Source organism: Pararge aegeria, chromosome 24 (assembly GCF_905163445.1).
Source record: "Pararge aegeria chromosome 24, ilParAegt1.1, whole genome shotgun sequence".
Taxonomy (NCBI): Eukaryota; Metazoa; Arthropoda; class Insecta; order Lepidoptera; family Nymphalidae; genus Pararge; species Pararge aegeria.
Window position 1 is genome coordinate 1688374 of NC_053203.1, and position 115121 is coordinate 1803494.

Sequence of the window (115121 nt, forward strand, 5' to 3'; positions counted from 1 at the left end):
CACCAAAGTAAGCGTAGCTTGTATAGTGTGGTACTAAGATAGCTGATGAATATTTTTATGAATATAATACACATATGTATTTGTAATATACAGATAAACACAGCTACACTGAAAAACGTTCATGTTCATAACACAAACATTTTCCAGTTGTGGGAATCGAACCCAAGGCCTGGGATCAGAAGGCAGGATTTCTGCCCACTGCGCCAACCGGCTGTCAAAATATATTTAAACGTAAAGTAGTGGGGATATAAAGAAAACAACACAATTTAGTTTAAAAATAACGTAAGTGTATTACATGTAATTAAATAAAAATATAGTCGCTATAAACTTTATTATGTTACATGTATAACTGATTTACGATCTGCTTGTAATAGAAATTCTTATCCGAACGCATTAATTTGGTACACCATCGTATAGTACTCGACGCCAAAGATTTATATCGTAGATATGACCTGACATCGAAAGAATTTTCAACACTCAAGAGTTTAAAGTCAATCTGTTCACGCAGTCAATCTGTTATACCGCGTAATTAACATTATTAAATGGGTAATATATTTATCCAGCCTGATACGCAGCGTATGTGACCCCAGCGTATCATACGCTGGGGTCCTAAGTTGCTGGAATTAATCGTAGCGTTGATAGACTCCCGACTAGATGAACGGTAATCAAATAATTTTCAGTGCGCCGCTGAACAAAAGCGGCCGTGGAATATGGACCTCCCAAAACATTACCTATGCCCAGCAGTGGACATCCATCAGATGATATAATTAAAAAAAAAACCTAGAACAGTTTGAAACATATTCTAATAAGTGATTTTGTGAACGTACTACGTTTACAAAATCATATGTACGCTTTGTAGAAAAAACTGCTTTCGGAAAGTACTATTATTACGCGTAGCCATGTCACTTACGCGGTATCTAAACTTGTTACTTACGCAGTATGGTACAGCCACGACTCACTAATGACAAATGTGTGAACTCGCGCATTTCAAGGCAGACAATGTGAATTTAAAGTGCGGGCAAATCTAGCGATATAAATCTTTGCATTACATACTTATACAGAAATAATAGTGATGCGACCCGCACAACTAATTTTAATATCGATATAATAAAAACACCTAATGTATTTAAACTAAAAGGTATGCAAGATTGGTCCTACTGCAGGCGTATGCTAGAATAAATATGCTAGAACTAGCTAATATGAAACCACGTTAGAAACTGTTACAATGTGCCATGTTATAATCTGTTCCAATCTTATTTTGAAACCTCAGAACAGCAACAGGATTCAGAGTAGTCTTCATGGGCAAATGAAGTCACAAAATGCAAAATAATGATTCGAGAGAAATTCTATATAAATTTTCCATAGTTTCTAACGTAATTTAATATCTGTTGTTTGAAAATAATTATTTTTAGATACGCTGCATACGATAAGTACATATCTTAAATATTTGTTAGCTCAAAATAATAAACCAAAGTCAGTTTCTTTGGAATAAAATAAACTCAGCTATATATAAATTGTTTAAAGCTCAAGACAATCTGAATTTAGTTAATATGCGAAAATAAATCAACTAATCTCTAACATTTCAATTATTTTATAAAACTATTTAATTGTTAAACCACAGTTAAAATAGTCGCATCACTATTATTTTAGGCCAAGCCAACATTTTCAAATGTACCCGAAGCGAGTGTTAAATTATATTAAAAAAAACTTCGTGACATTTGAAAGACGCTTACGAAATATTAAAATAATAGTCAGCAGATAAAAATCATGATTGGAAGCACATTTGAAAACCTTCGCCGGGATAGTTCATACGATTTAAAAACATCAATACCACGACACATACTCTGTGGTGCGACCCTAAGCTGGGTGGACAGGTGAAAGCTCGAAAAACTACCAAAAACATCCAAAAAACAAAAAAACTATCCGTCAACCCAACTTTTATTCATACAACTAGGAAATTTAACATGTTATCTCCTTATACCAAAATATATTATTATGGCTTGAGTTATCATTTCGAAGATACATATAATATATGTCTATATTAATAATATATTCTATTCGTAACCTAGACTTAACAATAGAGACGATTGCAACACTTTCAGAATCGCAAAATGTCATTTTTAGAGATCTGTATTGTATTCGTTTCTTGTAATGTTCTTTCTGATAAAAAAAATATGAAGAATGTAATGATGGAATAGAATAAATGGATATTTTATATATTTTATTTTACTTATGTAATAAATAGCACACGTCACGATATTTGCTCTTTTGCGCTATTCCCTACAACTGAATTTGATTGAAAAACTCCGTAAATTCATTTAATAACAAATTTGTGCTATTTCCAAAGGTATTTCGTTTGGAAACAGCGTGAGGTCGTCACAGTATGTTTTTTTTATTCCTGTAAGTTTAACTACAACGTCACCTGGTGGTAAGTGATGATGCAGTTTAATATGGTAGCGAGCTAACCTATAAAGAGTGGGGTAGTTATATTAAGCTCGGACAATCGGTTAAACAATCAAAAATTTATTAGCATAAAGAAAGAATAACCCCGAGGCTTTTATTTGAAATCGAGTTATTAAGTTAACGTGCCACATATTACGGTATATTGAAAATAAATCCTAGATTTATTCCTAAGAAAATCAAAAAGAACATTACAAACAAAGCCAAAATGGTACTTTGGCAGGTTTAGCAAAGCGTTGTTGCCTTCCGAGTCATCAAAAACAAAGAAATGCTAAGTATTTGGTAAAGCAGACACTAAACATGCGCAAGAGAATTAATTAAAAAAAAAACTCTTCATACTCTTTTTATTTAAACTAACAACTTAAAAAAATCTATGCTTTTAGCTATCTCTGTTTACAACTTGTATTGTCGTGTATTACATATCTATAGCTGTATATTTCCTTTGCGCTGTTAGAAAATCATGGGGAGAAAAAGAGATAATTTGTTTTAAGTGCGAACTAAATAAATTTAACCTTTTTAGCGTCTATCAGCGTGGCCCCGGTTCAGTTTTAGTCAAAAGTATAAAAAGACATTGTCAAAATCGATAAAATCATTGTGCTAAAACAGAAATACCTCTACGCAACAGCATTTACACTAAGTACAGTTAACAAACAGATTTCTCAACCTCTTTTAATAGAAAATTGACGGTTTTACTCCCTGTTAAGGGAATCTACTGATCACAGTTTGAGGATAAAGTAATTATTTAAATTGAAGCCGTAACATTTTTTAAATTTAGATTTCTAGTGTTGCCATTAACAAATTGATAACTACACAATTGCAGTTTCAGAGGGAGGTATACGAAAACAGACATGACACATTTATTTAAAAATTAACACTATAATAAAAAAAAATTAAATACCTATGAGATATAAAGTGATGACTTTAGTCCGACAACGGGCTCGATTTAAGTTGGATTTATGCTATGGGGACAGATTTAATAAGATATTTACAAAATGCTACCTTGCTCACTCACACCCGCTGTGTTGCCAGCACAATTGTTATTGTATTAAAATTTTATTTTATTATCGATTATAATTAAGAACTACCTTAATATTTGAGAAGGTAACGCATTGAATGGTTGTTTTAATACAATACACGATAGTAAGAAAATTATATTTATTTACCTTCTCATAACCACGTCGATAGTAAAAGTTCGTACGTTACATTGTACCCTATATTAATTTTTCCAACATTTCCCTTTTTTTAGACATCAACCTACTCGATATTACATTATCAAGTGAACAGATCCTTACATGTTGTTACTAAAGTGCTAACAATAAGCGTAAAACATGGACTCTTACAACCTTACCCGACAGTATTTGTACTGTACAATCAAAGTCGTTCCATTGCCAAAATTTTAATTAAGAAATAAGAAAAAAGAAGAAAGAAATAAGTTTGAATATTTTTGTTTGTCGCTGTTTTAGCGACTGTTGGCGGCTACTATTTAATTGTGCCAATAAAGATTTTATCATATTAATTAAACTGCTACCAAAATTGTAAAATTTGCAAACCGCTAGATAAACAAGTACTAATAAATACGAATAAAAATAGCAATAATGTCATACATCATTGAAATTTCTGAAGATGACTGCTTGAAGCACTACTAAAATGTATCAATAAATACAAATTAAAGTATTACGACGTTTGCTCGAGCATTTATTACGCTCGGCTTATTATTGACTTAAAAATGTCACTAATTGAAATACTGGTAGTATTACTTATACCATTATACCATTTTGGTAAAATGGTATAATTGTAGAAATTCAAACCACTTTAAAACAGACAATAGCAAATACGAATAGTAGTAGATAAAATAAAGAGGTGATTGATTGAAACATTTCTAAAACTCGGGTAGGTTTAAGTCGACCAAGACGATTAGATACACAAGCCCATAGACAAATCTATCCGATTAAACATTTCCGACACACCAATTTTAAAATACCAATTCTAATTAAAGTTAATTTTTTTTTCGATAGTAATTTAAAGCACGTGCCCACCGAACGTATTTTTCTGAGCAGTTCTGTTTTTATTTCGATCTAAAATCCTAAAATTGGCGTATTGTGGTCCACACAGATTATGTAACAAGTTTTATTAGACGGCGGACACAGACTATATGTTGTGAACATACTGTGAAGCGTAGAAACCATTTTTTTGGGGACCATACATATGTTACGTCACAAAAATCAATGTCGTACACCACAACGACCCACGATCAGTAATATACCAGATATACTGTAATCAAACAACTGTGTACAAGTGTCCGTGAAAAATAATATTTCACCACGGATTTCGGAATCTATTTTCGCTAGTTTGTTAGTGAGAAAGTCAAGGTCTGAAAAGCAATAAAGTGAAGGAATATCTTTTATTAAGTGTCTATATATTATATATTTATTTATTTATTATATTATCTTATGAACACGCATTACAGATAAATAATTATGAAAAAAGTAGGAACAATTTTTCCAAAAACCAAACGACGCTGAAATATGTTACAGAAGTCATGTTTAAAATGCACGCGTCATAGCTATATCTGAAAAAAAACCTACTCTGAGTCTAGTCAGTTTGTAGCCATGTCAATTGAGTTTAGTTCAGTGACATCAGACTTGGCACCATTATTTTAATTGATTTGATAATGTAGGTGACGACCTACGTTTCCCATAAACACCTCCTTAATGTGACGTAAACAATGTATGTCCCCCTCGTTTATGACAGATTATAATACTACCTCGTTCGAAAATATATTACTTCGAAATACAAAATAAAAGCTTTAAAATTTTCACTATTACACAAGGTAGTTCGATAAAAACTAATAGAAAAAACACATTTTTCTAAGGATATGTTTAGAATGAGATTTTTGAGGAATCGTACGTACGCCAGAGACGTATTCGCGGAAAAATTTGTATTGACGTTTTCACTTGTTATTTGAGGTAGTAGAATAACGTTTTTGTTTGAGCGCCTTGTAGTGTTATGTAAGGCTTAGTTTACGTTCAGAGTCGCGACAGTCGCGATTCGAAGCAAGTAAGCGTGACATTTGCCACTTAATCTCTTTCGTAGTTTTCTTGTAATATTAACGACGCGACTGTCGCTGATATCGTTATAGGAAACTGGTGTAAAATAATATAATTTTAATAAATCAGGATTTTAATCGATAAGCTTCCCGATTGTTGCTACAACTTTGATAAGACCACTAGCTCTCGGACAAAAACCCACAAAATACTTTGCCAAAGAGATCCGGGCGTCTGAAAAGTTTGTAAACATATCAATTACAAATTTACGATTTGAAAACGCGACAATTGAGACGCATTCGAAACTTCACTACCCCGGACAGCGCGACAGTTGCAAAGTAATCTAATATAACATTGCAGAAGCTTCTGACGACAACGTCTCTGAAACTTTACAAACCCGACAGCGCGACATATGAAACACCAACTGTTGACAAAAATCTTCGCTTTTTCAAAGCACGGCAGGCGCTCCCTAAACTAGCCACAACGCGAAAATTGCAATGTAATGTAAAGTGTTAAGTGTTTTCTGCAAAACATTCCGCGATTTGGAAACGCGACGGTCGCGACGCATCCCAAACGTCACATTTAACCCACAAGGCGCCCAAAATCACACCAAAACACCTACTAAAAACGCAACATTACCTCACAGTAGGTTCAGAAAACAACCGGAGCGGAAGTGAGTGAGCAATCATCGGGCGGGGGGGAACGTTATAACTCCATGTCCTGAGCCTCGTCGTCGCTGAACTCTGACATGGAGGACTCGGACTCGCTATTCGCGCCGTTGGAGGGCTTTGAGCCGGACGCCGGGGTGGTTCCCATACCGGTGATGGCGTCCTTTTCTAATAGAGCCTCCTCCGTCGCGAATCTCCGGACGTAGTCTGGAATGATGAGAGATTATCCGTTTACATCCGACGAGGGATTACAGCTTGTTAACGGTATGAACAGAAGAAGGTAGAGTCACTACAAACAGACAGACTTGACGTTTCAAAAGTGCTTAAATAAATGAATTTTGAAGAAAAAATATTTTATTGCACGTATAACATACAGGAAAAGAAACAGTATGGAGTATACAGTAAATAATGTAGACATGCAAAGGCGGCCTTATTGCTGCAAGAAATCTCTTACAGGCAACCTTTGTAGACGGGACTTACAGCAAGAGAACGGGATAGTGCAGAGATTGTTGTAATATATACAATACCAAAATGTATAGATACAAATACATAGATAATTTAAATGAATATACGTACTATATGAATATACCTAAATATACGGTATTAGCGAAATTAGTGCTTCTACTGTCAGAAAAAACTGACATTATGCTTCGCCTAAATAGGTAACGCCTCATCTAAGGAAATCCCTAGGCAGACATCAACCGTCCACCGCACGCACCTTAAAATTTTCGTAGTTATGTGCGTTTTAAGTAATTAAAATATCACTTGCTACAACGCAAAAACATCGTGAGGGTTTCCTCACGATGTTTTTGCGTTGCATGCCTGAGAGTTCTACATAATTTTCTCAAAGGTGTGTGAAGTCCACCAATCCGCACTGGGTTAGCGTGGCCGACTATGGGTTTATGTGATGGCGTTACACCAACGAGGCAGTTATTGAGAACTTAATGTATAAATAAATATACTACGACAATACACACACCGCCATATAGCCCCAAAGTAAACGTAGCTTGTGTTATGGGTACTAAGATAACTGATGAATATTTTTATGAAAAATATACATAAATACTTATAATATACATATAAACACCCAGCACTGAAAAACATTCATGTTCATCACAGAATCATTTTCCAGTTGTGGGAATCGAACCGACGGCCGATTGGACTCAGAAAGCAGGGACGCTGCCCACTGCGCCAATCGGCCGACAAGTACATACAAAGTGTTTAATGTTATCGTCGGCATTCGTATATAATAATAACTAGCTGACCCGTGCAACTTCGTCTGCACCAAATCTGTTATTACCGGAAAACACAAATAAAATGACATTTTCTAAAAATGAATCCTAGCTAGATCGATTTATCGCCCCCGAAACCCCCTGAATACTAAATTTCATGAAAATCAGTGGAGCCGATTCTGAGATTCCAATTTTATATATACAAGAATTGCTCGTTTAAAGATATAAGATAATAGCCTATTAATAAAGTGAATGCTATTGAAACCAACCTGAGACTTTCTTCTTGTACTCCTCAGGTTTGTGGAGGTACATCGCCGCCGCGTCGCCGTTCAGCGGGTCGATGGGGTTCGGGTACGTGAGCAACTGGGGTAGGAACGACTCGAATATGTTCGATAAATCTGCAACATTACCGCACAACCATTTAGGGGTCATTGGATTATATACAAAATATTTAGGGGGCATCACATCTCAACATCAAAAAAGGATGGAGAAAAGGGGGGGGGGGGATTTTGATTAAAAATGCATAAAAAAAGTTAAGGGGTCATTGGGTCGTCCACTAAAAATTATGTGGGTTGACATATACAATGTAAGATAAATTGGTTGTCTATCCCATTTCACTACCAAATGCAAAATAATATCTTCATCATTTCGCTGAGTTCACATAAACATATTATTATTATTCAGATGATGAAACAAGACCCTTAGGTTTTCATATACCAATCATATTGTAAATTAATGTGCCGAAATGAAACGTGCGTAGATAGTAATTTGGAAGATGTGACATCAGCAAATTTTCTATTAAATAGGCAGAAAGTGAATATCATGAACACAGTCTTGTTTTGATTCTGCGGTTTTAGCCATCCGTGCTTATGAGGCATCCAGCTAATTCAAGGGCACTAAAAAAATAAAGGGCACTTAGGGGTCAATGGAACGCTAAAGTTACTTTTAAATTAAGAGACTATTCATGTTTTTACATTACCGATATGGAAACATTATAGACCAAATAACACTTACGGCATACTTACGCTCCTGCGATCTCCTGCCCGTCACATAAACTACAATTGGTGAACGCGACGTGATATGAACACGCAACCTTCTGATTGTAATTGTAGCGTCTTCTGGTTTCCTGAGATGGTTGCAGGTAAAGTGAAACTCACGATGGTCGGTTATTGAGGATTTGGTATCAGTGATCAGGCAGGTGATCGCAGGAGCGTCAGTATGCCGTAAGTATTATTTGGGCTACGATATTCCCATAACGTTAAATAACGAAAATCCTTACAAATGTGACTCTTTGCAAATTATAGAATCAATCTCACAGATCAGTAACATGTTTCCAAACATTACCGAGGCCAAAATAATCTCTCGCATATTATAAGTATGAAATAACCCCCTAAGTGTTCATTACCCCAATTAGAGTTCGTTTGTATTTTTCAAGATTTTATTTCACTTGCCATACTCACATGTGCGGGTCAAATCTTGCAAATGAATTTTAAACCTGTTATACCCCACCTAATGATTGTATGTAATGGGGCAAATAATCTTAGTTTTCTTAGAAGTATTTGAAATGATTTTTGATGTAAAGCGACCGATCTATAGGCGGAGGGAAAACCTGATTGTTGGCGTGGCGACAAAGGCCGTGGCGACACAGGCCGTGGCGATACAGGCCGTGACGACGCATCGCAACTTTATATGATGGAATATATGTACTATACGTAGTTGAGTTGTCGCAATTTCAAATAAATTCTTAAATTTTAATTGTTTTTTTTTTTTTTTTTTTATTTTGTTTTTGTTTCCATTATTTTATGGAACAATTTTGTAATGCTTTATCTTTTCAGTACGCTATATATAATTCCTGTATAATCTGTTCTTTTATTCATATATAAAACAGTTTCAATGTTTCACATCTGCCAGGCGTCCCGTGACGGCTCACGTTTTTTTTTTTTTAATTGTTGTGTTAATTAACGGATATTAGTTCAGGGATTCCATCTCACCATAAAGAGCTGTCCAAGCCTGGTTGATGACGTCGAGGCAGACGGTGCCGGAAACCTCGTCGATGTTGGGGTGGTACACCTTGTTCATGAACCCGATGGAGGGGGACTTGAAGGGGTAGTGGTCTGGTAGGTGCACGCGCACCCGCCACACGCCGCCTTCGTATGGGGCTGGAAAATATTAACGTGATAATCTTAAAACCCGCCGATCCTTATCGCAGCAGCTTTGCAGGTCCATTATTTATGGTTATAACTGACAGACCATTATCAACCCATTGGCGACCCTTTCCAGGACACCTCTAAGAATGAGAAAGATTTAGGCCGTAGTCCACCACGCTGGCCGAGTGAGGATTGCTAGACTTCACACGCCGTTGAGAACATTATGGAGAACTCTTAGGCATATCTTATAATTATTGCTCTAACCAGGTTGCTCTTCTAATAATTTTAAATAACATTGTGAGAAGGTGATAACAAAAAAAAAACACCCGGCTAAGTTGGTTGTGGGCTTCTTCTTAGACCAGGACGCGTTTGGTACCCTCGTAGCTTTAGTTTTAAGTTTACTAATGTGGTTATCGCCATCATCTCACTACCGTGTAATTCTTATGTACGCATCAAAAGTGCCACCTATGGGCCTACTTGAATAAGGACATTTTTGACTTTGACTTTGACTTTGACATACAGGTTTTCTCACGGTTTAAAGCTCGTGATATTTAAATTGGCTAAATTAAAAGTCCACCAATCCGAACTGGGACAGCGTTGCGGACTACGTCCTTAATACCCTCTTATTATGGGCCGGTAATGGGTTCATATGATGATGATGATGATGATGATGATGATGATGAATTGACAGATAAAGCAGATTGCCTACCGGATTGTAAGTTCTAACTTTGTATTCTACTGCTTTCTTCATGTTTCTTTTTTTTCTTGTATATATTCTTGTGTGGTGATAATAAAGAAATATACTACGACAATACACACATCGCCATCTAGCCTAGTAAGCGTAGCCTGTGTTATGGGTACTAAGATGACTGATGAATATTTTTATGAACAAAACACATAAATACTTATAACATACATATGAACACATAGCACTGAAAAACATTCATGTTCATCACACAAACTTTTCCAGCTGTGGGAATCGAACCCACGGCCTTAGACCCAGAATGCGGGGTCGCTGCCCACTGCGCCAATCGGCCGTGTGCAAATAAAGAGTTATAATAATAATATTATGAACTAAAGGTAAAGAATCTTGTATTTATTATGAATGGCCGTGTAGGTGGTGTTAAAAAACAAAGTACTCACTGCCTGGAGGTCCAAAGAATTTCACGCAGAACTCGTTCAGTCCCCCGAGTATCGTCACCTCATGCTTACTCTCGATGCTAGGGTGATATGGCTTTAAGGAAATCACTGTTGAAAGCTTATTTATTATCATCCAACTTAGATATATAGATAGTATGAACAATATATCTTAATATATATAAATCTCCTGTCACGATGTTTGTCCGCGATGGACTCCTAAACTACTAAACCGATTTTAAATTAAATTGGCACACCGTAAGCAGTCTGGTCCAACTTAAGAGATAGGATAGCTTAGATCTTTAATTATAGTCGCAATTTTATTTTTAAAAGCAAAATCAAACGCAGACGAAGTCGCGGGCAACAGCTAGTGTATTATATATAATAATTATATGTGTAGTATTAGAGTTTATAACATGTAGTTTAGTTTGCGATATTTTTATTTTGGTATAATTTTTTATTGTCGCACCAACCCGTTCCTTATAATAACTACTTTTACCAAAGCTTGTCTGGGCGAGATTTAGCGATAAGACCGCCTTTTCACCCGTAAAACAAGTTTTTATTTTTTATTTTATCTATTGTGTTTCTTATTGTATTTTTTTTGTTGTCTGGGTGAGATCGCTTTAGCGATAAGACCGTCTTTGCACACTTAAATTAGTTTTTATTTATCTATTGTATTTCTTATTGTTTTTGAATGTGCAATAAAGAATTTAAAAATAATAATTTTTGGAAATATTTTTTATCCGAATCAATTGGGGACCGGTTGCGTGACCAACGCTCGCGCATCGAATGGTAGTAAACGAATTTCGTCACACACAAAACATAGTAAGATATAAACTACGCTGATAACGTTTCCGATAACGCCTTATCAGCCACACGTTGTGGGGAAAGCAATGGTTTCCCTATAGAAATAAGTTATCTATCAAAAAGGCTATTTTAGTAATTTTTACACAAACCCATTACCAGCTAAAGAGCACGTGCTTCTCCCAGAATGAGGAGTTTAGTTGTACTCCACCATGCTGGCCAAGTGCGGATTGGTGGACTTCACACGCCTTTGAGAACGTTATGGAGCACGCACCCTCGGCAATGTACCCTCTACGCACGTTGCGTAACGTGCGTAGAGGGTACATTGCCGGAGATCTGTTTGGTGTGGAGTAAAAAGATCGAAGAAATTACAAATTACACCATACGGATTCTCCTGCTTTTCGCGGAGTACAGCAAATAAAGCTTAATTTTCATAATATATCATGGAATTCCGCAAAGTAACGCTTCTAGCCAATATTACCTCACGATGTTAAAGCAAGTGATATTCGTATTGCTTATATTAAAATCGTACATAACTCCGAAAACTTCCGAACTTCCGAAGTGCGTGTCGGGGATCGAATTCGGACCCCTAAAATGAGCCCTAAGATCTAACTAATACGCTATCGCCGCTTTTTTGCACTGTTTTCACTGAAGCTAGGCAACGCCTTAATCGAATGCTTGTGTTTTAGGTGATGTCTATAGATAAAAAACGTTGCACCAACTCTAAGGTGCTAACTATTAGTGAATCGTAGGAATCATTAACTTATTCGTCGTTAGAGAAAACGGGTATTATTCTATTATACATTCCCAGTTCCCACTGATATTATAAATGCGGAAAGCTTGTTTGTTTGTTTTTTTGTTGAGGAATCTTAAAGCCCTAACTTAGCAATCCACCAGATGTTTGCATTGTTAGTTGAAACGGTTTCCAGGGGATTTAAAAAAAGCCAAAATGAAGTACATAAATTTTGGAATTTATAGTTTCTGAATCTCCTCTGGTCCGGTCTGCTAGACACAAAGACGTGCCGCAAAGAAACAGATTAGCAGATTACCCCAGGTTTGAGGTAAGTCCGTTAATCATACCAGCACGGCTAGAATGGGCAGGAGACAATTATTAATATATATAAATAAATAAATAAATAAAAAAAAATCTCCCCGGGGAAAGGATAAAAATGTACCTGTTCCCACAGCTTTATCAACTCTCAGAGCACTGGCGCACAAGTGGAAATAGTATCCAAATAATACATGTGTATTAATAAACGGGGATAAACGACCCGTATTCCATGTTCGAGTGATTTAGCAGGTGATCACGTTAATCATATCCCTAGTCAGAGGATATAATCGGGGGATATAATTTTTATCTCCCGCCCGTGCTAGCCCTGCAGCAGGTGAGACTGTCAAGGGCTAACTTGCAATGGAATAAAAAAAAATCATTTCAAATCTTTGATACCTAGCGCAAACTATTATAAGGTGCGAATTATTCTAATATGTTTAACTTCCTACAAATGAGTCATGGTAGTATTATTTACAAATGTTTCTAGAACAATCATTATAGATTACATTAATATAGGTAGGTTTATATTAGGGTTGCCACTCAGTTGCCTGCACTTCATACAAGCATAAACGCATTGCATGTCCTAAAATGATTTCTTTTTGTAGGGATTTTGAGCATAATATACGTTATACATAAGCCTGCTTAATAATACATAATAATTGAACCTAACATATTAATAATTAGTTATGTAGGACAAAAGTACTGACATGAACATTACAAAAATAGTATTCGCCTAGGTAGGTAGAAAACTAATTTATTTGACGTAATTCTGTTTCTTGGGGATTCATAATATTTTACTATCTATCTATATATAATTAAAAAAAAGAAAGTGTGTGGGTATGTTCCGTATAGGCTCCGAAATAGCTGTACCGATTTCAATGAAACTTTCAGGAAATCTGCGGATTGACCTGGCGAGAAATCCTGTAAAGTTTGGTCACGATCGGAGCACTCCTATTTTTGAACTGTCAAACTGTCAAATACAGCTTTTAGTTACTATGATCATATTCTATTGTTAAATAAATGATTTAATATATTATGAGACTTAAATTAAAAATTTAATGATTTAAGTTTATTGTTTAAATAAAGTAAAGCAAAATCTAGCCCAGGGAAGCAGGCTGGGTATGCTAGTAATAAATAAAATAAAGAAATTAAGCTCTTCTTTATTTATTAAAGAATAATATATCTTTTTGCATAGAAATAATAATAATTAGTCAAAACTCTAATCCTATATGTTTGGCATTTGGCTCTTAGTTTCTGCAGAAATAATTTTAAAAAGAAAAGCACTTTAAAGCACTTCATTCAATGGAGATGAAGAGAGTCAAACAAAATAAGAAATAGTTTACCGGACGATTGCCATCTGTCAGCGAGCTAACCAACATTTATGAGTGTAATTTTGTGTAAAACAATAACAAATGATCCTTACAGTCTAAAAATAATAATTAATAAAGGTACATTTTTGTGGAAGTCGCTGTTTCAAATAACTTTCAAGAGATGGCATTCTTCACGTAGTTCTATATTCACCAAGTTATCTAGTAATTATTAAATAGTATTCTTTAATAAAAGTATCACAATAGTGCAATGCAATTTTCATTAGCTCTGTCATCGTTGCCTTTGATTTTTCAACTAAATTTACATAAACAACATCATTATAATGAATGAGATGACAACCCTACTGTTAACTACTTGAAATGCTAAAGAGATGCTTGGATATCTTTTGTTAACTATTAGGTGTTGGTCTGCAGGGATTTAACCATTTATGGAAAGGTGTACCAGATTTGTCTACCCATCCACACTTGGCCACCGTGGTGGACTATGGCATATACCCTTCTGACAAGGAGAACACAGGGCACGGGTCTTTACCGGCCCACTACCAGTGAATGATGATGATGATGGCACAAAATATTGTTAATTGTGTGACTAGTATGTTTTTAACTATGCATTGTTTTATTATTTTTCACAAAACGGTTTATGAAATATAGATACAACATCCAATGAAATAAAAAGAAGCCACTTAATACCACTTGTACGTAAAATAGCAGCCAATAAACGTGACTGCTGTTATGTATAAAATAAGAATAAAGTGTCAAGTAATTACATAGACATATTGTTGTGATGTTGCATGGCATATTTATGTGTTAAATACATTAATGATCTAATAATGATTTAATATTTAAAAAAAATATTGATATAACTTTAAACGCTAGGTTTTCAGCCAAATGAACATTTAAATTATTGTGAAAACTTGTATTGGCTATAGTATATTAACTTTTCTTCTATCTTCTTAGCTGTTCGTTTTACTAACCCATCAAAAGGTCAAATAAAATTTAATATTAAAAATTAGCTCTTTGACCAAACTATTTTAACAGAGATACTGTAAGTAAAATCAACAAATAATAGATTCAGGTTGAATGGAAGTGAAACTATTTCCGTTATAAATTGGTTTGATTATTGTAGTGTCATCCAATTATTATAAATCTAGCTTTACATATCCGCATCTTCAGAGGCTCTTTCTGAGGAATGGAAAGAAATGGAAGTTTGTGAAGAGTGTGTTGCTTTTATGTATGATGGCACTGTTATTTTAAAAACTATATAGAACATTCTAACCATACAAAAATGCAATGTTGTGTACGAATTTCAAATCAATCCACCAGCTACTTGTTAGTTTAAAAGAGCAACAATATATAGGAGTAATACACACATACAGTATGTGCAATCTTGCAATGATTTTATGCCACATTTCAAAGTTCAAATTCAAACATTTTCATTTTACTACCTTTAATTTAGAATTGTGTATATAAATTAAATAAAAGATTCAATTACATTACATTTGTATTGGTCAAGCTAAATGTAATAAAGGAGTGTTGAAAAAAAAGCCAAGGACATTAGACATTGTTTTGTTTAATCAGTATTGATAAAAATAGCAATAATATTTTCCTGTCCCAGAGTGTAATAACTAAAGATCAAGTAAGAGTGTAGTAACAAATAAATTATGTATGAATGTAGACCATGTTTAGTAGGCATTCATATTTTTTTGCATTAATGTGAGGTGAGTGTAATAATACTTTTAATTTTAGTCTACGGTTATGCAAATACAACTAACTGTGCTGGGTATTCTTTCATTCATATAACCATCTCATAGTATCACTTAAAAACAAAGAAGCCAGAACCTATTTAGAGAAATTCATAGGTAACCAAGCTTTTTATGTTATAAAACTATTTTTCTATAGACTTATAATAAACAGTCAATAGGGTTAAAAATGTGTTTTTGTTTATTCATTTAAAGAATTAGGAAGCTTCGCTATTTATGTCTAGCAATGATGATGATATTTGGCAGAATACCAAAAGTACCATGTACTTTAATTTTGACTCCAGTATAACTAAATATTTATTTATAAAGCGTGTTTTAAAATGACGTCACTCAAGATGAACTTAGAACAATAACATTGTAACAGGCATTGTAAAAAAAACAAGTGCAGAAATACCAATTAATTACGATTATTGTTTATGCCATGATGAATAAATTTGTGCGTTAACTAGGGCCGACGGTGAGAGAAAAAACGCAATAGGGACCGTGGCCTACATATGGATTACGAAATATTACAATCTACACGGAAGAAAGAACACCGTTCTCTAACGTATGATTATCTACGATACATATATATAGCCTATAGGTACCAAACCTACGGACAAAGCACGCAACATATTACGATTTATGAACCTATGATAAGACCTTTGCAATAAGTTTTTGATTGAAAATATGATAGAAATATTCCTTAGGCACTCCGTTACGAGAGATTTTAGTAAAGCATTAATACACAAATGGGGCATATCGATTTTGTATCGAATCATGACAATCAGCTGATGGCCCTTCTACCTTATTTACATGGAGGACCAAACCAGTAGGTGCTTTGTATAGAAGATAACAAAGGATACAGCTTTATGACGTCTGTGTCCATACGACGTTTCCCAGCGCTCGGTGACGACATCTTCGTGATCTATTACTAATAAATCACTGTATCGAACACGAACACTAGCACAAAGCCACACTCGACGCAGCGAGATAAAAATTTTTCGTCCACCAACAGCAGTCAGAAAAATAACATTGTAGAAAAACAATGGACACACACCATAGACTAAAGTTTCGGAAGGTGATGTGTAATGAACATTTGTTGCCACATGAAAGACAGCACGACAGAGAAGAAACGATTTACTAAAAAACCCACTCTACTATCTCGTATGTAATTGATATGATACTCTACTACTCTTGTAACATCATGTTCGAGTCATTCGATAGAACTTCAGGGTAGGTAGTTTATTGTAATTCGAATCTTGAATATTGACATCAATGTCATTCTCTGTTATTGTTTTGTCGTATGTATAATTTTTGTGAACCTAACCTAACCTTTTAATACTTTTAGGTTAAAGTCTATGTATTGCGGCGGTTTATTTCAGTAATCAAATAAACCGTTCAATCAAACCTGGCATCATTTGGTAAATGACTACGATATACGTGCATTCAAGGTCTTCAAAATATCTATGACAATTAATAAACCTTCAAAGTTTACAAATAGGAGCATTACAATAATTTGAGACCAACTAGAATAAATATTCTAGGGTCCGGTCGCGTCGTGTTTGTATCTAATTTGCTCGTTTGTTGGAAGCTTAAATCTGACAGTTTAAGTTCAGTATTGCCATCTAAATAGTCACTTGGAAATCCATTCAACTCGGGCATAGACAACAAACCATTTTGAAAATTATGCGTCAAAATAATAAAAAAATCTACTTTTTGTCTACGCCCCGTCCCATTGCCCGCAACTTCGCGTGTGTGATCCGTGGAACATTATTTATAATTTGGTCTAATTATAGTTTTATTTCACATAACGCGCCCCAAAGTTTAGTGAAAAAGGTGCGGTTGTTTGCGAACGGTGTATCTACGCGAAACGCTCCCGAAACATGTGTTTCGATGTCAATATAAAGTTTGTGAATTGATGACACTGGCGAGTTTGTAAGCCAGTGGACAATTCGTAATTATTTCTGATAGCAGTTATTAAATTGTTAATGGATTGTTCGGGGAATTTGCGGGAACGTTTGCGGGCGATGTGCCGACAGCGTATGAATCTGGGATAAGTGTATTCTGTGATAGCGGGAGTGTGAATTACTGAAGTCCATTTCCGGTGGTATCGTTATGTATCGTCGATGAATTGTGATCGTTTAGGCGTGATTTTAAACGGCGGGATGGCGAACTCTACCATCGGAGCAACGTTCGATGAAAATGACATGTCCAGGTAAAAAAAATGTGCATTAGCTTGGAAATCATGGTCTTATAAGAATCCCAGGCATCTAGCAACTAGGATTGCAAAAATAGTTGCGAAGCTCTTTACGAAAATTGCAATTTATTATGGTTTTCGAAGTAAAAAAATAAACTTTACGATAGTATTTATTTATAACCAACAGAAACACCTGCTCTAAAATACAGGAAAAGGAAATATTAGGATTTTAACTTTCCTCAATGTATGGTCAAACATACAAACTCTTCTGTTTTAGAATATTCATCTATTCATTAGTTATAAACCTTATAGTGTCCTGCTGCTGGACACTGGTCTTCTGTCTCATATAGTATTTAGATATTATTTCCATACTTAGGGAGTAGATAAAACCATGGGAGAAGATTGTTGTTTCCCTGTGGAGAAAAAACCCTCATGTCCCATGCTAGCTGTGTTGTGGGCAAATGAGTGAAAAAAAAAACTTCACAAATAGATAATAGAAAATACCATAAATACTACAAACAATATCTCTGTGCTAAATTTCACCCAGATCTGTTCACCCACTCTGGTGTTTGAGTAATAAGCATCCATCAATTTAAACTTTTGTATTAATAATATAAATAAAAATATTAATTTTTAATTTTATTAACAAAAAAATACAAGGGTCCGACAATTGTAACAAACAATCCCGATAATTCTTTGTAGACAGAAAATTGTAAGTTATGCTCCAAAATGCCCAGCGAGGAAATCTATATCATTAAAGAGTTATTTTTACATATTTTGTTTTAGATAAAAACAACTTTTATACTGATGTACTTTACTCTATGAATTTAATGGTTAAAACCTTAGACCAGTTTATTTACATATTTAATTACTGACATTATTGACTGGCAACATTAAAATAATGTATTTTCATCTGCAATAAAAATATCATAATGGTGTCTGTTTATTCAACAAAGATCACACGATTAAGAAATTCTTCTTTTTTCAATATTTCTACAGTGATTGGCATAAACAAAAATACTTGTTTTAAAATTCATTGGGTATTATAATTACATTTTTTAATATGCTCATATGATTGTGCAGCCTGGGGCAAATTTTGTCCATGTCCTTTAGTCTTAAAAATTTGTTTACCCACAAATGTAAGATCAATTAACAGGATAGGCAGTGCCTTTTTGTACATATATACATCAGCATGCCATCATAATCTTTCAAAGTGAGGTTTAGACTCAGCCAAGCTGTCAGTGTTGCCAAGTTTTGCATAATGCCAGTAAAACCAATTCATATTAGGTTTATGAGCAGTTTTATTACTGCCCTATTTTCTTAAGACAGGTTAACTGCCAGTTTAAAAAGCCATAATAAAATAATAAGGCCATGCCATAATATAATAATAAAGCCATAATAAGTTAATAACTTGGATACAACAGTGTTGTGTTTTGTAAATAAGAATTGGATGGGCAATAAATTTTGTTAGATAATTTTTAGTATTTATTATTACTTAAAAAAAAACCCCTCATTAATAGAATGTTTAATGTCTTTAATTTAGGCCAATAATGCTTGTGTGATGAATATGAATGTTTTTCAGGGACTATCTGTATATTATAAGTATTTATGTGTATTATATTCATAAATATATTCATCAGCTATCTTAGCACCCTTATCACAAGCTACACTTACTTTGGGGCTACATTGCTATGTGTGTTTATTAAAAAATATATTAAATCACAAATCCCCCTGAAAACCACATGACCAAAACTGTCATTAATATTAGCTCTCGACCCATGTGCTGTGTGAAGAACCAAACAAACTTTGATGTCCATAATATTGAATTATATCTAATTAACATATTAGAGAGAAACCACCAACCAAACATCCAATTAATTATATAGGACTAGATAATGATGGTGTATTGTTCACAAATCTCTTACCTCTAAATTGACAGCTCTTAAAGTAGTGCTGTGTTGCAGAAAAGATTAGTAGTATTAAAAGACTTTTTCTTTACTAGTTTAGTTTAGATATTTGAGCACAATTGAATCATGACCATTATTTTTTGTACACAAATCTCTTACCTCTAAATGGACAGCTCTTAAAGTAGTGCTGCGTTGCAGAAAAGGTTAGACTTTTTCTTTACTAGTTTAGTTTAGAGATTTGAGCACAATTGAATCATGACCGTTATTTTTTGTATACAAATCTCTTACCTCTAAATTGACAGCTCTTAAAGTAGTGCTGTGTTGCAGAAAAGATTAGCAGTATTAAAAGACTTTTTCTTTACTAGTTTATTTTAGAGATTTGAGCACAATTGAATCATGACCATTATTTTTATGAATTATTCAGAATTTCATCTAAACAATCTTGCTCATACTCTACAATTTTGTGCTATAATTTTGATTTGCCATTGATGACTATATAATACGATTCATAACTATCTTTATAAGAATGAAATATGTATGTCATAAGTGTTGGTAGCCGAATGGGAAAGACATCATTCTCCAACATTTTTGAATTATGTCATATAAAATATTAGTTGCTTTAATGATGGAGAAAATAGTTGTGAGAAAAACTGCTTGCCTAAGAGTTATCAATAAAGAGTAATAAATAAATAAGGCCAGTGTGATAAATATGGTCTAAACCATTTTGATATGGGATTTTCTGCCTATAGTGGATTGATAATGATGATTTTATTTATAATCTCTTTTTTAACACTACAAGAAAAAAAAAACAGAAGAAGAATAAATAAAACAGACAAAAGCAGTATACAAAAGGTGGTCATAACGCTTAGTAGAAATCTCTGTGAGGCAACCTTAGGAAAAGGACAACATTTGGATGATGATGTCTCACAAGAAACTTTTATTTTAAGCACATACATCTAGGGTGCGAATAAATAAATATACTACGACAATACACACATCGCTATCTAGCCCCAAAGTAAGCATACCTGTGTAATGAGTTATGGGTACTAAGATTGCTGTTGAATATTTTTTTATGAATGAAATACACATAAATACTTATAATATACAGATAAACACCCAGAAATTGAAAAACAATCATGTTCATTACACAAACATTTTCCAGTTATGGGAATCGAACCCACGGCCTCGGACTCAGAAAGCAGGGTCGCTGCCGACTCGCCAGTCTTATTTAAACTACTGTTTAATTTTGTTACAGCTGGTACTTCGGTGGACTGTCGCGGGTGGAGGCCACAGAGCTCCTTTTAAATGAGACTGAACGGGGAGTATTCCTTGTGAGGGACTCTAAAACTATACACGGGGATTATGTGCTTTGTGTCAGGTAAGTCCTTACTAGTTTAGGATTTTAACTCTCTCATATTCACTGTTTAGTTTAGGATTTTAACTCTCTCATATTCACTGTTTAGTAGACGGCCGAACTCTCCTGAATTTTTGTCAGAGATTGTCTGACTAGTTTTGAACCCTCATAAAGTCAAAAGTCAAAGTCAAAAATATCTTTATTCAAGTAGGCCCACAGGTGGCACTATTGATGCGTACATAAGAACCACACGGTAGTGAGATGATGGCGATAACCACATTCGTAAACTTAAAACTAAAGCTACGAGGGTTCCAAACGCGTCCTGGTAAGAAGCCCACAACAAACTTAGCCGGGTGTTTTTTTTTTTTTTTTTTGTTATCACCATCTCACAATGTCATTTTAAATTATTAGAAGAGCAACCTGGTTAGAGCAATAATTTACACCCAAGCTTTTTTATCGTTTACGTAGTCCTTTATACTATAATAGGACTTTTCTATAAGCTTACGTTTAATACAAACTTTGAACTTTTTAAGAGACATCTCCAAGATGACAATTGGTAGTTTATTGTAGAATTGTATGCAATTTCCTTTAAACGAATTATGAATTTTATGTAACCTAGTATATTGCACTGTAAGTTTATTCTTACTTCTAATGTTTAAATTATTGCAGTCACATTTTTTCTTAAATTTAGAAATGTTTTTATGAACGTACATTAAATTTTCAAATATGTACTGACTATACACTGTCATTATTTTAAAATCTTTAAATTTATCTCTCAATGACTCTCTCGGACCCATTTTGTAGATAGAACGAACAGCCCTCTTCTGCAGCACGAAAGTAGTGCTAATATCAGCAGCATTACCCCAAAGTAAAATTCCATATGACATAATGCTGTGAAAGTAACTAAAATATACCAGTCTCGCAGTTTCTACGTCGGTCATATGGCGTATCTTCTTTACCGCATAGGCAGCAGAACTAAGCCTGTTCGATAAATTATTTACATGAGGGCCCCATTGAAGTTTAGAATCTAACGTTATTCCTAGAAAAACTGTCGTATCCTCCAGTTTCAGTTCCTCATTATTAAGTAGTACAGTGGTTTTCACGTGTTTAACATTAGGTAAAGTGAATTTTATACACTTGGTTTTTTTTCCGTTAAGAACCAAATTATTAGCTTCAAACCACTGTACCACTTTAGCGAGAGAGTTGTTTACGTCGTCAAAAGCTAGTTCACGTCGATTTATTTTAAAAGTCAGTGATGTATCATCGGCAAACAGAACTATCCCGTGTTTATCCTTGGCAAGGTAAGGAAGGTCATTAATGTAAATAAGGAACAGAAATGGTCCTAATATAGACCCCTGTGGGACACCTATTTTCATAACTGATCCATTAGACCGTTTTCCATTCACGTCGACTTTCTGAATTCTATCGCGTAGATAGTTACTCATTAAGTCTAGAGCTACACCCTGAATTCCATAGTGGTGTAGTTTCCTAACTAACGTTTCGTGTTGAACACAATCAAACGCCTTAGATAAGTCACAGAACACACCAAGTGCATCACGTGACTCCTCCCAGGCTTCAAATATGTTTTGTATTAGCTCAACACCTGCGTCGATTGTTGAGCGACCCCGTGTGAAACCAAATTGCTTAATATGAAGTAAATTATACTTATGAAAATGGTAAAGTAATTGATTTAAAATGAGTTTTTCAAAGATTTTACTGAAAGTGGGTAGTACGGATACTGGTCTAAAGTTAGTGGGGTCAGAAGTACTACCCGATTTAAACAATGGAACTATTTTACTAAGTTTCATTAAGTCAGGAAACACACCACAATCTATACAATTATTAAATATTAAGGCTAAATCGGGTGCAACAATATCAATTAATGATTTGACAACGTTTACGGAAATGCCCCACAGATCATTTGTTTTTTATTAATTAATAATTTAAAGGCTTTAATAACGTCAGAGCCACTAACATGTGTGAATTTAAAAGAATGGTTACACTCAGGCACATTTTCCTTTAATAGAGAGAGAGCCATATCTGGTGAAGAGTTTAATGATTCTGTTGTGGAGACGGGAATGTTGGTAAAGAAGGTTTCGAAAGCAGTAGCCACCTCGAAATCTGTTGTTAAGGCTTTATTATCTACATTAAGTTTAAAGTTAATATTTCGTGGTGTTACTCTTCCCGTCTCCATCCGCGTCGCGTCATAAATTCGACGCGACGCGGTACGACATACACGCACGGATGTGAAGAAAAAGAAAAAACACTTTACTTCACGTAAACACACAGGAAAAGAAACATTAAGGAGTATACAGTAAACAATGTAGACATGCAAAGGCGGCCTTATTGCTGTAAGCAATCTCGGATATGCTTATTAAACAGTAAATTTTTCTTAATATGTAGTTGTTGCCCGTGACTTTGTTAGCGTACGAATTTTTATGTGTTTACCTATGTTACTTTGTGACCCCTGAACGGCAGCAATGGAATTGTACAGAAAAACTACTCCGAAACCACACACACACACCACAAACACACACAAACACACTCGAACCTCGGATGTCTAGTGATTTAAGTGATTCCTAGAGAAAAAATACGTTTCACGAAATATTGTGTCATGTCTAACAGCATCAGGCCCCGTCTCAAGTTACGACACCGATTCGGCAGATCGCAAAGTTAAGGGGACTTGTAAACTAACACTTGACAGATGAAAAAAATGAAACCCATACGAAAAATAAAAAATATTATAAACCAAAAAAAAACAAAATACCACACCTTGTGGCAAGAAACATAGACAAGTTAGATTATAAGGTCACCTAGTGAAAATCGATTGGTGAAAGGTAAATCTTCATTGATTATGCGTCACTCACTTAGGCGTTGCCTTGTCTTTTTCATTCAAGCGAATTCATCGACATCCCATTCATCGTTGTTGCCCGCAGGGAGGACCGCGTGTCACACTACATCATCAACCGCGTGGTGTCGGCGGACGGCAGCACGCGGTACCGCATCGGCAACCAGCTGTTCGCGGACATGCCGGCGCTGCTGTCGTTCTACCGCCTGCACTACCTCGACACCACGGCGCTGGTGCGACCGTTGCCGCAGGCCCGCGCCAAGTCGGCGCCCGCCGCCCCGCCGCAGCCGTTCCACGTGCTAGAGGTCGTCGTCGCCAAGTTCGACTTCGATGGCAGTGTGAGTATCCACCAACATTCAAAGAAATTCAAAATTCATTTATTTCAAGTGGGCCAAGTGCATCTGTGGACACACTGTACGCAGCGAACATACAGCGCCCTGCGAGTTCAGTACAACAAGGGTTGCTAAGGGCGGTGTTGAAGAAGCCACGACGCTGCAGCGCGTCAGAGATGTTTGCGGATGCGCGGGTAGATGATTCCTACGCGATCATCCGCAAGCGTGCTGCGTCAATGATGAGCAGGCTATAGAGCAGCACCAACGCCCTCCTCAGTACACGTGCATGCAGGCTGGGCAGCTCTCTCTGGGGGTGCTGGGATGGTGTGCACACGCGCTATAGGGGGGGCTCAGTTAGACTATAAGGAATTTTGTGTATAGAATAAGGTTATTTTTATTTGTTAAGTACTAACATAGGTTTAACTACATTGTTTTAATAGCACGATATGGACAAATATCCGAATTATTTAGAAACATCAAGTCAGTTTGTTTGTAGTGAGTCTACCACCAGTTCGGAAGGCAGATTCCACCGAGAAGAAGCCGGCAAGGAACTCAGCAGATTGGTCTTATCCAATATCATTTTATGGTTTAACAATCTTTAGAATTTTTCTATCTTGTGAGAGACGAGAGCGGAGTGGCCTGTTTCCAAAACGCCGAAAAGGAATCGTCAAACTTGTAGCATAAGTACTTTTGAAACGTCCAGTCAGTCAGTCTGTCTGTAGTGACTCTACCGCCGGTTCGGAAGGCAGATTCCACCGAGATGAAGCCGGCAAGAAACTGAGCAGATTGGTCTTATCCAAAATCAATGTATGGTTTAACAATCTTTAGAATGTTTCTATCTTGTGAGAGACGAGAGCGGAGTGGCCTGTTTCCAAAACGCCGAAAAGGAATCATCAAAATTGTAGCATAAGCACTTTTGAAACGTCCGGTCAGTCTGTCTGTAGTGACTCTACCACCGGTTCGGCGGCAGATTCGACGGAGAAGAAGCCGGCAATAAACTTAGCAGCTTGGTCTTATCCAACATCATTTTACGGAATTCTATCCATTGCCGACAATCTAGCAAAATGACTAGAAAATTGAAGGCCGATTGGCGCAGTGGGCAGCGACCACTTTACCACAACATTCGCAAATATGTCAGAGAATTTCTAGAGACGTATGGTTATTTACGTCATGTAGCCCACTACGTGACATATATTATAACTGGGTTAGGTTTTTTTTCCCGTTTTATTTATAAAACGGGTATGTGGTGATTAAAGTTTTAGTCATAACTATAGCAGAAACCAGTGCCATAGTTACCATCTATTTCGGTTCGCTATTCGAGGGCTTCCGCCATGATCGCAGGAGTAATACTAACCTACCTATCCATTTAAATGATTTGTGCGCTTGGATTCATTCGAATGTAATTTGTTGCGAAGCGTAACGTAATAGCTACTTTATCTTAGCATTGAAAATAGTTGTACAAGGGCGGCGTTTTTTTTATTTTTTAATGTCTTATTTTACATGTAATGTACGCATCAAAAGTGCCATCTATGTGCCTATTTGAATAAAGAAATATTTGACTTTGACTTTACACTTTACATTGGTGGACTCCGCACACCTTTGAGAACATGGAAAACTCTTAGGCGTGCAACTTTGAAGCAAGTTATATTTAAATTGCTTAAAAGACGCATAAATTAGAAAGGTTAGAGGTGCGTGCTGGGATTCGAACTCGGTACCCCGAAATTGAAGTCCTACCCACTGGGGCTATCGCCGCTACAACACGCTATTTGTTAGAACTTATCTCGGAATGTAGATACTACCGCCATGATTTTTCTGCAGTCGAGCAGCATAGCATATAGTACGGTAGCTATGGTGATACGCTCGACCGTAACAATAGGAAGATCTTCCTCCGAGCGGGTGATCGTGCTCGGGCACAGAGGTCCGACCATTCGTCTTTGGAAGTTGTATATATGGTCAATGTTTGTGAACACTTCGTTAGCGCGATACAGGATCTTCTTGGCGACATCTAGTTTAGTGATGTGAAGACCGCTACGCTATGTTCAAGAGTGTGGTAGCCGTTGGTGGAGTGTCCACAAACATAAAGACTTAACGTTTCAAAAGTGCTTTGACGGCATATTACAAGTATTTATGTATATAATTCATATAAATATTCCAGTCATCTTAGTACGCATAACACAATTTTTTTAATTTGGTCTAACTATAGGCAAATGAGGCATACCCCGCCCACAGGTTTTTTTAATTTATTTTTTAACTAGCTGTTGCCCGCGACTTCGTCTGCGTTTGTTTTTGTTTTTGGATGTGGCATTAAATTTAGTTGTACATCTAAAAAAATTAAAGTATTCAGTATCGCTAAGCCTTAAATGAGGGGTTTGCTGCTGTCCGCTGAGGAGTTCTGTCCTCTATCTCCAACCACAGTTTGGGCAAAATTAAACACATATTATAACCTCTTTGGTAGAAAAATTATTATTTAAATCTGCTATAATTTGTCGGAGTTATGGTGTAAAATCGTCAAATACTTGTGCCCTCTCCCAAAGGAACCGAGCTTAATGTCGGGATAAAAAGTATCCTATATTACTTCTAACACTAACAAGAATATGTGTAAAAAGTTTCATGAGGATCGGTTCAGTAGTTTTTGAGTGAAAGCGTAACAAACAAACTTACATTCACATTTATAATATTAGTATGGATTAGTAGGGATAGGGATTCCACTACAAACATTTAAAAAACCAAACTGATTGCAAAAACGTAAGTAGGTAACTCAGAGTTGTACCATGTGCTGTTAAAGAATGTCCTGATTCGGAAATTGAACTTCCCATGTGAAGCCATTTTGCAGCATTTTGGCCGCGCGAGAAATTTGTAACAGTCAATTATGTTTCAGCCAAAACTATCTCTCATGACTATAGACTAAACATCGCTGGCTACCGTCTAAAAGAGTAACCTAGAGTAAACAACACAAATAAAAACCCGTGCCGTTTAAAATAGACATTGCGAAATTAATTCTAAACTTACGTTCGTTCTGGAAGATCTATGATATAGAAACTGAACGAATTGGACTGAAAAAGATTCGTGTTCATCACTCAAACATTTTCCAGTTGTGGGAATCGAACACCGACATGTGGACCGTCGAACACCTCGATACCAGCTACTCAAAATTCAAAATTCATTTATTTCAAGTACGCCTAATTAATAAGCACTTATGAAACGTCAAGTCTGTTTGTAGTGACTCTAACACCGGTTGGGAATGCAGATTCCACTGAGAAGAGCCGGCAAGAAACTCAGCAGATTGCTCTTTTCCAATATCATTTTAAAGTTTAACAAACTTTAGAATTTTTCTGTTTTGTGAGAGATGAGAGTGGAGTGGCCAAGCAGCCTTGTCGTTTAGGAATTCATCAATCGTGTAGTAACCACGATTTATTAAATGTGTTTTAATATATTGTTTAAACTTAGGTAAAGGTAGATCTAACCTTCGGTATCATGTTATAAAAGCATATACCCATCCCCACAAAGGATTTCTGTACTTTTCTCAGACGATATGCAGATATCACTAATTTATGTCCGTTTCTACTACTATAGTTCGATACTCCTATTATAGTTCGGAGTATGTCTAAACTTTCCCATCAGGTTCGTTATATGATGATGTCGGTTGGTTCAACAGGACGCGGACGATCTTCCGTTTCGACGCGGCGAGAGGTTGATGGTGATCAACCGAGACGAGGAGCAGTGGTGGACGGCGCGAAACGTGCAGGGCAAGACGGGCTCCATACCTGTGCCCTACGTGCAGAGGGTGAGTGAATCACATCAGCAGTGGCGTGCACTTCTTACATACACGAAAGCACTGCCCTTAAATTTTTGTATAACTCATAGAGTGGTGGGATTTTTCAGTTTTATGCCATCTTCCTACTTTATGCATAACCTGGTCAAAAACCCTGTGCACGCCACTGCATATCAGTCTAGTTATCAGTGGCGTGCATAGAGGGTATGCAGACGATATAAAATGAAGAAAATCCCCAGTACGAGTTAAAAAAAACTTAAGGATAGGCATTGTAAGAGTTATAAAAAGCCTACCCGTACGTATTAACCATTCTTACTGGAGATTTTACAGTGGCGTGCATAGAGGGTATGCACTTTAGGCTACTTTAGAAGGCCGATTGGCGCAGTGGGCAGCGACCCTGCTTTCTGAGTCCAAGGCCGCGGGTTCGATTCCCACAACTGGAAAATGTTTGTGATGAACATGAACGTTTTTCAGTGTCTGGGTGTTGTTACTTTATATGTATATCATAAGTATTTATGTATGTTACCTATTCATAAAGATATTTATCAGTCATCTTGGTACCCAAAACACAAGCTACGCTTACTTTGGGGCTAGATGGCGATGTGTGTATTGTCGTAATATATTTATTTATTTATGTCCCAGACGGCAACATCTAGTAAAGAATATTTGAATTTGTCTATGTTTTAATTTTACAGTTTTGAGTTTGGAAAACTGCTTATAAAATGGTATTCTTTATATAAAGAATGTTACAGTTCGAATTTTAAATTAGCTTTTTTTGAGTTTGGATTTTTTAATTAATTTGTCTGTTATTGTAATCCCAGCTGCTGGACCCGTCGGGAGTGCCGTACCCGGCGACGGAGGCCATGAACCAGCTGGGAGACCCGCCCAGTCCGCCCAGCAACAAGCAGCCGCAGAAAGGCACCAACATGCAGGTATCTTTGAGTCTGTGCTGTTCCTCTGAAGCTCATGTTCTAACGAGGCTACATTTTTATGTAGTACACAACTATGTCTTGCTTTAACAGATAAGAGTGACGTAAGACTAAGAACGCCTAGTGACCATTTTCACTAACATGGTAAACTAAAGTTTTAAAATTAAACTTTTCGTGGCTAATCAACATTTCTTTAAGTATAGTTCAACGGGAACATCGTATCGACCCATTACCGGCCCACTGCAGGGCACGGGTCTCCTCCCACAATGAGAATGGGTTAAGGCCGCAGTCCACCGAGCCGGCCCAGTGCGGATTGGTGGACTCCACACACCTTTTTGAACATTATGGAGTACTCTCAGGCATGCAGGTTTCCTCACGATGTTTTCCTTCACCTTTAAATCAAGTGACATTTAAATTACTTAAAACGCGCATAACTAAGAAAAGTTAGAGGTGCGTGCTGGGATTAGAACTCGTCCCCCCCGAAAGCGTAGTCCAGCTCCTACTCAGTGGGCTATCACCGCTGCAACGGGTGCATACCACGATAATCGACGACTCGACGATTTCGACCCAGTTGCACGGATCGTGGTCACGACGTCAGAGACACCCACGCACGCACACGCACACACGAACACTAGCGCGCGCGCTTATATCAACCGTTGGTCATGTTCCAGCGGACACTGCCTGCGATGGCGCGGGTGCGACAGTCGCGAGTACCCAACGCGTACGACAAAACAGCACTCAAGCTACAGGAGGGAGATATAATTAAGGTAACATAAACACATAGTTACATACTACAAAAATAATTATTCAAATCGGTTATAATTTGTCGGAGTTATGGAGTAAAATCGTCAAACACTTTCATCCCCTCTCCAAAAAGGAACCGAACTTAATGTCGGGATAAAAAGTATCCAATATTATTTCTAACACTTCTAAGAGTATGTGTACAAAGTTTCATGCGGATCGGTAAAGAAGTTTTTGCGTGAAAGCGTAACTAACAAACTTACATTGACATTTATTATACATAGCATGTTCCGTGCTACAATCTGCTATTCTATGGCATTCAAATTCTTCTTATTTCTTTCATTGTTGGGACTTGGGATTTTGTGCTTACATATATCCCCGCATTTGTAATAAAAAATAGTATCTGCAACCCGTGCGATGTTGTCGATCGCATAAGAGCAGTTGAACAAACGAGCGAAGCGAGTGCGTTCATTCGCTCAAGTTCACTTATCGCACTTGTTGCACAATATACTAATCCAATAATACATTAAATAAACTTTTCAATTCCAGGTGACAAAAATGAACATCAACGGACAATGGGAGGGAGAGCTCAACGGCAAAGTGGGACACTTCCCCTTCACGTATGTCGAGTTCCTGGACGACGTACCCAGCTAAAGTGAAATCAAAACCGAAAAGTGTTTTAAGTGTCCCACAAAAGTGATTTAGTGAATCCAAAGCGAATTAAATCCCTAAGTGATTTGATAATACAAAAGTGATTTTTTAAATCTTAAAGTGAATTAACAAATCAAGAGTGATTCAAAACGATGGATATTCAAACGAGTCGTAAGCTGTTTATAATGACATTATGAGGAGATTATTTGAGATACTTCTAATCTATATTCTTAATATAAATAGAGGACAATATTATTTGTGTAATAAGTTATGTCATTTTAGATGTTATTAGTGAATCAATTTCCATAATCAATTCAGGCATTGAAACTTCCACTTTAACTCTCGATTCATGTCTTTATATACCTTAAGTATACAATGTTCACACTCGAAATTGTGGCTGCGTTTTCTAGTATCGAAATGTAACGTCAAAGTAATTTGGACTTTATTGCGTCTGTGCTAGAGTAACTAATCCTGCCAGTTCTACCAATAGTGAACTAATTTGAGCTTTAACACAAGCTCTGTTCTTTTGTTTTAATACTTTACTACATAATAACTTAAAAATTCATGTATATAGGCGAAACTTAATACCTGGAGGCATTTTCTACCAGTCTAACATTTGGTAAAGTAGATAAATTTATGATTGTGCGTTGATAAACATTTTGTAAAATGAAAACTAATTTGGGAAGATACAACTTCGTAACTTATCATCGTCATCAACATCATCATATCAACCCGTAAGCTGTCCACTACAGGGCACTGGCTCATCCCACAAAAAACATTTAAAGATAGTGCATTGTAAGCGGTGATAGCCCAGTGGGTCTTCTGGAGCTCGACTGGCTGGAGTGATCCAGCGGGGAGCCGCATCAGTAGCCATACGTACAACGGACGGTTCCAGACCAACCAAGTGCGGAAAAGCCCAGGAACAGAAGAAGAAGCCCAGTGGGTAGGAGCTCGGCTTTACTTTCGGGGACCAAGTTCGAATCGCAGCACGCACCTCCAACTTTTCTAAGTTATGTGCGTTTTAATTAATTCAAATATCACTTGCTCCAACGGTAAAGGAAAACATCGTGAAGAAATGATGTTCTCAAAGGTGTGTGGAGTCCACCAATCCGCACTGGGCCAGCGTGGTGGACTACAGCCTTAACCCCTTCTTATTGTGGGAGGAGACCCGTGCCCTGTAATGGGCCGTTAATGGGTTTATATGATGATGATGATATATGTTTTCGGGAAAGATGTACCACTGTTGATTGCAATAACTGTGTAAGGTTTATAGGTTACTTTTTACTCTGTCTTTACAGTATTTAATAGCCAGAAATATCTCTATGATTACAAACACATACTATTTACTTTTACACTATTTTCTTCTAGCCTATAACACACCACTTCTTCTACTTACGGGCTTGTGTACTTTACAACCTTTCATAACAAGCGTGTTTTTGTCATAGGCTGGTACTTAGATATATATATATACAAATACACTAATAGCTAATGTTTTTTTTTTTGCATGTGTAACTCAGTATACATACAGCAGTATAGATCATCTATGGACGTTTTGAAACCTGAAAAGCTTTGGTAATATAGCTTAATGGCAAAAAAGGAAGATATTATTGTATCAGTCCCATCCACCTAAGAATATATGGATTTTTTTTTATGTAATACACAATGTAGAATGCAATAAGTGTGTTGAAGCAGGCTTTCTTAGCTTCTCTTAAATGTTTTTATAATTTTTATTAGTGTTTTTACCCACTTGAAGGAATTATGAATTTTATAAATTTAAAATGCATATAAAAATTTTCGGAACCGACAGAATTCTTCTCTTAATGTGATTATTGATTACTGAGATATAACAAGGATACATTTATTCAATTTGTCAATAGTATTATATTGTATATTGAGACATTATTACCACCAGAGTTATAAAAACTGGACCTAAAAAATGTACTAGGATAGGATGATATAGAAGAGTTATTTACTAATGGCATCTAGACATGACATAATGATCAGAGAGGGTGTGAGCAATTTTGAGGTCTTAAATTAAAGATGGCAGTTGGTTACTCTATCTTTCTGGAATATGGAACAATAATCTAGCAAAATCACTGTCTGTGGTGTGGTGTCAAATAAAAAGTACTTTTGAGTGTGCCTAGTATGAGATTTTATACGATTTTTTTTTCTTCGTCTACCTATTTGCGTGAAATTTAAGCGCGATTTGTATAATACCGGACAACAGTATTGTCACTAGATGGCATTTTTCGATACCATACAAACCGTAGTTAACTTTGATGCTATCAAATAGGTAGAAAATCCCTCACTAGGCACTCTGATTTTAACCTAAGCTAAAGGCTTAGTCTATTATAAGTTTGTATGTGAATTAGTAGAAAACCCGACTATACAGATTACTCTAAACTTTTGTTATATCAACATATTATTCTGCAGAACATGAACATTATCCTGCAGAATAATGTCTTGATAATAATATCAAGATAATACAGACTTTAAAAATAATATCTTGATATACCAAAAGTCTCAAATCACTCATCTAGAGTAATCTGTATTTCTACTCATTCACATACAAACTTATAATAGACAAAGCCCTTAGCTTAGGTTAAAATCAGAGTGCCTAGTGAGGGATTTTCTACCGATTTGATAGCATATTCATTAAATTTAATTTCAAGCTTCAAATGTCCCCTGATCCATAACAAACTCGGTTTTTGGTCTCAAACACACCACAATCCATTTTGCAGATTAAGCTTTCAATGAAGCTTTCAAAGAAAGATTAATCTCAACTTTCAGCTGTATTTAGCAAACATACACTCAACACTGTTGACACACTCTCGGACCATAATTTAAATGCCCACCGATTTGGGCTATGTTGTATTATTACCTGTATAAATGTTTGATAATGTCTAACATCTTTTCTCTGTAACTTTATACTTGCATTATACGCACATTTGCATGACTACTTGTATCTTGGCTTTGGAAATATGCTCATTTCTATAAAATATTGTATAATGTTAATTTGCTGTAAGATTAATAGTGATTCATTGTTGTTAAATTATATCTGTTAGAGCCTATGGCCATACCTTAAACATGCGGAAAGAGGTGTGCGATTTAGCATTCTGGTACAATGCCTTGTACAATACCTGATCAAGGTACTAACTGATCTAAACTGTAGGTTAAATAGCTCGCTGACCTGATTTATAAGCTACAGGCAGCTCAATGTTGCCCAATGCAAAGATTGCCTGTTGCTATATTTTTATATTCTGCTTATGTCTTTGTTTTTCTATTTTTCTTCTGTTTCTTCTATCTGTATTGGAGTAAACCTAGTTAGAAAAGCTAACTCTAAAAAACTTAATTCAGCATACTGTTATTACCTAATACAGTATTAGTTTAATATTGGTGGTGTTTTTTTCCAAAATTGTAATCCTTATTTTTATTACAGAAAAATGTCAGATTTCTTGCTTGGGTTTACTTTTGCTGCTATTGAAATTGGGCCTCAGTTGTCAAGCAATGACAAAAGTTAATAATGAAAATAAAAATTTTAAATTAACGACGTTTATTATTATTTAAATATTATGTACCAAAAATATTCAAAAAAGTTTTTTTCATGCACACTCTGAATGTTTTTTTCTTAAATAAATAATTGTCAGAAAATTAATGTAAACTAAGCTAAAAATAAACGCAAGTTGAATCGGTACCGACATTTACGAAATTTTATTTAAATCGTTTAGTGATAATAAATTTATTTAATTGATTTTCTTATTAGTATTTTTCGACTTGTAGCACACTTGCAATGGCATACTAATGGGCCTTAGTCATATATGGTCTAAAATAACATTGATTCTTCACTATTATCGTATTATTAATAATAAAAAATCTCATAAAGACCAATTTTCTATTTCTCTATGCTTTTAAAAAACATTCATTACATTATAACTACCTGTACTGTAACTACCTTAGGCTAAGAAACAATATTTTTTCCTTGACTAATATAATTATATGCTCGCAAACGCATTTTTAACTATTGCAATTGCACCGTTTTTATGACAATGCAAATAATTAAATTGGTACAAGTTTGTATAAAATTTTTTAACTACGTAGGCTGAATTATTAAGTACACTTGTGAGCAATAAATTTGACTCTCCTTGACTTGTTAGATAAGTTAAACTTAATTTAAGCAAACAAGCCACCAAGCTATTGGAATTGAATAGAATTCGATTTTATTGCTTGCTAGTGTACAGCTCTAAGTTATTAATAAAACAGCTATGATGACTAAGTAATTATAAGGAATTTTAAACAACTGTTGCTCCAAATTAAGGAATTGACAATGTTACATCGAAATAATTATTAATAATCATAAAATATCTTGTAATTGTTATGAGCTGTATGTTATTATATGTGACAACAAATTGGTAATAGAGTTATGGACATAGAAAAAATTGCTGCTCACTATTTTGTACATTAACCTTGAGTGGGCAACTGCCATTGATGGGTAATCTTTTCTATATGAAGGAAACTCCAGTTTTAGCCCCATGTATGAGATATAGGTTTAAGTCATGTCCCAAAGAGTTGTGCACAGGATTCTTTACCAAGGTATCAACATTAGGATCAAAAGGGATTCTCAGGGTAAGCCGAGATTTGTTAGTATTGGATTTTACCATAAACATATATAGAGTCCATCCCCAGGTCTTGAAGAACATGTTATGCCGTAGAAACCACTACCTCGCAATAGAGCAATGTGTATGATGGTAGTTATAATTGGTCGACTAACCTAACCTAACTGTTTATTCATTGTTGTCTGGTTTCTCCAGACTGTCAGAGTTGGCAACTAATAAATATTTACAGAATAGTGCTGGTTTGTTTTCAAGTTTGGTGTACAAAAGAATGAGAACCGCAATCACACTGAAAAGGTGGCACAAAAATGTTAATAGTACAAGAAGACTTCTTAGTCGCTACCCAAATATTATCTTTAAGCATCTACATAAGAAATAGTTTGCACCCTGGGAAATCCCCAAATTTAAGAGAGAAATTTAATTAAAGAATTATAGGCAACAGCTGCATATTGTAAAATCTAAATTTGTATGTTTCAAATGTATGAATACGAAATTTGTATTTTTGAATAACTTGCTGTTTCACAACTGCCTGCTTTCCGGAGTCTCTGAATGATTACCTACAGTGCCTGAAATAAATTTGTAAGGTGACTAAAACTTCTTCCTGTATAAAACTAGGATTTTTTTTGTAAACAATATCATGTATTATCAATTGTTGTGTACAACAAACAAGTGTTTTTTATTAATTCCACTAATACATATAATATTTAATATTATACATAATACAGATATATTTCACAGCTTGTTACCGCTGTAAGGACATATCGCCTTTGAAAAAAAAAACGTTATGTAAAGCACTAAAATATAGCTCTTCCAAAATAATATGATAGTCAAATATTTTTATAAATAAAAAAAAAATAATCAATTGCTGATGCAAGAAAAGTATTAAGATAAGTAGGTGTTAACTGTTGATTGGTGCAGATTTTCATGTACACTAAATTCAGACTGAACGTGAATTTTAGTTTAGTTGGTCCGTTTATGTTGAAGTTATAGTTTTGTCTATTCTCATGGCTGGTAATTGAAAGAAAAACTGTTCAGACAAGAAAATAATAGTGAAATGGAAATGTGAAACTCTGAAACCTGTAAAACGACGCTACTAGCCTAGCGTACCATGTCATATGACCCAGCCTGATTGTATCTTGTGAAGTTACTTTGCTTAAAGTCCTTGACGTCCCCAAAATAGGAATTAAAGTTCTATAACACAAGCACCAACAATATAAAATGAATACTGATTTAAGCCATCATTGCATAGACAGTAAGAAAAATTTTTATCACCCTAGGGATGTAATTCACCGGTCCACCGCCTAAACATGGCAACAGGGAAAAGGGGAAATTTACAACCTTTTGATATAACACTTATATATGTAGTTTGGAATCTGTGTGCCCGAACTTGGGGAGTGGAAGAAACTGGAAGTAGACAAAAATTTTGTCCTTTCCCTGTAGAGAAAATGTCTCTGATCCATGCTAGCTGCGAAGGCCCATATAACAAAATACAAATACAAAAAAATATATATATTTTTTTAATTATTGTTCTTTACCTGATATATTGTTGTAATGTCCCCGTAAACTAAGTTAAAGTAATTTTGTTATGAACTTAAAACTATTTTGAATCTGACTACTTAGTCTGTATTCTCACAGAATTAAGAATATACAGAAACCGTGTACACCTTAATTGAAGCATCAAAAACCACTCCACTTTAGTAGTGTCCCTAGAACAGGCGGTTAGTCTCTTCATTGAATTTAGCTGTTGACAGTAATTATCACAGTAACACAGAATCTCTGGTAATGGGAAAAGTTTGTGAGCTAGCAACATTCCGTGGGTGTGAAGTGAGATATGCGCGGGGCGTTCTCTCTGTTTTTGGTCACAGTGCACTGCATGCAATAATGGCTGAACGAGGTTTTTGTATGTTCGTAATTCTGTTTGTATTTTTTTACTTAACTAGTTTTTTTAGTGTACACTAAAATTAGTACCAATTAAGAACTGGACAAGTTTAATGACATTTTAAAATATTTTTCTGTTTTTGTTTTATTAAGACTAGAAATTTCAATGCCGACGCTTATTTTAATAAGATACCAAATACTTGTGTTTTTTTTTGTGTTTAAATATGTTTAGTAGCGCAATAAAATGTCTTTTTACTTGACCAGTATGAAGTATTGTAAAATTAAATTAAAATGCTCTATGTTAAATAAATGTACAACCAGGCTGATTTTATTTATTGACTACACAAATTGAACTTTTATATCTTCATCTTTGAGTGCAGGGTAAATTAATTCTTCCAATCAGTAATTTTCCCATAAAAACCTATCTGCTGTCCTACACAATATACTACGACCCACTACGTCGCATCGCTCGCTCGATATTACCTAACTTATTATCGCGTAATATATAAGTTTTTCCGTGGAATCAGAATTTTTGTGTGTCTGAAAAAGTGTTTTTTTTTTTACAAAATTTGAGAAGCAGATTAATAAGTGTCATAAAAAAAGTGTATCTGTGATATATAAAATGAAATAGATACGGTTATTAACAACTGGTGACCCGCCCCGGCTTTGCACGGTTGCAATGAAAGTGTGATTCTATTGTGGAGCAGTTTTGAGTGAAAAAAGGCGGGAGGCTTCGTGCATGGCGGACGCGGTTTTATCAGATTTTTCTTTTGATTTACTATGAACTCGTTTTGGGGAGGATTGTTGTTGTTTGTATTGTGCAGGTTCTTATAGTGCGTGGCTGTTTGTATGCGTGAGTTACATATAATCCTTTGAAGAAATTGCATATATAAGCGGCTAGCTGCTGTGGGAATGGCGCTAGTGCTGCGGTATGTGTAGAATAGACAGCACCAGTTATCGGGGCGAGTTTGTGGCAGATTTGGGGAAATGTTTGGGGGGCCGCGTCCGCCATGTCCGAAGTTTCCCGCCCTTTTCGTCGGTCAATGACTCCTGATATTTTATGTTTTGAGCTTCCCTAACTTATTTTAAACATATAAACACCTGACATTGGCTAATCTGTGTAAAGCCAGAAGAAGAAAAAAAAAAGGTTCAGCCAGTGTTTGTAATGCAAGCGCACAAAATAGTTTGTTACGACATTACATTACAAATCTCTGAATTTGGTTTCGTTTTATCTATTATAGAATGCATGTATACTAAATATAAACATTCCTCTTGCATTTATCTTATCTGTTGTTGAAAACTGCACTAAAATCCGTTGGATCGTCTCAAAGATCTAAGCGTACAGACAGCGGGAGCGACTTTGTTTTATACTATGAAAAGATTCCACGATTAATGAGAGTCTATATTGTCCTGGAATTTGGTAATATCACTTGCGCGGTTTCGTTAGTTAAGCGACGATTTAGTCACCAATCAGTCTGGATGCGCCTTTACAGCTGGAGCGGAATACCAAATGTTATTCAATGTATAAAATTACTAATGAAATATATTTTGAGATTATGGAAACATATATCATGTAATAATTTTATGTACCTATTGTATACTTCGCGTCGCGTAAATTGAACTTTTTGTCATATTTTTTTTTATAACGTTATCTGTAACATTTTTAGTAATATTAAAACTTAGGAGGGAGTACTAACTCGTTTTTATTACCTTCCCTTATTTTTGTGTACAAATAGTTGCTAGTTAAATTAATAAATAAATATACTTACTACGACGTCGCCATCTAGCCCCAAAGTGAGCATAGCTTGTGTTATGGGCACTATGATTTGTGATGAATATTTTTATGAAAAATTATATTTGAAGGCCGATTGGCGCAGTTGGCAGCGACCTTGCTTTCTGAGACCAAAGCCAAAGGTTCCCACAACTGGAAAATGATTGGGTGATGAACAAGAATGTTTTTCAGTGTCTCAGTGTTTATCTGTATTTTATAAGTATTTATAAAAAATATTCATCAAAATCAGTAGTTTAGCTTGCGCTTTCTAATTTGTAACTTTTTGTATATCTTTAAACAAGCAATTCTTGTATATATATAATTGGAATCTCGGAATCGGCTCCAACGATTTTCATGGAATTTAGTATACAGGGGGTTTCGGGGGCGATAAATCGATCTAGCTAGGATTCATTTTTAGAAAAGGTCATTTTATTTGTGTTTTCCGGTAAAAACCGATTTGGTGCACCGACGTTGCACCAAATCGTTGTTGACGTTTGCACGGGTCAGCTAGTTTCATATTAATATTTCATGTAAGTTTTTTTGGATTTAGTTTAGTTTTTAACTATTCTGTTATGTAATACTGTAGATGGGTCACAGTTACCAAATAAAAATAAAATTTGGGGTTAGACCATAGATATCGATGTGTGCATTGTCGTAGTATATTTATTTAAATACTTTTAATATACAGATAAACATCAAGACACTGACATTTTACAGTTTTGGGAGCCGGGGTAAATAGACCGAGCACTCGAGGCCTTGAGTGTCATAAAAACAGCCTACCAAACTTCTGGCTGCCCGTTACTGAACGTTCCGTCTGAAAAGGAACTAGCTAACAAAGCATAATACATATATAATTTAATTTTAAAGTGATTTAACATCAATGGATATAAATACCTCAAACCGGATTAATATCCAGAAATTATCCGATCGGATAGAGAAAAGAGAGAAAAAAAAAAAGTGGGCCTATGGACTCGGAAAACAAGGTCCCGCCGTTCAAGCAATGAGCTTACAAAAAAATACTTCGAAGATGCTCGCCTCGAAATGAAGCTGACGCGACGTTGCAGTAGAAAACTATATCTAACTAAAGTCAGACCTTGTGTTCAATCTCACCTTGTACTTAGTCCTAAGATGGCCACAACATAAGTGGTGTGATTAGTTACCACCCTACCCAACTCCTAATCGATTTCCACGGTACGATGACGCATAAATTACACGTTAGCCCGTTACAGTCTTATACTGAATCACTTACCACCAGGTGAGATTGCAGTCAAGGGCTAACGTGTAGTCGAATAAAAAAAAACTCCTACCAAACAACGATAAAGACGAAGAAAAAAATTGAAACTGCGACTTTCACACCCAAAGATAACTGCAGCACAAGAAAAAGGGTCTATTTAGCCCTTGAGCCAATACAATAACCGTGCCGTACCTAATTACGGAATAAAACTCCCCCAGCCTTCACCTATATTTTAAATGGTGGTCAAAGATAGTAAATTTCATAAAAAAGGGTCCGGCTTACTCAGTGAAATTTAGCTTTCCAAAGAATGTAATGATTTGAAATGTAAATAATCAAAAACCTCTACTGCTTAACTAAAGTCCTCTCCCAACGGTTTGTTCGTAATTTGCAGGAGATAGTAGTAGTAGCATAGAGGATGCTGCTGTCCGTTCTCCAAAATGTTCCCTTAGTAATAATCGTTTGTAATAGTTGCACGCCCAAAAAGGCAATATACAGTAATTGTTGCATGTCAGTAGCACGCCCTAAAAGAGACTTCATTACGTGTAATTATATCTAACCTGACTGACCTGTTTTATGTCGAAATATTGACAAAATTAAAACATGAATTTCAATCTTCATTAATAAGTCTAAAATATTAAACCAGTGGTATAATATATTAAAAAAAAAATTAAGCAGCTGAGAAAAGAAGTGGTAATCCTGAAACGGTTGCGCCTACTTTTAAAATATAAATAGGTAAGAATCGTACGACGACGACGTACCTACCTACCTTTCTTCGGCAAATATTTATATCTTGAAGTAGGCAGGTAAATAGTGAAAAGAATTTTAATCAATAGCACAGTCAGAGGTTCTTATCTATTGGTTTTGAAAAACTTAGACACAGGCGGCTCGCGGCATTAATAAATTAGTAATAAATAAACAAATTTTCCAGTGGAGGATTGCTTATATATAAAGTTGAATCGAATAGGTATTGATCCTTTTATTAAAGCGATTATGGAACAAACAACAACCATTTTTTTTAAATAGTAACATTGAAATTTAACCTTGCAGCACTGCCACGCCATTATTTGACAGTTGACATGTGGTTGACATTTGTTTGCAAGTTTTTTGGGATTTCCGATCGAATTTTAGAAATCCTCAAATATTATTAGCTAGAAATCTACATTATAAACGTTTCAAAATGAGCATTTAATGACTATTGTGTACATAAAACGTGTTTTCCATCGTTCCAAGTACACAAAACTTGTGTGATCGCGGTTTTGGAAGGGTTTCGTAGAAATGCGCTAGAAGCCATACATACATCATCACCTATCGTCACTTATAGTTCCAATTTGCCGTACTGCGGTACACTCAGTGATAAATGAAGTTCAAGAATGAAGCAAAATAGTGGAGAAATAGTGTTATTTTAGTGTTCGGCGTACTAAATTACGAGTCTTACATCTTTCAAAAGAGATTATTAAAAAAAGCATCGAAACCTTATATAAATCTGCAATGTAATTGACCATATCAACAATGAACATCAATTAAAATACATTTGATTTGAAAATACCGCCTTAAACTTAATTATTTGATTAAAATATCCAAAAGTATCCTGAAAACATGTCTAAAGAAATAGAAATAAAAATAGAGCCCAATGATCCACAGTTTGATGAAAATGATGAAGATTCAAATTCAAATATGGAACAGCCAGCAAGTACTTCTAACACAGACCATATAAATAATTTTGTTGGAATAAAGCAGGAGGTAAGTTTTTTTTGTTGTTCTACACTGGAGCACAAAGTAAGTTTGTTGTGGGCTTCTTCTATAAGAGCTTAAGTTTTTATTTAAAGATTTTAGAACCACATCCTCTTCTATAATGTAAAAAATTGTGATGTATCAAAAAACCTATGGACTTAATTGAAAAAATAAGTCTTAATTTGACAAGAGATGATCCAATATCATCTCTTGATGCTGGTATCTAAAAAAACAACACAAAACCAATGCTAGCAATAAGGAATATTAAATACTGAAGACATGGCTGTACGGAGATAAACTATTGCCTTTTCCCTAAAGGAAAGGGAAAGAATAAATTTAAAAAAAAACTGGAATCATGCTTATTTTTGCCGCTTAGCAGCATTGTTGCCATGCTGTTGCTGGTGTAATCACAAGTACATGATGTTTAACACCTACTCCTCAGGTTGATGGGCACAGAATTGCACATTGCAGGATGTGTTCCTGGCATGCTCTTCATTTTAAATTTGTTTTATTTTCTTTAGCCAGTTATACAGATTAAATTGGAGCCTCTAGAAGATGAATATCAAGATGATTCCGGTGATATGGATACAGAGAATGTACTGATGAAATTTGAACACAGTTTGTATGAAAGTAGTAAGTATTGAGGTAGATTATCTACAAATTCTCATTGCGTCAGTATAAAAAAAAAAGCTGTGCTTATCCATTTTAAGTGACACTGAGATGTTGATAGCAAAAATAATACTTAGTTATATGTGGATGTAAATCACCATTTAGATTCATGATTTGATTTGATAAGAGAGATTTGTCATGATTTTTTTTTTTTAAGTTTCCTCCATTTCAGATGAGGCAATAAAGCTCCCCAGAGCAAAGAATGTGAACTACAAAGAGGAAGATTCGGACGAAGAGTATGTGCCCCGCATGAAAACTGCTAAAAAAACTCATAAGGTGAGTGGTATATCACAAAGACAGTCTTACAGCCAAAGACTGGCTGAGTTTAATTTTTTTTTGTAAAGTCTTCAACATGTGCAACACATTCAAAATCACTTCTTGCATAAAATAATACACAATAGAGTAAAGTGCATTTACTATTTATAGTGGAGGCTTTGGCTGAGGTTAGATTTTTTTTTTTTTGACTACCACACACATCCCATCTAGCCCCAATTTAAATATCACTTGCTTCAATGGTGAAGGAATACATCTTGAGGAAACCCGCATGCCTAAGAGTTCTCCATAATATTCTCAAAGTTGTATGGAGTCCACCAATCCACATTGGCCCAGTGTGGTGGACTGCGGCCATTACCCCTTCACATTAACCTGCATGCCTAAGACTTCTCCATAATGTTCTCAAAGTTTTATGGAGTCCACCAATCCGCATCGGGCCAGCGTGGTGGACTACGGCCATTATACCTTCTCATTGTGGGAGGAGACCGTCCCCTGTAGCAGGTTGATATGATTATAATGATGATACATTACTACTTATAACACAGATCCACACAGGCACTGCAAAACATTCATGTTCATCACACAGACATTCTAGTTGTGGAAATCGAACCTACAGCCTTGGACTCAGAAAGCAGGGCTGCCCACTGCGCCAATCGGCAGTCTAAACTTACCACCCGATCGCCATGCTATTTAACGTTTCTATACGATGCCGCGTAGAAACCGATTAGGGGTATAGGTTCCATGTAACTGCCATACACCTAACAGGTCAGCCCATTACTATCTTTGATTGCATCCATGCCATGCTTATTTCTGCCGCTAAGCAGCATTGTTGACGGCCGATTGGCGCAGTGGGCAGCGACCCTGCTTTCTGAATCCATGGCTGTTGGTTCATTTCCCACCACTGGACTTTCTGGTTTTTCAGTGTTTGGGTGTTTATCTGTAAATTATAAGTATTTATGAATGTTCTTAAAAAAATATTCACAGTCATCTTAGTAGGTACCCATAACACAAGCTACGCTTACTTTAGGGCTACGTGGCGATGTGTGTATTGTCGTAGTATATTCATTTATTATTTTATTTATTATCGTTGCAACTCTTTGTTCCGGTCTGTAGGGCGTGGTTGCCGGTGTGAACATGAGGCTTAACACTGACGCCTTAACATCTACGCTCTCAGCAGGTTTCCTCACGATGTTTTCATTCACCGTTGAAGCAAGTGATATTTTAAGTTCTTAAAACGCACATAACTTAGAGAAGTTAGAGACGGCCGAGTGGCGCAGTGGGCAGCGACCCTGCTTTCTGAGTCCAAGGCCGTGGATTCAATTCCCACAGTTGGAAAATGTTTGTGTGATGAGCATGAATGTTCTTCAGTGTCTAGGTGTTTATATGTATTTTATAAGTATTTATGTATATAAAAATATTTATCAGTCATCTTAGTACTCATAACCGGGCGAGATGGCGATGTGTGCATTGTCGTAGTATATTTATTTATTTATTTAAAAAGTTGCGTGCTGGGATTCGAACTCGACCCCAAAAATTTAAACTCTTAGTGTTATTGTGCTTTTGGTCAAGTTTATATATTTTTTATTACAGAAATTAAGCACCTTCGATCCCAATGTCAAACGCGGATTCAAAGGGCGATCTAAAACTAAATCAAGTAAGTTTTTCAAGTAGGTTACAGTTTCTCTGACCGATTTCGGCCACTGTCGTCAATTTCCATGGAGATTTTTTAACTACGCGAGAATTGTAGTACACAGGATTGTGCAAACACAGGTCCGCTCTCTCACTCACTCTCTTAGTGAGAGACTCAAGGACATAGCGTAACGTGAACATGAAATAAACCATAAAATCTTTACACGTACCTAGTAATATTGGAACACCTGTATAACGTATGCATTCGGAGCAGCGCTAAACCGGTCGCTGGTATAAGTAGCGGCACGAAAGTCTAGCGGTGACCGTTATTGTGTAGAAGTCGAAAATAAGTCGAATGGGGGAGTAAAGGGTCGCGGGGAGAGTGTGCGTATCGTTCCGTACCGATACGACACCCCGCGCACTTCCAGTGTACAGTCGCGTTCTGAATTGTATTGTTAGGTATTACTGTTAATTTTTGTTGTTGTTTTCATGAATGTTTTTATTTTTCTATTCCCCATAAACTTGTTAAAAATTATAGCCTAGATAACAAGAAATCTTTGGAACTTGAAACTCTAAACTATAATAATTACAAACACATATACTCGCACTCAAGCATGCATTTACACTACACACAAACACACACATTACAATTAAATAATATCATTTTTATTAGATAATAATCATTACTTTATTAATTGATGGCTAAATACAATTTATTAATTAAAGTAATGATTGTATTGCCTGCGCGACAGTACCCATGCGCAGCTATCCCGCTAGACTTACTTGCCGCGACTTGTACCTACACTGGATTTATGTTTACTGTATTGTTTTATTTAATGTTTAAATGATGGTGTGTATTACATAAACTTATTAGGTTTTAGAGGAGCAGCGTTCAAACACACGTTTCAGGATGCGAAGAATAATAATTTTAGTAGTTTGTGTAATTAAAAAAAAGTCTGTTGGGATGGCAGCTCCGACACGATCGGAAATAGATCAGGCACCGACAGCTGAACGTGGTCGCCGAGGCACGGGGATGGAGAGGCAATTTCCAATCTCCAGGTGGTACTAAGAATTTCTTGATAGAAAAACCCAATTCCATTCATTGGGAATCGAACCCTCGTGATCTGCAGTCGAATATAATAACTACTCAACTTTATTATCCGTATGGGCTTATCCTACTAATATTATAAATAAGAAAGTTTGTATAGATTTGACTTATGGTTGTTTGTTACTCTTCCACGCACAAACTACTGTACGGATTTTGATGAAACTTTACAGCTATATAGGTTACGTTAGCTTTTGCCCGCGACTTCGTCTGCATTTATTTTTATACTCGCGATAACTTCTAAATTAAATATCCGATTGGAATGAATTAAAAAGTATTTTACCGACATACTATGAATACAATTTTTTCCACCGGCGATTTAACAAAATTTAAGAACACAAAAGCTGCTATCGCGTCTATTTAAAAATACGATATGCAATAAAGACTTTATTGTAGGCAATAATGAGTATATTTCATCTTGTAGTACACCTTTTTTATGTATAAGCATTAGCTTTCTTAGCGCACGCCAAGTAATGAATTTTATAGGCAAAATTTGGCATTTTTGGGTTATTATTGCTACATTATTTCAATTTTCTTAAGGATCTCCAATATTTTTAAAAATAAATTATAGTCTATGTTACTGCGAGATAGTTGAGCTTTCTTTCGCTGGAGAAATGGGTAAAATAGGTCCAGTACTTTCGGAGCCTATTCAGTACCAACAAAGAAACAATCCAAAAACTTTCATCTTTAAAATAATGTGACTGCAATAATTTAAACATTAGAAGTAAGTATAAACTCACAGTGCAATATACTAGGTTACATAAAATTCATAATTCGGAAATTGCATTAATTTCTACAATAAACTACCCATTGACATCTTGGAGATGTCTCTTAAAAAGTTCAAAGTTTGTATTAAACGTAAGCTTATAGAAAAGCTATTATAGTATAAAGGACTACGTAATCGATAAAAAAGCTTGGCAAAATGCCTCTTATCACCGTCCTCCTTTGTGCCTCAGAAGACGATCCAACCTACTCGGAAGATATAATGGACAAGATAGACATAGTGACCATAGACGAGGCGACCCGCCAAGAAGAGCACCAAGATGCGCTGCGCACGCGCAAGCACATGAACTACACCTGCGACTACTGCGCGCTGGGGTTCGTCGTCGAGGAGGCTTACCAGATGCATCTGAAGATACACTCTGAGGTGAGGCTTTTTAAGCCATATATATATTTTTTTTAATTTGTTTAAATAGACCTTCAAATCAAGAGTAAATAGGCATCTTCTAGGCAAGCGCGCTCCACCTTAGACTGCATCATCGCTTACCATCAGGTGTGATTGCAGTCAAACGCTCGTAAACATAAAAAAGAAAAAAAAATAAGACGTTCCAAACAGATCAATAAGAAAGTTGAAAACAGTGTCATGACGGCATAAGAGCGTCATGCCATGTGCCGTGACCGCATATGGGTGGATTTTACTTGCCGCCATAAAAAAATTCTAACCTTTTTTTTTATATAACCGAGGCGTAGATGTTAAGCCTCATGCCTTCACACCGGAACACAGCAATTAATCCTATAAAAAAAGGTTGGAATAATTTCTTAATTTATGTGAAAAATCTATTGGCGCCCCCATACATTATAATGGACGAGTATGCCGTCACGCCATACGGCACGATGCTCTTATGCCTTCATGACCGTTGTCTACTCTTGTGTATGTGTGCGTAACTATGCCACAAAATACTATTGTTATCGGTGCGAGCTACCATACAATAGGTAAAAAATTACGCTTTGTCACAAAATATTTCGTTTACTAATAATTGAATGCATAAATAAATTTATAAATAAATATATTTTTTATATATTATCATCTAAATATTTATTATGTGATTATGGTTGGTGATCGCAGTACACGGTTGTAGTAGCACAGAGGACGCTGCTGCCCGTTCTCCATTATATTCCATTACGAGGCAGTTACTCGAAGACAACTCTTAGAAATTCCATAATGTCGTTCTGTACCACCAGGAAGCAGGTGATCACGAGTGCGACATTTGCAAGGTGCGTCTGAAAACTTCCGAGATGCAGTATCAGCACAGACTGCGTCACTATCGGCGCTACCGCTGTTCCATATGTCATCTGCAACAGCGGGATAAGGTACGTATCATATGTTATTCAAAGTCAATTCTTCATTTATTCAATGTCAATTCTTTAATAATTTAGTGTGAATTTATTCAAAAGCGCTCTATCTTATTCAATGTCAATTCGTCATTTATTCAATCTGAATTAACTCTTTATACAATTTAAATTCATTATTTATTCAAAAACGCGCCTTTTTATCCAATATCAATTCGTCATTTATTCAATGTGAATTCATTATTTATTCTATGTGAAGTGAATTCTATGTAATTCGGTGTGAAGAATGAAATTGTATTTTTCAAGGACACTGTCGCTGCGCACATCATGAGACAGCATATGGGAATTGCGTTCGTGTGCAAACACTGCGGCAGAGATTTCAAGTTAGTGACTATCTTCGTATATTGTCCTCTTCTTTTTTTCTAAATCTCAGGTTTCCTCATTCTCAGGATAAGGCCTTTGTATTCTAATTCTTTCTCATGTTTCTGTTTTCTATTTTGTGAGTATATGTTAATGATGTGGTATATGTTAACACAAATAAATATAATAAATAATAGCATCTATACTGTACTTATGTTGTAAATCCGAACGTGTGTTTCTTTGTTTATTTGTTTTTTTTTTGTTTTATATTTATGGTATATTATTATTAATATTCGGCTCAATCGAACTGATCTTGATGCAATTTGAAACTCGTGTATCCTGAAGATGGCCATAAGATATTATTTACGTTGGAAAAGCTGCTGGTAAAAGTTACCATCACACATACCAAGAAAAAATACATTTTATCAAAAGAGACAAACCATGGCGCAGCGGTGAGCGCTGTGGTTTTAAGTGGAAGGTCCCGGGTTCGATCCCCGGAAATACAATTTAGAAATTTACAATTTCTGAATTTTCTCTGGACTGGTCTGGCGGTAGGCTTCGGCCGTGGCTAGTTAATACCCTACCGACAAAGACGTGCCGCTAAGTAATCTAGCGTTCCGGTACGTTGTCGCGTAGAAACCGTTTAGGCGTATAAGTTTAATATAACTGCCATCATCACTTACCAGCAGGCGAGATTGCAGACACAGGCTAACTTATGGAATAAAAATATTGGAAAAATATTAACTGCAGATTTTTGGGAAACAAAAAATAAAAGCGGACGAAGTCGCGGGCCACAGCTAGGTATCAATAATAACAAATTATAGATATAAAAAAGAAAAAAGATTCTAAAAAGTTTTTACATGCTCCAGGCGGCCACAGTACCTCAACCGCCACATCAAGCAGATGCACACCAAGCCGTTATACCTGGAGTGCCCGGTCTGCAGTCGCGTGTTCCACGAGCGCGGCTGGTTTCGCTGCCACGTGCGGTGAGTGACACACCCTGGACACACAACCACACAACTAGCACGTACCACTTGCCTACTTACACGAAGTTGTTACCTTTTACGAGAGTTTTAAACTAGCACAAACTTACCAACTGGCACGAGAGTTTACAACCAGCCTGTAAGGTTCAAACTGCTATGAGATGTCCTAACTAGCAAAAAAATTTCAACTGGCACGAAAGTTTTAAACTAACACCAAAATTTCAATGATCACCAGAGTGTAACTAGCACGAACTTCATAACTAGCACGAGGGTTTTCAACTTGCAGGAACATTTGAAACTAGCACAAACGTTCTAAGTAGGTACCTAGCATAATAACATGCAAATAGCAAATTATTGTGGATTCTTTAAATCATCTAATCATCTGTAGGGATTTCAAATTCAAATTACTTATTATAGTATCAATACATCAAACACTGGAAAATTATTAAAACAGGATACTTCAATGACACCTAACACAGATACTACTATAGACCTACGATAAAGCTGCATAGCTTTATCGCTAAAAACTTATGTACACCAGTTGATATTCATCGGTTGATATAATGATGAAAAGGTTTATGAAGTCTCAACATCCTCACATTCCCCATTCGATTTCGACCGAAGTTCGACTTTTTGGAACATCAGGAAATAAAACAAAATTAGTGTCGAACTAATTTTTGGGCTAAATATATCAATAAAGATAAACCTATTTTATTTCAAGTTTATTGCGCACAACCCTGACTGACCTGAGTCAAAAATATCACACAATATCACAGCATGTAAGGGCTAGGTATCATTCGTCGGCGGTGTCCGTGGTCCGTTGCTATAGCAACCGTACGCGCCGTGCGCGGCGGGTTGAATAACTCCTTACCCGAAAACGGAGCAGTCCGCTTACGAGCGCCGTTTCTAGAAGACGTGCGCAGTCAATTGTGTTATAGTTCCAAATTTGTAGTTAATTGTACATGTACATTATTTTTTAGTGTTTCAATAAACGTTAACACCTATCAAAAGCTACATTTACAATGATAGAGACACGAGACACCCGAACCCAAACTTTTTTTTTATTCTATTACAGGTTAGCCTTTGACTGCAACCTCACCTGGTTTTAAGTGATTATGTCTCTCTCTCTCTTTGGTCATTCCTTCATCACTGAAGATCGTGGTCCTGGTGAGATCTCAACTTCGCGTTGGTAAACTGTCTCCATTGACTTCTGTTGGAGGCCATTTTTGCGATTTGATAGAAGCGGTCTGAATTTGATTTTTTCAGCTGGTCTGCCCATCTTTTTGGGGACCGGCCTATAGGTCTTTTACCTTTGTCGGTAGGATGGTACCACGGCCAAAGCCTCCCACTGGATGAGACCAGAGAAAATTCAGGAATATTAAATTTCCAAATTGCCCCTACCGGGAATCCGCCCCGGGATCCCCTACTTAAATTCACAGCGCTCACCGTTGCGTCACCAAAAAAAAACTCTAAATGCTGATGTCCAAAACACTTCCAGAACTCACAACGAGCAAGTCCAGAAGAACATCACCAGGAAGGTGCAGTGCTCGCACTGCGGCCGCGAGTTCCGCAACAAGCAGTACCTGGTGCGCCACCTGGCGGTGCACGAGGACCGGCGCCCCAAGACCTGCGACATGTGCTCCCGCTCCTTCAAGAACAGCGAGGTGCTGCGCGTTCACAAGCGACAGCACCACGGCCAGAACCCTGCAAGGTAAGCTGTCACCACTCTCCTAACTTGGTTTTCCTCGACACCACGATTTTAACAGTGTCGAAGCGAATTTTCTGGAACTTTCGGACGATGCTAATGATGCCCAAGACACGGAAAGAACGCCGCACGGTAAGTTTTTGTTACCATATATTACCATATTCTAGCTCGGTTTCCTTCGACACCACTATTTGATACGGAATTCTAAAGTGCACTGCAAGATATGAAAATATTCTAGAACATCTCATTGATGCCCAAGATGCACCACAGAAAGAACCACAGTACGGTGAGTTTTTAATATCGCAATCCTTGTTTAGTTATAATTACAACGTGTAACAGAATTACGAAATAATATTGAAGGACGCATAAGTATGTAAAAATATTAAATTAAAAGAAGCATATTTATTTTTTCATACAGACGAATTCAAAACATTCTAAGTGTTTCCTTATGACAACCCTATTTAAGATAAAAGACCGACACGCGCATAGTACGTACGCTGCGCGACACGAACCTATTAAAGTGACGGGAGTCACTTGATTTTACTTTTGCATGTGACGGTTTACTTAAAAAACTATTAGGTTTTCGGTTTCACAGATGAGTCTCATAGACAATACGTAATGTACCTCTAAAGCCTGAGAAGTATTATTTCGGTTTTCATTTACACGTTGTATATCTTTATGGCATACGGAATTCTACAATGTATTCTAACATACCCAAAAGTTCTAGAACATTGAAGTGATGCCCAAGATACAATTCCACGGAACGAACGCTGTACGGTATGTTTTATCACCACACTCCTCGCTTAATTTTCTTCGACATGGTTGATATGGAATTCTAAAGTCTATTGCAAAATATGCAAATATTCTGGAACTTTCCAGTGATGTCCAAGATACACCGTGGGAATAATTTTGTACGGTAAGATTTTATCACCAAATTCCTTGCTTGGTTTCGTTGATGTCATGATTAAATTCGGAATTCTGCGGGGTAATATAGTAAAGCAGTAAGAGATACTACGGAAATGACCTTTTATTATAGGATTTTATTTTTTTCAAGTTCGTTAAAGTCATTCTAATTTATATTCTAGTTTCAAGTTTCGTTGAAGTAATTCTTATTCTTCGGATGTAGCACATCGGAACGTATGGAAACATTAGTTTAGTTATCAGGGCCTCTAGCTTATTTTATAGTTAAGCTTACATATTTACATTGTTTTTTAGAAAAATAAATTTTTATTATTATTAATAAGCTACCTAGGTTCTACATTCTCAAAATCCCTTATATTCTAGGGCCTAAAACTTGCCATACTTATCTTGTTGTGCATCCCACTTCTGATATGATTATTGTACAGATATACTGTTAACCAAAGATTGCGTTTATTTTTACTCCCTTAATTTATTATATACCAAATATATAATAAATTATGTGATTAAAAATAACTAAGGGAATAAAAGCGCATTGAAGATTTTCCTTGGATTTCTAAATTGAAAGTAGCATCACCAAAGTCTTGTAAACTGAAGTATCTGTATAAAATACACAGCTTGCACCTGTTGAACCTAGAATGAACGTTCGTTTGGTGTTATTTTATGTGTTTTAATTTTCATTTATGTGTTTTTGTTATGTGTGTAATCAAGGATTTGGATTTAAAAACTGTAGACGCTAAAATGGTATGTATTTATGGTGTGGTTCTGTTTCATTAATTATATTATGAAAATAGTTTAGTTATTATATTACGGTGATAGCGCAGTAGGTAGTAGTAGTGTAGGAGTACTGTACTGAGTAGGGTACTTCACTTTCGGGGGGCCGAGTTCGAATCCCAGCACGCACCTCTAACTTATGTGCGTTTTGAGTAATATCACCTGCTTCGACGGTGAAAGAAAAAATCGTGAGGAAACCTCTTGCCTGATTTCTAAATAATGTTCTGAAAAATGTTATTTTAGGTTATTAGACGACCCGTGCCCTGAAGTGGGCCGGTAATGGGTCGATATGTTTATATTATGGGACTTTAAACTACTATTTATTTTGTTTAACACCGTTTGAGTGAGATCATGAAATTTTGTTTCCAAGAAACAATGTCACTGGACCTATATTACTATGTGTCCAAAAATGTTCGTAATAAAACTATAACCTATTTATATTATGCTAATTAATAACGCAAGCTCATATCAAGTATTTATAAAGTGAGAAACACCAAAAATAAAAATTGATTTTTATTTTTTTATTTTAATTAGTACGGTTGACACCAATTACACTAATTAAATACATAGTAGATTAAATTATACAGATTGAAACGAGATCAAAAAATAAGAAAAATAAAACAAAAAACATAGATATAACGAGATCATTCAAATAACTTTACAATAGTTTTACCTAGAAAATTCAAAATCAAACTCGTAATTTTTCGAGATTCTACCGAGAAGAAGCCGACAAGAAACTCAGCAATTGCTCTTTTCCAACATCGTTTTACAATTTAACAATCATTGTTCTATCTTGTGTGAAATGAAAGCGGAGCGGCTTGCTTCGAGGCAACCTTTCATTAAGAAATTCGTCAATAGTATAATATAGTACAACAAGTAACTAAGCTATCGTGGTCCACTATGAAGTTAAGCCAAAAACATGGTGATATTATATTTCTCTATTCAGTACTGTGATATGGAACAGACATTTTTTTTCGTCCGGCTTCCTCCGTCCCTTGGGCAGTACAAAGGGTATGTGGGACTTCCCCCTTTCTGAAGAGGGGAATACCCAAACTTAAAACTACCACCGCATATCTTGTTGGCTTAATAGATGACAGCGCTTGGATATATACCTCCCGGAGCTAAAAAACAGACCCTAATGCCAGTTTTCACCAACGTCGAATTATGAAATGCCTATTTAAGTAATGCCCAATCATAGAAGATTCCTGAGCATACATTTACCTTTCACCAAGCAACTCATATAAGATTGACGGCCGATTGGAACAATTAGTAGCGATCCTGCTTTCTGAGTACAAGGCCGTTTCCCATAACTGGAAAATGTTTGTGTGATGAACATGAAAGTTTTTCAGTGCCTGGGTGTTTATCTGTATATTATAAGTATTTATGTATATTTATCATAAAAATATTTTCATCAGCCATCTTAATACCCATAACACAAGCTACACTTACTTCGGGGCAAGATGGCGATGTGTGTATTGAAGTAATATATTTATTTATAACCTAACTTGTGTAACTATGATTATTGTCACAAGGTGTGGTATTTTATGTTTGTACCATCATATAAATCATCAACTAAGAACCGGTTGAATGTTTTTTTTTTCAAATCATTAGGCATCCGATTTAAGCGTTTCCTAGGTTTAGTGAAAACTGGCATAAGGTTCTTATAAAATTAAATAGTGTCGATCAATTTTATAACAAAGTTATGCGAGAACATCGACGAAATGAACTCGATAGTAAATTCGACGGGTCAAATTGATGGAATAATCATGAGTTCGCTCGTTCAACCAAATGTTTTAAAGTAAGTAGTGTCAGTTGTGTTTTGGTTTATGAACTTCATCTTTTGTTTATATTTTAGTTCGGAGAAGCTGGCGTATTCGTTGGAAGAAAAGAAACTACTCGTTCAATTAGTGCGCGACCGTCCGATCATCGAAGACAAGGAAATAAACTATAAAACTATCGAGCAAAAAACAAACGCGTGGCAAGAACTGTCTGAGGCCTTCAATGCCGCCTCATCAACTTCCCGGAGGAGCGCCGTGCAATTGAGGAGGTGCTGGAAGAAAATGAAATGGATGAGAAGGAAGCATTTGAGGGATAGAATACTCAAGGGTTTGCCTGAAGGCAGCTCTTCAGACTCTGAGAGTTACGTGGATGAAGCGATACCATTAGTGGACTTGCAATTCCCAGATATTGATAATTCAAACACCGTCCGAAGTTAGTATAGTAAAGTAGTAGCATTAAGAATTTAGATGTAATTGTTTGGTAGAATCGAAAATATTTTCGTCTGAACATAGGCAGGGTAGGTGTATGTTTCAGGTATTTCCAAACTCCAATGTTTGGTGACACTATCCAACAAATTCCCTCGATTTTCTAAATTTACACTCACAGAACTTAAATATAATCTTTACTTATATTATAAGGAGGTAACGTTTGTGATTTTGTGACGTTGTAAGGGGTAATCTCTGGAACTACTGAACCGATTTTCAAAATTATTTCACCAATAGAAAGCTTTGTAATTGTGGAGTGTCATAGATTATATATTAACCTAAAAACTGAAAAGAACATTTCGTGGAGTCCGATTTACAAAGTCGATTCCGTTTTTTAAAAATTGCACAATAATCGAATCCGGTTATGTAAAGATAGAATAGAATACACACGATTACATAGATGCCATTTAAATAGCACATTACGAAGTCACAGTGTATTGCCAATAGCTGGCGTGCCAACATAACAAACCATTGATTGCAACTATAACATTGAATAAATTTAAAAAATGCAATTTCTATACAATACAGTAAATATTTAATAATAATAAGAGTAAAAAATTAATTAAAAAAAATGGCAGAAATATTAAGTTTAAAATTCCCTCTACATAGTGCGTGGGTCCACCAAACATACATATTCTGGCTGTGATTGGCCTAGACACTAACCTATCTCCAGCATTTAGGGACCCTAGCGTCCAACGGTTCTCCTAGCTTTGTGCCAACCCGTTTAGCTAAGTTGATAACTTCTTCTACAGATCTCCCCATTTCTGGTTTGATCACGCAGAACATTTCTAAGCATAGTTCAAGATATCTTTGAAAACTGGCATAATATAGTCTTATCCATTAGTGATAACGAATAATCACTTGAACAACATCTTTGCGCCGTCTGAGCCTTTGAAAATATTGAAATTTATAATGTAGAAATTTGGTGTCGTATATTTTATACCTTTTAAAAGTAACGTTGAAGGCGTAAGCGTTGTTAGTCGATTTGGTGTACTGCGACTTCACTTTTGGAGAGCAGAGTTCGAATCTCCGCACCTCTAACTTTTCTAAGTTTCTTGTTTTTCGTGTTAAGTAATGAACAAGTTAAAAAACAACGTGAGGAAACCTGCATGCCAGAGGGTTCTCCACAATTTTCTCAATGTTTTATGGAGTGCCAATTCCCACTGGACCAGCTTGGTGAAATACTTATATCCTTACCTAAATCCTTCTCATTGTGGGAGGAGACCCGTGCCCTGTTATGGGTAGATGTGATGATGTTGACACACTTATTTTCATTCCAGAAAATAAGAAAAAGGCTGAGCGTAGTGTGTCGAAAATAAACATTACCGAAAAACTTGAGATTACCATTGAACTCGGAAAGAAATATGATGTGAATATGGCTCTGCCTGAGCAAAGCGAGGCGAATTTGGACCGCAACAAGCAACGTGAGGAGAATTTTGATATTATCGAACCACGCGGGGTGAAATTGGAACCTACTGAACAACCTGAGATCAATGCGGACCGCAGCGTAATAAGTGAGGCTGATAAAAAAGTAAGTCAGTTTTGCTTTTAAACCCCGAATTTTCAATTAATACAACGTGTATATCAAAACGGAAATAATACTTCACGGGCTTTAGGGTACATTATGCACTGTCTCTGAGACTTATCTGTGAAACAGAAAATTTAATAGTTTCTAAATAACCACTGCCATATTTTCTACTGAAAGAAATCAGATACAGCCCTACATGCAAAATTAAATTCGTCACTTTATTAGGTACGTGTCGCGTAGCGTAGTTACTATGCCCGTGTCGGTCTTTTATCTTCAATAGGGTTGTCACCTAGAATATTTTGAATTAGTTTGTATGGAAAAATAAATATACTTTATGTAATTTAATATCTGTACAGGGTGATTTCTTATGAAATATACTTATGCCTCTTTTAACATTATTTCGTAATTTTGTTACACGTTGTATAAAATAATAAATAGGTTAAATGCTAGACGTAAACCTCCCTTTGCGTTGCAAGTTGGGAGACAATGTATAACTTTTTATCTCGTGCGTGCAATACTTTCAACAACAAATATAGTGAAACGGATATTTTCACATCAAAATTAGATCTTTCAAGAACAGTGATTATTGCACAATAGTGTGATAAACTCTTAAAAGTTTTTTTATTAATTAATTTTATTTTGTGGTAGACGTTATCGTTTATGTATAACTAAGTTGTGAAAACTTCATTGGTTTATGTGATAAATAAAACGACATTATTCTTAAGTCTGTTTTTTCCCCTGGAAAAGCTAATAAATTAATAAATAATCATCGTTAATGCACGCCATCCCACATTGTCACATAAACTCTGTGTGGTTTGAGATGAGGTTAGTGACCTAGATGTCTTTAGTAGTTTTACACTTAAATTGACCAATAAAAAAAAATAAAAAAATCCACCAGCGTAGTGGTTAAATGATACACTAATTATTGTCCTGATAATATATTAGATAAGCTCACAAAGGTTGTGCGTTGTATTTGTGACATTAACAATTTAGACAAGAGTTAACAATATAGTAATTAGGTTTTTTTTTTGTACATCTTGTAAGTACTCCAATGACACTCCTTTTTCTTAACATCAACCCATTACTGGCCCACCACAGAGCACGGGTCTCCTCCCACAATGAGAAGGTGTTAAGGTCGTAGTCCACCACGCTAGCCTAGTGCGGATTGGTGATCTCCACGCACCTTTGAGAACATTATGTTTTTGACCAGGGTATGAATAAAGAAGGAAAATGCCATAAAATGGAAAAATCCTTCCCTTTTATGAGTTATTCAAAATTTTTAGAGTAGGCAGTGCTTCTGCGTATGTATGAAGTGCACGGCACTGGCTAGTCGGTATATGAAATATACTATATAATGTACGTAGGGATATGAGATGTTGAGAAAGATGCATTAAAAAGATGAAGTTAAATATTAAGTCAGAACTACGACCATTTAAATGAAAGAGTTTTTTCAAAGACTTGGTGACACTAGTTTTAAAATGCTGTATGAAACTTTATTGATGTTTGTAATGGCTTTAGACAGAACATTCGATTTTTACTCTGTTTATTTGTGACTAGTGTTTGCCAGCGTTCTAAGTCTTCGATTATTACAGTTTTTTTTACCATCCCGTGGGAATCGTTTGTTTTGCTGGGATAAAAAGTAGCCTATGTTACTTCCCGTACTTTAAGGTGACTTTATCTTCAAAAAAAAGTAAATGGCTTGCTTAGATAGGGCGTGAAGGAAGGGCAAACAATCAAACGCACTTTCGCATTTATACAGCCTGTAACCGAATTTCGAAATACTATTGAAGGGTGCGTAAGTCTATTTCATGGGGAATCAGCCTGTGATTCAGATGTGAAATATTTAATTAAATAAAGCATACAACCTAATTGAAAATTGAAGTATTTATGACAACCCTATTGAAGATAAAATACCGACACGCGCATAGTACCTACGTTAGGCGACAGTGTAAAGTGACAGTAGTCACTCGATTTTAATTTTGCGTGTGATGTTAGAGCCGTATCTTATTTCTTTCAGTAAAACTACGACAGTGGTTTACTCAAAAACTGTTAGGTTTTCCGTTTCACAGATAAGTCTCAGAGACAGTGCATATATTATTTCGGTTTTAATTTACACGTTGTATAAATTGAAAATTTGGGGCCTAAAAGCAAGTAAATCTCAGATACGGTATAATATACCTCTAAAGCTATATATTGTATATTTCATCACCATCATATCAATCTATTACCGGCCCACTACGGGGCACGGGTCACACAATTAGAAGGGATTAGGTCACCACCACTACCACGCTGGTCCAGTGTGGATTGGTGGTCCCCACACGCCTTTGCGAACATTATGGAGAACACTCAGGCATGCAGGTTTCCTCACAATGTTTTCGTTCACCGACACACGGATACACACACACGCAAACAGTCATACACGCACACATCGTATTTCAATTGAGATTTGATTTGAATTACAAAAGTTAGACTTCCATGCTGGGATTCGAACTCAGCCCCCGAAAGTGTATATCATCGTAAAGTGATATACACTTTCGATTGTCTATTTTATGAATAAATAAGTAAATATGAGAGCGGTAATGGCTAGGTTTGTAAACCGAATTAATGACCCAGAATTTTGCCAGACTCCTTCTACAGATTGAAATCGTAGCGTACTTAATGTATTATTTTTTCAGGCGACAGAACATTAGAAATGTTATTGGAAACTCGTAGAAGGATGTGTTCATTAAATATGGAGCACAACCAAGATATCAAAAAACTGAAGGTCACCAGAGAAGAAATAATGATAGAGAGAGAGAAAAATCTTATGGAGTTCCAAAAAGGAAGACAACAATTGAAAATACATAAACTTCAACTAGAAATAGATACGTTAAGGGAAATCAATAGTCATAAATAGAATAACACAAACCTAATTATAATAAATTCATGAACACAATTAGTTAGAGAACACACAATAAATTTAAGTATGCAAATTGGTGTTTTATTTATTACTGGGATAAGTAGAAGTCAGTCTTGACACTATTTGAACCCCTCGTCTAAATCGTTTTTAATTTAGTACTGTGTCTAAAGGCCATGGTTACCGGTGTATTACTAGGCATGTGAGGCTTAGCACCTTCGCCTTAGGGTGATGGAAACAGGTTGGCACGTTGCAAGACCTTGCATGTTCTGTGAAGTGTTGATCTGTTTAAAGGCGATGGCTTTCCATTTACCATCAGGTGGGAAATCTGCTTGGACCGACTAACGTTAAAGTCACGCAACACAAGTTTTAAAAGTTTCTTTTAAATTATCATCCTACTACTCAGTCACATTTGACAGTCAAATTTGACTGAATTTTGGAATGGAGATAGATTATATCCTGGATTAACACATAGGTTGCTTTTTATCCCGGGAAAATGTACGGTTCCCGCGGGATTCATGAAAAACCAAAACGCGTACGAAGCCGCTGACGATAGCTGGTCAAAAATATTTTTGAATCTTTGGGTGTACTTCTTGCTCGCATCCCAGGTTATGTGACATCGGCACAAAATATTCTCCACATACTTGAAGATATAGTTGTTGTTTTAAGTTTCAGCATATTCTTTTGGGACCGCTTGTCTGACGTCAATCCTTCTTGGGAGGTGACAGTAATAAATGTATTCTTCAACTTTTAGATCGTTACTACAAGTGTTCAAAACGTGCGGTTTAAGAATACCAAAATAAACTTAGTTGGTTATTCTTCTTGATTTCATCATTATCTCTAGCACAAGATTTTTGCGCTCGCAATCGAGTCTTTTACGGGTATTTAATTACTCTAACGTCAGTGTAAAATAAATCTTGTATGCATTGCACTTAAGCTTTAATTTGGATACAATTCTTCTGTTCGGGCTTTTGACACGTTTGGTTAATAAAAATCGGATAGATTTGTGACTCCAAAACGAGTAACCATTTGGTTCATTTTACTTTGAGAGTTTATTAAGCAAAAACGACTCTTCCTGCCCGTCTTTAAGGGGGGAAGGTAAGGGGAAAGTCAGCTCAAGGACACCTGCTTTGAAGCTTGGAATGAGTAGGGTGACGTTTGAGAAGTTTGCGCTCCTTGGTCTAGAGTATATTCCGTAAACTAACCTTGGATGTTGAATAGAAGCAGGCGTAACTTTTCGGAATTATCCTATGATATCCTATGAAAATGAGGCTTAATTTTTAGACCGTGGATGTGACATACGTCCAGAATTCAGGAACCTCGTCTTTGTCGGGAAAGAAGATTCTGGGTGATTGGAATGCATTATCTGCAAGGTCAGTCGTCTGTCTATCGTCTTCGATCACGGCTTATAACAGACATAATCATGAACAACCCACTAAAAGACACAGATTCTCTCTCAGGTCATGAGAAGGGTTTAGACGTATTATATTTTGTCACCCACATAATCATAGGTTCGATTTCTTGGATCGGGCCAGTTTGAGGTGATTCACCCCTGTGCATCGGTAGTGGCGTGCACTTCATTCATTCATAAAAGCAATGCCTACCTTAAAATATTCACAAAGCTCTTATAGGACGAGGATTTACCCATTTGATGCCATCTTCCTACTTTGTGCCTACCCTAGTTAAAAACCTTGCACACGCCACCGTGGCTGGCAGGTAAACTGTTTTTTTCATACCCGCCTGACTTCTTCCCATTTTTCGGTGGCTCTAAAAGCTCTATTTTATATTTGTTTTATTAACTCATAATCTTTTTTTATTTACAGGGACTACGCTCTTAATGAAGCTAGGATACCAAGGTCAGTTTTTATACATAAACTTTACTTTGCATAACGAATATAATTTAGGGGAAAATTGAGGGAAAGTTGGGAAAAAGGAAGATTCGATGGGGACAAATAAAACTGGAGTATGGATTTATAGAGAGGTGGAAGTGAGGGCCTTGGAAAGAGTGGGTGAGGGCGTTCTGCATAAAGTAAAAAGACTTAAGTTGAAGCAGAAAAAGTATAACTTAAGTAGACGACCTAGTTAAGTTCAGAAAAGAAGTAGGTCTTCAAGTAGAGTTAAACCTAAATAAGCCATTGAAGAGTTTATTTCCATACTGTGCTTAGTTCATACGTACATACGTACGTATGAACTAAGAAACATAGTACACTAAGGATTATAACAACATAGGAGATTAATTATAAAACATTGACAAATCTTTAGAATCTCTAAAAATATCGAAAACAAAATACTCAATTAAAAAGGTGGATTTTTTAAAAAAGATATTTTAAATCAAGCAAACAAATAAAATTTTAAATGTTAAAACAGTACATATTGGAATTGACCTCTACAATTATAAATGAATTTTGGCTTTTATGTCCAGACAAATCAGGTGAAAAAGGTGGTACTATAATATTGTAATATGATGCGCGTGCGCAGGTGTGGCGCCAACACCACGTGCGAGGTGTGCGGCCGCATCCTCACCACGCCCGCCATGCTGACGCGGCACGTGCAGCGGATGCACACCGAGCGCATCAAGAAGTGAGTGCCTTTCCTTATTCCTTACCATAAACATGTTACTAATAATACAATAAAGTTTTCGAGTGTTTGCATCCGCTTAGGAACTACACCCGGCAAGTCGCGGACATCGCTAGGGTTATATATTTCCAATTCCGAGCAACCAATGAATATTCCCACGCTCGTAAATAGTGCGAAAGAGACAGCATGACATTGGCTGTCTCTTATAAATCTATTTTTAATTGTAATGCATAACGTGTGTAGGCTGTTACTGATCTTTGTCTTGTCAGCATCAAATGCCTCTCAAAGAGCAATATAGTTTTTGAAAGAAAGTTTTGAGTGTGTTATTAACACACTCGAAAGCGGTGATAGCCTAGTGGTTTGAGCTACGGCCTCAATTTCGAGGGAACCGAGATTGATCCTGGCGCTCACCTCTATGTTTATGGTTTTTAGTTTAAATAATTAAAATAACAGCAGCTAAAACGGTGAAGGAAAGAATCATAATTACACCTGCATACCTGAGATTTCTCCATAATGTTCTACAAGGCCCGTGAAGTTTACCAATCCGCACTTGGCAAGCGCGGTGGACAATGGCCTAATCGCTTCACATTGAGAGGTGACCCATGCTCTGTTGAGGGCCGGAAATGGGTTGACGATGATGATGACACCTCGAGTCCGCGCGCAGGTTCCAGTGCGACTACTGCCAGAAGCACTACTTCACGAAGGCGGAGGTGCGCTCGCACATCGAGTGGACCCACCTGCAGCGCCGCAAGCACGCGTGCGCGTGTGGGCGGGTGTTCCGCTCGCCCGCACTGCTGCGCGACCACGCGCTCACGCGCCACCTCAACGTGCGCCAGCCCAAGGACAAGAGCTGCGGCGTGTGCGGCAAGATGTTTGCGGTGAGAGCTCACATTACTACCGTCGCTTCCGTCCTTCACTCTTCCGGCAGGGCCTGCTGGATGAACCACTCTGAACCCCCACCTCCCTGAAGCCTCCAACATATATATCCAGAGCAATGAAACATAGACCATCTGTAGGTCAAAGAGCTAAATTTGCGGGAAGACGTTTGCGGTGAGTTTATATTACATAGCTGTCGTTTTAATCCTTCAACGAATTGGTGCGATGCAGTCAAGTACGGAGCCACCCGGAAGCCTACGTTAACACGTCTTAGCTTTACTTGCTTGCTTGCCAGTACTATTTTAGTTCTGCGCATTCACCTTCTTACCTCATGATGCCGGGCGGATCTCTTTTGCATCAATATCCAAAGCAATGAAACATTGATTATCTGTAGGACAATGAGCGAGAAGATTTGCGGTGAGAGTTCAGAGTTACCGTCTAGGTTACACACGTCTTCCTCCTTCACTCGGATGCCTGACGGGGCAATAAAAGAGTTCGGTGCGGTGAAATGCGGAGCCACCTGAAAGCCTCCGGTAACCCGGCTCAACTTTGCTTGCTTGCCGGTACTTCCGTCCTGAGTGTATAACGTAGTGGGTTGGTTTCCAGGCATTAGTATCCAGAAGCAAAGGAGCTTTTTCAATTTACATTTCATCACAGTTTTCGAAGTGGGATTTTAGTATTTAAAGGTAAATCTTCCAAATATATGGCTATTGTCTGACAACATAGAATTGTTTTTTTTTAAATTTTTTTTACAGTGATCCAAAGTTGAGTTTTAATTGTATTACTTTTGTTTAGGTGTAATACTAACCCAAAATTGAAACTGTTAATTCTTTACAGAACCAACAAGTCTTAACGCGTCACGTAAAGGGGCACTCAGGCGAGACCTACCCGTGCACAGAGTGCGGGCAGAAGTTCAAAACGCAGTCGTACGTCAAAGTGCACTACAAGATAAAACATCTCAAGATGACGAGGGCTGAAGTGAAAGCCCAGAGCAGGAGGAAGCTTATCATGGTGCATAGCGAAGAACCTATCAACGCGAAGATCAAAGTCAGTAAAAAATCTAAAGATAAGACCGAAGATCCATTGAATTTAGACAATTTTGAACATGTGGATGTGATGCCGAATGTGAAAAAAGAAGTGACAGATCCTACCGTGCCGCTTTTTGAAACTTTCGTTGATATACAGCGGGAGTGTTGAAGAAATGTATCTACTTAAAAGTAAATCAATTTAAACGAGTCTGGTTAACGCAACATGATGCCAATTCTGTTTTACTCAAATTTATGAACTAAAATAAACAGACAAATCTAATAACGGTACAATTCACTTAAATTAAAATCTTGCATCATCAGTGAATGATGTTGGACACTTGTTAAGTACAATGGTGACTCAGCTGTCATGCACATCACTCTGCCAGAAGTTCGAGCTATTGTACTCAAAAGTGACAGACCAGGTCTCTCAAAAATCTATCCTTGCAACGAACCACACTAATCGTTAAAAACAGATCGTATCCTATCCAAAAATCTCTGTACCCGATGGAGGATCACCGACTGCAAGCAGTAGTTCAAGGTACGTGCATTTGGTATTGTAATTTCTTATTTCAAATGTGAAACATCGTCATTGTGAGACCCTAAGGTTTGAGTCTGATTTTCCTCTGTAACGAGTTACTACAGGTGCTTTCCTTTTCCTCAAAGTGCATATAACGAAAGGGATGGCGCTATTAACATACTTGTGAATTTCGTGTAATTTACAGATTTGTGAACAACAGAATTGGTAACAGTATCCAAAATTTAGACAACTCTAAAAATTAGGAAATGATAGACAAATGTAGATAAAATTATAGATTCACACGTGCTGAAACTCGGGTGGATATACAATGAGGGTGTTGTGGGAATTGCTATTGCGGCAGGAATATGAAGTGAAGTGCAGATCAAATGAAGTGAAAAAAATCGAAACGAAACTTAAACCGAAGATGCATTATAGGTACTTAGATAAGTGAATTTTGAAATAAACTAAAACACCGTGGTATATGCCTCCAACAACTTGATTATAGTCACGTGCCGCGTAACTTACGTTGTCCAATGGGTACAGGAGGGTAAACAAAAATATTCCACCTGAATAAACTATCTAGCCGAATTTTGAACTTTTTGGTGTTAAACAACATTCTAATTTTGTAATAATCTCCTTATTCTAAGGTTATGTCTAGGTTTAACAAAATCACTCGCGCTGTACTGTTTAAAACGGTTCTGGATCATTATTCATTATTTATAAGTCACGCGGTATAGGACTGTTTAAAACTTAAGATGTTACAAAAGCAAATATTGAAGTTATTAATTATTCTTGCACCGCAGATCAATTAAATATGGAAAAAGAGTAAGCAGTATATAACCAAGTTCAAATTTTTAAAACGTTTGTTAATGTGATATTGCAAATATTGAATTGAAGTTAAATTTAAATTGTGAACCTGCATAAGTGAGAGTTAATTCTTCTAGTCGATATCTATTTTAGCTTAATAAAATACATAAGGATTTGGTCCAAACAACTGTCAAAAATACGTAACATCCTAAGACGTAGTTTTGAGACTAGGCTTTAGGAAGTCCCGAGACATCGAGAGACTTCGAGAATTCCCAGAATAAAATTAGAATCGTGTTAAGTTGTGGCGAGATGTATTAATAAAAAAAGCAATTTCTAGTACATATCAATATGTATGAAACATAAAATCTCTAACGCAATTTTAGTACAAACAATCTCTATGTTTAAATCTTCCAATCATAGATACAGTTTTTGGTAATAACTTTTGAATATTTTGGCACTACGTTTTGGCCTTTTGTGGCGAACGCATTTAGGATTATGGTGTAGACCGTATCAAGTGATTACATTATAAGCTTGTGCATTAAATAAAGTTGTTATACTTAAATAGACTTATTTGTTATATGACTAATAATTTGATAAAAATAATAATATTACAAACTAACATTAAAACTTACAAAAATATAAGCCGTCTAACTTATGGGCATGGTACCCAAAACGCTGGCGTTGGGCTAAAAAGTGAAGCTCTTGGGTCACCAGACGTCAAGGCCGATTTTTGGGACACGATATCAATATTTTTTTTCGCGTCAGAAGTCGTTACAAATAGCGGAATAATTACGACGCTTAAACCTTTGAGCGGATTCGGCAGCTGCACCCGCTTTTTGTGACGTACTAGGTAAGTGAGAAACTGCTAACGTATCAATGCAGGTAGCATCTCACGCCAGCGCACGCCCCATCAACCACGGTATAGTAACTGTAGTCATACCGTCTGATCTCTTGCCATGATCCCTAAACAAACCGGGAGGTTCTAATTGTGCATGGATCGACGCACAGGCCAGAGCGCGACAGACTATATCATTAAAAGCTCCAGCACGGTCAGCACTTTGATTATAAGCCCATGGTGACCCAATTGATTCACACGACTGTCACGAGGGCAGTAATATGGCTCGCACTCCTTAATTCCCAAGCGTAAACATACGGCCACGGAAGCGATGTGCAGTCGAGTATTGTACCTCGAATAGTGACAGAATCCTTTTCGGATACCGCTATAATTCGCGCCTTATCCGATGCCGAAGTGCATTGTGCCAAGATTACATGTAGTTCAGTCATTTAAGCTTAAATCAGGTAAGAATCTCGGAATTCGAGATACCCAGCTGTAAGTCTGTAAATACTTGTATATTGACACCCTAAAAGTTGTCTTAAAACCTACTAAAATACCTTAAATTAACAAATATTTATAATCATTGATTTATCGATGGTTCATCAACTATATATGGCGCGTTTTCGATCGGAGGCACCGGTTGACTGAAGTGATGCTGTGACCGCGCGCTCTCCGCCCTCTACATCGAAAACGGTTCACCGTATAAAAAAATTGTTTAAACAAAATTTGTAGATAATTTTGTATTCAATAATATTGATAAAAAACACAAGTAGCAAAAACCCCATAGGAAATGAGATATTTACAAAAAACCGATTTTTGCGACCTTGGACCTTTAATTTTAATAGTTGACTAAACCCTACGATATGTAGGTTTTGAGGAATCTTTTAGGGTGTCAATATACAAGTATTTACAGCCTTACAGCTGGGTATCTCGAATTCCGATGCGAACTTACTATAATGACTGGACTAATGCTGTTTACACGAGAAGTAATATCTGGTTTATAATCATCGTCATCACTTCAACCGATTGAAGTCCACTGCTGGACATAGGTCTTTTGTAGGGAGTTCCACAATACACGGTCCTGGAACGCTTTTTTCAGTGGCTCCCAGCGACTCGTTTAATGTCGTCTGTCCAACTCGTTGGGGGCCGATCAACGCTGCGTTGACTTGTGCGGGGTCGCAGTGGCGTGCATAGAGGGTATGCACAGGGTATGAAGATGATATAAAATGAAGAAAATCTTTAGTACGAGTAACTAATACTTAAGGGTAGGCTTTTAATAATTCTTACAATGCTAATCCTTAAGTTTTTGTTATAGCCTTGTTTTTGTCTACATACCCTCTATGCACGCCACTGCGTGGTCGCCATTCCATCACCTTGGTACCCCAACGTCAACGTCCAATATCTGGTTACATTATGATATTAATGATGCAGCGAAAAAGATATTATCATCATATCTCACTTATCCAGGTTCGACTTTATTTAAATAGAGACATGCTAGTTGCCACGACACGCGTTGTGTGTTGATTCAAATCAAACCGTTCTATTTTCCATATCCTCAAACGCTACAAACGCGCCATACAAAGAAATATTGATCCGAAAATTTGCGTGCAGGGGGTTCAAACTCGGTCCTCTCTAAAGGAAGGCTTACGTGTGAACTACTAAACTATCACCGTTCGAATATCATCATCTCTTTACCGATTGACGTCCACTGCGGGACACAGGTCTTTTGTAGGGAGTTCCAATATCCACGGTTCTGAGCCGCTTGTTTCCAGCGGCTCCCAGCGACCCGCCTGCCGGGCTAGAACAGACAGGAGACAAAAATTATATCCCCCGATGATATAATAAACGTATCCACCTACTAAAGCACACACACACGCACAATCATACACTCAATCATCGAGACAACAATTCAAGGAGAGCACTGTCGCCTGTAATACAGGTTTTTACCTAAATCAGGGACAGTAGATTTTAAATTGCACCATTACATACACACCACATAATTTGTGAGGTACGCATTTGTTTTTATAATTACTTTACATTATAAAAACTCTATGTACCTACATTCATGTGAATAAAATTAATTATTTTAAATTAATTTAATTAAACAGTTTTCTAGGATAAAAAAAAAACAAACAAAAAAACTACATAGAAACCTCCGTTACTATTGTAATCTTTATATTGTTTTTAAAATGGCCGACTGACGCAGTGGGCTGCGACCCTGCTTTCTGAGTCCAAAGCTTTGAATTCGTTTCGCACAACTGGAAAATCTTTATGTAATGAACGTGAATGTTTTCCAGTATCTGGGTGTTTATCTGTATATTGTATTAATATATATTATTCATAAAAATATTCATCAGCCATCGTACGCTTACTATGGGGCTAAACAGCGACTTGTGAATTGTCGCTGTATATTTATTTGTTTGTTTCATAAAGCCTGATTTTTCAATCGCCAGTCTCTAACGAATACATTTCATAAGTTTCTTAACAACTTCTAACGTCAAATTTATTCCGTATAAACTACAATATTATAATATTGTACAACAACTTGCTATTTGAATTCATTTGACTCGACACACTGCGCGTGGCGTGTTTTAATGTGTTTGCGGCTTGAAACTTAGTAGTTGTGTGTTGTAATGTGTCATTAGAAAATATTTTTTTTAAACAAGTTTTTTTTTTAATTCCTTCTATTAGTTGTAAGTTAACCTCAAAGTTATTCACTCATTTCATAACTTTTTCATATATCGTTAATTCCAATGCATAGGTAATTTATCCACTTTTGAAACGTCAGATCTGTCTGTTTATAGTGACTCTTTTAATATTCTACACAGCCTTAGCCCTTGACTGCAATCTTACCTAGTGATAAGAATTGATGCTTTCTAAAATGGTAGCGGGCTAACCTGTTATCTATTAGGGAGTATAGTAGTAATATTAAACCCACAGTTCACCAATAGTACCTCTGCAGGGCTAGCAAATTCAGGAGACAAAAATTATATCCCCCGAATTTATATATAATTTCATTATATCCCGAAATGAACGTGGCTACCTGCTACAGTACGGGAACAGGGAATAGGAAAAGTTTATTCCCGTTTATTATTATTACACATATATTATTTGGATATTATTTCCACTTGTGCGCCAGTGAGAGTTGATAAGTCTGTGGGAGAAGATTAATTTTTATCCTTTCCCGGGGTTGAAAATTGTCCCCTGAACGCTAAATCGCTTAGCGGCACGTGGCTAGGTAACTAGCCACGGCCGAAGTCTCCCACCTGTATACACTGATACATTGGTAGGTCAAAAACTACCTTATAGATCGTGTTAAAATATTTCTGCACCTTTCGCATATAATGCCGATGTCTCTAAATCGTTTAAGTATTTTTTTTCTTTGTATTAATAATTGACGGACCAAGCAGACGGCCAACCTGATGATAAGTGGAAACCGTCGTATATAAACAGAGCACGTGCTGCAAAATGCCGCTCTGTGAACATCAATTTGAGGCGTAGGTGTTAAGCATCATGTGACTGTAGTTACACCGGCAACCGCACCCTTCAAAACGGAACACAGCATTGCAACAATGCTGCTTAGCGGCAGATAAAAGCATGGTGATATTACTTCCCCTGACAAGCTCTGCCACAAATAGCTCTACTACTACTAAGTATCCACTTTTTAACCGACTTTTAAGAAAAAAGGAGGATGTCCTCAATATATATACACTTATTTATTACTAGCTATTGCCCTTATCTATATATATAAAAGAAAGCTGTGTTAGTAACTCAAGAACTGCTGGACCAATTTGTATGATACAACATAATCATAACAATCATCAAAAAAAAAAATGATCCGCGGTACGAAGTTCGCCGGGACAGCTATTATATTATGAAAATTAAGCTCAATTTGCTATACTCAGCGAAAAGCAGGAGAATCTGTATGGTGTAATTTATAATTTCTTCAACTCTTATACTCCACACCATCTTCACAACAGATCTTCGGCAATGTACCCTCTACGCACGTTTCGCTTCGAAACCGGAGCATCTTGAGATGTTGACTTTACAATGAATAATTAATTGTTAAGAAAAATTCACTTTCAAAGTCATATCCGCAAAGTCACGCCTGCTTCTATCCAATAGCTACTTCCCGCATAATGCATAACTTTGTTTTTTTAACTTTGCTTATATTGATGGAAAGTAGCAGAATTTCTAATATCAAGAAACGTAATATGGAATTTATTCCATACTAGTTGTTGCCTGCGACTTAGTCTGCGTTTGATTTTGTTTTTTGATGTGGCATTAAATTTAGTTGTAGTTCTAAAAAAAATTAAAGTATTCAGTATCGCTAAGCCTATGAGGGTTTTGCTGCTGTCCGCTGAGGAGTTCTGTCGTCTATCTCCAACCACAGTTTGGGCAAAATTAAACACATATTATAACCTCTATAGTACAAAAATAATTATTTAAATCGGTTATAATTTGTCTGAGTTATGGTGTAAAATCGTCAAACACTCATCCCCTCTCCCAAAGGAACCGAGCTTAATGTCGGGATAAAAAGTATCCTATATTACTTCTAACACTTCCAAGAATATGTGTACAAAGTTTCATGAGGATCGGTAAAGCAGTTTTAGCTTGAAAGCGTAACAAACAAACTTACTTAAACATTTATAATATTAGTAGGGATTATGTTTCTTGATATTAGAAATTTGGAAAAGAAAGAACATACCAAAAATTATCATATTTATATAATACTAGCTGACCCCATCTGTCGGGCAGATCTGTGAATCTAAATTATCCAGGTCCACCTGTTTAGGAGGAGTTCAGTGACATACACACGCACAGAAGAAATATATATACAAAGATACACATGCATTATAGGAAAAAGTTTATTTATATACAATTTTACATACTTATATTAATTTACTATAAATAAGACTGAACCTGAGTTTTTTTGTTACTTCGGAAAGACTTCTGCACCAATCTTGACAAAACTTTGGCACATACGAGTATTTAGCACTAGCTGTCATTTTCCTCAAATAAAAAGTAGCCTATGTTACTCTGCACATTTTAACTATCCCTATGCCAAAAAAATAAAGTTGATTGGTTGTTTAGGGCACTATTGATGGACAAGCAAACAAACACTCTTTATATCAGCCAAGTATTTTAGGACAAACATTTCCAAACAGTTTTATCATATATTCAAAATATGTTTAAAACATTAAATAAAAATTCTTATAAAATAAGTTAAAAGCAAACAAATAGCATTATCTTTATGTAACTAGATGTATCCTGTATGGTTACATGGCTCTTACTTTTCAGGTTGATTGTGAAAATATATCATTTTGATATTTGTTATTTTTTTCATACACAATTGAACGCTTAAAAAGCTCATCATATTTTAACACTATTAAAATATATATATCTTATATAACCTATATTTGTACAATCCAAAAAAAAATCCTTAAAAAACAACATAATGTTATACATGTTTAGTTGCAGTCTACTACAGTACATACACTACATATTAATTTAGTATACATCACCACTCAATTGCAAATATATTAAAAATAATAAAAGATTGTAATTATAAAAATGTCATAATATGTACAATATGATGGAATTATAACTTGTATTAGCTGTATGCCATAATCAAAAATAAGAAAAAAAAAACTGAATTAATGTTTTGTGTGCAGGAATTCTTTTACAGAATAAAAACACTTAACCACCAACCAGATTGCAAACAATATTTTTTGTGCCGCTATAACATGGTTTAGCATTTAATTTAACATTTTCACACAGAAGAGAATAAAAAAGCAGTTTGTACCTACTATAGCAAAATCACTGTTTTTCATATTATTATGAGCAAGATTTACTGCTATGCAACAAAGCTCTTATTAACTTTGTTATATTATCGTTTTTGGTTTAAATTGCTTGTTTATCAAGGAAGATAGAAGGCATTTAGGCTTCCCAAGCCACAATCCACATATTGCTCCATACAAACTTGCCTTTAACTGAGTCTGGAGCATCCAGCGCAAGGTATAGTGGTGCTTGGGCACACTCGTTGATCGTTTGGTGACCTTTTTGAGTGGTCATGTCTGTGTCCACAAAACCAGGATGCACTGAGTTTACTTTTATATCTGAAAATTAAAGCAAAAACTTTTATATTCTATGCATACATTTACATTATAAAGGGCAAGTAGGCTGTCTGCTTGGACTGTCAAATATTATTATAAAAATTCTTACCTTGATCATTAAGTAGTCTCTGCTGTATTTTAGTCAATGCATTTATCCCAATTTTTGAAACAACATAAGGCGATATTCCCCACTCACCAACATGAGTGCCCATTTTGGCTGCATCTACGTATTCACGCATCAAGTTCGACAGCTCTGGTATTGTCAGAGAAGGATCTAGGAAACGCTGCCGCAGATTTTCACTGGGTATATATTTGAGTAGGGCGCTAGAACTGGATACGTTCACTACTCTAGCACCGTCACGCAGTAAAGGGAAGAGTTGTTCGCACGTTGAAAGTGTAGAAAAGTAGTTGACAAACAAGGTTTTCTCGGCCTGAACTGCGACCGATTCCATAGCGTTTTCTATAAACATAATGGCTGCGTTATTCACCAAAATATCAATGCCTCCATAAGATGCTTTTATGTAACTACTGAATATTTCGACACTTTTGATATCAGTGATGTCCAACTGGTGGTACTTTGGGCTCAAACCCTCTTTTTTCAGGTCTGCAACTGCTTTTTCCCCCTTCTCGACGTCGCGCGATGTCAGGTAAACAACGCCTTCGTATCTGTTGCAAAGTCCGCGGACTATAGCGAATCCTATCCCTTTATTGCTACCGGTTACGACAGCTACTTTTGAACTCATTTCCATATAATTTAATCTTTAATCCAATATTTAAAATCTAGCACCGGCGTTTTACACAAATCCAAACTTATCACCGAAAACATACTGAAAATCAATGACTGAAAACATACTGAAAATCAATGACTGAAAACAAATCTGCCGGCACCACAGACCAGTAAATAAGGCGGCACTGTAAGTGTCACTTGTCAGCACAAAACACTGACAGGAAACAGAAATAAGTACAACGTGCCGATTTGGCACACCTAAAAGCCAAAAAAGCAAAAAAGAAGAAGATAAAAATGCTGAGCATGCTAAACAGAAATGACAAAAATTGGAATTTAAATTAACGTCAGCTGCTCTTAGTTTAACACATATTTTTTCGCGATTAGAACGTAGTTGTAGCTTACAGTATTCCAGCATATCACAGGAATAAGAACACAATATCTTACATATACACGAAATCTAATAAAGAAAAATTGATTTAATTATTATTGTTCTGTAAGAACCCTTCCCAAAATACCCTTTCTGTTAATTCCTCAAGCATTCAAACCAAGTGTGAATGCTTGGATACAGAAAATGTTTTCACAGAGTTGTATGAATGGAATTAGGATTTGAAAATAAAGACAACATACAAAAAATAATCATTTATTTTATAAAAATATACAGAATTTACTAAAAAAGTTATTTTATATACATTTCATTTTGAATTCTATGTGTATACTATATAAATGCGACTTGTGGATATAATAATACACAAACATGGATAATAATGCTCCAGCAGAGTAGTCTCTTTCAATGTGACAATGGCAAAATAATATTGCTTAGTGCATGTTTAAAGCCACTCTAGCCATTCCTAGTGATATTAATAGAGGTCAATGCTCATCTTAAACATATAAAACAATATTAAACAATCTGGGTAATCTTACAAAAGTGCTGTACAAATAAAAAGTGTTTTTATAAATAGATGTAAGTTTGTATATTGACAAAGTTTTCAATGATTTCCCATTTGTTATTAGGGCAAATAAAAAATCATGATAATTTGAAGTTTTAGAAAGGGCACTTCAGATAACATCCCCTTTATCACTTTGAGCAGCCAGAATATAGAAAGGCAAATATTTACTGAAATAGCCCATTAAGTATTATTATAATTATTGCCGCTGGATCCAAGCGGCTCAGAACCGTGGAACTTGGAACTCCCTACAAAAGACCTATGCACCAGCAGTGTACGTCTATCGGTTGATGTGATGATGATGATGTAATTATTGATTTTAGTAGGACACAGCAAGGTACTAGTATTTCTCTTCTGGTATTTCACCGTCCCAAGACACAATCTTCTTGTTGTACCATATGAACTCACCTCTTACTGAATCTGGAGCATCCAGCGCCAGGAATAACGGAGCTTCTGCACCCTCATCAATCTTTAGGGGGCCTTTGTGCGAGGACATGTCTGTGTCCACATAACCAGGATGCACTGCATTTACTTTTATATCTGAAAATTAAAGTACAAACTTAGTTAACCAAGGGTTGGCAACTTTTTAAAAATGTGCCCGGTGATCTAGAGTAAATCATCAATAGCCCATAACATCCACTGTTGGACTAAATACTTCTGTGATGGGAGGGTTTGCCCATTATTACCATGCTGGGCAGACAGGTTGGTGACCGCAATTGATGGTAGTAATAGTACAGAGGATGATGCTTCCTGGTGTCCGTTATATTCCCTTAGTTTCCTTGTATGACACCCGCAAGAAGAGGATGGTAGTGGCAACTGTATACTGATCGGCCGTCACCACATGGCAAATCAGAAAGGGTAAATAAGCTTGTACTCTTGTACCAGCTATACTAAGTCAAGTCAAGTCAAATATTTCTTTATTCAAATAGGCACATAGATGGCACTTTTGATGCATTATTATATACATAGCAGTTAGTAGTGATGGCGATGACTACAATCGTAAACTTAAAACAAAAGCTACGAGGGTTCCAATTGCGCCCTGGTTTAAGAAAAAGCCCACAAAAAACTTAGCCGGGTGTTCTTTTTGTTATCACCATATCACATTGTCATTAGAGAATATTTAAGAAGCAACCTGGTTAGAGCAATTGTTTACACCCAAGCATTTTTTTTTTTTAAGTAATCCTATATACTATAATAGGACTTTTCTATAAGCTTTCGCTTAATACAAACTTTGAACTTCTTTAGGTTCACTAGATAATGAGAAAATAAAAAGGTACAGGGAGTATACCTACCCATATTATGCTTAATAATGTTACAATCCTCAGTTGCTGTTAGCAAATTCTTTTTTTGACAGTTTGTCTGGTAATGATATACATTGGTTAAGCTGCATATATTTAGATTGAAGATATACGTTAGATGGCAGGTATAGGCTAGTGGCAAGGAGCTTATTGGCTGAGCAAATTCTTGCTTGGGGGATTGCCCTTAGCCGATGAAGTTCTACATTCACTTTTTGTTATTCAAGAATAAGCTCAATATCAAAAATGAAATTACCTCTGTCATTAAGCATTCTCTGCTGTATTTTAGTCAAGGCTGTTAAACCAACTTTGGAGACAACATATGATGAATTACCCCACTCAGCTGCCTGAGTGCCCAGTTTGGCTGCCTCTACGTATTCACGCATCAAGTTCGACAGCTCTGACACCGTCAGAGAAGGATCTTGGAGACGCTGCCGCAGATTTTCACTGGGTATATTAGTTAAATGGCCGCAAGAACTGGATATGTTCACCACTCGAGCGCCGTCACGCAGTAAAGGGAAGAGTTGTTCGCACGTTGAAAGTGTAGAAAAGTAGTTAACAAACAAAGTTTTCTCGGCCTGAACTGCGACCGATTCAGTTGCGTTTCGTTTAAATGCAATGGCTGCGTTATTCACCATAATGTCAATGCCTCCATAAGATGCTTTTATGTAACTACTGAATATTTCGACACTTTTGTTATCCGTGATGTCCAATTGGTGGAACTTTGGGCTCAAACCTTCTTTTTTCAGGTCAGCAACCGCTTTTTCCCCCCTTTCGACGTCGCGCGATGTAAGGTAAACAACGCCTTTGTATCTCTTGCAAAGTCCGCGAACTATCGCGAACCCTATCCCTTTGTTGCTACCGGTTACGACGGCTACTTTTATACTCATATTTATTTAATTTGTTTTACTCCAAAGTTTAAAATACGTAGGTACACGTATATACGTGTTAGTACGAGCACAAGTTATTTATTTACTGGTCTGTGAAACAGTTAACACAGGCCTCAAAATGTCAAGTTTCAGGCGCAGACTACAAAAATGTGTCAGAAATTTATATGACATATGGAATTTTACTTTGGGTTAATGCTGCTAATATTAGCACTATTATCGTGCTGCAGAAAGGTGCTGTTCGTTAATAAATTTAAAGGTTTTAAAATAATGACAGTGTATAGTCAGTACATATTTGAAAATTTAATGTACGTTCATAAAAACATTTCTAAATTTAAGAAAAAATATGACTGCAATAATTTAAACATTAGAAGTAAGAATAAACTTACAGTGCAATATACTAGGTTACATAAAATTCATAATTCGTTTAAAGGAAATTGCATTCAATTCTACAATAAACTACCTATTGACATCTTGGAGATGTTTCTTAAAAGGTATAGAAGTCCTATTATAGTTTAAAGGACTACGTAATCGATAAAAAAGCTTGGGTGTGAATTATTGCTCCAACTAGGTTGCTCTTCTAATAATTTTAAATGACAATGTGAGATGGTGATAACAAAACAAAAACCCCCGGCTAAGTTTCTTGTGTGCTTCTTCTAAGACCAGAATGCGTTTGGAACCCTCGTAGCTTTAGTTTTAAGTTTACGAATGATAATCGCCATCATTTCACTACAGTGTAATTTTCATGTACGCATCAAAAAAAAAATTCCACGTATGGGCCTACTTGAATAAAGATATTTTTGACTTTTACTTTTATCTGCCAATCAGAAAGACAATCTTCAGTTACAGACCAGACAAAATAAACATTTTTTAAAATAAAAATTATCGACCCGCCAAGCAGCGACTGCTTGGCGGGTCGATAATTAGTTGCCACGTAGTTATTAGCTATTAGAAAACTAAGTAAAGTGATTGCCTAAACAAAGCAACAAATGATCACATCTTAGGGCATGCAAGGGACAAGTCCTTTAAAGTGCCCCGTGATGATTACTTAGTTGTGATGAAATTATTATCAAATACAACGCGTTAATGAAAACCGAAACAATACTTCACAGGCTTTAGATATAGAGGTACATTATGTACTGTCTCTGAGAGTTATCTTTGAAATCGAAAACCTAATAATTTCGAATTGCCATAAATAAATACTTAGAATGTTTTCAATTCGTTTGTATGGAAAAATATGCGTCTTGCATGCATCTTTTAATCTAATATTTTTACAGAGTAGTTCCTTATAAAATTTACTTATGCATTATTTCGTAATTCTGTTACACGTTGCAATATTGCAAATTTTCAACCTGTGGTAGCAACAATTTCGTTGACACGTTATTTAATGTATTACATTATTGGTTCTTGCTCTCTATTATATTTTATACTAGAAATGAAAATAAAACCAAACATATATAGAAAATACTTTTATTCTCTCATACACTCATAATAGTCACTGTGTGGTAAGTACATTATTATTTTTATCAAAAAATAGTTTTACATTAATAATTCTTAACTAAATGGACGGTAGCAATTTTAAAACATTCTTTTTTATCAACATCAGTGCAGTCTTTAAAAATCAAAGACATAATATCTCGTAATAAAAGAGACAATAAAATAAAAATAGTATATTATACAACAAGATTGGTAGATTAGATTTTAGATTTGATTTTCATCACAGTTACAAGGAAAAAAATTATCAACCAAAATTAAAAAACATATTAACCAAAATATTAAGTACGGAAAATAGCGCAACGGTTTTTATTTGCGCGCCAAGTTAAATTAACATACAGCCAGCATCATTCTCTGCAGATCTCTCTCTCTCACTCATACAACCTATATTAAAAACTGATCAAAGGGAATATTTTCGTTAAAACAATCGAAAATCGAAACAACTGTAATAGCATACTTGGGGCCATGCTAGTTGGCGTAGTTAGAATGAATTAGAATCAGTGCTATCAAATTTACTAAGAGCTCGATTTTTAATTATTCAATAACTGATACATAAATTTGGCATTTTTATTCCTCAGTGAAAAATTATTTGGCAATTTTTAGATCAGCTGTTAAAATAATAAAATCTATCTAAAACTAAAACTAAAATTGCGATCAAATTAAAAGTTTAAATAACAATAAGGAATTCTTAATATTTACTTATAAATTAATATTATTTATTATAAGCTAACAAATTTGAAAATAACATTAAGATATTTTAACGCGCATCCAACATACAGGTTTATACAAACCAACCAACAAATATAGTCAAGTTTAATTTTTCTTACTTGTCTTATAATGAAAACAACCTTTTCGTTACTTTTAGTGTAAAGTTTAAAAACACACATAAAAACAATCCGTCCGAGTCCGGGTTCTTTTTACGTGACACTCTGTGTACCTTGATAAAACTGTTTTACCCTAAACTAAGGCCGCTGAAAGAATGCGTTCCTTCCTGACCGATCTAAATCGAGCAAGTGAACTAACTTTGAATTTTAAACTCGTGTTACAATAAACCTTATTACTGTGTTTTAAGTTCATAATTGCGCATGATAAAAGTTGTAATTACTACCTATAAAATATCAAAGTTATTACGAGTATAGGCAAAAATCAATAGTTTACTGGATCATTTCTTTTGTTTACGATTACCGAGTAAAGATGTTAATAGACCTCATATCTCAGATAAGTCATATAAATCCGTCGCCACTGGGTCAGTCTACTCTGAGTAAACAAGTGAAAAAATGTGCCTAATGATCGGCTACCATTTTGGACAAATTGATTAGCGATTGTAAGTGTTATTCTGGAACGTTGGACTTAAGAGCTGATTAAATTAAATCTTATTCCAAATCCACGAACTGTAAGCACGGAACACTGTGTGATTTTTTTTAAAGTGAAAACTGATTTAGTCGCACCGCACACAGTTTTTCCCGTAGGTATCAAGATATGATGAACCGTCACGCTCTGAGGTGAAAGGCTCGATAAGGTGAACTCGGGACCGTCGAGCGAGAAATATACAGTCAGCTGCTTTTCACTGTTGTTTCGGTGTGTTTAGTATATTCAATTTATACCTAATAATCTTTGTTGTCTTTGTTAATTCAATAATTATTATTTTTACAATTATTTGGCATACATCGTGATGTTAGCGTGCGTAGTTAGCGGTTTATCGTACTAACATTATATATTGAAAAAACATTATAAACATTAAAGATTATAAATAACGGTTATTGTTTTCACATGCGTTTGGTCATAATATTGCACACTGTATTAATTTTTTTTTTCATGTTGCGCTTTTACAAGTACATGCCAACGTAAGGCGTAGGGCTCGCATTCTTTCAGCGGTCTAACAATAATACTAATTCTTTTATAACAACAATATGTGATATGAAAAATCAACGTTCAGCGTTAAGCAAGTAAGGTATGACTTCGTCGATGCTGACGTCGCCGACGAACCCGACGAAGAAAACGTCCTCGATGAAAGTACCGGTGAAGGTACGTAATACCTGGATAAGATGAATTGTGATTATTTATTGTGTTTATTAGAAAACATTATTGCACACACAAATAACGGAAATTATAATAAATATACAGAGATGCCCCGAGCGTCTTTTGCTTGTGTTTGAGCTGTATGTGATTTCTTTCATTACAAACTATTGCATTGGTTTACTCAAAAACTATTAGCGTTTTGGTTTCACAGATAAGTCTCAGAGACAGTAAATTATGTACTTCTGAAGTTTGAAGTATTGTTTCAGTTTTCATTTACACGTTGTATATGTATATTTATGTATTGTGTTTATAGGAAAACCCTCGCATTGGAAGGTATGCCATGCTTTTATTCCAGCAGTGGAATTTTATAGCCTATGGATGAAATTAAAATTAGCTTATGGTACAAGAGTCTACTGTACCGGTAACTGGAGTAGGAGAGTCGCAACTCTCTCGTCGTCCGGCTGACATGTGGTGCGGAGAGAACGGAGAACTTTCGCCTGGTAGTCTTGCAGTTTGCGCGTCAGGAAATCTGGGACGCCATCTGAGAGACCAGAATAATAATAAATATACTACGACAATACACACAGCGCCATCTAGCCCCAGAGTAACCGTAGCTTGTGTTTTTGGTAGTATCTTACTACGCATAACACAATAAAATTGAAGTCTCTTGGTCGTTCCTTCACCACTGAAGATCGTGGTACCGGTGAGATCACAACTTCGAGTTGGTAAATTGTATCCATCGGCTTGTTTTGGAGGTAATTTTGGCGATTTGATAGAAGCGGCACGTATTTGATTTTTTCAACTGATCTGTCCATCTCGTTGGGGACCGGCGTCTAGGTTTTTTGTACCAGTATTTGTAGTGGAATCAAAATCTCTGGTCGAATCTCTCGCTAGGCACACGGTATATTGTGATCAGTTCACTGACCTGGTGAGAACAGGCACAGCGCCCTAAGATGAGCGTGCTCGCGGTCAGACAGCCTCAGTTGCTCCATGTGCCCGATGAACTGGTGCAGGCGACACAGCATGGCGGACACCTCCTCTATACGCTCGTCCGAGTAGTCCGATATCGTTATCTGTGTGAACAATACAATTTTCTCAAACATGCTTTTAAATGTGAGCGTTATTTTAAAAACCTTCTTCGAGATAACCCAGATTACTGTACAAAAGTGGTTTAGCGGTCGAATAAATTACACAGTAAACTCATAAATGTCATGTTATTTAAAAATATAACGATATTTTACTCCGTAACATGGCAACCAAAGAGGTAACTTATCAGAGGTTAAATTCCGACTAGCTTGCAAATAGAAAACTGTTTATGGAACAAAAAAAAACAAGGCGGGAAAGATGAACAAACTCTTGATCGTTATTCGTCATTGATTTAGAAAAGTTTTTCTTTGACATTACGATCAAATTTAATTTATAAAACCACGACACTAAATAATAAATATTGTATCTTGTATTCTACTACTAATCAAGCAATTTTATTTGATACCCATATTGAAGGAGTTAAAAAACAGCAAACACGCTCTATAGACCGGAACACAGAAAATAAGCATGGCTGTAGTATTTCCCCGGACGAGCTCTGTCAGAAACAGCTCTACCACCGTTAGACTGAGTTAAAGACACTTTCTCGCCCGTTAATGGTCTCAAGACTACATTAGTGACCTTGAGGTGCGACAGGTTCGACGTGGCCTGCGTAACCTTGCCTGAAGAAATACGCATGACGGTAGTTTATCCCAGAACGAGCTCTGTCAGAAATAGCTCTAACCCCGCTGGCCTGAGAAAAAAATATTTTCGTGTCCCCGGACTGAAGACACTTCGCTAGTGTTCATCTCGGGGTGCGGCAGGTACGGCGTGGCATGGGCGCGGACTCGGCGGCAGAAATAAGAATGGGATATTACCCCCGGTCGAGCTCCGTCGGAAGCTTTAAAACCAGTAGGCTGAAAAAAAAAAGTACAATTTCGTGCCCGTTCAGTGTCTCAAGACACTACACACTCACTAGTGACCTTGAGGTGCGACAGGTCCAGCGTGGCCTGCATGCCGCGTGCAGTGGCGTGTATGCACAAAGCGGGCAGATGGAGAAAAAAAAATCAGCACTCTAGGTCACCTCACTAGTGACCTTGAGGTGCCGAACGTAACAAGCCCGGGCACACCGCTGCGGGCTCACCTCGGGGTGCGCGTGCGCGGGCGCGGGCGGCGCGGCGGGGCGGCGCGCGTCGGTGCGCTCGCGCAGCTCGGCCTGCAGGTGCGCGGCCAGCGCGGGCAGCAGCGCGGGCAGGCCCAGCGCGGGCGCCCAGCGCGCCAGGCCCAGCACGAACAGCTCGGCCCAGCACTTGCGCAGCAGCGTCACCTGGATCTCGAACCTGCCGCGGAGAAGGCTCCCGTCACTTCCACCGGGTCAACTGTGCACCCGCCGGGTGATTGCGTCATCATCATCATCTCAACCAATTGACGTCCACTGCTGGACATAGTTCCACAATGCACGGTCCCGGGCCGCTTGCCTCCAACGGCTCCCAGCGACTCGCCTGATGTCATCTGTCCACCTCGTTTGGGCCCGACCTACGCTGCGTTTACCGGTGCGGGGTCGCCATTCCCCATCGGTTCTCCGAGCTATGTGCCCCGCCCATTGCCACTTCAGCTTCGCAACTCGCTGAGCTATGTCGGTAACTCTAGTTCTTCTACGGATCTCCTCATTTCTGATTTGATCACGTAGAGATACTCCTAACATAGCTCTCTCCATCGCCCGCTGAGTGACTCTGAGCCTTCTTATGAGGCCCATAGTTAGTGACCATGTCTCTGATCCGTAAGTCATCATGACTTACGGTGATTGCGTACTTTTGTTTATTTATTGTATAGAGAAGTGACGTTTGACAGCAGTGATTGCAAGATTTACGCCTGTCGCGAGATACGTAATCACCCTGCCGGTTACCCGCGGGGAATAAGTCGCTCGGCTGCTGTGTTAGCACGTGAAAGAAGGACGACGTTTGGTTCACTACAAGTTAGCGTATCATATTCATTCTCTTCTCGAGCGGGTGAAGATATAAACAATAGAATATCATCATAGTAAATAAAAGCTGTATTTGACAGTTTGACAGTTCAAAAATAGGAGTGCTCCGATTGTCACCAAACTTTACAGGATTACTCGCCAGGTCAATCCGGAGATTCCCTGAAAGTTTCATTGAAATCGGATCAGAAAGCAGGGTTGCTTAACTTGTGGGTTGGTCTACTGACCTTGAGCTTGGGTAAGATGCCAAGCATGGCCAAGGTGGGTGTGCCAGGATTTAGGCTTGTGAAACCATTACTATGAAACCTCGCAGTGTGCGTACTGATCTCCCTTACACACAGTGTAGGTTCCACATACTAGTATTCTAAATTACGAAGTGTGACGGTATTTTTTGGCTTGTTACGTATATTCGGCTTAACACCACCACCGACACCGTTTTTTTTATCCACTATAAGTCAGCCCTTGACTGCAATCTCACCTGGTGGTAAGTGATGATGCAGTCTAAGATGGTAGCGGGCTAATCTTTACAGGATTACTCGCTAGGTCAATCCGGAGATTCCCTGAAAGTTTCATTGAAATCGGTCCAGCCGTTTCGGAGCCTATACGGAACATACCCACACACTTTCTTTTATATATATATATATATACACTAGCGGACCCCAGCGCCATTTGTCGGGCTAATTTGTGAATCTAAACCATCCAGGGTGCCACCCAAACGCATACCAAAAAATTCATTCAAATAGGTGCAGCCGTTTAGGAGGAGTTCAGTGACATACACACGCACACAAGAAATATATATATAAAGATAGATGTGTGTTTGTGTGTACGTACGACAGGCTGCTGGCGGCCGGCAGGGCCAGCAGCCAGCGCGCGCACGCCGCCAGCAGCCGCGCGCCCGCCTCGCACGCGGCGTGCAGGCGCAGCGGGGCGGGGGGGGACGCCGGCAGCTGGAGCGGCAGTTGGAGGCTCTCCGCCGTGCTCAGGATACCCGCTTCCTCGCCTGGAGCCACACGAAGACGATGTTATCGATAAATATGTATATATACACATACATATTTATTAAAATAAATAACTTTAAAATTATTAAAATAAATCTTATCTTAATATATATAAATCTCCTGTCACGATGTTTGTCCGCGATGGACTCCTAAACTACTGAACCGATTTTAAATTAAATTGGCACACCGTGAGCAGTCTGCTCCAACTTAAGAGATAGGATAGCTTAGATCTTTAATTATAGTCGCAATTTTATTTTATTGCAAATTATTTGTCTTTAATTAATTGACAGTCACATGTTATACATATATATACTACTATACTCATTTAAGGCTTAACGATACTGTATACTTTAAAAACAACATCAAACGCAGACGAAGTCGCGGGCAACAGCTAGTAAATAAATAAAATCTAAAACGTCCTCGAAACCACCGCAGCGAGGCACAGTTCCCTAAGATGCTGACAGCATTGCCCCTTTGGATGGCCAAACTAATTCGTTGGCCAAGGTAACTGCCCGCTCTAGGATCACCGGTAGACTCGATAACCCTTTTCGATAATTCTTTGAAAAGGTCTCTTGCCTCCGGACCCTACGGTCCCAAAGTCTCTACACCTAAAGGCACAAAAATGAAACTGCTATCCAGGTGGACGTTTTAGATTTTATTTAGTTTTAAATAGTCTATTTTAGGTTATATTTATAAAACAACTAGCTGTTGCCCGCGACTTCGTCTGCGTTTGATTTTGTATTTTTAAAGCATTCAGTATCGCTAAGCCTTAAATTAGTATAGTAGTATTATATATATATAACATGTGACTGTCAATTAATTATAGAAAAATAATTTTGCAATAAAATAAAATTGCGACTATAATTAAAAATCTAAACTATCCTATCTCTTAAGTTGGAACAGACTGCTCACGGTGTGCCAATTTAATTTAAAATCGGTTAAGTAGTTTAGGAGTCCATCGCGGACAAACATCGTGACAAGAGATTTATATATATTAAGATTATTTTAAAGAATAAACATGAAATTTTAAAGATTTAATAAATACCAAATAAAGTTAAATAAATGTATATATATATATATTAATATTAAAATTCCCAATTTCAATTCTCTATAAAGATTGAAACAGTGATTTATAAGTCAATCAGTCGTTTGAACGTTACGAAAATCAGAAGGCAACAGGATTTTAAAATTCAAAAATTCAAAATTCATTAAATTCATGTAGGCCTAATATAAGCACTTTTGAAACGTCAAGTATGTCTGTTTGTAACAAGATTTTAAAATTCAAAAATTCAAAATTAATACATTTCAAATAGGTCTAATATAAGCACTTTTGAAACGTGTATGTCTGTTTGTAGTGACTCTACCACCGGTTCGGAAGGCAGATTCTACCGAGAAGGAGCTGGCAAGAAACTCAGTATCATGTTCTTTTCCAACATCGTTTTACAATTTAACAATCTTTTTTCTATCTTGTGTGAGATGAAAGCGGAGCGGCTTGCTTCCAGGCAACCTTGTCATTAAGAAATTACAAAGAAAACGTAAGTGATATTAAAATCGATAAACGGGTAATGCTAACTCATCCATTACTAAGATGAGTAGAGTTTTACCATCGTTTTGTTGCGGGTCCGCCGCGTGCAGCGACCCAAGCGGCACTTCCGGCGGCGTGGCGCCGTACGCCGACTGGAAGTACTCGTTGATTGCACCTGCAGAGCAAAATTATTGAAACTCCAGGTTAGATTATCTATACTTAGTATAAAACAAAGTCGTTTCTGACCATGGTAAGCCAAGATCTTTTAAACTACGCAAAGGATTTTGATGCAATTTGCAGCAATAGATACAGTGATTCAAAAGGTTTATATCTAGTTTGTGATAGAAGAGAAAAGCCTCTCTTATCACTCCAAACAGCAACACATAAGTATTGCACCCGAGCGACGCCGGGGCAGGTTGCTAGTAATATTATAAAGCTGAAGAGTTTCCAAGTAAAGTAAGACTGAAGTGTATCTTATGAATCCGTATTTAAAACAAAATAGCTACAAACACATTATGATCATTCGCTGTGAATGAAATATAATTTTAAAATATTTCTTGATAATATTCAGTACGTCAGTGTTATTAGCATAATTTTTATTTAATGAATAACTCTGCAAAAATGATAACAAATTTAACAAAAACCCCTATATCCATCCGCAACGCCTGCGGTAGTCCGGCTAGCTTTATCTTGCGCGCCGCCACTCTCAATGAGTATACAAACATGTCGACTCAAATAAACTTATTACATACTAGCTGTTGCCCGCGACTTTGTCTGCGTTTGATTTTGTTTTTAAAGTATTCAGTATCGCTAAGCCTTAAATGAGCATAGTTGTGTGTATATATATATATATAACATGTGACTGTCAATTATTTATAGACAAATAATTTACAATAAAATAAAATTGTGACTTTACTTAAAGATCTAAGCTATCCTATCTCTTAAGTTGGACCAGACTGCTCACGGTGTGCCAATTTAATTTAAAATCGATTCAGTAGTTTAGGAGTCCATCGCGGACAAACATCGTGACAGGAGATTTATATATTATTACATATATGGTACAATACTCTACTGGAGTTCTATTTCTCTTGCTGTTAGTCAAGTCAACAAAGGTTGCCTGTAAGAATTGCTTGCAGCAATAAGGCCAGCTTTGCATGTCTACATTGTTTACTGTATGCTCTTTACTGTTTCTTTTCCTGTATGTTACACGTGCAATAAAGTGTTTCTTCTTCTTCTCTATTTTAGATGCTAGTTGGCAATCCTAGTGGAAAGGCCATCTAGGTTGCTACGATGAGGGGCACTCACTCATGAGTGTTTGAATCTCAGGTTAGCTAGTTTCAACTCACCAAACTGCCCCATCTTGAAGAGGTTCTTCGCGAGTTGCGTTTGCAGCATAAGCTGTTGTCGCCTCGCCCCCTCCACGTCCCCGGGCGCGCCCGCACCCAGGTAGGGCGACACTGCGGGAATAAGGTTCCATTTAACTACAATATTATGCGAAGAAGTCTGTTTGTTGGTTTTGTGAATTTCCTTACATTTCACCAATTTTGTATTTTTATACAGTTATATTTTTATTTTGCGACCTTCCCTACATCACACCATTTTTTTTATTTTTATAAACAGTATTTTTTTTTATTTTGAACATTATTTTTTTTTATTTTATTTAACTCTTTATCTGTACACCACTATGAATATAACTTTTACTATATCATTTTTATCTAAACTTGTAGGAAATATCAATTTTATAAAAAAACAACGTGTCATCGCTATTATCGCGCACGCACGAACGTACGCACTCACACAGACACACTTAGCACGGGGGAACGCTTAAATCGAATGGCTAATGATTTGGCCGATGCGTAGAAAAAGTCGTTTCACCAACTCTTAGATTGGCGGCATCTGAAGTAACGATACCGATTCGGCGGTGCGTAATGTTCAGGAAACTCGTCTCCTGACCCTTGACAGATATTTTTTTATGTTTTTAATATCCATACGAAAAATGAAAAATATGATAATACAAACACGAAATACGACACCTTGTGGCAAGAATCATAGACAAGTTAGGTTGCATTAGTTGCCTAGTGTAAATCAAAAGGTGAAAGATTAAAGTATTCAATTTTAAGTGACTGAGTAGGTAAGTCTGTTTGTGTTGTTCTGATAATTTCTTTTTATTCCTCTACAAATTAGTGCTTTCCTGCAATCTCACCTGGTGGTAAGTTATGATGCAGTTTAAGATGGTAGCGGGCTAACCCGTTAGGGAGTATGGTAGTCATATCCCTAATAGGTTTCTACGCGACATCGAACCTTAACACTTAATCGCTTAGCGGCACCTCTTTGTCGATAGTGTAGTAACTAGCCACGGCCGAAGCCTCCCACCAGACCAGACCGGAGAGCATTCAAAAATTATGAATTTCCATATTGCCCATTGCTTTATCGGCTTCGCACGCTCAGGTTGCCTTTAAAAGATCACTTATAGTGATAAGGCCGCCTTTGCACCCTAGCACTAAGTATTATTACTGTTTTTCTATTGCCCTGCTGGTAATCGAACCCAAGGAGGTTGTCAAAAATGTAAAATAAAACTTATTCTATTCTATTCTAAATATATGCCTAGAAATCAGTGGCGTGCATAGAGGGTATGCACAGGGTATGCAGATGATATAAAATGAAGAAAATCTCAAGTAAGAGTTATAAATACTTAAGGGTGAGCTTTCTATAACTCTTACAATGCCCAGAGGTGCACTGAAGGCGCTGTTCTTGGAGCACGAGGGGTAATATACATTGCTTTTTATCTTTTTTTTTTTTTTATATAATTTTTATTACTTTTACAGTAGCTATAATTATGACTGATGTGAAAGGCATATACTAATTTCGGCATCGACAGTAGGAGAGCCGTAGCTTAATTGGAGAAAGCGCTCAGGCCGCGACTGCCAGAGAGTCGCAGGTTCAAATCCTGTCGGTCCCGAAATTTTTTATATTCATTTTAAATTTATAAAATTACTAATTACCTTAAGTTACCGTCTTACACTGCTAGAAATCTACTTAGGAAAGGCGTTACTTAGGCATCGCAGTGTTCGTCGTTAGTGAAAACGGGTATAAGATAGGTTAACTCACCCGGGTTTCCCTTGTTGATCCCGCACGCCACGGCGGCCGCGAAGGCGAAGTTAAGTGCGGGCGCGGCCGGAGACACCGCGCCGAACGCGTCGCTCGGCTCCTCCTTAGGATTTATCTGGAAAGCATTCTATTGCCATTACTTATACATTCAATAAACTACCAGTTGATAACTTGGAAGCATCCGGCTCCGCTTTCATCTCTCACAAGATAGAAAAATGAATGTTAAAATGTAAACTGTTGATGTTGGAAAAGAGCAACTGCTGAGTTTCTTGCCGGCTTCTTCACGGTAGAACGTGCGTAAATAATCATCTTAACATATCATTAACACGTGAAAAACCGTAACGTTGAATGCAAGATTCCTATTTCATGACTTCGCGCTCGTAGATTTATGTACGCCATACATTATCAGTGAAACGCCTTGGAAAATTGGCTTTCTGAATTATTTATCCTTATGCTAATAAGATAGATAACCACAATGAGCTGCTTAAACACTTCTAAGGAAATTAAAAAACATATCTAGTACTGCATTATAGCCGTATTTTTTTTTTGAATTAATAGCCCCTGTCACTCGGTCGGATGTAAGGATTACAATTCTTGACTGGAACTTGGCTGACACACTGTCGTGTGTCTTGACTGGAACTTGGCTGACACACTGTCGTGTGTCTTGACCTCGTACAACTCGAATACAGAAACTCTTATATTTACGTACGTAAACGCATAAATAAAAACACAGTACACTCCTTTTGGACAGACATGTAAAAAAAAAAAAACATTTTTAAAACAACATTTATATTATTAATAGGCATTATGAGAGTAACAAATGATCAATTAAATATTGTGTTGTGTAAAATGTATTTTTATTCGAAATGAAATTGGAATTTATTTCCATGAATAAAACTGCAAAATGTAACGATTCTCCATGAAAGGTGAAACGTAGGTTTATACTGCTTGAACTTTGAAAATATTTGCGTATATCAAATATTTTGTGATTTCAAACTATCAGTTGCTAAAAGTTTCTACGGAACAAAGACTTCCTAAAGCTCTAATTTGCCTATGACGTCACGAGTGCGGCCGTGACAACCAGCGAGCGTTTACGTAAGAATTTTTATAGTTCTTTATATAAATATCTTTTAATTAAACAATAATGAGATATTTTTTGGATACAAAACAAACAAGGGCAGTTTTTCATAATAGTCAATGATGACTAATTTTGAAAAACTGTCCTATGGTTCTCGGATGATACCACAATAGGCCATAGTCCATCAGTGGGCTATAACAGTGGGTTGTAACAGTAATCTACCGAGGATTGAACCATAAAACTTAAGACCTCCCTTAACACAGTATCGGTCATCATCAACCCACTACAGACAGTGGCGTGCATATAGGGTATGCCCAAGGTATGCAGATGAAATAAAATGAAGATTACCTAAGGATAGTCATTTTAACTTAAATTTATAAAAAAAAAAAAAAAATAATAATAATAATAGTAATATCACTAATATTAAAATTTTTAAGAGTTATAAAAAGCCCATCCTTAAATATTTATTACTCTTACTGGACATTCATAATCTGCATACCCTGTGCATATCCTCTATGCACGCCACTGACTACATGGCATGGGTTAAGGTCGTATACCACTACGCTGGCCATGTGCGGATAGGTAGACTTTACACGCAGTTAAGAACATTATGGACAACTTTCAGGCATGCAGGTTTCCTCACGATTTTTTTCTTCACCGTTTAAAGCAAATGATACTTTAATTGCTTAAATTAAAACGCACATAGCTCCGAAAAGTCAGTGATCAGTATCAGTGGGTTATGGGTATCAATGTTGGCGTAACTCACCTGCGCCTGCGCCTGTCCCGCGAGCCCGAGCAGCTTGGAGTAGGCCGCCTGGCGGTCGTGTTCTCTCGCGTCGCCCTTGGCCTTGTCCACGATGGGCTTCCGCTCGTGTTGGACCGCTGTCCAGACAGTGCAAGAATTACTGCTCGATATTACACACGAGATTCATGGACGCAAGGAACACCCGGCTAAGTTTGTTGTGGGCTTCTTCTTGGACCAGGACGCGTTTGGAACCCTCGTAGCGTTAGTTTTAAGTCTACGAATGTACTTATCGCCATCACTACTACACACACATTTAGTGTATAATCAACGCATCAAAAGTGCCATCTATGTATTGGATAGAAGCAGGCTAACGGCTTCTTCTATCCAATACTTCTTTGCGGAAATCCATGAATTTATAATATACAATGAAAGTCATTGTAAAGTCAACATCTCGTGAAGATGCTACGGTTTCGGAGCGAAACGTGCGTTGAGGGTACATTGCCGAAGATCTATTTGGTGTGGAGTATAAGGATTGGAGAAATTATAAATTACACCATACAGATTCTCCTGCTTTTCGCGGACTATAGCAAATTAAGCTTAATTTTGACAATATATGCCATCTTTGTGCCTATTTTAATAAAGAAATATTTGACTTTGACTTTGATTTATAGTACATTACTGCAGTGGCAGCAAAAGAGGCATTTTTGGACGAACATGTGGGCCCAGGCACAAAAACGTAAGCCTATCAAGGACAGTGCAGGAATTACTGCTCGATATGAATCTCGTGTGTAATACACAAGATTAAGGAATAAGGAAAAAATCCATTTCACTTATTTAAGTAGTAATAGACGTGTATCAAAAAAGTTGAAAACCGACACCCTTGGTCGCATTTTTAAGTACCGTTATCACAAATTTCACAATTTGGCAGTGCTTTTTTAGTGACGTCATCTAGAATAAACGTGCTATAAATCGAAACTACAAATAAACGTAACAAACATTGTTAATTTTGTAAAATAAATTAAGGTTAATTGAATCATTGTTTACAAACATTTTGACAGTTCATTTTGAAAAAAAAAGTATGAAACTACCCTTGGCAACTTATTTCAAAAGATGGTCCATTTACTCAAGATTTCAAAATGGTGCCACACTCGCCACTTTTTTTCCATTAAAATTGTTATTTCTACTTTTTTTGAAAATCGCCCTCATCTAAACAAATAATACCTGATACATTTCATTGTAATGTTTAATGTAACAGTTTTGGGACAACCAGTATACAGCACCATTTCGCAGGGTATGCGAGAGACACATCCTGCCAAGTGCCGCCCTCTGTCCATTATCCTGAGGCGTGGGTGTGAGGTTTCTACGTACGTTAACGTACTCGATCACGTGAAATTTAACTACGATTTACATGGTAGTGAAGCGCCATCTAGTGTCACTACCGGGAAACCGTACTGCCACAAGATGGCGCTGTTTCGACAACATACAAATCGTAGTTAACTCTTACGCATTCGAACAAGTAAACGTTGAATGATAGTTAATCTGACACTTGGCACTCAGTTCATGCAAAACTAAAATGTCTGAGAAGCATGCAATGTGAATAAATGAATACATTTTTATTGTACACAACATAAACATATCGTAAAATTATAAATAATTATTTAGTATACAATTTGGCGGCCTTATCGCTACAAAGCGATCTCTTCCAGGCAACCAAAGGCGTTAAACACAGCTCAAGAAGAGAGGTAGGTGGTGCATATAAATAAACATATATAATATATATACATATATAATATATACATATTATAAATTTCCAATATAATATACAGAGTTATAGTATAGTTATAGTTATAGTATAGTTTCACCACTAGGTAGATATAAGAGAACACATCTGACACTCACAGTCGCTCCGCATTCCGCACGCTAGGCACTTCTGCAGGCGGCAGTACTGGCAGCGGTTGCGGTGGTGTTTCGTCACCTCACAGTTCATTGTACCCCGACACTGGTAGCCCAGCTTCTTGCGGATGGAGCGCTTGAAGAAACCTTTGCAACCTGCAACGCACAAACGTGATAACTAGAGATGCGCCGAATATTCGTTTGGTATTCAGTAGTATAGTCAGTATATAAAGAAAGGAGTAAGGCAAGGAGATCCTTTTTCTCCTAAACTCTTCTTAGCTGTGCTAGAAGAAATGTTTAGAAATTTAGTGGGGAGAGCGAGGAATTAATATAAATGGATGCAAGCTGACACACCTAAGGCCCGCAGACGACTTAGGGCTGTTTACCGATGACCCAGACACACAGAATAGCCAGAGATAGAACACACTGGAGAATTCTAGAGCAGTCCTATGTCCAAGGACAACTAGAATGTTTTTGTAGCACACTGGTGTTACAAACTTTGTAGCACACTGGTGTTACAAAGTTTTATGAATTTTTTTACGAATAAATATCACATAATTTAATAATATTTCATTCATAGTAGTAGTAGCTCAGTGGGCCGAGTTCGAAACCCAGCTCCTAACTCCTACCTAAGTTATATGCGTTTTAAGTAATTAAAATATCACTTGCTTCAACAGTGAAGGAAAACATTGAGAGGAAACCTGCATGCCTGAGAGTTCTACAGAATGACCACAATGATCACAGTAAAAAGCACACGGTGCGGTGGACTACAGCCTTAACCACTTCCCATTGTGGAAGGAGACCCGTGCCCTGTAGTGGGCCAATAATGGGTTGATGTGATAATTATGATGATGATTCAGTATTCAGGGTATTCAACATCTTCTTCACTCGGCAAAATTTTTAGGTTTTGCTACCAAATATATATGGTTCACGCATTTCTGTTAAGTTAATATTATCAATGTTTTAATATTTTTGTAATGATGAGCATCTTTGTTTTTTTATTTGTAACTTAATTTTGCAATATTTGGAAAGAAAGTGACATTGCTGTGTGAGCGGCTAGCGGGTGGTGAGGTGCCGTTCATTCTACATCTAGCCACAGAGAGTATATGTGAGAACCTGTTTAAGCGGCAAAACAATGTAATAGTAAAGCAAATAATTTGACCAAATATCAAATTCTGTAAAGGTTAAACCAAATAATAATAATGAATATAAAAAAAGAGCAAGGGGGAGATGTAGTCTTCACTTACCTTCACAACTTATAGCACCGTAATGTCTGCCCGAAGCCCTGTCTCCGCACACTATACACAGCTCCAACCCTCCCACATCATTCCCAGCACCATACTTGAGCTCCATTGGATCTGGTGCCTCCATCACAATCTAAATCAAAGTTCAGTGTAAACATTCTATTGATATTAATAAATCTGGATATACTCTCACTGTAAGAGTAGGAAATCTACAAATCCTTTAATACTTTTTCCACTCCGTCTAGTCTAGAATGTTTAGACTATAGATATCAGTGTCAGCATTTATTATGAAACCAAATGCTATGATAATTACTGTTTCTAATTATGTTACATTGTGATTATAATATGCCCATAAAATATGGGATACAAGCTACTTAATATGTGCCCAATTTTTATGAAGATTGGTGCATTGTTGAGATGAACATGGATAACAAACAAACAGCAATTATATTAAGTATGGTACCAATTCCGATCACTGATTATGAAGTTCAACTGCTTCAATATTTATATTTATGCTACATTATTGATGTATGTGGGTTATTATTTTATAACCACTAACTGATAAACAGCGTCACAACAGTACGGAAATAAAAAAAAACATTAATTTGCCTTTCACTTTAGATCACTTTAATTTAAAGTACTTGACATTTTGAACTGGTTATTGTTATAGTATGTAGGCGGAAGAACAAATAATTACCATGAAATAGTGATCGATAGAGAACATTTCAAGCCTGATGTTCATTGGACTAGAAAATGCAAAGTTCAGCCATCATTTTGTATTTGTATAACATACTAACATACCTTTTGTTCCAGGAAAGGATGGTTCCACATGCACTTCACGTTAAGATCACGCTATTTTAATCATATTTTAGCTACAAATGTATGTGGTTAGCACAAGATCTTTCGTGTGTTGTTTAAAATAGAGAAAATAAATAAACTCAATTACACACGCTTGACGAACAAAAAATAGAGAACGGTGAATGAAATTTTCATTTTGTGAAAGTAAATGTCAATTTTCTATGTATGAAGTTTGAATGAGGTATAAAGATTGAATGAGCTAAGATATAGTCTAGGGTTAAAACTAAGAGGATTCAAACATCTCTGTTAAATCGTGACATGCATTTAAAAAAGCCAAGATGTCGTGTAGGTGGAAAAAAAACAAAGGAGGCTAATTGGTAAATATAATAATGTCTAGAAAACTATAACTGACAAAAAATCTATATAGAAACAGGACCTGGTGGTATCAACTATGGTATGCTTCAAAATTCGGCTTTAACTTTAAAATAATCCAGAGCACTACAAATTTTGTACGTTATTATTGAAACAGAAAACTTGTTACAGTTCATCAGAGTAAAAAAACCAGTACCTAAGATAAAAATAATCTGTCAGTATTAACTGTGTCACCTGTCTGCATTTGCAAATGTCAAAACATCATGTGGACATTGTGGTGAGACCTCGTGTTTATTTTCAAAATAAACCTTAAGTTAATTTAAATTCCTTAATATATGATTGTGAATATTACTCAATCTATCGCAAAACCATGGCACGTGCTAAGATGGAGAAAATGCTGGGCAGTTTTAGCGTTCTCACCGAGAAACCGGTGAAGTATCTAACCGTTCAGAACGATCTGAAGGAAGATATTAAAAACTTGGTCAAAAGTTTGTATGATTACACAAAAACGCAGGAGCAACGTGGTATGTCGAAAACAGATCAGGCTTTACATAAAATCATCGTGAGTGACTTCGATGAAGAGCAGATATGGCAGCAGATTGAATTGCAAAATTCCCAGCGTTGGGATGAATTTGTGTGGGATGTGGCTAACTGTATGTCCGATAAAAACGATCTATCGTTCTCTGTTATGTTTCCTGAAGAAATTAACACTGAAGAGTCAGAAGTAGATGAAATTATTGAATCTGATATCGAGAAAAATCTATCTGATACTGAAAATGTATCACATAAAGAAGTAAGTGCTACAAAGGGTAGAAAAAAAGTTCATCATAGTATGATGTCTAAGCCTAAAGGTAAACCCTCTATAGTTGATGATCAGTTCTTTAAATTGCAAGACATGGAGACATTTTTGCTTAGTGAAGAAAAGATGGAAGGTAAGAAAAAACATGTTGATAGTGAAGATGAAGAATCGTTAGATATGTTTGAAGACATAGACAGTGATGGTACGGAGGAGGATGGAGGTAAGGAGATGATGTACACAGATTTCTTTAATGAAAATGAGGATGGAGGGAGTGAAAATGATAACAGAGATAGTGAAAATGATGATACTCCAAGTGACAATAATGATGTAAATTTGGACATGGAAGTAGATAATACAAAAAAAGGAAAAAGGGTCCGATTTGCACAACCGGAGTCGGACAATATGCAATTACAGAACAATAGTGGAGTTGCTGATAAAAATGTCAAAGGAAATTTGGAGAAGGATGAAAAAAAGTCAGAATTTGAGTTAAGACAACAGAGGTTAAAACAACAGATATCAAAACTAGAGGAGAAAACATTAACTGAAGCTCCATGGCAGTTAAAAGGTGAAATTGATGCATTGAAACGGCCACAGAATTCTTTACTAGAAGAAGTACTAGACTTTGATTTAACAACACGACCTCCACCTATTATAACAGAACAAACCACCGTTACATTAGAAGGATTAATCAGACAACGAATCAAAGACAAAGCTTGGGACGATGTTGTTAAAAAACAAAAGCCGGTGGACGACCAACTGATGTTTAAAAAACCTGAAGTCCTCGACCAATCGAAAAGTAAACTAAGCTTAGCACAAGTATACGAAAGAGAGTATTTAAAGCAGAAACAAGCAGCTTCTGGGCAGACTGAAGAGGAAAATGAACCAGAGAGTCACAAAGAAATTCGTGAAACTATGACTAAACTCTTTTCGAAATTGGATGCGTTGTGTCATTATCATTATACGCCAAAAGCAGCTCAAGCTGAAGTGAAAATCGTTAGTAATACACCAGCAATTTCAATGGAGGAAGTTGCACCAGTTGCCACTAGTGACGCAGCATTATTGGCCCCAGAGGAAGTCAAGAGGAAAAGAAAAGGTAAATTGATATTTATTATTTACAAGACTATCTAGTTTAAGTGAACTTTGTACCATATAAAATAGTTTTTGCTGTCACTATTTACTGTAGTAGTAGAGTATTTATGACAGATGTTCTTTATGCCGCAAAGCAGCAATGTTGTAATGCTGTGTTCCGGGCTGAACAGCATAGTCACTGGTGGAATTACAGGCACATGAGGCTGAACAATGAAGGAAAACATCGTGAGGAAACCTGCATGCCTGAGAGTTCTATAAAATTATCTCAAAGGTGTGTGGAGTCCACCAATCCGTGCTGGGCCGGCGTGGTAGACCATGGCCTTAACCTCTTCTCATTGTGGGAGGAGACCTGTTCTATTTAGTGGGCGGGTAAAGTGTTGATGTGACGCTGAACACCTATGCTTTAGGTTGATGGAGATTTAATTCATTTCAAAAAGGCCCAGTTTATAAGCACTTCTGAAATGTCAGGTCAGGTGGTCCATCTACTGGGTTTGTCAACTACCCGTATTTAAAAAAAAACTGTTTATTTATTGCACCACAAGTTAACCCTTGACTGCAATAAATCGAAATTCAAATTCAGTAATGTCTTATTCACCTAGACCTTATTACAGGCACTTATGAAGCGTTCATACATTAAACATGTTACACTAATGTTAGTGATGGTGATAACTGCATTTGTTTACTTAAAACTAAAGCTGGGAGGGTTCCAATGCGCCCTGGTCTAAGAAGAGCCCACAAAAAACTTAGCCAGGTTTTTTTTTGTTATCACCATCTCCCAATGTTGAGCTATGAAGTAAGAGCAATGTAGAGCTATGAAGTAATATCCCCTGGTGGGTTATTACTTCATAGCTAAGTTGTGATGCACAGTATGATGGTACCGGGCTAACCTGTTAGGCAGTAATATTGAACCCATATCCCTAATTGATAATTGTGTAGCATAACACTAAATCACTTGCAGGCATAGATGGAGGCTTTAGCAATGCCTAGTTATCATCCTACCGAGAGATTGATAACTAGGCATGGCTAAAGCCTCCTAACCAGAACTGACAAGAGATATGCAGAAATGATTTAATATAAAAGATCTTGGATGTGATCTACTGCTGAGGATCGAACCTGGGACCTCCCACTTATCCACAGGGCTCACCGCTGTGCCAGGGAGGTTATCAAATATATATATTTTTCTATCATTTATTCTTTTTCATTTTTTTTTTTTTTTAATTCTTAACAAATCCTTAAAAATAAAATAAATCCACTATTAAAAATTTATAAAAAAAAACATCCACCCCACCCACCTCTTGAATGCCCAAGCAACCGGCGGTCAGGGCTCCAGAGTGAGGAACCTCCTCAACATACGCGCCGTTTCAAGGACTACTGCCTTCTGTATCTGACCCTTGATCCAACAACCAAGCGAAAGCTTCTTAAGATGTTAGCCGCAGCTTTCTGCGAGAAGACCATTGACTGAAACGACGATCGGCACAATAACGGTCGACTCACGGTATCGGTCAATAATAATCATTTATTTCAGATCATTTCGTTTTCATCCATAGACTGTTAGTATATTAGTAACAATTTTTCCTTAACCACTTAGTATAGATTGGTTTAAATAATAATAAAAAAAAATTAAATAAACAATACTCGCCCGATTTCTACTCTCATAGAGTGGCACAGCATAGAGCAGTCGTATCTGGCAGCAAATACCTTAAGAATGCCGTTGTCGCTGGTACATAAAACGCTGTAGTAGCTACAGCGTTTACGTACCAGCGAGGCTGCTTTGTTAGGCACTATGGCAACAAGTCATTTGTTGCTGCGTCTGCCACGGCAGCCTCAACAGCATTCAAAAGGCGTTGTTATATTGAACACGCAGGGCATTCATTGTAAGCCCGGCGCGTATAAGTCATCCACAGTCCACCGGTATAGAAGGACTATTCTAGTATTGCTGATCTCTATTCAATCAATTTAAATTTCTTAAAAAATATTTCTCTTCCTTTATAAGGTGATCTGATGAGCAAAGAAGAAAGGAGTCAAACTGATAGAAACAGGGAAAGGAGGAAAAAGAAGAAGTTGCAGCGGAAAAAGGGCAACGTTGCCAAGGTCACTGAGCACAGGAACACGAGCAAGGCTGTGGTGGCTAACGACAAATCCCTGAAGACCTCGAAAGCCTTCTTCCAACAGCTGAACGATAATACTACTAGCTTAATTAAAACGTCCAAGAAGAATATTGTTAAGAATAAAGGTCAATAAATGGTTTTTTTTGTGTAAAATTGTTTTATTAGCAGCTTATTATTTCGAACCTTGTGACTGCAGACCAGAATACTGGTGTCACCAGTTACTGTGGGTCCTCTTCCCGCAGAAGCAGTGTTTTTAGTTGTAGTATAGCTTTTTGTGATAGCTCGTACTGGCAAGTACTACAACCATGGTTTATTACCCATAAAACAAGCCAATATGATCACAACCTGTCATCTTAGTACCCATAACACAAGCTACGCTTACTGTGAGGCTAGATGGCGATGCGTGTATTGTCGTAGTATATTTATTTATTACTAGCTGTTGCCTGCGACTTCGTCTGTGTTTGATTTTGTTTTTTGATGTGGCGTTCAATTTAGTTGTAGTTTAAAGTATTCAGTATCGCTAAGCCTTAAATGAGTTGTTTGCTGCTGTCCGCTGAGGAGTTCTGTCCTCTATCTCCAACCACATTCAGATCTGCACAAAGTTTGGACAAAATTAAACACATAATATAACCTCTATAGTACAAAAATAATTATTTAAATCGGTTGTAATTTGTCGAAATTATGGTGTAAAATGGTCATACACTTTCATCCCCTCTCCCAAAGGAACCGAGCTTAATATCGGGGTAAAAAGTGTCCTACATTACTTCTAACACTTCCAAGCATATGTGTACATAGTTTCATGAGGATCGGTTAAGTAGTTTTTGCGTGAAAGCGTAACAAACAAACTTACATTAACATTTATAATATTAGTAGGGATAGGGATTGCTGCCGCTAAGCAGCATTGTTGCAATGCTGTTCCGGGCAGAGGCATGCATAGATGGTATGCAGATTATATAAAATGAAGAAAATGTCCGAGTTATAAATACTTTAGGGTAGGTTTTTTTAACTCTTACAATGCCTTTACTTAGGATTTTTAAACTCGTACTGCAGATTATCTTCATTTTATATCATCTGCATACTCTGTGCGTACCAGGAGGACATGCAAGGTATGGAGGGTAGAGGTAAGGAGAGTCATCTTATATGGGAGAAAAGTTGAAAAAGTGTCTAGTTGTTGCGCTAAATAACAGTTCAAAAATCCTCCACAATGGCGCTGGTGGATGCACAGGGTATAGTATGAATGTAGCAATCGTAGATGAATTAAAGTATGGCGAGTTAAAAAATTTAATGTCATTATCCACTAAAGTAGTTAATTATTGAGAATTTCAACAACTTACGTTGTACAAAATATTGTGGTAAATATAACCTTACTTCCTTGTATCTCCATACTTCCTTGTTTATTTTTCAAGCCTACTCTAACAATATTTATATTTGGCGCTTCTTTTAAGCGTTACCCTGATGCAAATGTGGCGCCATCCTAATTTAATAAATTTTGACGACACTTTTTCATATACATATAGATGACTCTCCTTTCCTCTACCCTCCATAATGCAAGGATATGTTCTGCAACATGCCGCCCTGTGTCCATCAATTTGAGGCGAAGGTGTTAAGCCTCGTGAGCCTGTAACTACACCGGCAACCGCGCCCTTTAGACCGGAACACAGCATTGCAACAATACTGCCAAGCGGCAGAAATAAGCATGGCAACAGTACTTCAACGGACGAGCTCTGTCATAAATAGCTCTACTACTACTAGTTATCTATCTTCTAGAAGCTACTATGCAGTACTTTACGTAGGTACTTGTTAGTTAGAACTTGTTTCATACACATTTTGTGGTTAAAGACGTTTATTTTTCTCAAAAGAAATTACAATTTCACTCAATGAGAATACAGTCAAAACCGTTTATGGCGACATCGTTTAGAACAACATACCGGTTTAATTGACCAAAATCAAAGGGCCTGGCTGAATACGATATGATCACCTTATCGGAAAACATTGGTCTTTACGACATTGTTTACTACGACATACCGCATTAAGCGACCACATTTGGTTAATGTTTTCGGAAAATTATATCTGTAGAACGACCGGTTCAGCTGTATTGTAAACAATTTGAATAGGTAACAGTATCCACATCTGGCACAGTATAATGGTCAATGGCTATTATCGTAAAAGTAAACAAAGTTTAGGGTCTTTTATAATTCTTAGAAACAAAGCACGTGCATGCCCTAGCCTCAAGGCCCGCTTCGTCATACCTCTTAAGTCTGTTTGTTACTTATCTTTACACAAGACGCACCACAACATATTGTTGAGTTAACTGTGAAAATTGTAACATGTCGCAAAAAAGAAAACTTATCAATATCAAAGAAAAATCGCGTATTACATACATGTATAGTCTTTCCTATTAATACCTGTCACCGGTTGTTACAACTATCGGTTTTTACGACTAAATATGAGTAGTCCCTTCGATGTCGTTATAACAGATTTTGACTGTATTTACAACTTATTTCATGTAGGTAATATTAAAACAAACAACGGCGCGTACGAAATAAATTTAGAAATTATTATAAATTATAAATAAATACTTAATAACTGTCATACATAGCCAGTACCGCACTCAGATTTTGTCAATTACAAAAGTTTTAAGTTTTTTCTTAAAAATATTGAAATTTTATTCTATTTTAATGTCGTCATGTAATTTATTATACATTTATGCTCCTTCAAAGCTTATGTTTATCTTACCGTAATTTGTTCGTGGTTTGTTTAAGCAAATGTTATTAGCACTACTTTCTTCCACTATTCCAAACAATATATCTCGACCCACCGCGTCGATTCGTCCGGCTGCTCTATTACAACCTCTGCAGGGCTAGCTTGCTGTCTTCGAGGAGCTATTATGCAGTGTTTGCTGTACTTGTTAGTTTGAATTGTTTGATTTTTTCATACAAACTTTCTTCCACTATTCCACACAATATATACCCACCGCGTCGACTCGCCCGGCTGCTCTATTATTACGTCTGCAAGGCTAACACAGGCAGAAGGCAAAACTTATATCCCCCGATTATATCCCCTGACAAGGGATATTATTAACGTGTCCACCTGCTGAAGCACGGGAACATGGAATAGGAGAAGTTTATCCCAGTTTATCAATACACATATATTATTTGGATATTATTTCCACTTGTGCGCCACTGCTCTGAAAGTTGATAAGGCTGTGGGAGAAGACACATTTTTACCTTTCCCAGGGGAAATAATTGTCCCATGCTAGCCAGTAGCTGTGCTGTATAGCTTCCATTTAGGGTCCCATGTGCACTTCAGATCCGCGACTCGTTGAGCTATGTCTGTAACTCTGGTTCTTCCACGGTTCTTCTAATTCCTGAATTGATCACGTATGGAGATACTCCAAGCGCTAAGCTTGGATTTCTTAATTCTCTCCATCGCAGGTCCCTGTTTCTGACCGCGTCATCCGAACGTGGGCTCACACCAGGGTCTCGGGGGCGTGCGGACTAATCACTGTCCGAACCCCATTCCAATCCAATCGTCGCCTGAGCCGAGGTTCGGCATCACATGAGGCGCCCTCAGGTCGACCATCCCTTCGCTTCTTCGAGCCCTAGGGCTAGCCTCATTCTGAGGCTCGCCAACAAGCCAACGTTACGCTGTTAAAATCATCAGCTACACACAATCAAAAAAAAAACTCCATCGCCCGCTTACTGTCTAACCCTTACTTTATGGGTCCCATAGTTAGGAGGTAGGTGTAGAGAAATATGCGAGATGTGCTCTTTTATAAATAGCATTTTCAAATAGATGAGATTTTAGTTAGATTCCAAATGAAAACCCCATTTCTTTATTCCATTACCAGTAAGCCCTCGAAAGCAGTGGCGTGCACTGGTTTTCTTACCAGGGTATGCATACAGCAGGAAAATTGTATAAAATTGCAAAATTCCTCCTCATATATGAACTATATATAAATTTTAGGGTAGGCAGTGCTTTTGTGCATGTATGAAGTGCACGCCACTGCTCGACAGCAATCTTAACTTTCGGTTAATGGATTCGGGGTATGTCAGTTATGTTAAAGCCAAACCCCTAATCGGTTTCTACGTGACATCGTACCGTAACGCTTACTCGATTAACGTCCCATATTTGTAGGTGTTGTCGTAAAAAAACAAAGCTTGTTTTAAAAGTTACTTTACTTATTTCGTTACTAGCAGTTTTTCATTACACGCCTCCATTCTTCCACTGCCATCTAGCCCCAAAGTAGCGTAGCTTGTGTTACGAGTATGTAAACTAAGATATATTAATATTTTTGCGAATAAACTCATAAATACTTATAATATGCAGATAAACACCCAGACACTAAAACATTCATCATACAAACATTTTTGCAATTGTGGGTATCGAACTCACGGACGCAGAAAGCAGGGTCGCTGCCCACTGCGCCAACCGGCTGTCGAGTTGCATTCGTTCTGTATCCGCATTTATTACAAATACCTACGGTTATTAAAAATCAAGTTGGGTTGCTCAGTAATATGGTAGTAAAGTAACGACAAACAAACAAACACTTTCGCATTTATAATAGTATGGATTAAAACTTCAAAAAACCATCCCGTACAGGCTTCTAGGTATTAAGTTTAGTTTTGTCATTAAAAGAGATCGTCATTCGGCGTCTGTGATATTCATCGAGCAACACGCGTGGGAGGAGACAAAGCTCATGTTTCCTATACTAAAAGTACGGACATTTTCTAAGAAGAAGCCCACAACAAACTAAGCGGGGTGTTTTTTTATGTTATCTCCATCTCACTATGTCATTTCAAATTATTAGAAGAGCAACTTGGTTACAGCAATAATTCACACCCAAGCTTTTTTAACAATTACGTAGTCCTTAATATATAATTCTTTTAACCTAACGTTAGATAAGAATTGGTAAAAACCTGAAGAAAGGACTGCGAAATCTTTTTTTTATTTATTTAATTTATACATTTTAAATAAATAAATAAATATACTACGACCATACACACATCGCCTATTAAATAGACATTCTTTTTATACTATTGATGGATATTTAAAATGACATTTGTTAGTAATTATTAAGTTATTTGTATTCTTTGACATGTGCCCATATAAACTTGTAATATAAACACTATTGTGTTATAATAAACATTGTTATTGCCAATATCTTAATTGTACCTAGTATTAACAAATTAAAATTTTAAACACTACCCTGACAACAATTTGCATGCAAATTTGGCGTGGTACAGTTAAGATCTGCATATATATATTTTTTTCATGTAACACCTATTTACCTGTATCAGCAAATAAAAAAAATTGAATTGGATTGAATTGAAGAAGAAGCTCAAAAAGTAGGATACAAAAAGGCCTTATTGCTTAGTAGATTTGGAAAACTAAGAGAAACAGAAATCTTTCTGACGTTCTAAACCGTTGCTTTGCAATCATCCTAGGTTTTTTCCAATGCTCCTACATCTAATGCACTTGCGTTTCACATTAGTCTTGTTGGTAGGTTCAAAGTGGGATTGTACTCGTGGTCCAATACTTTGGCAGAAGGGAAGATTACGCAGCCGTGTAGCATCTCCGCCTCAAGCGAGATTCTTGTTGCTCTTGGTAATACTACAACACAGTGCGATTAGCTGTGCCGCGATGCCGGCGCCACAAACGGCGCTCGCGGCGCGGCGTAATTAGCGCGGGAAAAACTGGCGATATGGCGCGAAACGAATCTGTGGCCGCCGATGTGCGAAATGCGGATGTGCTCCTGGGAGTCATGGGGCCCTAGTACTTGTTAATAGTGAATTATAGTTCTTACTTTTGTGGAAGTGTGGTGGGTTACTGTGATGTGGAAGGCTTCGGCCGTGGCTAGCTGCCACCCTACTGACAAAGACGTGCCGCTAAGCAGTTCAGCGTTCTGATACGATGTTGCGTAGAAACCGATTAGAGCTATGGGTTTAAAATAACTGCTATTTCCCTAACAGGTTAGCTTAGCGTCCCAATAGATCGTAACCGGTCGACGTGACACCAGGGACCAGGCGAACCTGGGCCGCAAGCAGAAGAAGAACAACAGGCTAACCTGCGGATGATGCGGTCTAAGATAATACTTAGACCGCATCATCATCATCATCATCATCATCATCATCATCATATCAACCGATAGGCGTCGACTGATGGACATATATATGTCTTTTGTAGGTAGTTCCAAATTCCACGGTTCTGTACCGCTTAGATCCAGCGGCTACCTGCGACGCGCTTAATGTTGTCTGTCCACCTCGTTGGGGGTCGACAAACGTCTGCGCTTACCAGTTCGGGGCTGCCCTGTCAGCACCTTGGGACCCCAACGTCCATCCTTTCTCCGAATAGACCGCAAAGTCAGGTAAGATTCTTCTTTTTTCCTATTTTCTAAGGTTGTCTGGCAGAGATCTCTTTTAAGCGATAAGGCCGCCTCTTTTATTCTACTTCTTTCTTAATGTTTCTGTTTTTATTTTATGTTGGTATTTGTTAATGTTGTGGTATACAAATAGAGTTAAATAATAATAATAATAAAAAGGTTGTAGTGGAATAAAATAAACATGTCAACCAATGGTAACTTAATAAGTACTTCTGGACATAGATAGTCACACAACTATTTAGTCCAAGGATCTTAAGAGTCCTTTAAGCTCATTTTCATGTGAGAGTAGAGGCCTATGACTAACGGTATATAAAATCACTGTCTACCCTAAAATTTATATATAACTCGTATTAGAGGAGGATTTTTGCCTTTTTATGCCATTTTCGTTTTTATGCCATACCCTAGTAAGAAGCGCAGTGCACGCCACTAACTAACGGTTGGTCACTTAAGCTGAGAAGGGTGATGCTGATGTTTTTTTATTTACAAATCACACGCAATGGTAAGAACTTATGCAGCCTAAGCTGGAACACAATTGTCTAGAAGCGTAATCACTCTTTTAAATTTTAATTAACCCAGGTTATTGTGGAAATGAGGAAACCAAGGTACGTGAATGTACATGTGGTAACGGTGCTGTTACTCCTTTGATGCCTTGATGTTGATGGTGGAATGAAATCATTTAATTCTTTGCACGCTCTCCAAAATGTAATATATTTTGTAGAATATCAATAAATAGGTGACCTAGAAACGGTGATCTTAACTTTAGTTGTTCGCATAAACTTACACTTTTCTCGTTTGACGAGTCCTTGGTAAACTAGGCGGCTACCTAAGGTTCTAAAACCAGCCTGGGCGGTTTTATAAGCGATGAAAAATTCGACATACTTACAAATATATTTGCATATATACCTATGCCAGCGTGGTGGACTATGGCCTTAACCCCTTCTCATTCTCGGAGGAGACCCGATCTCTGAAGTGGGCTGGTAATGGCTACTATATATAGCCATTCCACCTACCTCTTTTCTTGAGCTGTGTTTTACGCCATTGGTCGTCTGGAAGAGATCGGTATGTAGCGATAAGGCCATATTGTATACTTCGTGTTAATTTTTTATTTTAAATTTTTCTGGTTGTTTATATGTATATTAAAAGTGTATTCATTCTTCATTCATTCATTCAACAATCGTAGAAAGGTGACAAAGATAAGTCTCCTAGTAGGAGGACCCAAACAAAACAAAGCAAGAGATTTATTTCGCCCCCTCCAAATATTAGGTAGATCGCAGTCCACGTCTATAGCAGTTAGTCCCCGCCTAGGAAGTTACGTAACGACGCCGTTACTTTTTAGCTTCAGAGTCCAAATGCTAAATGCCTATGCACTTCCACTGCTTCTCCACAATACCTATCTACTAGCTACAATACATATACCACTTATAAGTTTAAAGAATGTGTTAAAACACATTTATTACAGCGTTGTTACTATACAATTGATGAATTGCTTAATAACAAGGTTGCTTGGAAGCACCCGGCTCCGCTTTCATCTCTCACTAGATGGAAAAATGAATTTCAAAATGTAAAATGTAAATTGTTTATATTGGAAAAGAGCAACTGCTGAGTTTCTTGCCGGCTTCTTCTCGGTAGAATCTGCCTTCCGAACCGGTGGTAGAGTCACTACACACAGACAGAATTGACGTTTCAAAAATGCTTATATTAGGCAAACTTACTTGAGTTTCGAATTTGGAATATTGAATAATATTAAGTAGTAACAATGCTATTTCACGGTATGCAATGTTGTCTTACAACGTTCCGTTCTGTGTCTGATGAAGCTGTGGCGTAGAAGTTAAGCCTCATCAATATCATCATTTACTCTACAGGTCGTCCACAGCTGGAGATAAGTCTTTAATCAGTTAATAATAATAAAACAATAATAATAAATATATAACGACAGTACACACATCGCCATCTAGCCCCAAAGTAAGCGTAGCTTGTGTTATGGGTACTAAGTTGACGGATGAATATTTTTATGAATAATTTATATATAAACTTATAAAATACATATAAACACCCAGACACTGAAAAACATTCATGTTCATCACACAAACATTTTCCAGTTGTGGGTATCGAACCCACGGCCTTAGAGTTAGAAAGCAGGGTCGCTGCCCACTGCGCCAATCGGCCGTCAACATTGCTACCGACTATTTTTAGCTGCTGCTACAGCAACACGTCTCTCAAAATAACTTCCTACTACTAAGTCGCGGACAATAGCTAGTATAATATGATTTGTAGTTTCTTGTGTTTTTCTAAAAATACTTATTGAATTTTATTTAACTAAATTTAGATTGAACTAGTAAATGGGAAAAGTAGCCTCTGTAATTTCTCCGGCCCGCATTTTACCATCACTCTGTATGTAAAAACTCACGCCCACATATACTAAATACTAGCAGGGAATTATAAAAAACTCAGTCGGTTTTTAAACGGACTATATGATAGTATCTATGATTTAATGTTAAATGTTATAAATAATAGTTTACAATATAGTAAGGCTAAGGACAACATTAGAAAACCATCCGATTTTTATGTTTTTTATCAAACAAGGAGTCGAATGACGTATCTTTTCCGTGTAAAGTTAAATAAATGTCCCTAGTTTGCTTTTAACTTGAAAATATAGTAAAAAATAAAAAAATATCTTAAAAGTAATTTAAATGTAATCAGCGCCTGAGTAAAAGAAATAGCAATTTGTAGCAAGTGCCGCTTGCTTGTAGACTATATTAGGCACCGCTATACCGTGTGATGCTGTCAATTATTGCATTTATTGACCGAGCCTTCCCCAATTTCGCCGGGTCGCCGCCCGTTTTGTAAGCAATTAAAATTTTTATTTCAATTTTCAGGCAACGAAAAATTGGATAGAAACGTGAACGCTTCTCTGTATCTGGAAAATCTTTTTCTTTTTAGTGTTGGAAGTGTTGTTTTAGAGAAGTGGCTTCGATATGTAATTAAGAAATAAAAACTGTAAATGTATGTAATGTTTTTATCAAAATTTTCATTATCTGTATAATCGATCAGGATTAGTGATTAATAATAAGCAATAATTTAAAACTTTCTGGGGGCCGAGTTCGAATCCTAGCCCGCTCCCGTAACTTTTCTAAGTTATGTGCGTTTTAAGTAATTAATACCACTTGCTTGAACGGTGAAGGAAACCTGCATGCCTGAGGTTTCTACATAATGTTTTCAAAGGTATGTGGAGTCCATCAATCCGCACTGGGCCAAAGTGGTGGGACGTCCTTAAACCCTTCTCATTGTTATAGGAGACTAGTGCCTTTTTGTGTTATTAGTAATAGGTCGATAAGCAATAATTTTAAATTAATTTAAAATTAATGCTTATCGCCCATGTACTCTCAGCACTTTTAACTAAATCTATACAAGAATATTGGTTGCTTTGTTAGGGTGTCAGGGTAGGACAAACAAACAAACAATTTGTTTATTTGTTTGTTACTCACTTACTCACTTAAGTTAGGATGTAATATATATACATAAGTAATAAGTAATATGTATAATCCACGTCAGTCGGTCACATGTTTATAATTTGCGCAATTACCACAGCCGGTACTGCGGGTGTATAGAGCTTATAGCTAATAGACAGTGCATTCAATAAACGCTCAGTCGAATAAATAAAGCGCGATAATTCATCTCAACTCAGTCGAAATAATTAGTGTTGGCTTATCATACAAAACAAGCTTTGTCACTTCGTCAATGTGACGTGTAATGGAAGTACCACAAAGGGATTGTTCACTGTTTTTACTTTTTTAATCCAGTAGAAAAAGGTATATATATTTTGTTTATAGTAATAATTGACGGACCAAGGAGATTTCCTACCTGATGTTAAGTAGAAAATCATTGCCTTAAACAGAACAACACTTCACAGGGCATGCAAGGAGCACGTCCTGCGGATAACGTGCCGCCCTGTGTCCTTTAATTAGAGGCGTAGGTGTTATGCTTCCTCACTGGCGCAACGTAGAGCTGTGTGAATTAAAGTACGAGAAAGAAAGCAAAGAAAAATCGTCTTTATTGACACAAATTTGTGTAAAATGTTACATTCGTGTCATAAATTTGTTAAAGTATAAAAACGAGGATATTGAACGGGAACGCAGATTCGCCCGGTGCACAGCAGTCGTGAAGACTACTTTATTTAAAGCGTTCTGTCAGTCCTTCTATACCGGTGGACTGTGGATGACTTATACGCGCCGGGCTTACAATGCCCTGCGTGTTCAATATAACAACGCCTTTAGAATGCTGTTGAGGCTGCCGTGGCGCTGTAGCGCCTCTTAAATGTTCGCAGACGCAGCAACAAATGACTTTTTTGCCATAATGCGTAACAAAGCAGCCTCTCTCCTACAGCGTTTACGTACCAGCGACAACGGCATTCTAAAGGTATTTGCTGCCAGATTCGACTGCCCTATACTGTGCCACTGTGTGAGAGTAGCAATCGGACGAGTGTAATTTTTTTTATTTATTTTATTTTTATTATTTAAACTAATCAATACTAACTTAGTGGTTAAGGAAAAACTGTAACTAATATACTAACAATCTATGGATGGAAACGTCTGAGTTAAGTGATTATTATTATTATTATTATTAAAAAAAAATGTATGACAAAGAAGCTGGCTCAGTATAGCTGCATACTAAAAAGCGCAGCTGGTTTTCAGCCAACCCCTTACGAGGTTCTGGTATCGATTACAGGTATTAATATCTGGGTGATTTTTCTCTGGTCTGGCCGTGGCTAGTTACCACCCTACCGACAAAGACGTGCCGCTAAACGATTAAGTGTTCCGGTGCGATATAGATTAGAAACCGATTGTGGGTAAGACTACCATGCGCCCTAACAGGTTAGCCCGCTACCATCTTAGACTGCAATATTAAATTACCACCAGGTGAGATTGCAGTCAAGGGCTAACTTGTAGTGGAATAAAAAAAGGTTTGGAACTCGCTACAAAAACCTATGTCCAGCGGTGGACGTCAATCAGTTGATACGATGATGATGAATTCCTATAACGATTACCAATTCTATAAGTTAACAATCCACGACCAATCAAATCGTCTTACACTTATAATTTTCATTATCTGTATAATCGATCAGGATTCGCAATTAATAATAAAAAAAAAGCGGTGATAGTGCAGTGGGTAGGCTTTCGACTTCACTTTCGGGGGGCCGAGTTCGAAACCCAGCACGCCTATAACTTTTCTAAGTTATGGGCGTTTTAAGATGTTAATACCACTTGGTCTTTTAAGTAAAACATCGTGAGGAAACCTGCTTGCCTCAGAGTTCTACATAATGTTCTCAAAGGTATGTGGAGTCCACCAATCCACACTGGGCAAACGTGGTGGGACTACGGCCTTAACCCCTTCTCATTGTGGGAGGAGACCCGTGCCTTTTCGTGGGCCGGTAATGGGTCGATATGATGAATAATTTTAAATTAAGTTATGTGCGTTTTAATTAATTAATACCACTTGCTTTGACGCTGAAGGAAAATATCGTGAGGAGAAATGCACGCCTCAGAGTTTTGGATCCCTGTGACTGTCGCCTCTGCGTATTTCGCAGGTCTGCGTGAAGCCAGCTTCGGGGCGCAGCAGACAAATAAATTCAGGGGTGCGATAAGCGCAGCATAAATCAGCGGAAAAAACGACGCGTTCTGTGTGCCACCGGCATTATGATAGCGCACACTTGAGAGCGTGATAAGCGAGCTAAGATGGCGTCCTATGCAACGCGGCTACGAGTTTAAGAAGGTGGGAGTTCCTTACTGACCCATTATAATAAAATTTTACCGTGAAACTATGAGTGGATGGAAGCGGTGATAGTCTAGTGGTTAAAGCTTCAGGCTCTAATCAGAGGGACCGAGTTCAATCCCCGGCACGCACGTGTAACTTTTCGAAAATAGTTGCGTTTCTTTAATTAAAGCAATTGAAATAACTCGTTGCTTTTACGGTGAGGGAAAACTTCTTATGGAAACTTGCATGCCTGAGACTTCTCCATAACGTTCTCAAAGGTTTGGGAAGTCTACCAATCCGTACTCGGCCAGCTTGGTTAAAGGCCTAAACCGTCTCATTCTGGGAGAAGACCCGTGCCCTGTAGTAAGCCGGTAAAGTATTGATAATATTTAACAAATCGTGGTTACTACAAGCTTGATGAATTCCTTAACGACAAGGCTGCTTGGAAGCAGGCCACTCCGCTCTCATCTCTCACAGAACAGAAAAATTCTAAAGATTGTTAACCTTTAAAATGATGGAAAAGAGCAATCTGCTGAGTTTCTTGCCGGCTCTTCTCAGTGGAATCTGCCTTCCAAACAGGTGGTAGAGTAACAACAAACAGACTGACTTGACGTTTCAAAAGTGCTTATAAATTAGGCCTACTTGAAATAAATGAATTTTCATTTTGATTTTGATTTTGAATAATAATGATGTAAACAATCGAATATTACAGTCCAGTGCTGGACTAAATGCCTCCCAACACTCCCAACGGGAGGTGTTGCCCATAATCAACACGCTGGGAAGACGGGTTGGTGATCGCAGGACATGGTAGTAGTAGCAAGCATGGCGCTGCTGTCCGTACTCCGTCCCTTTGTCGCGTCGCGTAACACCCGCGGGAAGAGTAAGGATGGTGACCTCTATATTCTGAGATCATAATATAGTGGTCACCATCCTATTATAGTAGTTATAGCAGATGCTATAACATGCCGGAATTCCATGATTTATAATAAACATAATGCTTAAATTGCTATAATCGGCGAAAGCAGGGAAATCTGTACGGTGAAATTTATAATTTCTTCAATCTTTGTACTCCACGCCAAACAGATACTCCAAAATTTACTGTCTACGCACGTTTCTTTCCAACACTGGAGTATACTCAGAAGATGTTGACTTTACAATGGATATCGCTAAGATGAATCTTAACTTTACAATGAAAATTAATAACCGTAGCTATTAATTGCACTGTACGGATTTTCGTTCTTTCCGTCGATTACAGCAAATTAAGTATTTCTTAATGTATATTCTAGACGGCTTTCTTAAAATGGTCATAAACTTGTGAATACTGCATATCGCCTGCAAAGTGTTAAGAAACCATTTGTATACGTTTTTGAGGTTATTCTTCTTTAGCGGCGTTAGGAAAAAATCATCAACAAAGTGCGCGCGCACACCGTCAGAAAAAACCGGCACACTGAAGTTAGCTATAAGGTTTGACAGTGTGCACTTTCGATTATCAAAGTCTGCGGGCTCATTCCGGTGATTTAATTGATTGAATTGTACAAAAATCTCAAATTTTAATGTTCAGTGAAGCTTGGTGGTCCGATAATGAGACAACTAATGCGTTAAAATAAATCTATCAAAGAATTAAATACCTTTTTTCCATTGTTACCGTCGTTTTCTCTAGTCACGTAGAATAAGGCGTAAGACAAAAATTTTGAAAAGATTTTTATCTGGTTACGCCAAAGAAGTATAACTTCTGACATGTGTACATAAGCACACTGACATATTTTTTTTAAATAATTTGATTCCTGAGTTGATTTTGGACCTACCAATGCATGAGTTTAAGCGTTTTGTTAAAAAACATTTATTAAAGCGAAGTTATTATAGAATTGTTAATTCGAAATGCCCAAGGTTGCTGCTATGCACGCCCTTTTTAAGATTGCAATATCTCAAGATTATATTTTCAGGGAACAGTAGAAAAAGGACAACATAATACAATAAGACATTTGAAAACTTTGGATTAGATTGATTTATATTAACATCACGTCCTGCGTAACGTAAGAGACCTTTGCTCGTAGCGTCCGTGCTACGACTTCGCTACGCGCTACGATTGCTACAACGTAAAGGGTCCTTAAAGTTGTATTCGGTTTGCGGTCCCCGCTTCTTTGTCCGGATACAACTTCTGATAATTTTCCATAAAAACTGTCTTCTACTATCCAAACAATACACCTAGTCCCACCGCTTCAATTCGCCCGCCTGCTATATTGCTCTATTTGTCTATTTGTCCTTGAAGTAGTAGTAGTAAATAACTAAGCTCTCAGTTTATGGTGGGTGCGATTGGGACCCAATGCAATGATGGAGACTTGGACGCTTCAGAAGTGCCTGATAGGCCTACATGAATAATGATTCTATGAATATGAATAGCCTATTCTAAATCTTTCTTTAAGTATTTGACTATGGTAAACGCTCACCCATAGACTCTTTGTTGTTGTTCAAGACACCTTCAATCTGTCTGAAGGTAGCTGCAAAAAAACTATAAATAAAACTCTTCATGGTAATTGAAATATTCGTATTATTGGCGAGTACTCCATCAATAGTTATTTTCTCTTATTAGTAATTTCATCATCATCATCATCACATCAACCGATAGACGACCACTGCTGGACATAGGTGTTTTGTACGGAGTTCCAAGTTCCACGGTTCTGAGCCGCTTGGATCCAGCGGCTACCTGCGACGCGCTTAATGTCGTCTGTCCACCTCGTTGGGGGCCGACCAACGCTGCGCTTACCAGTTCGGGGCTGCCATTCCAGCACCTTGGGACCCCAACGTCCATCCTTTTTCCGAACTATGTGCCCGGCCCATTGCCACTTCAGCTTCGCGACTCGTTGAGCTATGTCGGTAACTCTGGTTCTTCTACGAATCTCCACATTTCTGATTTGATCGCGTAGAGATACTCCGAGCATAGCTCTCTCCGTCGCCCGCTGAGTGACTCTGAGCCTTCTTATGAGGCCCATTAGTAATTTAGTCTCCAAATTTAAACTTTTATATTAATTAATTAGTTTTTCTATTCTTTTGTTTTTTTTTCTTTTTTATTAGCACTAAGAGATTTTTGCAATAACATGCTATGAGAGCTAATTTTAATTAGGTACTTTAGGTACCTTCATTTAAGATTATCTGTCATAGTAAGTGTAACTTGTATATACATCGTATCGCCCTACTATGTTATGTGGATAGTGTTGTGCATTACATATTAACCTACACTTTTTTTTAGATTAGCTATTCAAAATTAAAAATTAAAAATTCATTTATTTCAAGTAGGCCCAGGTTACAAGTAGTTTTAAAACGTCAAGTCAGTCTGTTTGTAGTGACTCTACCACCGGTTCGGAAGGCAGATTCCACCGAGAAGAGCCGGCAAAAAACTCAGCAGATTGCTCATTTTCAACATGATTTCACATATCGTATTGTTATAAAAGTAATTGTTTTTAGACCCAAATGAATAAAAATATGATATACAAGAATTGTCTGGAGAGTCTTCGGCGTTGGCTAGAGTCTGCCTTAAAAACAAAGACTTAACGCCAACTGATTTAGTGTTCCGGTACGATGACAAACATGTAGTGCAATAAAAATGAATAATGAAAAGAAGTTCGAAGATTCATCCTTATCAACAATGTAGGGTAGTTAAAAGAAGATTTTGGATTACATTTATGATTAACCTTCGGCAATAGTTGAGAGCCGGAGAATGTTATGTGCTTATTGAAATCCGCAAAAACAAATTAATGCAGACAAAGTCACGGGCGTAACCGAGTTAATTATTAATCTCCGTAGCAAACTATCTAGAACATTTTAGGTCAAATACTTACAGGAAAATAACAAAAAAACGCTTTCCGAAAATTCGTTCAACTTAAACGGAAAGTGTAAAATATATGTAAGAGGCATTTTATTTAACGCGAGTACCAGGGGCGCATAAGAAAATTGCAATTTGCCATTGCGCATTAAAATGGCCCGAGAATTTGTGAATATTGGATAGGAATTTATATTACGTGTAACCTCCGGGATCGTGGAGTTGCCGCAGGCTTTAGAATGTATAGAAACGACTCTCACACGTCTCACCATAGAGTTACAATGACCTATTGTATCCATTCTTAAGTTTACGTAATTTTTTTTATTAACGTATAGTATTTTAAGATTGTTAAGTCATCATCCTGCCCACTAGAGGGCACGGGTCTCCTCCCACAGTGAGAAGTGGTTAAGGCTGTAGTCCACCACGCTGGTCCAGTGTGGTTTGGTGGACTCCACACGCCTTTTAAGAACATTAAAGGGAGCTCTCAGGCATGCAGGTTTCCTTCATCGTCAAAGCAAGTGATACTTTAATTACATAAAATGCACATAACTTAGAAAAGTTGAAGTGCGTGCTGGGATTCGAACTCGATCCTCACCCGAAAGTAAACTCGGAGTCCTACCCATAGGGCAATCACCACTTATGATAGTAAAGGTTACACAAAGAAAATTTTGTTGTTATTTAATTATCTTTTATTTTTGTATTGACATTAATGTGTTTCTATATTGGTTTTGTTGCCTAGTGCAAATAAAAATAAATAAAAATTAGCTCAGTGGCTAGTTCTTCGGACTCCCTTTAGCGGGGACCTAGTTCGTCTATCTCTTTACATGTTTTTTATCTAATCAATTAAAACAGCTTGCTTTAGTGGTGAAGGATAATATCGCGAGGACACCTAAATGCCTGAGAGTTCACAATAATGCTCTCAAGCACGTGTGAAGTCTTCCAACCCGCACTTGGCCAGCTTGGTGGAATACGGCCTTAACCCTTCTTAATTCCGAGAGGAGACCCATACCATGTAGTGAGTCGATGATGGAGTGATAATCTCAATAATCTCAAATAGAAGACAAGAATTTCTCAACTTCAAGCTGGTACCGAAAACTTTCGGAACCAGCCAATAAATATAATATAAATTACTACTATACAATTATACTGTACTAGCTGTTGCGACTTGGTCTGCGTTTGATTTTGTTTTTTGATGTGGCATTCTATTTAGTTGTAGTTCTAAAAAAATTTAAAGTATTCAGTATCGCTTAGCCTTTTAAATGATGGGTTTGCTGATGTCCGCTGAGGAGTTCTGTCCTCTATCTCCAACCACATTATTCAGATCTACACAAAGTTTGGGCAAAATTAAATACGTATTATAATCTCTATAGCACCAAAATAATTATTTAAATCGGTTATAATTTGTCGGAGTTATGGTGTAAAATCGTCAAACACTTTCATCCCCTCTCTCAAAGGAACCGAGCTTAATGTCGGGATAAAAAGTATCCTATATTACTTCTAGCACTTCCAAGAATATGTGTACAAAGTTTCATGAGGATCGGTTAAG

At 37.0% G+C, this 115121-nt stretch overlaps 7 protein-coding genes across 11 annotated transcripts; 3 read left to right on the forward strand and 4 right to left on the reverse strand.

Moving 5' to 3' along the window:
• Positions 1 to 265: 265 nt before the first annotated feature.
• On the reverse strand, positions 266 to 16676 carry LOC120634681 (ubiquitin-conjugating enzyme E2 H). The gene is made up of 5 exons (XM_039905445.1): positions 16477 to 16676; positions 10695 to 10771; positions 9396 to 9563; positions 7674 to 7802; positions 266 to 6379 (listed from the first exon to the last, which is right to left on the reverse strand). Exons 1-5 carry the CDS (start codon positions 16527 to 16529, stop codon positions 6210 to 6212), a joined length of 597 nt encoding a protein of 198 aa, XP_039761379.1. The 5' UTR covers positions 16530 to 16676; the 3' UTR covers positions 266 to 6209.
• A 683-nt stretch (positions 16677 to 17359) lies between these two features.
• On the forward strand, positions 17360 to 31105 carry LOC120634632 (adapter molecule Crk). Its single transcript, XM_039905365.1, has 7 exons — positions 17360 to 17828; positions 20973 to 21095; positions 24008 to 24257; positions 27907 to 28035; positions 28845 to 28955; positions 29624 to 29719; positions 30243 to 31105. The coding sequence occupies exons 1-7, from the start codon at positions 17740 to 17742 to the stop codon at positions 30345 to 30347; spliced, it is 903 nt and encodes a 300-aa protein (XP_039761299.1). The 5' UTR covers positions 17360 to 17739; the 3' UTR covers positions 30348 to 31105.
• A 9808-nt stretch (positions 31106 to 40913) lies between these two features.
• Positions 40914 to 65109, forward strand: LOC120634478 (zinc finger protein 2 homolog). Of its 3 annotated transcripts, XR_005659244.1 has the most exons (14): positions 40914 to 41577; positions 42090 to 42201; positions 42410 to 42513; positions 44101 to 44164; positions 46201 to 46391; positions 47207 to 47335; positions 47621 to 47697; positions 48544 to 48660; positions 50156 to 50368; positions 60566 to 60598; positions 61221 to 61322; positions 61984 to 62197; positions 63033 to 63761; positions 63946 to 65109. XR_005659244.1 is itself a non-coding variant. In XM_039905096.1 (13 exons), the coding sequence occupies exons 1-13, from the start codon at positions 41434 to 41436 to the stop codon at positions 63390 to 63392; spliced, it is 1860 nt and encodes a 619-aa protein (XP_039761030.1). In that variant the 5' UTR covers positions 40914 to 41433; the 3' UTR covers positions 63393 to 65109. The 3 variants fall into 3 exon arrangements, 2 of the variants coding, with proteins under 2 accessions (XP_039761030.1, XP_039761031.1); XM_039905096.1 differs by having other exon boundaries at positions 63033 to 65109; XM_039905097.1 differs by lacking the exons at positions 60566 to 60598; positions 61221 to 61322; positions 61984 to 62197; positions 63033 to 63761; positions 63946 to 65109 and adding exons at positions 53910 to 54265; positions 55599 to 55849; positions 58522 to 58710.
• Positions 65110 to 70287: 5178 nt separating this feature from the next.
• On the reverse strand, positions 70288 to 72382 carry LOC120634516 (carbonyl reductase [NADPH] 3-like). Its single transcript, XM_039905190.1, has 2 exons — positions 71608 to 72382; positions 70288 to 71501 (listed from the first exon to the last, which is right to left on the reverse strand). The coding sequence occupies exons 1-2, from the start codon at positions 72245 to 72247 to the stop codon at positions 71323 to 71325; spliced, it is 819 nt and encodes a 272-aa protein (XP_039761124.1). The 5' UTR covers positions 72248 to 72382; the 3' UTR covers positions 70288 to 71322.
• Positions 72383 to 72889: 507 nt separating this feature from the next.
• Positions 72890 to 75464, reverse strand: LOC120634592 (carbonyl reductase [NADPH] 1-like). Its single transcript, XM_039905319.1, has 2 exons — positions 74721 to 75464; positions 72890 to 73709 (listed from the first exon to the last, which is right to left on the reverse strand). Exons 1-2 carry the CDS (start codon positions 75352 to 75354, stop codon positions 73510 to 73512), a joined length of 834 nt encoding a protein of 277 aa, XP_039761253.1. The 5' UTR covers positions 75355 to 75464; the 3' UTR covers positions 72890 to 73509.
• A 2046-nt stretch (positions 75465 to 77510) lies between these two features.
• On the reverse strand, positions 77511 to 93452 carry LOC120634498 (nuclear receptor subfamily 2 group C member 2-like). 3 transcript variants are annotated; one of them, XM_039905154.1, is made up of 12 exons: positions 93261 to 93452; positions 92463 to 92592; positions 91222 to 91371; positions 89344 to 89456; positions 87500 to 87626; positions 85738 to 85848; positions 84471 to 84566; positions 82700 to 82868; positions 81032 to 81227; positions 79790 to 79937; positions 79284 to 79405; positions 77511 to 78881 (listed from the first exon to the last, which is right to left on the reverse strand). In XM_039905154.1, exons 1-12 carry the CDS (start codon positions 93288 to 93290, stop codon positions 78771 to 78773), a joined length of 1503 nt encoding a protein of 500 aa, XP_039761088.1. In that variant the 5' UTR covers positions 93291 to 93452; the 3' UTR covers positions 77511 to 78770. The 3 variants fall into 3 exon arrangements, with proteins under 3 accessions (XP_039761088.1, XP_039761089.1, XP_039761087.1); XM_039905155.1 differs by having other exon boundaries at positions 87500 to 87614; positions 89344 to 89459; XM_039905153.1 differs by having other exon boundaries at positions 89344 to 89459.
• A 423-nt stretch (positions 93453 to 93875) lies between these two features.
• On the forward strand, positions 93876 to 97774 carry LOC120634550 (U3 small nucleolar ribonucleoprotein protein MPP10). Its single transcript, XM_039905241.1, has 2 exons — positions 93876 to 95521; positions 97511 to 97774. Exons 1-2 carry the CDS (start codon positions 94000 to 94002, stop codon positions 97756 to 97758), a joined length of 1770 nt encoding a protein of 589 aa, XP_039761175.1. The 5' UTR covers positions 93876 to 93999; the 3' UTR covers positions 97759 to 97774.
• Positions 97775 to 115121: the final 17347 nt, after the last annotated feature.

What these genes read in the sequence shown, in the direction of transcription:
- LOC120634550 (XM_039905241.1), top strand. Translation starts at nt 94,000, where the DNA reads ATGGCACGTGCTAAGATGGAGAAAATGCTGGGCAGTTTTAGCGTTCTC. An exon ending in AGTCAAGAGGAAAAGAAAAG is followed by an intron (nt 95,522 to 97,510) that starts GTAAATTGATAT and finishes TTCCTTTATAAG; the next exon opens with GTGATCTGATGAGCAAAGAA.
- LOC120634516 (XM_039905190.1), bottom strand. Translation starts at nt 72,247, where the DNA reads ATGGAAATGAGTTCAAAAGTAGCTGTCGTAACCGGTAGCAATAAAGGG. An exon ending in GAGACTACTTAATGATCAAG is followed by an intron (nt 71,502 to 71,607) that starts GTAAGAATTTTT and finishes TTTAATTTTCAG; the next exon opens with ATATAAAAGTAAACTCAGTG.
- LOC120634478 (XM_039905096.1), top strand. Translation starts at nt 41,434, where the DNA reads ATGTCTAAAGAAATAGAAATAAAAATAGAGCCCAATGATCCACAGTTT. An exon ending in ACACAGTTTGTATGAAAGTA is followed by an intron (nt 42,202 to 42,409) that starts GTAAGTATTGAG and finishes CCTCCATTTCAG; the next exon opens with ATGAGGCAATAAAGCTCCCC. An exon ending in AATGAAGCTAGGATACCAAG is followed by an intron (nt 60,599 to 61,220) that starts GTCAGTTTTTAT and finishes GCGCGTGCGCAG; the next exon opens with GTGTGGCGCCAACACCACGT.
- LOC120634632 (XM_039905365.1), top strand. Translation starts at nt 17,740, where the DNA reads ATGAATTGTGATCGTTTAGGCGTGATTTTAAACGGCGGGATGGCGAAC. An exon ending in GATGAAAATGACATGTCCAG is followed by an intron (nt 17,829 to 20,972) that starts GTAAAAAAAATG and finishes ATTTTGTTACAG; the next exon opens with CTGGTACTTCGGTGGACTGT. An exon ending in GATTATGTGCTTTGTGTCAG is followed by an intron (nt 21,096 to 24,007) that starts GTAAGTCCTTAC and finishes TGTTGCCCGCAG; the next exon opens with GGAGGACCGCGTGTCACACT.
- LOC120634592 (XM_039905319.1), bottom strand. Translation starts at nt 75,354, where the DNA reads ATGAGTATAAAAGTAGCCGTCGTAACCGGTAGCAACAAAGGGATAGGG. An exon ending in GAGAATGCTTAATGACAGAG is followed by an intron (nt 73,710 to 74,720) that starts GTAATTTCATTT and finishes TTTAATTTTCAG; the next exon opens with ATATAAAAGTAAATGCAGTG.
- LOC120634681 (XM_039905445.1), bottom strand. Translation starts at nt 16,529, where the DNA reads ATGTCGTCACCGAGCGCTGGGAAACGTCGTATGGACACAGACGTCATA. An exon ending in GACACAGACGTCATAAAGCT is followed by an intron (nt 10,772 to 16,476) that starts GTATCCTTTGTT and finishes ATATCACCCTAG; the next exon opens with CATCGAGAGTAAGCATGAGG. An exon ending in GTACAAGAAGAAAGTCTCAG is followed by an intron (nt 6,380 to 7,673) that starts GTTGGTTTCAAT and finishes TCATCATTCCAG; the next exon opens with ACTACGTCCGGAGATTCGCG.
- LOC120634498 (XM_039905153.1), bottom strand. Translation starts at nt 93,290, where the DNA reads ATGTGGAACCATCCTTTCCTGGAACAAAAG. An exon ending in GGACCCGCAACAAAACGATG is followed by an intron (nt 82,869 to 84,470) that starts GTAAAACTCTAC and finishes GTGTGGCTCCAG; the next exon opens with GCGAGGAAGCGGGTATCCTG. An exon ending in CTCTCCTACTCCAGTTACCG is followed by an intron (nt 78,882 to 79,283) that starts GTACAGTAGACT and finishes CATCTTATCCAG; the next exon opens with GTATTACGTACCTTCACCGG.